Below are 144179 nucleotides of genomic sequence, written 5' to 3' on the forward strand. Positions count from 1 at the left end.
AATGGAAAAAAAGAGAAAAAGATTCAAACTAAAGAGTGACCTTTGTATTGGGGTATACCGTTTAACACCACTGTATAGCTACACATGCTATTAGATCCATTTGTTGATGTTGATATTAAAAGCAAACTAATTAAAACAATAATCAAGTACCATATTAGTAATACAAAAAAGTGAAAACAGTGTCAAAGACTATAACATACATGAAATAAAACTAGTTCCTCACTGTCAGATCAGGGTGTGACATGAACCTTGTTATGGTTGAAGAACACAGTCAGTTCAACATGAGTTACCAGAGGCGTCAGGGTGTGCTGTAGTGTTTTTCTGTCCCAGGAAGGCGTGAGGGTCTTTTAACATCATATACCTATATCCGGCCCCATCCCTGAGATACAATTAAGATCTGTTGTTAGGCGAATGATTGTCCTCCGCTGTCAAAAGCAAATCTTGTTTGTGCCGTTAGGTGCGAAAATGCCTTTAACCCTATGATGGTCTTCGGGGTCTAGTGGACCCCAAATGACTTTTGCTCAAATTAAAAAAAATGTTCTCTTTGTCCAAATGGTTTGAAACTTTCTACGGCTCTCAACACTTTCTAGATCTACAACAATTTTTTTTTTTTATGATATCTGTTTTTATGTTGGCGTGACAAAAATAGTCACACTCGTGGTCTTCGGGGTCCATTGGACCCCGCAATCAAAATAGACAAAATAACATCATCAAAATCAGAAACAACGTAGAACACATAGACAGAAATGACAGAAATAAAGTGGCACACTTCCAACAATGCAAAAAACATCCACAATCCAAAATTATCATGCTCACCACAGGCGCACATACACACACAAACACACACATAAAGAGGAATACATTTATACAGGAATACATACAGACTATAAAAACTGTTCTCTTATCATTTGTAAAATAAAATAATCTAAAATGCAGAACCACCAGAAAAATAAATTGGTAACACTTAGACGCATTGAAAATGTGCGCGCGCGCGCGCGCGCGCACGCACACACGCACACACACACACACACACACACACACACACACACACACACACACACACACACACACACACACACACACACACACACACACACACACACACACACACACACACAGAAATACATTTGTAAGGCTATAAAAAGTCTTATAATTTGTCAAATAAAATCATACAAAATGAAGAACCACCTCAAAAATAAATTGGTGACACTGTACACATAAAAATAAAATGTACACACACACACACCCTGTGTTTGCTCCAAACCTGTCTGCAGGTTTGGCACTTCACTGTTGTTGTTGTTTTTGTGTGTGCTGTGTTTTTTCAGTACAAAAAATGCAAAATTTTGACAAAAATTATTTTATTTTTGTTATAATTGTGATTTTATAATATTTAGATATGAATCCAACTGAATCCAACTTTAGAAACTATATCTTTCAGTAATTCAAATAGCAAATAGCATATAATGGAGCTCTATAGCCATCTAGTGGTTTAAGTGATTTATTACAAATTTTAACCTGTATTTTCCAAAAAATGGGCAAAAATCTTACATTAAACCTTGTAAAATTATCCATGGTATCCCCAGGAATGAAAGTTAGAAATCTGGGTCTTTTATAAAGTTTATTTAACATAAAATGCTGTTTTTTTGTAAAAATCCTATTTAATTAAATATTTATTTATTTATTTATAGAAATTTTTTAAAAATCATAAATTCTACAAAAACTGCACAAATGTTGAGTAAAAACATTAATGAACCGAGTAAAATTATATTTGTTAAAAAAATTTTTTTATTCGGTTACAAAATTAAATGTTGTTGTCTGGGGTCCAATAGGACTTTTAGGGGACCATCAGAGGTTTTAATGCACAGAATAAAATAAAACAGAACTGTTTTAAATGTTATTAAATCTTGCATAGCTTGCATCCCTCCAAAAATATCAACACATCACGGTCATAGTTAACTAAAACTAAAAACATGAAAAAAACCTGTCACTTAATATAAAATAAATTTGAACAGAAATGGATTAAAAAGTTAAAGAAAACAACACTTAAATTTATTTTATTTCAGCTAATTGCAACATTTCTCGTTTTCATTTAGTTTAAGTTGATGTACTAAAAAAAATAAAACTGAAAGAATAATTAATAAAAACTATAGACATACAAATGACAAAAACACAATAAACTTTAAAATTAAAACGAAAACACAATAATAAAAAATAATTTAAAATATCGATCAAAAGTATAATAGCATCTCAATAAAACTGCAACACATTACCAGAAGAAAAATAAGGTGTGCATCAATTAATGATGTAAAATATTTTATTATTTTTTTTGTAAATGTAAATTCAATTCCTCAAATACCAAACCCTATATCGCTCTGTGTACTTCAAAAAAGCTTCAGTTTCCAAAACAATTTAGACTACTATACAGAGCAAAAGAAAGAAAAAGAAAAAACACTAGGAAATTGATGTATTTTACAAGACAAGGAAAATATCCATGAAACAATTTTGTTACAGCTGTTCATTGAGAAAAATATATACAACAGACTCTTTCGAAAAAATTCATGCCCAGTACAATACAAAGTCTAAACTGTCCATTTTCAACGTGAAATTGTGCACACAGAAACTCCCAAATTGAAATAACAAGGCATGTGAAGTGTGAAAAACAGTTTTTGGCTACAAAATGAATAGCGCTCTCTTAACAGATGCTTCACTTCAATCAATAAAACTAATACAAGCATATGTTTTTTTTTGTATGTACACATTTTTCAGAGAGTTCTGCTGACCCTTCCTCCCACCGATTACACACAAAGCGTCCGACGACGACGTCTCTTTATGACGCTGCATGTTTATAAAATCCATACGACAGCCTTTATATAAAAAATGAGCATGATCTACTTGTGCCTGTTCAGGTTACGCTTGTGATCTCATAACCGGTTTGCGAGGTTTAAAGTTCATTTCACAGTTATCCCTACATCTACAATCCCACCTGATTTACTAGAATGTCTCTCGTTTTGAATTCCGTGTCGCTGCTATCCGTAACATAAAATGGAATAAAATGAAATGAAAACCAACAAAATGGTCAGCAATAATGAATAAACCACAAAGTCACTACAAATACCACATCCTAAACACAGAGAAAATACTTTTCTTGTGAAATCACCTTTGTAATTCGGTACAGTTTCGTAATTACACGCGTACACGTGGTATCGTGATGTGTCTTTGTTAATTAATTCCGGAAAGGAAAAAAAAAAAGCTAAACAAAACAGAACAAGCACATCTAAAATATCTGAATATCGATATGAATAAGGTAGTGAATAAGGTCGTATTTGGTCAATCATTCTGATATTTCTCTATATTTACACGGTATTTACAGATGTAACAGAATCTCAAACTGCGTGCAAGAATCGCAGTCGGGCATCCTTTTTATCGGCATAAAACCGCTTTTAAAAATAGGCCCATTCATTCACTCACACAGTAATAAATACAAAACACCTTTATTTTCTTACACTAAACAATGAGAGATATCTAGGATAAAACTGACTCATGGAATCAAGTATTTTTGAGTTTTTTTCGTGAGTTCATTTTCTATTTCTTTTCTTTTTTTTTTTCATTTTCTTTTTTTTTAGTGCAACATGTTTTTCCCTTTGCGGAAGTCAATTCCGTACATTCTCCATTCAGTGATGTTCTACATTGATTTCTACGGTACAGATCACGTCATACAGATGGGTCTGCCCTCTCCATCGACCTATAAGGCATACCCGGCACAGTGCTCTCGCTCATTCTCCGTCCTCATTCGCTGGTGAAATCTGCCTCGTGTGACGCACACGCATTCGAGCTGGCAAACAAACACTCACACACACACACACACACGCACACAGACTCATGGCACATGCACATAACGGAACCTTTTCCTTTCAAGTCAAGAAAATGATACGAATGGCTCTCACACAATGCTGTATTCCAGCGTTGTGTTTTCCTCTTAGTTTTGCACGTTTTAAAAATGATCGCCCGCTAAAACAACTTCCAGGATTGGCTGTTTCCTTTATTTTTGTGTCTCCTCTGGTAAATTGGCACCTCAGAGTTGTTCAGTTTATCCACTTGCGGCAGTTGGCGGCTCCACAGTGACAGGGGATCTTGCTCTGATCTTCAACCGGGGTGAGCTTGTAATCATAGCAGAGCTGCAAAAAAATCATTCAAAGGTGGTTCAAATCTCAAATCTTATTAAGCTCTGCAGATAGGTCTTATGAGACAATCACATGATTGAGAAGAGCATTATAACCGGGAACATAGTCGAGAGCACTTACTGACTTTTTAAAGGGTCGTCTCAGGTGTCTGAATGAACATTCACAGACACAATTTTGTTTCGTACTGATGTTTAACAGTGATATTCAATTCTTGGTGTTTTAGAAATGAACTTTAAAGGTACACTATGCAACTTTTTAGTTTTGTTCAAAATTGACATCAAACAACCTCAATCCTTCTTCTTCTATAAGTGTTTATATATTAGCCCTGTCGGGATGGTTTTCGTGGGAAATTGTGTACATTCGTCACTCGCCCGTTCGTGTCTCGTCATATCTGTATATAGTGAATGGTTTCTCCGGCTACTTTGATGTGTGTTTGGTGTAGGAGTGGAATAGGTTACACAACGAGCGAGAAAGGTTGACATGGAGTAGCTAAATCTCCAACCTCTGGGAATCACCCGTTTTAAACAAACGCTGAACAGAGGAGAGTCTGCTGTCAAAAAGAGAACGCGACAGAGCTCGTAATAAAACAAGAATCAACATTGCCTTGACTTTTCATAGATGGCGAGAACTGAGGGATTTGAAATGTTGTAAAAGCGTAGCAGAAATGGTGTTTTTATTACTCAACAAGTGAGTAACATTATTGAAAAGATAAATTGCCATATGTAGCTCTCTAACAAAGTTCATTGTAAAGTATTATCTTTTGTGAAGTGTCATTTCACTATGGCTGTTGTAGTGCTGAGCTGGAATTTATTTTCAAGTGCGTGCCGTGTTTATTAATGGCTATAGCTACAGTAACATCTTCAGCTAGTCAGTTTGATATCTTTTCCATCTAAACTTATTATATCTCTTAACTCTAGTAGTGAATGGTTTATGAGCAGTAGTATAACCATATTAATCCGCACAGTCACACAGAGCCGAAGCGCAACCAAAACAATGTTCTTTCGCAAAATACATGCAGTTTTGTTTTTGAACAGTTAGAGGACATTTCGTCAGAACTGAACTGACGAATTTGGATCCCAATTCATCAGTTCAGTTCTGACGTAACGTCTCCGTTTCCTCCTTCAGGGATTTCATTAGTAACCTAGACGTTACATAGTGCACCTTTAAGTGAGCGTCAGATGACTGTAAAGGAAATCCAAATGTCAAATAGTGGAAATGAGCATGAACAATTAAATTTCCAATATCGGTCGATACACGTAAAGTAAAAAATCTATAATATCAGCCGATAACCAATTTGGAACCCCTAAAAGGTATGCCAGATTGCAATGGTCTGCTGCATCCTTCACAGTCTACCAGAACTGCCCTGAAAGATTGTGCTGGGCATCGTAAAGCAATATTTTGGGCATATTTGTGCCGTTTATTCAGGTGCATGAAAATAAATGACACACTTGTACAGTCTTACCTCTTCTCCCCTCTCAATCCTGCGGGCGGCACTGATGATAATCTTGTAGCCCCGCTCAAACGTAACAACCTCAGCCACACAATTTGGAGAGCATGAATGATTGATGTATCTAAGGGAAACATCCAATTAAAAATAATTATAACTTAATTTCTTCTTGCATCCAAGTGCACACTTTCACACAGAAATTTGTATTAAATACTTTGTCATTCAATAGGCAAAACTGTGATTCAAATTTCAGAGAAAAGCAATGACACTAAGTTTCAAATGGTATTAATATTTCACAATATTACAGTTTTTACTGTATTTTTGATTAAATAAATGGAGCCTTAGTGAGCATAAGAGACTTCTTTCAAAATATTAGTGCTTCAAACAGTAATATTATTATACAGGAAAATTATTATCCTAAAACGGCAATATAAACATTGAGTTCACAGGTGTTCTGAATTGTGCAAAATGTGACAGTAAAAATAACAGTAATATGTCAGGTTTGACATATTACTCATCAAGTAATGTACACCATCTCATCAAGTAATTACATCATCAAGTAATGTACACATCTGAAAGCTGATATGACACGTCAAGTTCATTTTTGTACCTTGCAGGGCTTCCAGAGTGTGTTGCGTCGATAACTCGGTCGCTGCCGATGCGGAACATGTATGCTGGGCGGTTCTGTCGGAGAAATCCACACAGATTTAGACAAATGCATTTAGACAGCATGTCAAGGTAACATTATCCCCAGCACTATTCCCTCATTGTTTGAGCGAGCTTTACCTTAGCCTTGTACAGCAGCTCTTTCCTCATGGCCACCTCAGTGCGCAGAATATCCCCCATGTATTCAATCACCATGGTCTGCTTCTCAATGTCACGTGCTGCAAACAGACCAAGACCCTGCAGACACAAGACCCATTAGACATGCATCCTCACCCAAGGCTACAGATCACTCTCTCTCTCTCACACACACACACACACACACACACACACACACACACACACACACACACACACACACACACACACACACACACACACACACACACACACACACACACACACACACACACACACACACACACACACTGGTGAATGTGGGGATGTTCCATATACGTCTATTGTTTTTATATACAGCTAGTTACAAATTCTATAATTTAACCCTAACTGAAAACTTTCTGCAATTTTTTGCAACTGAAAATGATTGTCCCTGTTTTCTCAATTAATAATTGAATAAATAAATTCAGCAGTTTTATTTTTAAATAGACACAATGATTAAAAGGTAATTTAAAACCATTTTATTTGCTTTTTTTTTAATTTGCATTATGACATTATTATGACTATTAAGCTCATTTCATGCATTATTGTCATTAATGTAATGCAGGAAAATATTATTTAAATTATTGGTAACACTTTACAATAAGGTTTCACTGACACTGACACAAATGATGAACAAGTAACAATAATATATTGTTTTACTGAATAATAAAGTAAACATCATTTCTTAATTTATCTTTGTAAAGAAACCTCATTGCTTAACTAGCTACTCTCTGCTGTCAACAATATATTTTCCTCGCGGCCACCGTAACTTCTGTTGGTTGCAATTCGCAACCTCACCACTAGATGTCGCTAAAAACACACACTGCACCTTTAATGTTAATTTCAACATTTACTTATACATTATTAAAATCAAAAGAAGTATTTTTTTTATTAACAGTAGTTAATGCACTCTGAACTAACATAAACAGCTGTATTACTAAAATTAACAAAGATGAACAAACATAGTAACAAATGTATTGCTGAGGGTTAGTTCATGTTAGTTAAATGAAACTAATGGTAATAAATGAAACCTTATTGTAAAGTGTTACCAAATTATTTATCACCATCGTAGTAGTAGTAATAATTTCAGAATGATTGTAGTACAGTATTTTTAAGGTACAATATATATTTTTACAGTACTGTAAAAATATTGTATTGTACCTTAAAAATATACAGTAACGAGAATCTAAATGTAATGAGAATCACCTTCATAATTCCTTCACTTTCATATGCAAAATATAATCGAATTTCTTTTCTTTTTTTGAGGAGAAAATATGACCTGGACATAGTTTCGAGAGACTGACCCATGTACATCCCATTCTACACTGCTTCCATTAGCATACACAGGTTTGTACAGCTGACTGAATGAGACATCAGATATGTCTCAGTGATTTATCTAAGTGATTTATCTGTTTGTATGCCTGTGTGGTTTTAAAAAGCTCGGCAGGGAACTAAACGAGACACTGGATCAGCTGTGGCTCTTTTAGATGACCACACACCCGTACCAGAGGGAGGAATGCCAATAACACAAGCTTAAAAGAGACATTTTTCATTAAGATGCTCTTAGAACAACAACAGAAACTGTAGTCACTCAAGGCACACTAAGTATTTAAAGGCTTCCTTGAGTCCAATCCAGCGAGGTCCATCTGAATCCCTTTAAAACTTTACATTTTCAAAGGATCAGATGAACCTGGCAATTTCAGCCAGCTTTTTCAAATATGCATCAGATGGTCAGTGAACGGACTCACCTGGATGAGGGAGTGTGCCAGATACACATTAGTCTTCCAGTCGCTGGTCAGCCGGCGGTACTGAGATGACTTAGAGTGCACAAAGTGTTTGCTGTGAGATGATCCACTCTCCGTCATGGAGGAGTTCTGAATGCAGCGAGATGTTCTGGCCCACACGGAGAGGATCTTTAACCTGTGCAAGTATATATGAGTTTGTCGGAGTGTATAAGAGAACATGGCAGAAACAGAGAAAGAAAACAGTCTTTTATTAATACTGCTCTTCCAACAAACGCAAAATGTAAAGGTGCGGTCAGATTTAAAGGGTTAGTTCACCCATAAATGAAAATTCTGTTATTAATTACTCAGTCTCATGTCGTTCCAAACCCGTAACCCCCCCCAATAGACTGCAATTGCTACTTTCAAGGCGCAAAAAGGTAGTAAAGTCATTGTTAAAATAGTCCATGTGACTACAGTGGCTCAACATTAACTTTATGAAGGGACAACAATATTTTTTGTGCAAACACATTCTGACGTAGAACCCGGAAGCGCTGCACTGTTTACAACTGACACGGAGGAGATGAAATTGTTGAATAAAGTTGTTTTATTTGTATTTTTCTGCACACAAAAAGTATTCTTGTCACTTCATAACATAAAGAGTGAAACACTGTAGTCACATGGACTATTTTAAGGATGTCTTTTCTACCTTTCTGGGCCTTGAAATTGCAGTCTATGGGGAGTCAGAAAGCTCTCAGATTTCATCAAAAATATTTTACTTTGTGTTCCGAAGATACGAAGGTCTTATGCGTTTGGAACGACTTGAGGGTGAATAATTAATGACAGAAATTTAGTTTTTGGGTGAACTAACCCTTTAAGCCCTGCGCATAGTACCAGCGAAAAAATGTCATTAATTTCTCTAGAGAACTGGTGATTTCCAGCGACACGAGCGACAGTGAACGTTGGCGACAGCATGTAGATGTGTCCAGCGATGCGACAAAGTTCATATGTTTATGCAACTGAGATATGTGACTTTCGGGAGCAATAAACAATAGGAGTGAAGTGAGTGGCAAGATGGAGAGGAAGTTAATTTTAGCAGTCAGCAACTTTCCTTATGAAACTTATGATATGTCTCTGTGTACATACATGTATAGACATGCTGACTCAGAGTTTTAATGGTTTCTAGAACCCAGAAAGACCAGTGCTTGTGCAACAGATAAATAGCTGCAATGGCAAAGAGCACTCACTGTTTCTGTTTCTTTTCTGTTTTTGGGACATTCAGTACACTTGTATTGTTTTTGTACAGCTAATTATTAATACTATGAACCTAACCCAAACCCACACCCTAACAGAAACTTTCTGCATTTTTAGATAATAAATTGAAAAGGGACGTTTTGTCAAGTTTAGTTCATTTCTGGATGAAAAAAAATTCCCCCTGAAAATGATTGTCCCTGTTTTCGCAATTAATAATTGAATAAATAAATTCAGCAGTTATATTTTTAAATAGACACAATGATTAAAGGTGCAGTGTGTGATTTTTAGCGACATCTAGCGGTTCGGCTGCAAGTTGCACTAAGGGCTCAGCCCACTGCTCACCCCTCCCTTTCGAAGAAGCTGAGGTGGATAAAACGGGACAAACATATCGTCATCTCAGACAGCAGAGAATAACCAGAGTAAGCCAAGAGTGTGTAACATTGTCACTGTTTCTGTACCACAGTCCATTATAAACCACATCATGGATAAAGTTTACAAAGCCATAGTCAGGTGAGGATCAAGGGTCCTAATATATAATATAGTAATAGTAATCAGCTGATTGTCTCACAAACGTAACCAGCACATTTCCCCCCACATAGCAAACCCATAATACAGCGAGGGAGAAGAACCACATGAAACTATGCAACTATATATTTTTTCTAACAGGGTAGTAAAAGTTTAGCTGGCTAAATATGAGCTGTTACTGTGACTGAGCTGGTTAAAGCGTAAAGCCTTGCTTAAACTCGACGCGTCCGCATGAGCCCAAAGGTGCGTGCGGCAAAAATAACGTGATTGTAACAGCGCACGCGCCTCCGCATCCCCTAGCCACCATTTACTACACACAATAGGCTTTTTTTCTCTGATTTTGAAAACTCTTCGTGATTGACTTAAAATGCTTCTAAGATCGACTTGTCGACCGCGACCGACGGGTTGGTGATTCCTGTAACGTTACTGTTTTACGGTCAATGACAAGAGTACTAATCAGCTGTCTCACGAACGTAACCAGCACATTTATCCCCACATAGCAAAGCCATAACACAGCGAGGGAGGAGAACTAAGTTACATGAAACACACCACTGACGAGGGAAAAGTCACTACTCAGGGTGTTTATGGCTAGCTTCTAGCTTTCTGCTGCTTCTCTTTCAAGGTAGTGACGAAACGCGCTCTGTAGCGCTGTTTGTTCGCTGTCGGCTACGGTAGAAACATGATGTCACAACATGTCGACCTTCATAGAAGGGGATGCCCGCGGTTATGTAGATATAAATGTCTCATTCTAAGGTAATAAAAACATTACGGTTTATTAAGTAAGTTCTTTATACACCACTGAAAACATAGTTATGGATGTCATATTGCATTTCTGTTAATAGAAATTAAATTTTTTTACACATTGCACCTTTAAAAGGTCAATTAAAACCATTAAACTTTTTTTTTTGCATAATGACATTTTTATGACTGTTAAGCTCATTTCATGCATTATTGTCATTAATGTAATGCAGGAAAATATTATTTAAATTATTGGTAACACTTTACAATAAGGTTTCATTAGTTAACATTAGTTATCTACATTAGTTAACATGAACTAATAATGAACAATACATCTACAGCATTTGTTAATCTTACTTAAAGGTGCATTGTGTAATATTTAGGAGGATCTGTTGACATAAATGCAATATCATATACATAACTATGTTTTCAGTGGTGTATAAAGACCTAACTTAATGAACCGTTATGTTTTTATTACCTTAGAATGAGCCATTTCTATCTACATACACCGCGGGTGCAAACACATTCTGACGGAGAACCCGGGAGCGCTGCACTGTTTACAACTGATAAGGAAGAGATGAAATTGTTGAATAAAGTTGTTTTATTTTTATTTTTATTTTTCTGCACACAAAAAGTATTCTCGTCACTTCATAACGTATTCTCGTCACTTCATAACATAAAGAGTGAAACACTGTAGTCACATGGACTATTTTAAGGATGTCTTTTCTACTTTTCTGGGCCTTGAAATTGCAGTCTATTGGGGGGTCAGAAAGCTCTCAGATTTCATCAAAAATATTTTACTTTGTGTTCCGAAGATACGAAGGTCTTATGCGTTTGGAACGACTTGAGGGTGAATATTTAATGACAGAAATTTAGTTTTTGGGTGAACTAACCCTTTAAGCCCTGCGCATAGTACCAGCGAAAAAATGTCATTAATTTCTCTAGAGAACTGGTGATTTCCAGCGACACGAGCGACAGTGAACGTTGGCGACAGCATGTAGATGTGTCCAGCGATGCGACAAAGTTCATATGTTTATGCAACTGAGATATGTGACTTTCGGGAGCAATAAACAATAGGAGTGAAGTGAGTGGCAAGATGGAGAGGAAGTTAATTTTAGCAGTCAGCAACTTTCCTTATGAAACTTAAGATATGTCTCTGTGTACATACATGTATAGACATGCTGACTCAGAGTTTTAATGGTTTCTAGAACCCAGAAAGACCAGTGCTTGTGCAACAGATAAATAGCTGCAATAGCGAAGAGCACTCACTGTTTCTCGATTAATCTTTAATATTAAGCATTTTATGTACTGATTCCATTTATATTTAGTTTTTTCCTTAGTGGGAACACCCAGTAGCATCCCCACTGCCAGCCACTTTCTACATGCAAAGACGCTGGAAGTGCAAGCAAAGATTTACTGTTGATTGTGAAATTTCACAGGGGAAATCTAGTCATTCCAATAGGAATTTGTACGAGTGGGAGTTTTGTATGAACATGGAAAAACTGCGTATATTTTGTTTGTGTTTAAATTGGTCAGGCAAATTCACCGCACTGACCAACAGAAAGCTGCTTGGCTTGAAGGTGATTTCTGTGTGAGCTGTGCGTCATACTTCTCTATGCTAATAACAATGGACAATGAACCTGTTCTTGCACGCAAAATTTAACTTAAATTTCATTAATGTGACCACACCATAATTTATCAGAATACTGACCTCTCATGATGGGGGAACGTCTGCAACTCAGAACGAGCACTGCCCGATGGATTGATCGACAGTGGAAGCACCAACATGGGATTACGTCCATAACGGAATCGATACCTTGAGCACGCCTCCACACCCGGTAGCTACAACAGTGACATTTCACAAAATGAGCGCATCTTAACAAACTGTACATAACTGGGCATTTAACTTTAAAATATGCAGTGAGTTATATCAAGGTTGTAATTATTGTAAATACCGATTCGGCGATGCGGGTAACTGCTGAGATGGTAAGCCCAAACAGGTCCTCTCCCTTCAGATAGACAGGGAAGAGTCTCAGCATGCCCGTCTCAGCCCTCCTTTCAGCCACGGGCCCAAGAACCTTGTCCCAGACTCCTAGAACACATGGGTGAGAATAAGCACACAAGCGAATAAAAAACATCACACTGCTGTCTGTCAGGCAGTATGACTAATGAGATTATGAGATAATGAGAGACTAATGAGATAAATGTGGTTTACACAATTAATCGCATTGAAATTTAAATTACGATATGGAATAGTGCAATTATTGAACTTCAAAAAGCTGGAACTGAAATTGTTTAAATAAATATGAGGTCCGTTGGCATATTGGGGCAGCTTTGTTTTGTCCTCTACTACACATGTGGGGCTCATAATAGCTTTTTCTTTTTTTTGGTGGTCTCAGGGTGATTGGGAATATATGCACAACAAAAAGACATCTGAGTCCACTTGTCAGTTCAGTTACAAAGTGAATGCACAAAAAACTGGGTCCTTTTACACTAATTGAAAGCGCTTTGATTTGGTTCTTTTTAAGTAGACTTTGTATTGGCAGCAGATTGTGGGCAAAACATGACTTGGTTTGGAGACAAAAGGGATTGCTTGCAAGTTTGTAGTTTTTTTACACCCCTGCTGAACATGAAAGCTGGTGTTTCAATGGGATTTATGTCTTGTTATTCTTTTGGTTTTGCTATTTTAACTGTTGTTTTAAGTTGAATGTTTATCATTTCAAGTTTTTTTAAATCAAATGTAGGACTTTTGAAGATGTTATTTAAGACCTGCCCGAATAATGTATGTCCATACAGTACCCACGGGAACCCTATCTGCTATTAGATCAGTATAGGTGATGGAGACTGTGGCAGCTGTACCTTTAGCAGTGGTGTCTGTTAGCACCAGATCTTCATAGCCCTGCTCAATCACACGGATGCTGAATTCGGGACGCCCCTCATGCTCTTCAACAGAGCAGACGTACCGGCAGCGCTTCTGACCGTGCCGCATGCTCCAGTAGAGACGGCTTGCCTCATAGCCAGGTGGATAGATTGCCGTAGATGAGTGGAAGGTGGGCATCAGGGCAGGTGGCAGCTGACCCATTGCATGGAAAAGCAAACTCCCCACACGGAAAGTATGTCCGCGCTCAGGCTGCTGCACGGCCGACGCTAACTGTCGCAGTTCATCGCGCTGTACGAAGACACGGCGGAACACAGAGAAGCAGCGCAGCTGATGTTCTAAGTGCAAGCCGGCTGCAGCGCCGGCTCCCCGTGGCCGGTGCTGGTGGCACAGCATCGTCTTATCCTTAAAAAATGTACAGCCAGCCTGCAGGGCGCAGGTGAAGTGGTAGATGTTGAGGCAACGCAACCGATGGCAGCCACTAGTGGCACCTAAGCGCTGGCAAAACGCACAAACCACCGTTTGACCACGCTGACGCGCCAGTTCCACATTGATCAGGGCGCCGGCTTGAGTCTCATAGACTTCAGAGGACCAAAGGGCACAGTTGAGGTGCACCCAGGTGTCCAAGTCCAAGTTGAGCAGCCTGGCGGGGCCATCCGTCATCCCATCACCAATCTGTTGGCAAAAACAGCAGCGACGCCAGTCACGGGTGGTTGAGCACGGCCGCAGAGATGAGTTGAGCTGCTTCAAGAACTCCTCAACTTCCGAGTCTTGGGTGGCAACTTTTGGAACTGCAATGTGTATTGTCCATTTTCGCCAGCGCAGCCCTTTCCACCGTTTGCCATGATGCCACGGTTTGTCTTCCACGTGGCCCTCTGAACACGGTTTCAGCTTAACCGTCACTTTAAGATGGCTCTCCGATATGCTTTCAGGTTTGGATTCTGTCTTGATCACTTGACCAGCTGGGTTAAAAACCGCGTGAAGGTTCGGAGAGGGAGGGGATGGCTTGTGCTGGAGTTGGGCCAGGCAGTGGACATCCAGAGAGGACATGTTGTTGCTATACTGGTGCTGGACTTTAGAAGGACTCTGTTTCAAAGCACTTTCAGAAAGTAGAGCAACAGATGTCTGGAAATATAATACAGAAACATGAAACATATGCATTCATTATGCGTAATCAAGAGCAATTCATCTATCAGTTAAATAAAATCAGCCATGCTCAGTCTCAAAGCTGTTTGCATATGGATTATGACTGAGAAAACAAACCTTGGTGTCGGTGTTCCCATTGGACTGAGTGGATGATGAGTGCAGAATGAGACAGCTATGACTGCAGAACACCAAACCCCCATCAGAACATAACTGGGACTCCTGGGAAAAATCAGAGGATAATAATGTAACTTGCTTCGCCTCTGAAACAACTTTCCGGCTGATGTCACCAAGGCCATTCTTTCTATTGGGTAATGTTAACCAATAGCAAAATAACTATTTAGGCATTAGCATTAGTTTGGCCTCATTCTGACATAGAACATCCACAATAATCCAAACAATTCCCAATCAATCAAATTAAGTCACATTCTACCATTTCACATGAAAATAGGTCAAATTTTATAAATAAAATGGGTTGCAAATGCATTTTTGAATACATTAAGGGCAAACAAAAATCACATATTCCTACCTGTGCTTTGCCCTGACCATCTTTGGTCATTTTCCTCACGCCATTCCCCAGGACTACCACTTTACATTGTTGACACCATTGTTGCCTCTGTCCTGGGCTGCCCTGTACCTTCTTATACTGCTCTCTGTCACCAACAACACCTAAAAGAGATCCACAGTTGTCAAAAAACAGAAAAAGTTCCTCCTACCAGCTCTGATTAGCCTAAAAACAGCAATTACACAATGACAATAGAGAGTGTTGTCATTTCCCTGTGATGAATGAGATGTAATCTTGTACTGAGGCTTTTAATCATTAAGTGAGTATCTGACACAGATGCGCAGACTTCAACAGGATAGTTCAGGCCAAGATCACTACTGTGTTTAAGTAGCTTCCCCAATCGTTCACAAAATCAATAGTGATTTTCTGTCAGTAGCTGAGCCAGACACAGACATAATACTGCACATTTAGCAACTGATGGATAAACAATTAGATCCTGATCTAATTGTTGGATTACAGTCATTTTAGAATGATTTCTGAAAGATTATGTGACACTAAGAGGCAATTATGACCTCACCTTTCTTATGGTTGTGCTGTAGCTGCAGGTGGTAAGGCGCTTGCCGTGTGGCCCGTGGTCCATTCGGCTCGTGGAGTGCAGAGGCTAGACGTTTTGCATCCACAGAGGTCTTGATGGCCCCCATAGAGCCCGGGCCACTGCTGACCTCATAGCTGCTGGGGATCTTCACACGGATCAGGTCAGCAATGGCTGCGACAACGTCAGTGATGTTCTGAAAGAGCAAAGGGAAACGACACAGTGAGGAATGAGAGCGGTATAGATTTGTGTTTGCTGATGCAAGCAACACTATTCTTAGTACACATACTTAAGAGTTGAGGCAGAAGTTTTTTCAATGGCAAAGACAACTCACATTTTCTTCAGAAAATGTAAAAATCTAGTTATTTATATCATTTGTACTCACTCCAATCCCACTGACTTCTTGTTCTGTGAATTTAAATTATCTGTCAAATCTTGTGTCAAAGACACCCATCTTTGCACCCATTCTGTAATATGGAAATTGTTGTACTTGTTATTCCATGTTTTGTTGTACTGTGTTGTTTTTTATGTACTGTTCTTGTGGTGTCTATCGAAACAAATTCTACAGGTACCTCTGTAGAAACAGATTTCTCTGGTAAACCAACCCTGTTTCTCACCTCAGCAGCAGCTGGCTTCAGTGTGATGGCGATGGACACCAGCCCAGTGTTGGAACCATTTTGCACCGATCCAAATGGAGAGCCGAAGAACACAGATGAAGGCTCCGTCTTGACCTCTCGTAACCTGACCTCTGAGCCTTGAAAATAAGAGGAATAAATAAAAATGGCTTAATCAATCAAATCCACACTCAGCAGCACCCAGAACATTTATAATGTAATTGTAGGCACAAAAGGGAATGAGCTAGTTACCTTTGCCCCTAAAGACAGGAAACATTGGAATTACTGGAGACAGGGCTGGAGAAGGAGGTTCCTCCTTGACCAATGAGAGATCAGGATAGCGACTGATTTCCATGCCAATGACACTCTCTGGGGACGAAGATGGTACAAAGCTGTCTGGGGTGTCTCTGTCTTCACAGTGCTCCTGTCCCCTGTGTGTACGAGAGAATATATTGGTTACATTTTAACTGAGAAACTGAAAACAGACTAATGTGTAGAAATTAGAAAATACATAATTCAAGATATTTGTGTGCCATGTTTATATACAATCGCATTTCAAAGTACTGTCCACCATTACCTTTACGCACTTTTGATAGCTTTGAAAATTAAACTCCTTAAAAAAAAGTTTTCATCTGTGTGAAAACATTTGCTCTGCAATAAAGACCAGATCAAGGCCTGGATCAACCTTCAAGTGGATTTTGTAAAATTTTGTAAAATTTCTAAATTTATTAGAGGGAAGTTAAAAGGTCTGGGTAAAAGACAAGCCAAAAATAGAGAAATGTCAACTTTCAACACTGCCCTTAATTAAAAGTTTTTTTTAAAAATTCATTTAAAAGTAGAATAATTATCAATAAAATCATCCTAGAGGACAGAAAACGTCCCCTAACTGAGGAATCAACCCTAGGATTTGTTGTTTAGTTAGATAGGTTTAAATATGTGTTCTTTACACAATGGTTTAAAAGTTTTAAAAGATCCTCCTGTCAACCCTAATGATAATGGGCATCTCAGGAACCGCACTCCAGTGGTTCATGTCTTATTTCTCAGGTAGGTCCTTCAGGGTATCTTGGAGGGTGAGGTATTCAAGTCACATCATCTAGCTACTGGGGTGCATCAGGGCTTAGTGCTTGGACCACTTATCTTGGAGCACTTCTCTTCTACATCTACATGATGTCACTAGCCATTCAGAAACATGGCTTTTCCTATCACTCCTATGGTGATGACACAACTGTCCCTCTCATTGCGGCCAGAGGATCCGAGGGTAGCTGCTTAACAGACATTTCTTGCTGAATGAAGGACCATAACCTTTAACTCAACCATGCCAAGACAGAACTGCTTGTGGTTTGGACCAACCCAACACATCATCACAACTTCTCCATTCAGCTAGGCTCATCCACCACAACTCCTTCCAGGACAGCCAGGAACCATGGAGTTGTGATTGATGATCAGCTAAGTTTCACAGACTAAATTGCTAGAACTTCCTGGCCCTTTAGATTTGCCTTATACAACATTAGGAAGATCAGGCCCTTCCTATCGGAGTTTGCTACACAACTCCTCGTCCAAGCTCTTGTTCTATTCAGACTGGACTATTATAATGCTTTCTTTGAAGGCCTTCCAGCATGCTCTGTCAAACCTCTGCAACTGATTCAGAATGCTGCAGCAAGAGTGGTCTTTAACGAGCTGAAGAGTGCACGTCACGGCTCTCTTCATCAGTTTTCACTGGTTGCCTGCTTGACTGTTCCAAGCTGGTGGAAAGACCAGCCTAACTCAACCAGAGCTGTTGAGTCCTTAGCCATCTTTAAGAAACGGCTAAATAGGCATATTTTTCATTAATACTTGTCCCATTAATACCAACACTTTACCAACTATAATCCCAGTTCTCGGTATCCGTGTACTGACCTGAGCTCTTCCTGGTTGTTATGAGGTGGGGTGGGAAGAGAGGCCGGCACATTCACAGTTTTGGGCCCCTGAGCCAGTGCTCGAGCCAGCAGCTCCTCCTCAGCCTTAAATTGCAGCGGTCGAGAAAGCAACCCTTTGGTGACTGTTGAAACAAACCCCCCCCAAACAAAAACAACCAGCATCAGTATTGTATTTTTATTAGCTCCCATTGTGCATTAGAAATATTATGTTTTGTGATCTAAATGTATCTTTGTTTTGTGCTTTTGCTATAAACTGCTACGTTTTCTAAATGGCAGCGTTTTTTGGTAGACTCAATATTGACCAAAAACCAATAGCCAGAAAAATATAAATATGTGATTAATGCTAAAAAAAAGCATTGGCCAAACCTATTATCTCAAGTCAACAGTTCATTGGCCTGTTCATATATAGTCAAAATGATCACTATCAACATCAAATTCAAAGTTGCCACTCACCATCATGTCCAACAATGACACCACCTTTGCTGACAAGCTCTTCTGTTGTGGCAAAGCCATTGAGCAACTTCTGCCGTGCCACTGGAGGAGGTGTCGGGGGCAGGGAGGCAGGAGGGGTGGGCGGGTTGCTCAGGTTATTCTGCTGTAGAGATACATATATGAGTGACCATCTGAACATCTCATAAATGAAATCTAATAAGTGAAGTTTACTGCTGATATCACAAGACTTGATGTAAGTAATAAAAGTGATCGCTTGATGCTTCAGTAGCAAAAGTACAGTCATGGAGTATTTTATTAGCTATTTTTAATTACCTTGTAAATCAGTTGGGAGTAATAGTCTGAGACACCGTCCAATGAGGCGCTTCCAAATGTGCCCGAGAGACGGCTCTCTCCATCCAGCTGTCCGCCCCCATAGGGCATGAAATGGGCAAAGTTCACCCCCACAAGAGGCTCCATTAGGGGCAAAAGAGAGAGCTGCTGCTGCAATGAAACAATAAGACAAAAAGAGCAACATATGGGAAATGGGAGATAAAGGTTATGTTTAAAAGAAATTGTTAGAAGAGAGGAACTTGCTGTTGAGGTCCTATGTACATGTAAAAAACCTGTCAGAAACCTGACAACTTCTTAAGTGATGAGCATTTATTATAATAAAAGATCAAATATACTAAAAAACATTTAAAAATATTTTATCAAAAACAGTATTGTTTTTGTTAAGTGTATAGTTAGATCAGACAAAATTTGGGGCACAGAAAGAAATCTGTCGTCAAGTATGTGCTCATCAAGGCTGTATTTATTCAATCAAAAATACAGTAAAAACGGCAAAAGTTTTCTGTTTCAATATATTTTCAATAAACATTGCTCAATAAACATTTCTGATTATTATCAATTGTTGAAAACAGCTTAAAAATTTTTCGGATTTTTTTTTTCTTACCTCTTTTCTTTTTTTAATTTAAAAAAAACTCTTTTTAATTTTTTTCTTAACTCGTGATTTTATTTGAAAAATAACTTAGTTTTTTCAGTTTAAATGTCTTTACTGTCATTTCTAATATCCTCTGTCCTTTTTAAATAAAAGTATTGACTCCTGATTTGTTTTATTTTTATTAAATTCGTAACAATTGTTATATCTGCAAAAATACACATGCAATGAACAAACTAATTATTTTTGATTGAGAAATCTTTGTAATGGCCTTAGATTCCTCAATCACAGAGCTCATTGTCTACACCAGTGACTTTCTTTCATGTGATAAGCATTCAAAATGTTTCACAGCACCATTTCCTTTTGTCATGAGTTAATTTGGCACAGCCTCTTTTTAATCATGTCTGCAAACGTGCTAGACTCATTTTTTCTACGGTGGCCCAGTAGGGCACAAGTGCACAACACAACGAAATTCAAAAAGCAAACATAAGTTCACAACACAACGAAATGAATCCACAACACAACGGAAATGAGCCACAACACAACGTAAAATTTACAACACCACGAAATAAAACTGCAACACAACGGAAATGCTCCGGACCACTAGAGGGCTCTCGGAGCGCGATACAGCTAGTTTTCTATAGAGTCAGCAGTCTAAAAAATATATCAACACCACGATTTGTTTTAACAGTATGTAGCTAACCATTGTATACCGACATTTATTAATTCAAAATCACTTACGTGCATTATAGCTGCATATACTCTAGAATGCTTTGACGTGCTACCAGCACATCCCATACCAGCGTGTGCCAATTCGTCCAAGTTGTTAAACGTATAATTTGTATTAATTAAAATTACTTTTAATCACTCAAAAACAGACATGTTCAAAATCCAAAGCTTGATTGTATTGGTAGTAGACTGACTTACTACAGGTTACTTTTTTCCAATACCTCCCTTCATGTATTTACAATAAACAATAATTTTTTAGGAAATTTCTGTAATACAGTATAAAAAAAGTTTTTTTTTCTTTTATCATGTTTCAAAGGTTGTAGTTCCTATTAACCAGCTTGACTTACAACAGGTGAAATTGTGCCAATAGCTCCCTGTATGCACAGTACACAATTTTTTTTATTTTTATAAAAACATTAGGCGTACTGTAATTCACCAAAAGGTTTTTTTTTCATGCCCCAAAGCTTGTGGTATGTTCCTAGTGTCCAGACTGACTTACTACAGGTGAAATTGTGCCAATACCATCCTGTAATTCTCCAAATGGTTTTTATTTTTATTTATTAAATTATATTACAAGTATACGTTTTAACCACTTGGTGGAATTGCCAGACGTTACCTTAGGGATCATGTGCTGTGGTAGCGCATCAAAGCATTCTCAAGTATAAATACGCAGCTATAATTCATGTAGGTGATTTTGAAGTAATTTTATGTCGATATACAATGGTTACATACTGTTAAAACTAATCGTGGTATTGATATATTAAGACTGCCGACTCTATAGAACAATGGCAAGGTAAACTAACTTTATCGCTCTCCGAGAGCCCTCTAGTGATCGAGAGCATTTCCGTTGTGTTGTGGCTCATTTCCGTTGTGCTGTACATTTTCCGTTGTATTGTGGCCCATTTCCGTTGTGTTGTGAATTCATTCCATTGTGTTGTGGCTTAATTTCGTTGTGTTGTGCACTACTGGGCCACCGTCATTTTCAAACTGCATGACAAAATTGTTATTACCTACACATATAAATCAGACCACTGTACATAACTAAAGAAATGTTTCAGCTATGAAACAAGTTTAAATTACTGCAAAAAATAACTTTTTTTATTAGCATTGGTTCAAGAACACACAATGATTTTTTCAGCAGGGACGCATTAAATTGAACAAGTGACAGTAAAGTCATTTATAATGTTACAAAATACTCAGTTTCAAAGAGATTATGTTCTTTTGAATTTAATATTCATCAAAGAAGTATATTTAAAAAAATCATGGTTTTCACAAAACATATTAAGTAGCACAACTGTTTTCAACATTGATAATAACAAGACAGTTGCTTAATAGAATGATTTCTGAAGGATCACGTGACACTGAAGACTGGTAATGATGCTGATGAAAATCAGCCATCACATTGCTAAAAATGCTAAATGATAACCAGTATAAAAATAGTGAAAAAAGTGGAATTAAATATGACTCAACTAGACTGAAAAGATAAAGGATTTTGCATCTTACCTGTTTTAATTGGGTCATTACTGTCTCAGTCGAGGAGTACACTGCTTGACTCTCATCCTCCTCTTTCTTCCTCTTTTTACAGCGGGGGGCAGGTCTGTCTCCGCTCTTGGGTGCCCTCTTGTTCCTCTGTTTCTTCTTGTCCTCTGGAAGTAATGGTCCAGGGAAATCAGGGTGGTTTGAATCCGAGAATGCCTGTGGGAAGGGAAAATAACAGTCATGTATTTACATGTTTCATGTTTTAAAATGAAAATTAAGCATCTTCAATCACTCACCCCAGTGCTATCCATGGAGCACTGTCGCAGAAATGATTTGCTATCCATGGATCCCTCTTCCTCTAACCTCAGACTGTCTTCAGACCTCTGGTGAGGTGGAGTCCTTTTATTCTTTAGGAGGTGTTTAAGGAGTTCATTCCCAGCTTCTCCTTTCAAGCTGTTGGCTGGACTTTGATTCGCATGATGAAGCATCATTCCTTCCCTCTCTCCTTCTACCTTGACCATGCCTATTCCTATTTCCATTTCCATTCCCATTCCCTTATGTCCATGACAGTCACTCGCCTCCACCTTCTCCAATTTGATGTTGGAGAGGATCCTGTCATGCATCTCCTGATGGCTCATGGCCATCTCTGGCCCTCCACTACAGCTGCCTTCAGAGAGCTGGCGCTCCAGCTCAGAGTGCGGTTGGCTGCTCATGGAGCCTGGTGTAGACGATCCAGGTTGGGACATCTCGCAGAACTCATGGTCGCCGAAGACCATTGGGTTCCTTGTCGGTGTGGATGACGTATCTGACACGCAGGGTGTTAATGGGGCTGTCAGGTCAGAGTGAGGTGTAGAAGGAGCTCTCAGTGACTCACAATCATCATCTTTCTTCTTCTTGCGGTTCCTTTTCTTCTTACCCTTCTCGTCCGGGATGATGTTGGAGTACAGCTGGATAAGTGATGGACCGGGAACTGGAAAGTTTGGAGGCAAGGGCGTGGGTCCATCCATTGGAAATGGATGCCCTAGAGCTGCATTTTGAGGCATCATATTTGGCCCAGGGTATCTTTGAGGTCTAGCTTGTGCCTGGACAAAGTTAGGTCCATGGGGTGCTAGGTTCTCAGAAACAAATCCTGGTCCCATTTCCTGAGGGAATGAACCGTTACCCATCATTGGTCTGGAAGGTCCTCCAATGAACCCTGGTTGCATGCCTTGTTGCTGTGGAAATGGTGGCCCTTGCATCGGCTGCTGCATTCTGGGTGGCTGCATAAAGTCCTGCGGTAGGTCCTGGTTGTAAAAAGGCATCTGGGACAGGGCCCTCATGGTACCATCTTGGCAGTTAGGAACCTGCTGTTGCTCCATGCAGTGTTTCACACGCTGCCTTTCCACCTCCTTCATGAGCTGAACTCTTTGCCTTTCCTGCTGCTCCCGTAGTCTCTCCTTGCGCTCACGCTCCTGGAAACTTTCGCTAAATGGGTTGGTATCATCGAAATTCACGTGAGGAGACTCGCCACCTGCCTGCCCCTGACTGGGCCTAGCCACTGTGACTGGAGGCTGTGGAGGCTGTGCCTGCACTACTTGAACGGGCATTACTCCTGGCATTTGAGGTCCTCCACTAGGAACAGGTGCACCAGGGTGCCAGCCTGCTGTGTTGGACACATTAGCTGCATCTGGTTGGCCAGGGTGAAGCTGAATGGGCATCATGGGACCCATCATAGGTTGGTTCATGGGGGGCCCAACTGGGATCATGCCAGCATGAGGCTGCATTGGTGGCATTCCAGGCATCACTGGGGGTTGCATGCCACCCTGTTGCTGCTGTTTAACTCTGTACTCCTCTATCAGCTCTGCATGCTCCTTCTGCTGTTTGCGAATCTAGAAAAAGCAGAGAAAAATCATTTTAAATTGGACTGAAAAATTTACAACTTGTACTTGTCCCATTCATTCCAAAATGTCCTTGAATTTACAAGAAAATGTCACAAAGTTTGAGGGAAATTTTAAAGAACTAGAATGGAAGATTTAAGAATATGTCCTTGTTTCAAGGATTCACCACAATATATCAGAAAGACAATGTATGATAAAGTATTGTTGCCAGATAATGACATGACATCTAAATTAATATAATGTCAACAACTGCATATTAGAAATAATAATACTACTCTTCAATAGACATTAATTGTTTGTAAACGTAATAGTATTTCTTAAATCAGAAAATGTTTTTTTTTCATAGAATATTACTTTTTCAAATTGTAAATACCATAATTGAACCACAGATTTAAATGATTTAAAAAAAAATTGGAACATGTTCTTTCCTTGATTACTGCAAATAATTCTTACAGTACTTTATTAAAATTCTTTATTTGACTATTACAAAAGGAAATAGTCATACAAATATTAAAGGATTTAAGGAATTTGTATTCACTTGTTAAAACATTCTGAAAAACTACCGAAGGGTGAGATGACTAAAGGCCTGTTCACACCAAGGACGCTTACTATAACTATATCTATAAAAATAAAGTTTTAATAATCGTTCTAATTCTATAATAATAGGGAAGTCCACACAACCACTATAACAATTCATCTGATGAGATAAAAACATTGACAGCTAATCAGAATCCACCTTACTTTAAAAAGCTTGAACATTTAAATTGGCAGGTTATGATGCATTAGCTAGGATGCTATATTTATCGTTATAGTTGTCTTAATAGATTTCGTTTTTGTTGGTGTTAATGGGCCTTAAATCAAATGACAAAGTGAGTAGTTTCTGTTAAAGGACAATCATGAAATGTATTTTAAATGTACTTTTCAATACTTTTTGGGATTATCGTATGAAATGAAAAGTGTTTTAATAGGTTTAGTTCTCAGAAAGAGAGGCCAGAGACACCTTTAAACAAATCAGCTCATGAAGATAAAACCATGGATGATTTATATTATGTGTGTGCTTTACCTGTTCCAGCTGTTTCTGCACAACCCCCTGCTGCTCTGTCACATGTTTCAGCTGCTCTGCGTCTTCTTCAGGAAACTCCCGTCCTGCTTTCTTGGCAGTTCTCTGCTTGGCTGACAAGGCCTTTTTTGACTTTCTGTGGGCCCCAATCTGCTCCTCCAAATATTTCTGCTGCATCTGAAGCAGCTGCTGGGTTTCCCTGAGCCAGTCCTCATACTGAACCTTCTGTGTGTCATCTTAATGGGGGAAGAGTTGGAATGATTAATTACTGGTTTAAAGAGTACATTTTTGTGATTAAAGGTAAAATAACATTTAAATATGTTCAGTAAATGCTTAATCTGGAATTACATATTCATATTCAGAATGTTTGCCCTATAACTGGAAGATAAAAAATATGGACTGTATAATGATATCAATAACTATTAAAAACTTACGGGCAAATCCTGTTCCAAAATTTGGAGGATTGGGTAGTGCCATTTGAGGAGTTAGATTGCCATCCTAAATGTGAGATTTACGACAAAATTACACAATCATTATGGACTTGATCTGCACACCTTTTAAGCATTGGTTAAGGAAGAAATTATGAGAAATGCATTGAAACTACAGCTGAGAATATTACACTCTTATTTGTTTCTAAAGGAAAATCAAATTAGCCAAAATATTTAATAAGCAAACACAAAAGGGGTTGAGGATGTGTAGACCAGACATTCTAATCTGCAAAGAGTCTCACCTGTCCAGCCAACTGCATCGGAGATACAACTTCATCAGGGCCAGGTAGCGCCTGCCCTGTCTGGACACTAATTGCGATTTTGTGAAAAGAGGAATAATGGATGAGCCAATAGTGCACATGCACATACACACTGAAATAAATCTAAGAATATTTCAGTTAAACAAACAAGATTATTAACTCACTTGTTCACGACCATTGAATTCATTCCCATGTTGTTCTGAACCATCATTTTATTGATTCCTTTCAATGCAACCATCTTTGCCTTCATTATGGGGTCAGTGATTGCATCAAAATCTGAATAAATCATTGAAAAAAGTATGCACATTTATGTAAATTATGTATATGTATATAGCCAAAATATGTTTCTTACAAAATATAAAGTACAAATATATAAATTATTTAGCTTGTGATAAAAACATACAGAATGCCTTTTAATTTATTATTTTGGCTTAAATAGAAGTAAAACTTTATTGACTGCACCTGTAGCATGCTACTAATTATCACAACAATAATTTTAGACTTCAGTTTGCAAAAACAGGCAAAAAAGTGTAAAAAAAATCAAATCAAAGCTTATGGGGCAATCCCATAGACTAATTATGATTGCATTTCTGTTAATAAGCTTTCTTTAAAAAAATAAAAACGGTAAAAAACATGTAAATGTATAAAAACGAGTTCAAATTATTTTCTGTGGAAATGCACAGAACATTCTGCCGGAATATTCCTTTAATTACATAATTTATTTTTTTCTTGAAGTAATTTGATTTTATAAGGTTTATGATGTAAATCACAAAAATGCATTTCACAGTAAAAATCTGGTCTAGAAAATTGTGCTGGAATAACACTGAATACTGTACTTTGTGTTATTTTAGTTTCATATATGTAATGACATGAAGAATGCTATTTACTCAAATGCTTTTACTCAAAATTACAAATGTAATTACCAACAGACCGAATTCCCAGCCAAGCAGCAGTTCAAACATGAATTTAGCAGTTTGTAAGTAAGTAGTTCTACGTGTACACTGAAAGAGTCAAATTTTGTACAATGAGTTTCTTATCTTTTCAGTTTTTGACCAGCTTTTTACTACATGTAAAACCGAGAAAAGCCTAATCTTGAGGCATCAAGTAAGAACAAAAGTACATTGTTTTATATTATCTAAACCTTACCTATGTTGGGGAAGAATGAATCACTGGAACGTTGTCTTATCATCGCTTGCATTTGCTTCTGCTGTTGTTGCTCCTGTCTTTCCTGATCCAGGAGATCTTGGAGAAGAAGTGGCTGCTCCTCCAGAAGCAGTGGTCTGTTCAGAAGACCTTGCTGTGACAACATTGCCTGTTGTGTAAGAATACTGTGTTGTTCCCCTGAGAGTACAGCATCTTTTTGATCCATACCGAAAATATGGCTTTGTTGCTGTTCCTGAATGGAGCCCGGGACTTCTAATTCACTTTCGCCATGAGAAGACACCAACGATTGGCCAATGCTGAGGCCAGAATCCATCCCCTGCACTGAGAAGTTTCCTTGCCCCAGCATAGAACTACTGAGTGACATTGTAGCTTCCTGATTTGCAGGGTTGCTTTGTGCCAATGACTGACCACAGTGTTCCTGCTTTTGTGATTCACCTTCTGGTTGTACATTGACCAGCATACTTGAAAGCACTGGAGTAGCATCAGGGTGAATTGCAGTCTTTGAAACCTGTAAACTGGCATCAATATCACTTTCAAACCCTGCTTGATTAATGGCAGCACTATCATTTATCTGATTCTCACAAGAAGTGTTTTGGGACAAGCAATCTTTAATTCCATTTTTGCTATCCTCTGTTTTCAGAGAAACCAACACCTGATCCTGAGGAACGTCTTTACTGATTTGACCTTGAGACTGGGCAGTTTTGTCCACCACTTCACCACTTGTAGAACATGATGATGAGGATGCGTCATCAAAACTTTCAGTCTTTTTCTCAGCTTTGGTCTTTTGGACATCAGACGTTTCAGGGTGGTCTTCCATAGGATCACTGAGATCCAGGTCCTCACTAAGATCTAAATCAGCATCAGCATAAGCAATAATATCAAATTTACCAGATGTTAAAAAGTCATCTAGATGCAGGTCATTTGTTTCAAGATCCAAGTCCTTTCCATCATCTGGGTCAAGATTTAGGTTCTCTAAATCGGCATCAACAAGGTCCTTCACCTCAACATCTTCAAGGTCCTTCACAGCAGATTCATCAGTATCAATTTTCTCCTCGGGTACTTCATTTGAGGATAAAGGGACCTCATCATTTTGTACAGCAGATGTAGTAATATTTGTGAGTAAGGGAGCACTGAGAGTCTCATTGGAAGCAGGTTGGCTAATAGACCTTGTCAGGGGGATTTGTGGATGTCCAGCTCTCAGCGGAATATTGGCCTGCTGTAAATTCCCCAAGCTCAGAGATGCCTGCATCTGTGAAACAGCTACCTGAGACTGATTCATTGTTGTGTTCATGGTCTTTGGAACCTGATTGAAGGGGAATCCCATTTCTTGGCCCACCAAGAAACCTGGGTGTCGTTGGTGTGAGGCCGATTCCATTCGATTTCCCTGCATAACAGATGGTCCTAAGGGAAGCCGCAGTCTGTTATCTGGTGCTCTGTGTCTCAGTTCTATGAAAGCCCCCATAATGTTATGCTGTTGCATGTGCATACCACGAGGCGGCAAATGTGAGGTTACTAAAGGGCTGCCACCTATTGATTTTCCCAAGTCCATAGACATGGATCTTCTCATCTGTGGATGAGCTTCAATTATTGAGTCCTGCATCTGATGAGGTCTTAGAGCTCCCATAGGACCTTGGACACTAGAAGTGAGGGGCATCCTAAAATCAACAAAAGAAGATTACCATATTTGCATTTTTGAAAAAATGTAGTCCCTTCATTAATGCAAAGTGCTACAAGTTTTGTAGTATGCAAATTCACCCACCTTGGCCCAAGCTGCCTTATATTTGAGTCGGCATCCCCAGGAAACTGTGGTCTAGGAAAGTGGCCTTCAGGGAAATGCCCCTGCTGATCCCCTGGGTATGGCCCATGAAATCTCTGAGGGGCTCTTACAGCTCCTGGACCAGGATATGGTGGTGGTGGGCGATTAAACATTTCATTCTGTTGGCCTGTAGACTCCTGACTCCAGTGTTGAGGGGTTCCTGGAGGCATGGACAGTGGCTGATCCTGTACACCCTTGTCTTGACGTATGGCACTTTTCTGCTGTTGCTGTTTGAGTATTAACTCTCGAATACGCTGACGCTGTGAACAAATTAATGGTATGTGTTAATTGGTGTTGTACAAATTATAAATTATAACTGATATAATGCATCTCATTAGAAATAAAACCATCTTAAATAGAGTAGTAATAAAATAAAACAACACCTGTCTGAGTCTTTCCTCAGCTTCAGCAAGTGGTACTGTTTGAACTCCGGTGCTGGGCTGCCCCATGATGTGGGAACTGATACTCTGTACTAATCCTTGTTGCTCCTTATTTTCTCCACACTGAGAATGGGGAATTATGGCGGCCTGCTCAAAGGGGTCATGGATGGGAGTCTGATTAGGTTGACTTGATAGCTGCTGAGATCTGGTATCATCTGTCATACCTAGATGTTTGAGGGTCTGAGGTCCATGTTTTGTTGGACTGGCAAATGTGTTTTGCATCAGCACTTGAGGAGGGGAGAATGGATCTTGATTGGACATGGGCCCAGGTCCCAATCCCTGTCCGACACCTCCAGGGTGAGGTGTTTGTGTTAGATGTGCACATGAATCATTAGGTAATAGCTGGGACCTTCCCATTGACTGTGCATGATGATCGGGCCCTACCAAGCGTGGCAGTACAGGAGATTGACTAAAAGGATCAGCAGCCCTTTGGTGACTTGGAGACTTGGGGAACCGGTCTGCCATTCCTGAGCGTGGGGTCCCAGGGGGTTGTGCACAAGGGTCCATTGACATAGGGGACATTAAGGGGTTTAGAGTCTGCTGCTGAGTGGGTTGATTCATCATGACTGGATGGCGAGATGCAGGCTGCTGAGTGTAGGGTTCAGGGTCATGTGGTCTAGGTGTGCCTGGCATTCTGGCGTAGGGGTTAGAAAATGGAGTTTGGGCAAAAGGGTCACTCGAAGGTCTTGGTGTAACAGGTTGTTGTCCATAGGGATCACACTGAGAATAGTCTGGTCGAGGAGTAGAGGGTGCTCGAGCATATGGATTACAGGAAGGCTGGCGTACAATTGGTCCAGACTGAGGAAATGGGAGGGTTTGGGGCTGCCGTGAAACCCTCTGATTTGCATAGCCGTCACTTACTGCAGGACGTGGAGTGAGCGGAGGCTGTGCATAAGGATCATTATGTTGATTCTGAGAGAATCCCTCAGAGGAACGAGGGGGCATCATTGATCTTTCAAAAGGATCCCCACTTACTCTCCGTGCATGCATACCTGCATATTGTTCCTGAGCCTGAGGAGGTGGCATAGGGGTTTTAAAGACCTGGACGGACCCCGATTCATTGCTGCCTGGGATAGGAGTGAGCAAAGGACGAGCATAAGGGTCTGAGAGTATCATCCTGCCCTGAGGCATCCTCTGGTAGGCTTCCTTTCTCACAGACACCCTAGAGAAAGGATCGTGGCCTGGGGAGCCAACAAGATGTCTTCCTTCCAAAGTTTGATTTGCTCTAGGAGGGCACATAGGCTTCAGAAAAGGATCTGTAGCTCCTGCTGGCCTTGGAGTGTCTGGGGGCTTGGCATAGGGATCATTACATATGGCTGTTGGAGAGCCAATTGGCTCTGAAAGACCCCTGGGAGATTTCCCTGATTCCGAGTTACGGCGTGGAGTTCCCTGCCCGGTTGGTGGTGGTCTGGGTGTGCCAACCATTTTGGTGTAGGGATCCCAGGGTGAGGATGGTCTAGAGCCAGAGGAGCTTGGGGAGAACATCTGAGGGGATTGAGGCTGAGATCCTGAAGATGGGGGTGGAGGATGAGGGCGCAAAAATACATCATCAGGGGAACATGATGTAGGCGTGCCAGGCAGCTGTGACTTTGTAACCCCATTCTTTGAACTGAGCTGCTTGGGAGACATGTTCTCATTGTTAGAATGCACAGAGACTGGACTCTTCAGGCCACTGCAAGAGTCTTCCTCAGATTGGCTGATTGATGGGAGTTGTTGCTGCTGCTGTTGAAGTTGTTCATTCTTCACCTGCTCCAGTTTCTGTGTAGCTTCAATCTTAGCTTGCTGCTTACTTTTCTGTCTCATTTGCTGCAACAATAAGCGAAAATATATATATATTCTAATGATTAAATAGTAAGAAAATGTACAATTAATGATTCATTTAAAGTATACAATGCAGCACAGTAATAATAAAAATCATGGAATAGTAATTATTGAGAATTAATAAAGTATTTTAGAGTTAATGAAGTTTTTATTTTAGAGTTCAAAACAACTAGATTCATCTATATTAGGGCTGTTTTCAATTTCAATTATGGCTTTCAACGATTATGAAAACAAGTGCCGCTGCCACATTCAAACCAGCACACCATCCTTTCCTTCACAGCCGTGCGCTTTCGTTCCTCCCTAAGCGAAACTTCTTCAAATCATTCAAATCAGCCGAATAAGTGAGTGTTGTAATATGCAGTCTACTGTTGCTAAACTACGGGATGTATTTTAATGTATTAATATACATATAATGTGTACAGTGAAGACTATGCAGAGTTATTTTACATTTGATTATTCAACTTCTGTTGTAGGCTATTACTTATCCAAATACATCCTCATGAAAAACTTAAAACACTGTTTATTTAATTTGTATTTTTGTTCGGTTGTATTTATTTGAACACTGCAATTTTGTTTGTAACTAGTTTCTTTGTTCTTATTGTATTACTGATAGTTTACTTGTCTTTTGTAACTGTTTTGAGGGCCTATTATTTGGCTACATTAGTTAACCTACTATTAGGTAGCCTATCGAAAATTGAGAAATTTTACTGATTTACTAAAATTACTCGTATCATGAAATAACCATTGATCATATCGCCCACCAATAATTGTGTTAAATAATCATGATTTCAATATTGACCATAATATTTGTGATTATGATTTTTGCCCCATAATCGAGCAGCCTATATTTTTTGTCATTTGATCAGTTTATTTTTTAGGCAAAAGAGTACACGGATGTAATTAATTTGAAGTTCTGAGGAGATCTTGAGATTTTATGCTTTGAAGAACATGACGTTTCAAAAAATTTTCATAATTCTTTTCTGCCCTGTGAAATAAATGCTTTAGTAGAGTTTATTTTGAAGGTCGCTTCTGCAAACATTTCAACATAAAAAACTGTAGCTAAAAATGCAGCTGAAAAATGTGTTGCAAACAGTAGGGGTCGACCGATATGTGATTTTCAGGGCCGATGCCGATACCGATTATTACAGATCAAGTAGACCGATAACCGATATTTTAAAACCGATATATAGCCTATGTCTGGTGTAAAAATGTAAGTTAATGTCAAAATTATTTTAAACATATCTTTAAATCTGAGAACTGTTAATAATAACATTATTATTATTGTTATTATTATTAATAATAATAACTAAAAAAAATGTGCAGGGAGCACCCAGCAGCATTCTGTAAAACTTAAAGACTCTATTTTAATGGTTAAATTAAATTTTAGTAATCAAAAAGCACTTATTCAATTTATTTACAGTTTAACAAAAATTACATGTTTAGGGCCCTATGAAAAAACAAACTTTTATTTTGAAGGGTTGCCGTGGAGATCTTTGAGTTTCTGTGCGTTTATGATATGACGATAACTTTTCTCAGTTGAAGCTTTAAAGGAGCTGTATGTAAGAAATGTATTTAAATTAATCATAAAATGGCCCTGATATGTCACTAGACATTAAGAAATCATGTTCATTTCAAATACTTATATCACTGACAACAGTAGTCCGGCCAGGATATTGTCATTTAAAAAGTGAAGTTGCAGCCCTCAACTGATGTTGATGTTGTCATGTTGTGTTTTGGTCTGATGCGTCACCCTCCACCTATCTACCAATCACAAAGTCAGTAGTGTTGCGGCATCTGGGTTGCCAGCTCTGCTAGTTACCACAGCTGCAGCTACAAACGTGTCGGAATCGGATAAAAAAAGTCTAACGTTGTGAATCAGATAAACTGATAAACTCGTTATGAATCCGAAATACTTCGTTACAAAGTCCGAAATAAAACAAGGATCTGTATAGGAGATGCCTTTGAAAGATGGAGACGGCTGAAAACGGAGAAGAATTTCTGGACAGGTAAGATTCATCTATATTTGAATAACTTGTACTTGATGTAAATGGACATTTCAAATATTCATGACAGTCGAACAAAGTTATGCATGTTCGTGCAAAGTAACGTTACGTTAGCTCATATGGAGGAGGTGGGTCATCGAATTGGAAGCACTACAGGCGCAATTCCATGGTAAAATAACTTTTTCTAATGTCCATAACACCAATGAAAAGCACATTGTAACCTATGATGTGAATAATGTGTCCCACTTGTACCGTTTTGTAGCCTACTTGTTTATCATGCAAGTTCTACAGCCAACAATAATAGAATGACATGTAATCTTTCACATCACATATGTTAGCGTTATGGACGTGTACTGCAGAGTAAGTTAAAAAATACAGCTGGTCGCTTTCACTTTTAGTGTCAGCTAAATGAATAGCTGTATCTTTGATATTGATTACACACAGTGACCGAGGCTTGTGCTTGTACTTACGTTAATGACAGATACCTACCGTTAGTATACTAACAGCTACTGTTCTAACAATGTACTGTCACATACGAGCGTACATCTTTACTATTATATTTGGCTAATCGCCATTAGTAAATTTTTGCGATATATAATTACTTTGCAAAACATCTCTCATTTGAAGCATAAACATAATTAACAGAAAAAAAACTTAGCCTACTGTGTAGGACTCGTCACTTGCCATTGGAAGCTTCTGTAGCAGCCTACGTTCCTGCTGTATCCTGCAGCCTATCTGGCAACCTCGAGTCAGGGAGGAGGGGAAGGGATACACCGCTCTACAGTAATTTGCAGGTGATTGCAGTACCAGTTTTGGCCACAATCCTACATACTGCTGTTTATGCAATCATGTCCTCATATAATGATGCGGCTGAGGCTGAAAACAGCGCAAGCGTCACGCGTGCTCCAGTGTGTGTGTGGTAAATGAAATCACGCGTCTGCTCCATTCATTTAGAGACACGCAGGATTCATATTCAAATATTCTTTTTGCGGTTTGAAATTCGATTTGATTTGTACTGACCTGCTTTTTATTAATTCATCAAGAAGTTGACAAATTCCGTGACATTCCGCTTTATATAGTAAATTCCGCTTTTATGACTGGATTCCGCGATTCGGTCCATGTTTTCTGCATCGCGGACATCACAGGACCCTATTATATTGAGGTGTTTTGCAACTTCAGTGTAGTAATGAATTGCTACTTCAGCAAAGTCTGCTGCTGCCTTAACTTTGAGAGACAAGACAACTGAAGCATGATCAGTGCAGCAGTTCCAGTCAGCGAGTGCTGTCGGTGTGAGTGCTAAACTTTCAGTGCCTTCAGGTTTCCGCATTGATTTGACTTGTGACTCCCAACAAATCAGATGTGCGGGACATTGCATTGGTCTAGTCTACAGAGTGGTGAGTTCCGACAGAGGTGGCTGCGTCAGAGCCAAATATAGCGCATTTCAAAATAAAATTATTTTATCAGCAAATCGGTTTTGAAAATGGCCGATACCGATAACCATAAAAATGCTCAATATCGGCGCCGATAATCGGTGGACCCCTAGCAAACAGTTTAAAATATATATAATATATTATTTTGTGGTCTACAAAAGGAACAGGTATGCAGATTTGGAACAACATGAGGGTGAGTAAATTAACATTTTATTTTTGGGTAAACTAATCCTTTAATTTTAGAAGATCTACCAAGACAAATCCAATTACAGGACATCAGGGTCCAATGGTATGTTTAGTTTGTTGTGATAACAGTTTACAAACTGTCATTTAGCCATTTTCCAAACACATACCTATATTAGACTTACCTGTCTAAACTTCCATTCTTGTTCATGTTCTGATTCCTTGTGTTTCAGTGGATCTTTGAACAGTAACTCTGGGTCCAGTGGTGGAATAGCAGGATCAAACTCTTCTAAAGGCTGCTGGGGCTGGGTCGGCTGCCGCTTAATGGTCTCGTTGGACATTTGGACCTTGTTAATGCGTAGGGCTGCCCTGTTATCTCTGGCCTTTTGCTGTGAATGGTAGAGTAGTCGTGCAGGTTTGATATCAAAGAAAGACCATTGAAATTCAATGGTTGCATACATTTGCTAAAATTACATGGTTTTAAGATGGATTGTCTAAAAGCTTTTTTATTATTATTTTAAGTTGGCCTAGACTCCTTCATGTCAAGGTAATGTTCCCTTTAATCATATCCTTTTTATTTTTTATTTATCTCTCAGACTGTAATGAGCTCCCTGGGCCCAATTTATTCTCTTGACTTTGAGCAACAGCATCCCCTATACCCTATACCCTGCTGAAATAAATTCCAAGCTGGTTTATGCTGTTTAGTGGTGGTCTGATGCTGCTCTAGTGGGTAGACCATCATAGCCAAGTTATTAACCAGCAAAATTTAGCAGGTGAAGCTAGTCGACAAGCCAGCACACCAGCATTCAAAACACTGCATGTGCTGGTTTCACCAGCAAACCAGCTTCCCAAAACATAAAAACAATATATACTGCTCTTTTCTGTAATTGATCCAAAAATTTCTATCTACATTTTGTAGGCCTTTAATAGCCGAAGAGGGAGGTATTTTACAGTGCTGCTGAACTATAAAGTACTTTTTGTCATAGCATAATAATGTGTGGATGAAGTCCTCGTTCTATTACTGCTGATACTGTGCAACTTACCACATATGGAGCCCGGTCCTGTGAACTTGCTTTTCTCCACAGTTTTGCGATTTGTTTTACTCGTGTTGACCAATCTGTAAGGTTATAACATACAAATAAAATTATCTATTAGAAGAATAACAATCAGAGACATTAAGAAGAGATTGTGTCATTTAAGGTCAACATGTAAATCAAAATAGATCTTATTTACTTCAATCTACAGTATAATATGTCAGATTTCCATATTAAATATAGTAAAATGGGCTGCTAATGGTAATTCATGTTTATTGTAACAGTATTTTATTGATTATAAAATCTGCATTTGACCGATCACTTTAAATTCTCTTCTCAGACCTGGATATTCCTCCTTGAGGTTTGGAAAGTTGACATTAGTGTACAGGACGGGTGCAACAGTGGCAAGTTCTCCGAGCATTTCCTCTTTCTCCCACTTCAGAGTGCTTTTCTGTGCAGTAGACATGGAGTCTCCCTCCACCTCCGAGGCAGCGGCTGGAGCAGATGCAGAAGATGACCCTGTAGCGGACCACGGACCAGCAGTCTCCTGTGCTATCAGATTGAACTTCCTGTCCCTTCACAGTGGATATAATAACAGTCATCTAAAATACTGATTTTATCTAACTAGGCCACAATATTTTTACCTACTGAACAAGAACATGTTACTGCAATTTATATATGTGTGGGTGTGCATTTGTCTGAAACAAATATACTCATAACTGACCTAAGATTGTCTGAGAAAGGCATGCGCTGCATTGAGGGGATATTTCGAGCCATATCAGGCCCTGTTCCAGGACCAATCGAGGACTGTGAAAACTCCTGTTTGGGTTCCATCAAACCATTCATCACTGGCATTCGTGAAGACATTCCTGTACAAAAACATATCAATACAACTGATCAACAGTGCATAAAACAATGCCTGGCCTTCAAGATTTATCACAACTAAATGTGTCAGTTTGGTTCACCTGAGAATGAAAATCTTCAGAAAAAAACGTGTTTACAGTAATGCACTTGAGTAATTATACAAAATGCTACAGATACCATCAACTGAGTTGGTACAAAACCCAGAGTATTCTGGTAAAGGTGAAATGTGTGATTTTTGCACAACTACCATCCCCAACGAAAAACAATACAAAAACAATAACTGTTGTCAAACAGGTTTCTTGAACACCCCCCGTCTGCCATTGTCAAAACAGAAAGTCCAGCCCCAAACATTGCTGGGCAATCAATGTAACTTGCTGCTTGACTACCACAGTAAGATGCATTGCTGGAGAAATTAACTAGTTTGCATTGACTGTTTCCCGAAACTGTATAAACTTTGTCACACATCCATCATTCAAACTTTGTTGGTTCAACAATATACACCTGTCATTACCGACGTCATGCAAGTGGTTGAGTAATTAATCTGCTAGTCAATCCATTCAAGATCGAATTAATGTCAGATTATTGCTGTAAATAAAGAACTGTTTACAGCTTTGTTACAACTGTTTTTTTTTGTCCGTTGTTTGCTTTATTTAGATATCTTTGATTCATTGACAGGTTCCCTATTACATCGCTCTTTAAAAAATGTGCTTTTATTTTCTTGACAAACTAAAATATATAGAATGTAATTTTTATATATATGTGAAATGAAACATAAAGATTGTACTGCATGTTTGCTTGCTTATTTTGCTCAAGAGCATGATATATGCAAGTCAACCTTATCTACAACAAAAAAAACACGCGTTGAGAGCAGTAGTTCCAAACAAAAAACTTTGGAATGTTGTTTGCGAATATTCATTGGAACCATGGATTGGGGAATCACTGAAACTTTGTTGTAAATGATGGAACTTGCAACCACAGTTAGCTAAAAATGCTTATGGGAAATGCACCCCGGATGGGGATATTCAAATAATTCAGATTTTTTTTTCATACTTTTGAACGTCACACTTATAGTTGTCTGTGCAAATTCAAATCAATAAGGGAATGTTTTAACAAGGAAAAGATGACACACACAGGGCTCGAGACTAACGGCGTCCTATCGTCCTGGGGACGATAGAAAATGTGTTTAGGATGAACAGAAATATTCTCCAGGACGCCAACAGGACGAAAGACATTTTTTGAATGCATGTTCATTTATTACTAGCCTATTAGGATAACTTACTTAGAAAATGCCAAAATTAACCGACCAAGCGCTGACTACAACGGAGCGCGTCTTCTCATGCTGTTACTATAGTTACTATCACTGGCCGGCTACTCACCCGGAGACGTGTTCCGCGGTACATCTATCAAATGGATTAATGACATCGCAAATATGTTGCGTTGGTTAAAAACTAGTTTTGAATGACAAAAACTATGACGAAAATCTATTGACATTTTCGTCAACGAATAAAAACTAGACAAAAATGTTAGATAATGACGATTTGGGAAGCGATCCAGTCAGAACTGATGTGCTGTGGTAGATGCGCACATTTTTACTGTAACGTGCTGATCTACTATGCGTGCGCTGCATGTCTCATGAAACGTTAAAAAATGTAAACGTCTGGGAGAATGAGTAGAGCAGACAGATCTGAATAAGAGTGACGACGCAAATAAAGATCTCTATTCGGTTCGGTTTTCTGTGCGCGCACACCCGACCCGGAAGCGTGCAGCCATGCACATAGACAGTGCGCGAGTACTGAATTGAGCTCTCCTTCGTGTCTGAATGGACAAATACACACAACATTATGTAGAAATGTCCGTTTTGAAGAGTATTCACGTAAACTATGTCGGTTATGTCTTAAACAGTTGTGAGAGTATCGGATGTGCATCAGTGCAATTGGATTCGCATGTCTTTGGACATGATCCGATGTCTTAAAGTGACAGTGGGTAATAAACCTAATGCGGTCTGTGTCCTTAATATTGATCAAGCAACAATGAAAGAGAAAAGTATTCACTGCTCGTTAATAGCTTTAATAAGGATTCATTATATTTAATTCATACAAATAACTATGTCTGCTGCTTGAAAGAATAAAGAATGATGTATGCAATAGTTATAAAGAATGCATATATCATTCATTGAAAAGAAGACTGTTCTACTTTAGGAAAAGTAATTTTATTTAATTTTAAGATATTTTTTAAGTCACAGTAGGTAAATCTGTGTCTGTATTGCATGTTCAAACTTTAAAATCATTCATATTAACCGGTTAATAGATGTTTTCTCCAGAAGTATGTGGGTTTGGAAATTTGAGAAATTCTAAATTAATGCATTACAATTGAACTAAACATTATATTTTAGTCATCTGAATTGTTTTAGTTTTAGTCGACGGAATACAATAAGATTTTAGCCGACTAAATCTACAGTAGATCAACATTTTTATTTTGGGACGGTTGACATTCACTTTAGGACGGTTCAAATTGTCTTTCAGGACGGTTCCAGGACGGAGGTGAAAAAAGTTAGTCTGGAGCCCTGGACACACATCACCTTTAAATTACATAGACAAGCATTACCATATCACTCAAGCATAACATTGATTAATTTCCTACAACAAACCTGAGTTTGGTTGGGAGGGATGTAAACCATGGCCTGGGGGACCATGCAGGGTTTGAGCTCCCTGGATCTGTTGATGCATCTGAGGAGGTTGGCTGGTGCTGGGACTCAGGACAGCTGAGAAGAGATCCTCCACATCCTTCCCACCAAGCTCTGCAAGGAAACAGGTCTGTTATTAACAACACAATTAATTAACATGCTCTCTGGCAGTTGGTGCTTTGAGTATGTAACCTACCTGGTATCTTGTAGAGTCTGCTGAGTATTGATTCTGTATGGCAGAAAGATTCAGTGTTTACATTTAGATGTGTCAGGAACAAATACTACTATTCAACAATGCATACATTTGTTATATACAGACCATCAGTGACCATCTTGTCCAGTTCAGGGCTTAGGATGCCGTCCAGTGGCTCCTCGGGCACCTGACGTGGGTAAGTTCGGCCTAGATGAGTTTGAGATGAGGCAGATGCATCTTCTGTTAAAGGAGAAATGTCCAGACCTATACAAACACATATGCAGAAAAGCACACAAATATTGTCACGCTCACCTCAACAAACAAAACATGCCACTGGACCCTGATGTCCTGAAATTGGGTTTGTCACGGTGGATCTTCAAAAATTGAAGGAATAGTTTACCCAAAAATAAAAATGTTCATTTACTTACCCTCATGTTGTATTCTTTTCTTCTATTTAATAAAAGTCAGTGGGGTCCAATGTTATTTTGGATCCCATTGAGTTTCGTTTTACAAACAAAAACAATTTAAGCATTCTTCAAAAATATATTTTGTTATATATCTATAAGAAAGTTATACAGGTTTGGAATGACAATAAGTGAGGGAGAGTAGGGGATGACAGAACTTTTTAGGTAAACTATCCCTCTAACACTGAACTAAATCTAATAAGCAAAACTGGACAGGAGCAGGTTGTGGATCTTGTTATCTGCCGTCATATCTGACATGGACAAAACTGAATAAACAACTTATTACTCGAAATAATTCAACTAGAAATATAACTGTGGGCTCGCACACAGGCCGCCTCGTCCTCCAAGGCTGTTTTTTTACAGCAGGGATGATAGCTCAACATCTTTCACAAATTACTAGGTTGGTTCCTTTTCATCAAACCAAGGACTCAGTGGATCTCAGAGGAATGGAGCACCTATTCTTCACTTATACATTCAGAAAGAGGCCCTGACTGTTGTTCATGGGAGGAAGGCCATTTATCAGTGCCTTCGGTTTTCTGAAATGCCGGTCTATAGAGCATCTCAGTTCTGTGCGGGTATAAGAGAAGCGTCCTTGACCACATAATCTAGCACTGGATTGCTGCTGTCCATTATGGGAAGTTTTATTTAGTGAAACTAAATAGACTGCAGATACATAATGGTTGGATTCAGGTGCAGTAAACATTGTGAGTGATGTGTCAACAATCAAACAGTAACAGAAATGTGCCAATAAAAGCCTGTGAGAGCAAACAAAAGGGTGTGAGAGAATAGAAGAAAAAGAAAATAATCAAAAAACATGATCATGAGCTCTTACCAAATGGTGAAGGAGAGTACTCAACTTGGAAAGGACAAAAATCAAGACCTACAAAGACCCAAATCAAACACAATGAGGGATCAGCACAGTGAAGAGAAAAAGAAAGATTCTGCAGATGATTCATACACAATGTAAATTAAAATGAGCTAAGAATGAAATATGGAAATGCCAAGGAAATTAACAAAATAAAAAGACAATATCTTATAGGTTATTAAATATTTAGATATTAAACATTTTATTATATATTTCAAACAAAGTTTATTTTGTGATATGAACATCTGACTGTACACTATAAGACATTAGAGGTGTATTTCTGCTATAGAGTCACACAAATAATATATTCTATATTTCTCAAACTGGACTAAACTCACGGGAAATGCGTACAGAAATTGCAAATGTGTAATCATGGAATAAAACTATTTTATACACACTTTATGGACAAAATCCGACACGTGTACAGTTGTTTTTGCCGCTGACCTGTTCGCATTAACATTTCTATGAATGACAGTGTTTACCTTGTTTATAATAATATAGTTCCACCATACGATGCAAATGACTTTTGTTAAACGCCTATTTGGGTTTGATAATATAAATAAATTAAACGCAAGTCTTTCTCCATTTACAGAGAAATGCATACTATGCTTTATTGTATGCGTGTGATAAAGGGAGATGTTTATAAATTACACAGAACAAATGAAAAGAGTTATGCGTTAATGTGCTAACGGCGTCAAAAATAATTAACGCTGCTAAATAAATTGCATGTGCCAACATGCTACGTTTGACAACCCAAAAAACATAAATTTTGTATGAACATTTAATAACAAGCATATTTTGTATCTGTCATCTAAGCACATGCCTTTATATCACAGGGTTTTTAAGTTTACGAGAACATTATGAACTTCCCATTTCAAAGCAGATTCCCAGACACAGACAATATTCGAGTTAGAGAGCTGGACCCTATTGAAGGGGCTCATCAGAACAGCAAACATGTGCTGTCATTTCTCCTCATATGTTTAGAGACAGTCATAATGGCCTACCGGGCTCCTCTGATTGCTTTCCAATGTTATCAGAAAACATTCCCAGCAGCTCTGTGTCTGATTTCAGCTCTTCGGAGAGGTCCACTAGAGGCTCCACAGAGTTTTCTGTGGATGCGGATAAAGCAGGAAAGTAATTATAAGGGCCTAATGATTGTAGTCACGTGTGTGGTACGAAGCGCACGACGCAGGAGATTCAGAGAAATAAACAGTCTATAATAACTCCAGGGAGAAACTTAAGAGAACACAACTACGTTAAACCATAGACTATACCGGACAAAGAACTAAGGAAACTAAGGGCTTAAATACCCAGGGAAGGTTAATTAACAAGAAAAGAAACTAAGGATTAATCAGAACCCTGACTTTTGTACTCCAGGAAAGTGATCTAAATTGTTTAGACAAATTTAAAGTCAACATGAAATTGCACTCTCAACCCATTTTAATTGTGGAGTGAATCCGCCTGCACCCATACCAGCAGTGTGTGTAAAGAAAGTAAATGGGGTCTATTTAAATATCCTATTGACTTTAAGGGAAATATATTTATAAGCCAGACTGGGTTTGAATGTCAAATGGAAAAAAGACAAGCAGAAAGAGAGAAAAAGGCTGCAACAGGCCGCATGTGTGTGTGCGTGATTGCAACAGTAGCTGTGAGAAACGTACGTGCTGCTACTGCTTTACTGGGCAGTGGTGCCGCTGACGCACTGAGTGATGCGTTTGACAATGGCTTCATCTGATTGGCCGTGAGCTGTTTCCTGTCTCGGTCATCTTCTAGCAGCCGTGTGGTTTCCTGTCTGCTCTGTTTGCTCTTGTCCAGCAGGTCTTTCCCAAAAAAGGCCTCCTGAAAGAGAAGAGATTGGAGTGAGAGTACTTCAGTATAAAATGTGCAAGGTGACTGATTTGTCCATCTAGTAAAGATGATGTGGGTTTTAAAAAAATATGGCTTTCATAAATTGAGCAATAACTGTTCAGACTAGTGGTCAACCATTATGTTTTTTTTAATGTTGAAAGCTGATGCCAATATCTAGAGAGCATCTCATGGCCCATAAAATGCAGATACTGCATATAATACAATTTAATGATGACAAAAGGGATATACACAAAAATGTAACAAGTCAGTAATCCAGTTTACTACAGAATATTTCAAAAAGGAAAATGTTAATTACCCATGCCTATTTATGTTCATCAAACAAGTGGATTTTTTTGTCAACATGACCTTTTGTTTTTTTTAAAACATTCAAATTCAGACCAATTTGCTAATGAATCATTCAGACTGATTCACGTGAACTGTTTTTGACTTTAATTACAATAAATGAATAATTTTATTCATGAAGGTGGCACTAAATTAATCAAAAGAGAGTAATCAAATTAATAATTAAAGACATTGAGTAATGATGCTGAAAACTCAGATGTTCCATCAAAGGAATAAATGACATAAAAATAGATTAAAATATAAAACAGTTATGTTTTTGTAATAATATTTCACAATATTGCTGTTTTTATTGTACTTCTGAACAAATAAATGCAGCCATGGTGAACATAGAAGACTTTAACTATTATTAACATTTAATATATATATATATATATATATATATATATATATATATATTTTTTTTTTTTTTTTTTTTTAAGTATTTGTATGATTTATTTTCTAAATGTCATAATTTCCAGTGTTGGAAAACACAATATCGCTCATGTCAAAGACAACAGTATTGCACTTCGGACGATAATGACATTCAGAGCAAATCTTCTGAAGAGGAATACTCGAATCACATTGTGCTGTTATCATTTGTAATGAAAGCATTGTTGATAGAGTATCTTTTCTGGGTACAAAGGAGATTTTCCAGATGGCTCTGTGTTTGTCTGAGCTGACTGTCAGGCTCTCGCATGCCGTTACACTGCACTGACTGTCACGTTATGGGAGCCCCTCAAAATGAGCTCATGTTTCATCCCGTCTCGTACCACTCCAGCGCAGTCCCACAGGACGCACAATCTACGAAGACACACGCGGCTGCACGTGTGCAATATCAGGAACAAGCATGAAAACAACATGCGTGCTGTATCGGCCGTAATACGACTTCCCAACAAACCGTCTGTTCTGTCATTTCAGTTCAGCTGACCTGACAGCCTCCAGCTCTCAGGAACCTGCCTGGCTGAGACATTAAAAGCCTCCATTTTCAATAATTGATTTGAAGTGGCTCTTCTGAGAAGCACCTTTAGGGTGGATTTTCTCAGTGTTGATGCAGGAGCTAGCGTGAACAGCTAGCATTAGCTCAACCATCCAAATACGTCATTCCCATCTCATCCGTTCTTGGTTTCTTGAGCTGGTCGATATGATGGTGTAATACAACGTGTGACGGTATCAATTTTGCTGGATCTTTTATACAGTGGTAAATACATTTGTGCCGCTATCAGTGTTCAGACCTGCTTTATGCTATTTACACGAGTGGTTGACAGAAACATGAAGTATTGGCGCTTTTCCACTGCATGGTACGGTACGGTTCGGTTCGGTATGGCATGCTTTGGCGCTTTTCCACTGCATAGTACGGTACGGCTCGGCTCGGCCAGGCTCACTTGTGGCGGTTTTCCACTGCATAGTACGGTACGGCTCGGCTCGGCCAGGCTCACTTGTGGCGGTTTTCCACTGCATGGTACGGTACGGTTCGGTTCGGTATGGCATGCTTTGGCGCTTTTCCACTGCATAGTACGGTACGGCTCGGCTCGGCCAGGCTCACTTGTGGCGGTTTTCCACTGCATAGTACGGTACGGCTCGGCTCGGCCAGGCTCACTTGTGGCGGTTTTCCACTGCATGGTACAGTACGGCTCGGCTCGGTACGGCTCACTTGTGGCGCTTTTCCACTGCATGGTACGGTACGGTTCGGCTCGCTTTAAATGGTACCATCTCTGTTGAGGTTCCAAGCGTACCCTACCGATACTAAAATGTGACGTGGAAGCACTGTAGATCACTGATTGGTCAGACAGACAGAATCGTCACTACCAGCGTCATTGTATTTGCGAGACATCAAACCCGCTAGATTTAAATAGCCAGTAACAGCCTCCAATGTTTTAAAACTACTTGCTTGAAGAAAAAAAACTTCCAAAAAAGAAATGGCTGAATCGTGGTCAGTGGACGAGAAGCGCAGACGTTCCTCTTGTTAGTTGTCCAGGAGCGGATAAACTATAACGATCAGTCATAATCCCACCCACTTTGAAGCGGTACTAACTGCAGTGGAAAAGCAACCGAGCTAAACCGAACCGAGCCGTGCCGCGCCGAGTCGTACCACGCAGTGGAAAAGCGAAGCGAGCCGAACCGTGCCGTGCCGAACCATACTGAGCCGTACCATGCAGTGGAAAAGCGCCATAATATGAAAATACAATGCAGGATGGGTCCCAAATAAATCGATATTTAAGCGTGTTGATAAGTACAGCACAGGTTTAATTGTTTTTACGGTGGTTGCATTAATAGAGAATTCAACTGATGTGTATATCAGCTATGAAACTTTGAAACTTGCTCATTTAATTCAAACTTAGAGTCAGAATTATTTGCTTCATTTAATTACTTGAACAATGGTGAGTGGTTTATATATTATTCATGTTAATAAATCTTATTCATAAATCTTTTTTTGTTTGCAACCATCATCATCCAGATAGAAAGTGGAAATGATCTGACAAGATGATGTGACTTTCATTAGTATTAACACGACTGTTCAAGCGTTTGGGGTCGGTAACATTTTGTAAAAACATTTTTCTAAAGAAGTCTCTTACGTTCACCCAGGTTTGCATTTATTTGAAATACAAAAATACAGTGAAAACTGTAGTGTGAAAAAAACTCATTTCTATTTTAATGTATTTTAAAATGTAATCCTGTGAAGTCAAAGCTGAATTTTCAGCATCATTCCTCTAGTCTTCAGTGTCACTTCAGAAATCCTTCTAATATGATGATTTAATGCTGAAGATTCTTATTATTATTATCAATGTTGAAAACATTTGTGTTGCTTTTTATTTTTGTGAAAGGATTCTTTTATACATTTTTATAAAGTAAATTTTGTAACATTACAAATGTCTTTCCTGCCACTTTTGATCAATTTGACGCATCCTTAGTGCGGTGCACAGGATTATCCCAAAATTACGCCCCCCCCCCAAAAAATGGATCTGTTTGAAACGTCAGTTTGAAAATAACGACAGGAGGTTGAGCTGGATAAATGACACCATCTCCCCAAGAGTTCACGTCAAACATAGTCAGACAAGCTCCCGGTTCACCTAGCAGAGCGCTTTAAAGTCCACTAAAAGCTGTGGCATCTCCCAGTGCATCTGTAGCAGTTGCCCAGTGACATCCCTGGAATTTACTTGAGATAAAGGGAGCATCTGCTGAAAAGTTTCTATTGATTCCAGAGGACTGTGGCTTAGAAATGATCTCATATCATCGGGCTTGTTTTGGAGAGATGTGCTATAGCTTTTCTAAGTAAATGTGACTTATGCCTTTTGACTGGTGGATGAAAAACAGGACGAAAAACACCCACAAACTTACACTGAATGACCCATATTCTGCTTAAATGAAAGTGCAATTTAGCCAGTCGGTGTTCTGTCATGAGCCGCTTGCGCTATTTATTGTGACTAAATATGCAATCAAACATTCCCAGTGATGAATTGTAATAAATCCAAACATAGATATCGACTATATTGTTTGCGATTGTGGTTGCCGAATTTACAATAGTTTTAATAGAAAACATTAATGTAATTTGGAATAATTGGAATTACTGTTAGGAATTTAACTGTTTAATTTTTGTTATTCTTGTAGGGCTGTCGCGATAACCGCAATATCGCAGTCCCGCGCTACTGACAAGCCAACCGCAGAGGATTTCAAGTAACCGCAGCAACCGCGATATTCGCGTGTTTTCTTTTTTCATAAGGCTACCCTTCTTGTTTTGAACTTCGTGCACGTGTATAGAATGTTAAATGAGTTTATAATGATAATAAGACGTGGTGATCATGGTTTTATCATGGTGATTTGTACAGAGGCTTCGTGGATTTGCACTTAAGCCTAAACAGACAGTGAATGAGAGAGATCGACTGAGCGCGTGCGATTCACTGCGTCTGTCTTTGAGGTCAAGTCATATTCGTGAAAAGGTTGCCGTGTCCAAGGAAAGTTAAATATTTGTTCTGTCATCCTTTTAACGTTTAAAATAAAGGGTATTTACCATGAATGGCATCAGCGACAGCGCTGGTCAGCATCCACAGTGTGAGGAACTCGCGGTCGCGGGAAACAAAACTCAGTGAGTCACGCATTGAACCAATGCCATTTGTCTCTATTAAGTGAAGCTTCAGCGTTACCCATGCAACGCATTGCTGGTCAGCTGAGCCTTGAAAAGTGGAGCTCAAAGTTAAAAAAAATGAACCTTGTTTCATTACTATCTTTTAATGATTCAATCAGTGTTTTTGAACGTGTTGTTGATTGAATGGTTTAATGACTCAACTCAAAGACAGTCCGTTGCCGTAACAACTGCGCGCTGAGTGACAGGCTTTCAATGCGCAGAGACAAATAAATCAAAATAAATTAATAAATGTGGTAAAACCGCATATCGCGCTATTGAGCCACTCAAAATTACCTCAAGGGAAAAATTCTTCACCGCGACAGCCCTAGTTTCTTGTTTTACTAGTTTTCAGAATGTAGACAGAGTGTTAATTTAAATGATCTCTTGATTTGTGATTATAGGTGAAAATGCAATAATTCTGATGAAATGTAAAGATAAAATTCTCAAATGACAACAATCATTGCAATTATAATTTTGAGCAAAATAAACAATATTATCAGTTTAACCATTATGCAGCACGATGAAAATGTGACTAAGTTTTCATTGACTAAAACTAGACTAAAATGCCCAGACATGTATCCCCCATTTCACAGACAAGGCTTAAGCCTAAAATGCATGTTTGAGCTGTTTTAACTGAAAGCAAATTGCACGGTCAAATTGTAAAATATATCAGTACCATTGTTTTGTCTCAAGATGCACACCAGTAATGTTTTTTTTTCAAAGGCACTTTTATAAAAGCTACTTAAATGTCTTAATTGAACTAAGGCCTATTCCATGCTTAATCTAAGCCCTGTCTGTGAAACCAGGCCTTAGTCATCTAAAAATAGACTAAACAAAAACAGGACAAAGTTGACTAAATATGATAAAAATTGAAAAGTATATTTGACACAAGACTAAATAATAATAAAAAAATAGCTGACAAAATCCATTACCTGTAGGTAAGTGGGGAAAGCCTCCTCCAGTTTGGTCTTCTTTTTCCTATAGCGTTTCCTTATTTTAACCTCAGGATTGTCGTGAAAATCAGACAAAGGAGGTTTTTCATCAATTGGAGTGTCAGGTGCTTGGTCACCCCAGCCTATCAGGACAGAAAAGAGAAACCATATTCATTCTTTACATCAAAATTCTATATAATCCAAAAATTATGCAGATGAGTTTTACATCTATATCAACGCAATATATTTTTGTTGTAATAATAACTTTTATCTATATTAATCAATAGATCAGTCTATATTAGAGGTGTCAAATACATGCGCTCAGGATGAGCCCAATCCAGCATTATGCACTAATGCAGTGGTTGTGGACATTTGACAGCAGTTGATACATTCAAAAATAATAAAGACTGAAGACTGATTTAAGAGTCATCTTACTGAAAGTGTTGAATGATACTCACCCTCGTCTTTGCCTTGCAGGGTCTCAGAACCAGTGGAGTCCTTCCTGACCAAGGCAGGTTTGTTTCTGCCTGGACCCATCCGGTTCCTCTGTCTGACCATGAAACCTCCAATGCCTGAGTAAAAGCAGAAACTCCTCAATATTGTTTAACATTTCAAATGAAGTGCTTCATCACCTCTGCTGAAATTATCAGCATTTTGAATCAAATTTCGATTCGATATACGCATAGATTTGATTCTAGTTTCCTGTTTTGGTTTACTTTTCATACTTGACTGCAGGAGATAGTTTAATAGGTCTTGAAGAAAAAATATTTGAAATGTATTGTTTTTCTCCCCCATTTTAGTCAACCCCGAATAATATTACTAGGTTTATTTAACATGTCTTAAGAATACTACAGAAATTGAATAATCAAATGTAAAAATAAGACACAGTATAGTCTTCACTGTATGGAATAAATTGATTGAGTCTTCACTGTTAAATATAAATTGATTCATAATTAAGATACAAAAGTGATTCAGTCAAAAGCAGTGAGTGATTTTCTGGGGGTTTTTTGTTTTGCTTTTTGATTAAATTAACACAACAGACAGCAACAGTTTATTAGGCTGCTGTCCCTTTAAGAACAAATTTACGGATCTAATACACTGTTACACATCCGATTTGTTCCCAACTGTTTATGTTCACTTTGGACATAACAGGCTGTGTTTATGTGAATACTTCACATGATGTGCATTTTTACATCGTGTGTGTATTTGACCATTCAAGAGCAATAAGCTGTGACAGAGAACTGAATTAGGGATCGCATGCATCTGAGGCGGCATCTGTACTCCACATTGAGTCCTTTTTTGCGGCGTATTGTGATTAATAACACTCTATGCGTCAATAAATTTAAGTAGCACAGTGAAGTTAAAAATATGTAACACCTTATAAAACTGATTTTTGAAATTTGTCTCTCACCTGGGCGGTAGGGCTTCCTCTTTCTCTTCTTGCAGGCATCTGTGTCTTTAGAGTCATCTTCTGCTGTGACCTCTCTTTCAGGACTTGAATCTGACTTCCCCTCACCATCCACCATCTCCACTTCTGCTGCAAAACACACACAGGCAAACAAATACACAAAGCTGTCAGGAATCACACACACAGGTAAGCAAACTTCACTCTGCGAGAAGAGTAAATGAGTAACTGAATATGAGACGCTTTAATATGTTTTACGCAACATGTTCAGCAAACTGCAGTCCATTTGTGTTTAAAAATAACATTTTAAATCACTATAATGAGCTGCCTGGCTAGATAACTAGTTTTATGGTATCACATGTGAAGGCTGCTTTAAATTGTAGATAGAAAAAGTATGCTACCTTTTACGATACCTAATTTTCCTCACAATCTTTTATGGATAATTCCACAATGCTTTGCCATGAACTCACCAAAACATTTAAAAGATGATAGAAATTATATATTGTTAATATGCATGGCCATTTTATTTTAAAACTGACATCAAGATTTTAATGTATAAACGAAAATTTTTATTTCAAATGTTTTTTTGTTTTTTTTAAGGTTGTGAACCCCACAATACTGCAACTATTATTTCGCTTATCATCCATGGATATGAAACTATTGAAAAAAAAAAAAAAGTGTAAACGGTCGAGATGTAGGAAGCAGTACTTTTGATGTCGTCAATGTCTCCATCTCTGGAGAGTTCAGTCTGTGGGTCTGGAGGAGTCTGTAGCACGGCCACACTGTTCTGGTTTATGATCTTTAGTTTGAGTTTGGGTTTGGAGCGTCTCCTGCGAGAGGCTGCATTGGCGAGACTTTGTAGCTGGGACAGACCAGACTCCGTGAGACAAACACCGTCCTGGGTGTACGTCCTCGACAGGTCTGTGGAGCAGAAACATTAAGGAACCTCATTGGAAACACGAAGAATCGACTCAAAAGAACAATTCACTCTCAAATTGGGGATTACTACGGAGAATATTTTACAAAGAACAATATCTAGTTGATGAAATATTTCATAGCAAGACATAACCAGAAACATTTAAATTTAAGCAACACTAGGTTCCATTAGTTAACATTAGTTATTGCTTTAACTAACAAGAAACAATTGCTTTTGTTAACGTTAGTTAAAAAATACAACTCTTCATTGTTCATTCATGTTAATTCAGGTCCATTAAATAAAATTATTACACGGCTCTGTGGAATACTAGATTCTGATAAGAACCGGTAAAAAACGATAACACAGGCTCATCCGGGTAACTGTCACTGAGTCAGCGCTTTTCTTTAGCTTGGAACGTTTTTTCCTCCTGAAAGTTTTGTGTTGGTTGAGCTAATAAAATATTAAAACTCAAATAAATATTTTGTGTACAGTTATTTATTTAAATCATCTAGTATCACAGACTCGCTCTCTCGTTTCATAAAAAAACATATTGTAATGGATTATAAGATAACAAACAGGTACAATTTTAAAACAGTTTAATCTCAAATTAATATTTCTTATTCCCATATATATTTATGTTGTGAAATACTGTGTAATTAGTGGTATGACTGTATATCCTTTAAATGCCGTCTAGTTTGAACTTGCCGCAACTGCTCTCTCCATGGAAGCTTTGCGTTTAAAGAGCTAATAAAATATTTCGACTCGGATCAATGTTTAATGTCTAATTATTAACTGTGTGGCAAGTTTATGTAGCCGTGTAATAAGTGGGGTCCTGAAGATTTTTCTTTGTTAGTTAACCTTATTTTGTAAAGTTTTAATTGAAATTCCATTACTTTTAATTATTATAATCTGACGTTTTTATAATTCTGATCGAAAAATAAACGTTTTAGTAAAATGACATCAACTTTACCAGGATCTCTTGTTTTTGTGAATCTCTGTGGTATGAGAACCGACTCGACAAAATCCAAACTGGACTTGGCCGGCGTTCCAGGCGCTGTGTAATGAACACACAAATACACAATGTTAACTGAAAAAAAAAAGATTTATAAATGAAAAACAGACTGTTCTAAAGCAGTGCTTATGTGTACCAGGAGAGAGAGGAGTCTGGCCTTGGCACAGACTGCAGTCAAAGCTGGTCTCTGCGATCTTCTCCACCTCCTCCTCCGAGCAGATCCCCTGACACGAGGCATGCACCCACCTGCAGACACGGGAACAGCACGTTTGTGCTACGGATATCAATGATGCCTAAAACTGTGTATGTATTGAGGAGAGCCGTGCTATTACTTTTCTACATTTCATTATCTTCTACTATTAGGACTTACAAATGTATTGTGCAATAAACGGGCAAAAATTCAATTGATTTATGTGGAAGGAGGGATACGAGTTCAGAAAATCATTGGACCGCTTTTCACTTGGGCCAGTAAGCAACCACCTTGTAATCACCCAGAACATCGGAGAAACTGCATATAAACAGGTTTTATAATGTTTGATGGCAGCGATTTGCTGAGTTGAAAGGAATCCAAGCACACCAGCAGGTTCAGGCACAGCCCAGACCCAGAGTGCTGAACCGCAGCTCACCTGTCACACTGGCGGCACTGCAGGATGATCTCCTCCTCATTGTAGTCCTGCTGGCACAGTGGGCATGATGCCAGGCTGGCGCAAGGGGCACACTGAGTGTAATTTTTCTGCCACTCACACCTCAGACCCGCAGACGTGGCGCCACACTGCGTACAGGACACACACCTGTGGGAGGCCCAAGCAGGCGCAATGACATTAATCACACACCACACGACTCCACCAATTTTACCACCCTAATAACTGCTCACATCAATACATGATAAGTAAAATAATTCTCATTAATAGGTTTATCAAAAAGTTGTTAATAAAAGGTCCTCCATTGTAACTAGCAAGTATACTTAAATTACACATAAAAAACAACAACAACATTTGAAGCATTTTCAAAGCACAGGTGAAGTACAATCATTTTGTAAACCTATGTAAAAAATTATGATTTTTATCTCCATTATATTAATTTCAATATGTATTTTAAAGAGAAAAGTGTAAATTGTGAAACAATGTGGAATACCATTTGCATTTCCAGCTCCCATTGGGCACATTCTGCAGGGGTGGGTCTAAGCAGTAGGTGTGGTAGCTGATGTCACAATCGTCACAGAGCAACAGACGTCCCGGGTCGCTGGCCTGACCACACGCCTCGCACACGGTACACTCCAAACACCGCCACCCTTTACTCAACACCACCTTAGTGATCTGACAACCAATACATTTTATTTAACATGAGGCAGCATGCATAAGAAGACTTTCCAAAGAACTTTCACAGAACTTTCTGTTTCACAGAAAAAAAGAAAGCTGAATTTTCAGCATCATTACTCTTCATACATTGGTCTTTAGTGTCACATGATCCTTTAGAAATCATTCTAATATGATGATTTGATGCTCAAGAAACATTTCTTAATACTATCAAACATTGAACATTGATTTTTTTTAGGATTCTTTGATGAATAAAGTTCCAAATAACTTTGAAATAGAAATCTTTTGTAACATTATAAATGTCTTTACTCTCAATTCAATGCATCCTTGCTGAATAAACGTGTTAAGGAGAGACACTACAGGAGAATAGGGTAATTATTTTAACTAGCAGATATCACCATGAAACTTTCCCAGTTGATTACTACATTAAGATGAGAAAAAAATGTATTACAAGTTTTCTGTAATTTAATGTTTAAATATGCAAATTAGGCATTATCTAATTGAATATGTGCTAATTTGCATATATTTAAAAAAACAAATCTGAGTATTAGATAAAGCCAGGTTCAAAATTATTTTTTCATTGTGTTCACATATTAGATGGGGAAAGAATTACAGAGGGACTTCTATCTACTTCTGTTATCCTGTAAATCAGAATATACTGCCATTATATATGAATAAACTGTGATTTTCGGCATTTTTTGGAATAAAATGTTATGTAAATCAGTCTAGGAATAATATATTTACAAATCCCTCTATAAATGTCTTCATAATATAACTAGGTACAAGACTGGAACGTTTGGTGCATATAGGTGCTACTGAAGTGGAGATTTTGGACTTGGAGTATGAGAGAAAAGTCATTTTGAGAAAACAGGCTTTATGAGATTGCACATTTAGAGTAAAATCCCTCTTTTACTTTCACGATTGGTTGCTGATAAAAAGGAAATGACCATATTTGGATCCGACAACATTGTACAGGAGAGAGAGCTTTCTAACGGTGTGTGTGATGACAGAGTGCAGATCGCGATAGTGGAGCAGCACTCAGATGATTTAGAACGCCAACTTTTTGATGAATTTAGGCGAAATCTACACACGCAAACAGACAAAGTTTAGTAAAATAAAGACCTAAATGTGTATTTCGGACTTTTCTTCACCACAAGCCTGAAAGAAGACATGTTATTGAAGACAAATATCCCAAAATCTCAAAATTGACCAGAGAAAAACAAAACAAAAAAACGATGTTTTGCCTGCCGTGTCTCGCCTTAATGCAAGTGTTATGCAATGTGCTTATTGAGCTTAAATGGTCAAATACAGTAAATGTCAAAATGCAGTATTCTTGTAGAGTATTCAGTTAATAGTCATTTTTGGAACGCAAATGTTGTGTAACAGTACACTGGATCTGTGCATAAGCTCTTAAAGGGACAGCAATCTAATATTCCTGCTGCTGTCATGTTAATCAAAGAACAAAAGACAAAGAAAATCACTCTATGCTCTTGACTGAATAACTTTTGTAACTTTAGTTTTAAGCACTAATCTGTTTTTTATAAATTTTTTCAATGAAAACGATCAAGTTATTTTACATTTGATTACTTTCATTTCTGTAGTATTTCTCATCTGAATACTGTTAGACCCACCTGAAAAACTTAAAGCCATGTTTATTTCATTTGTCTCTTTATTCCATTGTATTTGCAATTTGTGTGTATTTATTCTTATTTTATTACTGACTGTTTACTTGACTTTTTTTGTAAAAAAATAAATAAAGCTATTCTGTGCTATGTGTAAGCTATTACAATAAAATGACCTAAATTATCACAAAAAATAATAATAATAAAATGAGATAATAACAAAATGATCTGTATGGTGCCGCAGTTTTTTCCCTGTGGTATCAAATATCGATATTTTTCAAGAAATCGTATCGAACATGGAAATTCCAGTATCGTCACAACACTACTATATATGTCTTCTTAAGTAATTCCAGGTAAGTCATTTCATTATTTTTTTCCATTATTTAATTTTCTTACCAGATCCTTATAAGGTTAAGATCGCTACAATCATCACCTCAAACACATTTAGAAAAATGGAAGGATATAATGGCCTCATCCTGTAAAGTGCTCTGTTGTGCTGTGGCGTTGAAAAGTGCTAACCTTTATGTTAACACAGAAAGGGTGGTAACACTGTCCACATTGAGCACAGGCCAGGAGTCGACCCTCCACACCCTGTCCAAAACTTCCACACACCACACACATATCCTAAGGAAAAGAACACAAACACCGACACATACCACTGTAAGAGAGCAGCAGACTCCACATATTCAGCTGTAAGCAGCACCGACTGCTCAGAAACATTCACTTTTACCTGTTTCAGTGTGAACGTGTCTGTACTAGAGAAAATCACCACTGTACTGTGCATGGCGCTTTCCTCCTCTTCCTTGAATATGCACATTGGTTCCATGATGTTGACCTGCAGAGATGCAAACATACCATGCAAATAAATGTAAAAACGCTATGTCACGCTATAGTTATATATCCACATATCAGAACAAACAAATGTCTTAGCTGACAGTTAAAGTGACATACTCCTGGTATTGGTATTGGAGGGACTCCATTTTTCATTCTGGCACGGCCACGTCCTCCCCGGCCTGTGACACCCGAACCCCTGGGCCGCCTCCTCCCGGGGAAGCCAGATCCTCTGCCCTGGTGACATAACAGACATACCATCAGGGTCATCCTTGCTGGCAGAGAGTGATTCTCATCGAGAAGATGGGGCTAAAGGTTTTGTTTATGCATTGTCTTCTACTTTGCCCACCAGGAGCTTCCTGTAGCTAGTAGTAGCTTTATAAGTGTGATAAATTACAAAACAATTCAATTGTGTGTGCTTATACATATGTAATTACACTGTAAAAACAACATTATTGTCTATGATGGGGTAATTTCACATTTCTGCAAAAGATAGTTTTTAAAAAAGAGATCCTAATCCCTTTTCTATGAAAATACATGGTCAATCTTGTAATTACTGGGTAAGGATTTAACAAAATTTGCTGAAAAGTTTGGGGTCAGTAAAAAACAAGCAAAAAAATCAATGAAATTAATACTTTTATTCAGCAAGGATGTATTAAACTGATCAAAAGTGACAGTAAATTACAACAAAAAAAAATTCAAATAAGTGCCGTCATTTTGAATTTTGAATTCATCAAAGAAATTCTGGGAAAAAAATGTATTATGGTTTCCACAAAAATATTCAACATTGATAATAATAATAAATGTTTCTTGAGCAGCAAATTATCATATTAGAATGATTTCTGAAGTATCACTGGAGTAATGATGCTGAGAATTCAGCTTTACCATCACAGGAATAAATTACATTTTTAAAACATATTAAATTAGAAAACAGTTATTTTAAATTGTAATACAATTTCACAATATTACTCGTTTACTAAATTATTATCAAATAAATGCAGCCTTGGTAAACATAAGAGTCTTCTTTCAAAAACTTTAAAAATCTTACCGACCCCAAACCGTTTTTTGTTACTAAATACTTTACAGCTTAGCATAAGTACAAATTTTTTTTATTGACTATAGAAATTTCCATGATTTTTGTATTAATTTGCATAACATTTCCAACCAAAGTGCATTTTTTAATGACATGAGCGTGGGATGAAGGTGGGAACTCTGTGAAGAGAATTTCTACAAAGCAAAGAAAAGATTTTCAAGTATATGACAGTATTGCTATAGCTACCCCCCAGAAGAATATACTCAGTACTTTGTTAAATATTTTGACTAGATTAACAAATATGTCTGACATATGATTAAATGGAGCGATAAAAGAAAGGCACATCATGTAATGGTCCAAACGGTGTAGCCTTCAACTACTTTTCCTGTCATCTTGAAGTTGGTCAAACAAAGGAGAAGACTCATTTCTTTATATACTTCAAAAAGCCTTTTTCAAACACTCTTGGCAATTTAGGTCTTTTGCATTGACAGGACTGAAGCAATTTTAACTCGAGCAGGAAACAAATGTCCAAAGTTTTCTTTTCTCTTTGTGTTTATATTTAATGAATGGCCTACCAGCTCAACTTTAATGCACTGTGATCAAATAACCAACCAGAACCAAACACGACTCTCCTTCAATTTAACTAGCTGTCATAGTGGAGCAACATTCCCCATAATGACACCAATTTTGGAGAGACTGTGACACTGTGTGTGAGATGGCATCTGAGGGAGCTGCCAACACAGCTATCAGGCTGTTGAGAGGCCTCGGCCGTGTTATTCTAGCGATTTCACTTCTATTACGCTGTCAGCACGTTTCCTTTCCTCAGGGGCTGCCATTCTGACTGTCACAATGAAAACCCTTTCCAAGAATTACACTCCCTCCCTTCCCTCCCCCATCTACTGTTCTTCTCACTGGACCCTAATTTCACTCGTTCTGCCTCTGCCACTTAGACTTGATGCTTTTTAAATGGGTCTTTACATCATCTTTTTTATTCTACCTGACTTTACAAAAAAAGACTGTGGGGGTACCATTGTACAGTGATGGTACTGTGATGTAGCTTTACCCTGAATTAGGGCTAGGCGATGCGGTTTCATTATTTTTCAGCTTCTGTTGCATCATATTCAAGATATGTGTCAATATCAAGGTTTCACTTTCACCTTTATGTTTTTATTCCATTTCGTAGTAATGTAAATAGTTACAGAATTTTTTTTTTAATATATATATCTCATGTTAAAATTGTATTATAATTTATATATTATTATATGGTTAGGAAAAAAGAGAGATGCTTTTAATTTAAAAAGAGACCAGAATATCATGTCCTTATTGTTATAGTCAGGTTTTAAAATATGCTTATTTAGATATTTAGATACATTTAAAATATATTTATTTTAATATTTATATATATAATATTTGATTACACCTTATTTCACAGTGTCCTTGTTACATGTAATTGCAGTAGTAATTACAGTAAATTATGCATAATTACATGCAACTAACTATAAACCAAACCCTATAGTACATGTTAATTAATATTACTCAGTATTACTCACTATATAAATCATCAGTTAGTTTGTACTTAAAGTGATTCTGAATTTACAACAAAAAAATGGTTAATCGTGTCCTGACTGGCTTATGACCCGATCTGCTTGATCGGATCACGGTGATCGCATGTTAATGCCAAGTGTAAACGCAGCCTCAATCTCACAGTAGATGCTATTTTTTTTAAGTGACCCTTCGCATGTGCCAAATACTATCCAACATGCTCATTGTCAAGACATGATAATAGGACCTGGTCTGGCCCCGTGCCCAGATGATTATCTGTTTGGCTCCAGCGGCTCAGAAACAGATGGACCTGTAGGCCAGCGAGACCCCTACCAGAGCCAACATGGCCACTGCGAAGCCCCTGACCCCTCAACACACAGCACATCTGCTCCTACCCATGGGCTACGGTTCACAACGTGAACACATTCAGAACTCATTTTCATTCATTAGCCCAAGTCAAGCCAGGTCATAGAAAGAAAAGCACTGTGCATGCTGGGAAAAAAAATCGGTTAGCCACAGACCATGTTAGTGACAATCATAAAGTGCTGCGGCTGTTTCTGACATGAAAGATGAAACATAGAATTTGTCTAGTCAAAATCCAAATCAAATCTTTCCAAGATGAGCATTGTTATGGCTAACTTTTCAATGGGTTGGCCCTGCAGCGACTCTCATATTCATATATCCATATCAACTCAAGACTGTCTGCACTGGAAGTGCTGAAGGGGCACGCCACTAAGCACAGACCAAACAGTTTTTATTTCTGATGGCACTATAAACTTAAAGGGTTAGTTCGCCCATTTAAGACATGAAGTTGTATGGAATCCTTACCAGCACTATAGTGCATACACACTGACCCACTCTGTAGTAACCTCCCTGGTCAGAGTTCTGGCCGCTGGAAGTTTTTCAAGAAAGTACTCCCGGTTAGTTTCCGGGGCCTCAAAACTGTGCGTTTTTACGTGAAAAAATTATTTGCGTTTCAAAGCTTGATTAATTTAACACACAAAAAAACACGCCGGTCAAAATTCATACCTCAGTTTTAATCGGCACTATTTTCTTTCCATTTCTATAAATCCGCGCTGCTGTCAACGTCAACAGTGCGCACGTTCCGATCAGCTGTTCAATAGTGTTTACACAATCGATTACGAAACGACGTAAAAAGTAGAAAATGAACAATGGTGCGAACTTGTAAATTCCCAGGCTGTGACCACAAGAATGTGCCGGGATCACCGTTCAGATTCTATCGTTTTCCTGTTTCGGATATAGCTACGAGACAGCTTTGGCTGGTTGCCATCGGCTACTCTGCAGGAGGTAAAATATCCAGAATCAAGGATTATCGTGTGTGCAGTGCTCACTTCAGCGAAGACGATTACATCCCCAACCAAGGAGGAAAAAGAAAAAAACAGATTTTAAAGAGTTTTGCTGTACCAGTACCACGGGTAAGCTCTATTTACTAACTTTATGATCCCATGTCTAAACTGTACGGTAAACAAGCTGTTGTTTACACATTAGGCATTATTTTAGCTCCCGCAGAGTAGCCAATGGCAACCAGCCAGCTGATTGGAACGTTGACAGCAGCGCGGATTGATAGAAATGGAAAGAAAATAGGCAGATTAAAACTGAGGTATGAATTTTGACCGGCGTGTTTTTTGTGTGGTAAATTAATCAAGCTTTTAAACGCAAATACATTTTTCACGTAAAAACGCACAGTTTTGAGGCCCCGGAAACTAACCGGGAGTACTTTCTTGAAAAACTTCCAGCGGCCAGAACTCTGACCAGGGAGGTGACTACAGAGTGGGTCAGTGTGTATGCACTATAGTGCTGGTAAGGATTGCATACAACTTCATGTCTTAAATGGGCGAACTAACCCTTTAATGTTAGATTCCAGCCACAGTAAAAGGGTTAAAAAAATATAAAGTTTTTTATTTTATTTAAAACTTTTCATCCAAGTGTGTGTGTGTGTGTGTGTGTATATATATATATATATATATATATTTTTTATCTCTGTAACTGTACTTACTCTGTAACGTTACTAATTCAACAATTAAATAGTTTAATTAAAATATATATAAGTATAAACAAATGTCTTTCTATACAAATGTATACTATTATTTATAATTTATATAATACAATTGGTATTTTTTTATTATTTAATTTATAAAACTATATTGCAATAAAAGAAAAATAAAACAAAATAAATCAAACAAAAACTGATCAAATAAATAAATGAATAAGGGATTTTTTTAATTGAAAAACATTAAAAATCTTAATTATGCAAATTTCTTCACCCCAGTGTGTATATGTATATATATATATATATATATATATATACTAAAATGTATAAAAGAAAAAAATCCTTAAAAAAAAAACAACAACCTGAAAATACATAAATAAATGAAGTTTTATTTTATTTAAAAAACATAAAGAATCTTAATTATTCCAAACTTTTCACCCCAGTGTGTGTGTTGTGAGTGTGTGTGTGTGTGTGTGTATATATATATATACATAATTTGTAATTTTGTTTTATTTAATTTATAAAAACTATACTAAAAGGTATAAAATAATTAAATCCATCAAATAAATAAAACAAACACTGTACATATAAATAAAGGAGGGAAGTCCATCAGCTGAAGGTGTGCGGAATCGGCTATTTCCAGTGTAGACAGCTTTATTGACTGACTATAATGAGAACAATTTAGTATCCTCATGTCGCAAAGTTGTAGCTGAACTCCCAACTGAGGGTCTGTGTAATATTTAGCTGTATTTACCACACGGATTATCCAGGCGGCCATGCTGTGGGGCTGCCTGCTCTTTGGCCCGTCCCAGCCCTCAGTCGGGTCAAGGGACCATGAGGGGGAGCTCGGTCTGCGGGAGGCGCTCCATGCTCCCTGAAGATGGGGTGGGTTAGAGAGAAAGAGGAGGAGGAGATGTGGGCGAGAACATGCAACAACTTAAATACAGCCAGCAAAGAAACATACAGATACATGCATGTACGAACAGACATGGTTAACAGAGAATGTGACATATTAGAGCTGTGAATGAACTAAAAAAAAAGACATTTGAGACAAAGCATTTCCTGAAAAAAATACATCTGATTACATCGCTCTCAAGCATGCAAACAAAAAACTTCCTTTTAATAAGAAGTATTGCTTCTAGGGTAAGACTGTTTTCTGAAAGACTGCATGCGCAAATGATGGAAAGGACCAGCGAAACAGAATCCTCTGCTCTAGGAAGATGAGACGCGATTTTTTAAATGTCACCAGTGCCTTAACAGACAATATTTAAAGGTCAAGTGTGTCCAAACACAGTCTTTGTGACTCAAATGATTGGGGTCAGTAAAAATGTTTAATGTATTTTTTTTTTAATGTTACAAAAATAAATGCTATTGTTTTGAACTTTCTATTCATTTTAGACTCCTGGAATCCACATATTTTTCAACATTGATAATAATAATAAATGTTTATTTTATCAAATCCTCATATTAGACTGATTTCTGAAGGATCATGTGACACTAAAGACTGGAGTAATGATGCTGAAAATTCAGCTTTAATTACAGGAATAAATTATATTTTAAAATATATTAAAATAGAAAATAGGTATTTTAAATTTCAATAATGTTTCACAATATCACTTTTTTTACTGTATTTTTGATCAAATAAATGCAGCATTGGTGAGCAAATAAGACTTGTCACTTTTGATACATTTATAAAATAAATAATTTATAATGAAATAAATAACAATTAAAAGTATTAATTTCTTTAAAAAAATTTACTGACCCTAAACTTTTTGAACGGTAGACAATGAATATCTATTGTCTTTATTTGCTTTATTGCTTGTAATTTTCTACTCTTTTATTTTATTAATATTACATAAATTACTCTTGATTTAATTACTCTTAACTCATAGAGTTATTATATATATATAATTAATTAATATTAATGTTTAATATTTTTGAGTAAAGGTGAGTTGCATCTTCCATTAAAGCACTGGAATGACTTTCACTTTTCTTGCTGTCAATAGACCTTTCGTCTGCGATTCGTTTCACTTTTGCTTGCGAATAGGCCTTCACTGTTATAGAGAGGCCTGGCATCAGAATGTTTGTGCTACCTTTGTTGCCATGACAACAGAGACACTCTCCGTCTTGTTTACAAACGCATGTGATTATGCCAGAACGACAACACATGACTCGGGTACACAAAGGGTGCAAAGAGCAGGCCTCTTACAGCCGCCTAATTCCTCTAATTAGTTTGTGGCTATAAAGTTAATTAATACTTAGCGATCATCCGGAAATCACAATGATGGCTGTGACTTAAGACTTGCTCAATTAAAACGTAAAGCTGCCTGAAGTGAAATTAACACGTCTGTTTTTAAACAAATATGCAAATGCGTGTATACGCTTTTTGGAATGTAGTTGCTCTGAGGAGCATTCTGGGTGCATCTTTCTCCATGTCTGTAAGGAGAAACGCTGCCTTGTTAGGAAGTTTACATAGGAAGGTAGTCCGTTTGGTTAACAGGAAAATATAATCATAAACAGGATGTGATGCATGAATGATGATCTGATGGCTGAGTATGACATGTATGTGAGAGGTCTGATGCTGAGGTAATTCCCTTTGAATTGATATTTGAAGCCTGTGTCATATCTCATAAAATGTTCAATTTATCACACATATTGTCTATAATCAGGCTTCAAACCACAAAAGTTCACATTTTCTCATGAGTTGCCTATTGTTATTGTGTTCCAGCACAAAATTAAACTTACATTCAAAAATCACCAATATTTCCAGTAGAGAGCATATTTGAGTGTTTAGACTGAAACATATCGAAACACGCTTAAAAAATGAAGCATGTAGCAATTACAAGCAATAGTCACAATTATGAAAAAATATTCAATTGTGAAACAATGTCACAATTGACCCTTCGCTAAGCCACGCCCGAAAACAGCCACTGGCCAATCGTGTCTTAGCAACCGTAACTAGGCGCAGGAGGTCTGGCAAGCTTTCGAGCGAGGGAAACATGCCGAAGCGTTGTGCGTATGGATTGTGTTAATCTGATAGCCGGTATCCTAAAATTTTGGACGGGGGAGTGGAATTTTTTTCCTTCCCGAAAATCTAAAAGCCAAGGGGAGAAATGATGTGCGTGGATCCAGCAGTGTGGGAGACTCCATTCACATTCATGTCGACAGGATTAACAAAAACACATATTGCTTGGAAGTTGGAAATAATGACTGTTCTTCGTTCATAATGCATATATTTTAACGTAAAATACGACGATTAAAGACAAGACGGAGGCTCACTGACATACTTTAAAATATATTTCAGCATTTTGTAAATCGGCGGCCTACTACCCCTGACTGAGTAACTTTAACCCAATCCGATCGCAGCTCTCCCGGTGTTAGTGTTATTCCACAAGATTTATGGATAAACTGTTTGATTTATAATTATTAGATTATTTTTACATTTCACTTACCCTGCTGTTCACGAACATAGCTGTTCCTCAAATTGTTTTTTTCCCCATTTGAATGGTCAGCGTATGAGACGGCTGCTGCTTGCGCTAGGACTATAGGCTTTAGCTTCTATTTTTATGAAATTACTCTCTAATCGGTTGCATATTATGTCGTGGATATATCCCTCGAATGCATACTGCAGTCCCCTTTGTCTTGATCTATCAGATATTTCACGTTCGCCAAAAATGACTAATTATCTCATTGGGAATGTCTGACACCGGTGCATACACTGTAATAGACGTGCCATGCGCGAAAGCTTGACAGGCGTAGCAACAGTAACTAGGGAGGCCGGGGCTTAGCGAAGGGTCAATTATGTGAAATAACTTCACACTATATATATTGGGATACATTGTAAAATAGTCACGCTTAAAAGAAATGTGAGATATATACGGTCAACAATTACAGGAAACATCTTCGCAGTTGTGAGATATCATGTCATATTGAGATAAACTCACAATTACAAGAAATAACATTGGAATTACAAAAAATAAAGTCACAATTGTAAGATATACTTTTGGTCACAATTACAGGAAAAAATTGCAATTGTGAGATGCAATGTCATTCCGATATATAAAGTCACAATTACGAGCAACAAAGTCGCAAATGTGAGATATATGGTCTCAATTACAGGAAAAATTGAGATAAAAGTCGCAATTACGAGAATGAACGTGCCATTATGATAAATAAAGTCACAATTGTAAGATATATGGTCACAATTACAGCAATATTTTTTTTTAATAATTGTGAAATACAATATCATACTGAAATATAGTCGCAATCACGAGAAATAATGTTGCAATTATGAAATAAAGTCACAATTGTGAGATATATGGTCACAATTGACCCTTCGCAGGGAGCTTGATTGACAGGTGATCTGACCAATCATACTTCGCCATCCGCCATTTTGTCCGACAAAGCAGTCAGGAGAGTTAGTAGATTAACATGGGAGGATTTGAACTTGAAAAACTGAATATACTGACGCCTTTCCGCGGTTAAAACAACATTCCTTCTTATGTTCATTCATGTTTATTTGATTCTATAAGTGAACTAGAAGGAAGAGAAGATCGGTTCACGAGCAGCTTTAACTGAGGCTCTGCAGCGATCTGTCACAACACATTACAGAGCCACAAAACGGTATTTATTGTTTAATTTTTTTTTTTAAATGACCACATTTGAAAGGTGAGACTTTGTTTAATATGTTTAATATAAAAAGTAACCGAAATGTAACCTGGTCTGTCCTGTCTGTCAGCGTATTGTCAGTCTCCTCTCTGATCCGCGATGTATTTTTCACTGCGTGAGAACGTGGTGTGTGCGTGAGAGCGGCGTAGCTTGTCGGACATAGCGACAGTATCTAAGGGGGGCGGGTCTTTGCGAAGGGTCAATTACAGGAAAAAATTCACAATTGTGAGATACGTATGTATATAAGTAGGTATATAATAGCAATTATGAGAAATAACGTTGCAGTTACGAGAGTTGCAGCTACGAGAAATACTTTTGCAATTGTGAGATATACAATCAATGATGAGATATAAACATTTCATAAGATATAAAGTCACATTATGAGATAGACACTCACAATTACAAGAAATAAAGTCGCAGTTGTGGCTTTGGTTTTATTTGATGTCGAGACCACAAATAATGAATCAGAATCGAACACGGCAAAAACATCAAATTGAATTGAACCGAACTGTATTTAATTGTCTGTTTGAACAGAACCTTATGCTTATTAATTCATCTACAAAAAAAAAATCTGAAGATAATGTATTGATCATAAAGTATAAAACTGACCTGCTTGACTCTGGGCCTTCCAGGTGAAAACTTTCTCTTAGAGATGGCCGGCTTGCCCATGCCGATTTTTGGAGTGAATGGTATGAAGGTGGATGAAGGCACATTGCTAATGGCTTCTCCTGAGACAGCCTGGACCAGGGCATGGAGCTGGGACGCCCCCTGCCCAACCGAGGGCAACCCCTCAGGCTGCCTGCAAGGAGGTTGCTGTAAAGACGTCCTCTCCTCCACCAGTGAGCTCAGCTTGGCCAAACATCGCTGATCAACATCCATAGAGATGTCTATTTCCTCTGTGCACCTCTCAGGAATGATGTCGTGCTGCCGCAACATAACATCCATTTCCTCCTGGCTCTGAACTACTGGCGTAGTCGTATCAGTACTGACCTCAGGCTCTACAGTAACTCCATGCGCCTTTGAGGAAGGTTCCTCTGTGAAGGAAACCTCCATGGGTTCTTCCTCATGGGAAGTACAGGCTGGAGTTGGCTCTTTGGTGGGTGATAGGTTGGATTTCTGCTCCTCAAAGCAGGGCTTGCTGTCATCCTCACTTTTGGAAACGTTTTCCGTGAGTGTAGCTGAAGTCTCTGGAAGCTCCTCTGTTTTAAAAGACGTCACAAGCTGCTGGACCGTGGACGTCTCTGGAGCTGAATCCAGTTTCTGCTCGTGCGGCTCTGAATCTTCAGGATCTTTTGTCTTTTGAGGAGATGTAACTGCAACATGGAAAATTCCAAAATCAACATTCAAAATGACTTCCAAAGATTTACAAAAATACACAGGGATTTTCCACTGCGGGTCACAAGGTAAAATTGAACCGTAATGTTATTATTATTATTACAATCCTGACCATATTGTTATAATTATATAAAGAAGCAGGCTGTGTTTTGTTTTGTTTTTTAAAAAGAAGGAAAAGAAAAGAAATGGCGACCTTATACATTTGGTCAGATACAATAAAATGTATTTTGTTGGCATGTGAAATCAAAGTGGAGTATTCAGCATTAGAGGAAATGTTATGCATTTAAATACATGCAATAAAAAATAATGTTAATGTTCCATTAAGTAAACCTTAAATTAAATGCACATTTATTTATTCAGGTGATGTGTTTATCCAAAGTGGAAAAACACAAGCAATTTACCATACAGGAGCCATTCAAAACATAAGAATGTTAATACTAAAGCAGGGAAGTATACAACTAGAGAAGTCAAATAGCCTTTTTTCTTTCCAATTATAGATGTATTCTTAATTGTTTATATATTTATTTGTAATTTATTTATTATTATAGACTACTTGAACCAAACAAAGGAAGAACATGTTTCTTCATAATCTTTATCAAAATGTATATTTATCAACCATTCTGATATGCAACATCCACTTTTCACGACCGAATCGCAATGTACAAAATCACATCCGTCCGATTACATTTTCTCTCGGTGAATATCCTGCCCTGAATATGTCGGATTACATAAATAAAATGGGATGTGAATGCTGTTTTATGCTGACTTCAATTTTTATTTCAGAATTTATGGTTATGGACTAGTTAATTGCTTGAGGAAGACGGGTGTCTTGGGATGTTATCATCAAATGTTCATTTAACTGTCAAAGGTTTTTTGAATATCTCAACAAATTCATTCTCAACAACTTGTTTTGAACAACTAACATGTACAGGATATGGACATCCTCAAGAATATTAAATATATGTATGCGTCACTGAAAGCAAACAGAGTAGATAAAGTACCTGAAGTCCTTTCATTTTCTGTGCTGTGGTGTGAGGTCTCGCTGGACTCTGGCTTGGCTAAATCGCCACTAGCGTCTGCACCAATTTCTAGAGGAGGGGGAAAAAAAATCAATAGAGTGTCCCGACTTATGTTATGTAATACAAACTGCTCCAAGCACTAGTGGAAATAATTACAGGACTGGAAAAACAACTCAACAGGATAGAAAAGTGCAGGGGGAAAGTGTGAACGCAGGCACATATGGCATGTGTGTTTTTCAGAAAACACTGTGCTCAAGAGAATACAATGGCTTTGAGCGGTACACAAATACTAACGGTAATCTTCGCCTCCTATTAGGACAATTTATCCAGTGTCTCCCTATATACACGCTGTACGTTTGATTTGTGCATCTGACTACACTATAGCATGCTTAACTGTCCTCTTGCTGTCTATAACATTGCTCTCTTCTGTTCAATGTATCTCTGGAACAACAAATTTCCACCTCAGGCACTTTAAGTCATTGATCCTGAGGGCCTTATCAGATCAATCACCTCATATCTCCACTAGGAACAGATAACCAGCCATTACAGAAATCACATAATCACAGAAGACTAAATGACTATTGTGCGGAGCGGCTGACATTAGCGGAATACCATCGGAAGTAATTAGAGGGCAGGTTTCTTTCTAATCAGAAGAGCAGAGATAGATCATGATTCTGATTTGGACCTGTGACTGCTATAATAGAGAGAAGATACAGGCATACAATAATGACTCGTGCTTTCTGTAATTCAGCACATCTTTTAATTACCAGAAGAAGTGATACTTGCTACTTACGGGCTGTTATGTCAGATGAAGCCGTTTCTGGGTAATAGATGACGGTTGTACACCCAATTCATTCAATGTCAATGTCAAGTTAAAGGGCCATTTCATGTATTTTTGTTGTTAGAAATTCACAGTAGCTACCATATAGATTAATGACCGATATTAGAACTGTTTTTAATTTATTGGAATCAGACATTATTGGATATTTAATTGCTCATTTCCTCTATTTTTACATTTAGATTGCCTTTACCACTCATCCATCATGCCCTTTAAGTTTGTCTTTAAAAACATTTAATAAGAAAACTGTTAAAATTGTAATTAATGAATTGAAGTAATTAAACTAAATTAAATTAAATACTAAATAAACTGTAACGTTTATTTCATGGAAGGTTTGCTTCTGACATCTCTTATTCTGCTATAAGTCTCTCATTCATAATCCATTAGGCACATATGGGGACTTTATCTGATGGGTGAACACTGCTAGTAGAAAGAGATAAAAAGAGAGAGAGAGAGAGAGAGAGAGAGAGAGAGAGAGAGAGAGAGAGAGAGAGAGAGAGAGAGAGAGAGAGAGAGAGAGAGAGAGAGAGAGAGAGAGAGAGACACAGAGAGAGAGAGAGAGAGAGAGAGAGAGAGAGAGAGAGAGAGAGAGAGAGAGAGAGAGAGAGAGAGAGAGAGAGGGAGAGAGGGAGAGCGAGCCATTGGGCATCATCTACAAAGGTTAACAAGGTTAACTCTGCTGTAAACAAGCCACTCTAAAATCGATGTGAGGGTCAAAGTCTTGAAGTCTTTAAAAAGCTAGTTGCGGTAAAGGCATCATCTTCATCCAGCATCATCCACAGCACCCAAAACACCCCAAAAATAAAAAACGTATTATAGACTTCATAAAGTAAATGGCCGATAAATCGCTATCAAAATGTATCAACGAAAATAAATCCAAAATATCAATAATAAACATTTGATAAAAGATTAAACTAAAAACTAACAAACCGCCAAAATAAAAGTTTGGTTTAGCTTGAAGAAATTATAACAGAAATAAATTACAATTGTAAAGTAAAATATTTTCAAAGTAAAAATAATAATTATCAATGTATATGTTTTATGACGGTATGTCATTAATACAGTATATATATATATATATATGTCATTATGTCAGTATATAAGTTCTGTTGTGCAGCACTATATTTGACAAAAAAAATTATATGTTTTAAATTAATTGTTATATTTTCATTTGACAAAATTTTTAAAAGATTGATTAAAATCTTAACGTTTTATGAATTCATTTCATTAGACATTATTTCTGATGATAAATTTGTATTAAATCACTAAACATAGAATTCATGGCCCGGTTTCACAGACAGGGCTTAGATTAAGTCAGGATTAGGCCTTAATTCAATTAGGGCATTTAAGTAGCTGTTTATAAACGTGCCTTAGAAAAATACATTACTGGTGTGCATCTTGAGACAAAACAATGGTACTGACATATACGTGAGATAAGTTACGTCAAGTTGTTTTCAGATAAAACAGCTCAAACATGCAATTTAGTCGGGGACTAGGCTTTGTCTGTGAAAACAGGGGCATTAGAAATAAAACTGAAAACACAGAATTAGAATTTAGCAAGAAATAAATGGATTTCATAGGGCCCTAAACGCCGAGCCTGACTATAAAGTTTGGTCTGTCTGAGTTGTGTAAAAAGCCATCATCTGAAGCTGAAAGTCTATTTTAAAAGGGGCTCTGTTGTTCATTTGACATGAACTGCAATGCAAGTAGCATTTACTGTTAAGTTTAAGAGAAAGAAAAGCCAAATACTTTAATACCATGGTGCAACTGGCACCCTTCCTCCCGATTAGTTTTCTAGATATATTGTTAAACAGCTGCCACTAATCCTCATCCTGGTACTGAGGCTGATGATGAAACCATACTGTGGCTCTAACTCAAATAATGCATTAAAGGGACCTGCTTTGGGCACAGGTTGAAATAAAACTTGGATTTGGACCAAGTCTTTACGCTTTATTTCCCACTTTCCCTTTATTTTTATTTTTTCCACTATTGCACCATTTCAAAGTACAGCTACAACACACAGCATAATGCAAGCACACATGTTCAGGCCGCCCTGTGGCACCATGAACCCAGCGTAGGATGAGGCCAGATCTCTCACCTCTACACCTAGAGATTTGCACCAGGACGAATAATGCTGTAAAAGGCCTGTGGGCAGCTGCTCTCCTAAAGGTTGAGGAATTGAGTTACTGACACTGTGCTGAGCATTTGTACAGTGACAGCGGGGTGTTAATGTACCGCACACCAAAAGCTGGTCAAACGCAAAGCTGTGATGGAATATTACACATGGAGGAGATTGGCAGGAAAGTAAAACTTCCTCTAGGTCTGTAAAGTGAGACGGTCTTCAGTATTGAGGTGGAAAATTTAATTGTGTGCCACGGAAGACATACGGGTTTGGAACGTGACTGTCATTTTTTATTTCAAGGGCACCTATTATGCAAAATTCACTTTTACATGGTGTTTGAACATAAATGTGTGTTGGCAGTGTGTGAGCAAAACCACCCTAGAATGATAAAAATCCACCCAGTGTTTTTTTTACAATCTCAATAAATCATAAGCACTGTCTCAGAACGAACTGTTCTAAGATTCGGTGCAATGTGACGTAGAATTGACCGTTCGCCGGCCCCTCCCCCAAAACGGCCATTGTCCAATCACACATCATAGCAACTGTTACTATGCGAGCAGGTCCGTGAAACATTGACTCCAAGCAAGATGGTGAAGCGGTGCGCCCACGGCGTTTGTAAATCGGACACTAGGTACCCCGAGAGATTATCTGGAGGAGTTGTGTTCTTTCCGTTTCCAAAGCCGAAAACACAACGTGAGCGGTGCCTACAATAAAAACAATGTGGACGGCCCCACTCCCAGTTAAATGTGTCGAACATGGTTAACTCGCGTGCAGCGTGCGTGAGACTTACGTTTTCTAAAGGGTTGTTGTTAACATGATATTTTCAGGGGGAAATGAGCAGCAGTCACTAGCAGTGCAGTACCTGTAGACTAACGTTACAGTTTAGAGGAGTGCACGTTCGCAACGGGGAAAGCATGAAGCTTACTTGACAACATCAGTTCATATATCAATATCTTAAAGAATAGAAATAACCTTAAATAATGTATGGTTATCCGCATCTTTCCGCCTCTTATGTATAGTTAACTTACTTTTTAAACACGAAAATCGCATTCAGCATGACACGCAAGCGGTTGCCCTGGTAATGAACAACCTGCTTGTTAAAGCGAATGTATAATCCTGTATCTGAGGCAAAATTACTAAATATGCAGCGCGAGTTATATATTTCTAACTCCAAACAATTAGCCACTATACCAGCTTATGAAATCTTCTTCAAGGCTATGCTGGTTGCATTTGAGGTACAGGTCATGGGGTTTCTCAGATTTCGCTTCAGACCGGTATAAGCATTAGCCTCAATAGTAGTCGTGTCTCCTTCATTGTTTATTTTTAATATATCCCTCCACTGCATACTATAACCCGTTTTGCCTGGATCTGGAGGATATCGCGGAGGTATTGCTCGAAAAAAGGTCACTGACACGCACGGGTATACCTCTTCCCGTCATGGCAATCTGTGGCGCTGGTCGTGTTTGACCATTTGTTTGACGGGCGTAGTAACAATAACTAGGGGGCGTGGCTTTTGCGAACGGTCAATTGCGCAAGCAATTAAAATCAAGTGATTTCAAAACATTTCTAAATTCTTCTAACATTTCTAAATTCTACGCCCCTGCTGTGAACATGTTTAGCTAAAAAGACTGCCGCTCCAGGTTAGTGTTTATTGTTGTTTCTGCAGTTAAAAAGACAAAGTTGACAATCCTGGCCATACTTTCGTTATTTTAATAATTTCTTTATTTTTATTTTATTAATTGATCACTCAGGGTGATCTAATTTAACTATCTGTGACTTGTGTTTTGAATATTTGTTCCCCTGCACTTTAGGCATTTTGCACACATTTGTTCTGCTTCTTGTGGCTTGATTCTGACTTATTTCGTTTGGTATTTTTATTTATTATAAATGTATATTGTGTTCTTAATTGTTGATTATTTTTCAGTGCATCGATGTTGCGCTGTAGGCCTACTTAGAGCATGCGCATACAGGCAATTCAGCCGATTTAATTTGCATGTGAAATGCAAATCCTATCTGCAGTGTGGCCTTTCTGCAGTTATTTATGTTATTTCTTAGTTTTATTGATCCAAAATCTTTTATACATTTTCTTCTATATCTTTGTGTGATGTTCTGTACATCGCGGCTTTAATATGTTAAAGCCCCGCCCCCTCCCCAACACCACACACATGATTCGACTATTAGTCGACTATAGGCAGGACTTGACGAATCTGATTCGACTATGAAAATCCTTAGTCGGGGACACCCCTAGTTTATACAAAGGCCAGCACATCGACACGAAGCTGTGGAACGAGGGATATTGGCGTGCAGACACAAACATCACAGCTATGCAGTGTTGGTACACAACTGTCAATGAGGACGCTTCAAACACACCACAGGAGTATCAGCGTGTTGATGTTTTTAACTATATTTATATTATATAGTATACAATATAATATTATACAATTGTATTAACTAACTGTATTTTCCCTCGCATAAATGTAATTTCGTTTGTACATAGCAAACGTTATCACAGTATTTGTGTTTGTAGTTTCAAAAAATTGCGCCAACGTTATCAGAGTTTGTGTGTGTCTGTGTGTGTGTTGCACATCCATAATTGCAAAGGGGACGCGATTACAACTCTATAAGTATATAAATGTATCAAATAACCATTCGGAGACGTCCTGGTCCATTCTCATTTGTGTTTCTTCTGCCGGAGTCTCTTCATCATCTGGGTCTGATTCCGGTTCAAACATGTACGGCTGAATGCCATACAAAACAGCGGGTCTCTCACTCACAGCCATTCTGCTTCTACCGACTGTTTACTTTATTGCCATAGGTATGCAAGTTACGTCCTCATCCAAAGGCAGGGCGGGGATATGCAGCTCATTTACATTTAAGGTGGTACACACCAAAACAGCTCTTTTTAAAACAGGCCCCAAAAATGACATTTTCAAATGGTTATAATAAATTAACTGTGGGGTATTTTGTGCTGAAACTTTACAAATACATTCTGGGGACACCCGAGACCAATATTACATCTTGTAAAAAGGGGCATAATAGGTGCCCTTTAATAATGAGCTATTTCAATGAACCACTATAGACTTTATCCAGATATTTGAAAGCACATAAGCAGAAAATATCACATAAACAATACTTTCATAGAGTCTAAGCCTTCCCCAGGCAAAGTAGGCCCAGGCAATTTTCAAATACCCCTTTCCTCAAGACCAGTCCAGAGTAATCCAGACAGATCTGAGACATGTGGGCCTATGGGATGCTCTGGTCTAGTCTTCCACTTCAGCAACTTCTGGCCTGAAGGACTGGGGTGCTTCAAAGAGCAAGCTCTGTCCTCAAGTTTCAAAGACTCCCAGCTGAACTCACAGTTACTGGATCACTGTGAAAGTAAGTGAACGGTAATAGGCCAACACCAAGCCAATAAGACACCCAAATTGAATAAAAACTTTAAAGATTACATTCCAAAACCACAAAAATTTTCTTAGAAACCAAGCCAATAAAAAGCCTTTACAAAAACGGTTCATTTAAATGATTCATGCTAAGGCCAAAAACTAGAATTGTTGGGCCATTCAAAAAGAGGTAATAAAGCAGCCAAGCTGTAAATTTACTCTATCAAAAGGTATTAAAATATACTATTTAGGCACTAATGTTTTCGATTTGACTGCACTGACACTATCAGATGAGAACCATGGTGGGGAACCTTTTTTGACTGTGTGTATTTGACCGTTTAAGCATGCAACTGAAGACTTGACTTGTATACTTTAGGACAAGGGTGTCTAATCCTGCTCCTGGAGGGCCACCATCCAGCAAAGCTTATCTCTAAACCCAATTTATCACAGCTGAATCAGCTAATCAATGCCTCCAGGAATACTAGAAACGTCCAGGCAAATGTGTTGGCGGTAAACTCTACAGGAAAGTGGCAGGAAAGAAAATGATAACTGCAAGCCTTCCCAATGCTCATTACATCAAGACACTAAAGTTGGTCTCACCCGTCATTTGTTTTTCATCCATTTGCTTTTCTTCACTCGGCGTCTCGCTGACAGGCTGATGAGTTTCTATATCTTGAACTTTGGCAGGCTCAGGATCGTTGTTTGATGGAATTAGCTGTGTGTCTTCCTCAACGTCCACATGTGATTGAGTCTCCGCCTGGTTTCCTTCTGCATCCGTGCGCACAGGATCAGATTCAAAGCTGGCGTTTCTACAGCTGGAACATATGTGATCTTCTTTGGGCTGGGCATTTGCGTGACCATCACCTGGTCGCTCACACTCTGGTTGGAACCACCTGAAATAAAAAAGAGGGAGCCAATGATTCAGCTTTTCACGCCATCCAAAATCAGGTTCCAGAAATGGAAAATGTTTGGATTTGCTTAAAGCAGGGGTGTCCAATCCTGCTCCTGGAGGGCCGCTGTTCTGCAGATACACGAACTAGCTAATCAAGGTCTTCCTAGGCACACTAGAAACTTGGAGCTAAACACTTTAGGACAGTGGCCCTCCAGGAGCAGGTTTGGACACCATTGGCTTAAAGGTATATTGAACTATCCTGTTCCAGATTACAGATCTTTAAAGTAAATGCACCTTTTGCACTGATGGCAAGAAAGCAGGTCTTTGTGCGCTTCGGGATCTACGTCGCTCGGACATGAGCAGGGGAGGGTAGTGTCCTGTTGATCACCACAGTTTTGGCACAGTAGGCTGTTGTGGTGCCATTGTTCACTGCTCCGGGTGCCACACTCAACACACATCCGGCAGTTCTACAAAGCAAACAGCTATGATTACCTATACTGCATTAAAGAAATGGGACATATTTTATCATGAGAATAACAAAGTCCACCAGTCTACCATACCTTACACCTCCAGCCGTTGGTGGGGATAGAGTCCATAGCCGGCTGCATGCAGAAAGTGTGATAGCCTTTGTCGCACATATCGCACACTAGCATTTTAGTGTCTTCTCCAGGCTCCCTGAAAAATACAAGTACACAGTCAATTCTGTACAACTGATTCCAATGGCCCATAATTCCTTAAATTGATTAAACTCCATGGCTATATCTACATTAATCCAAATACATTTGAAAATGCTTCTTTGGGCATTCCGTCCTTTTTGTCCAGCAAAAACTGAGCTTTTTAAAGACTCTCTCCCAAATGGATACATTTAAAAACGCAGTTTTTGCCTTGTAATGTGGACTGAAGTATTCCAAAACAATGACAATTTTTAGTCAGGTGACGCATATTGTACCAATAGATACCTATGGTTAAACTATGATGCTATTCACTTGCATTTTGCTTAAGATAAATGTCACTTTGTATAATCTTCATATTTCATTTCTGCAAAGATGACAGAAAAATTCACTCGGGGGCAATTGGGTTTTCAACCATACATAGAATGGCGATTGAGTGTGACCTGGATGAACCAGTAAGTTGTGGGATATTTTTTGCTAGTAAAATGATTGTGCCAGAAAAATAGCATGAGAACTTTATTACATCTGGTCTTTCTGTTTCACCTCAGTGAGCTTTTATTACATTTTACAGATATGCTGTAAGATGATTTAAGCATTTTCCAACGTGGATTAGAAGCTTTTGGAAATCGACTGAAAACGGTAGTTTTCGGATGTCTCCACTCTCCAGATTAACGTAGACATAGCCTTTGTCACACATCAGATTTTTATACAGCATATAATTGAATGTGTCTTATTAGGGACTATAAATTAAGAAGACCATATAAGACAAGAAGAGAAGGTGTCTGTTTATTCCACTGAAAAGCAAACTACTGTAACCTCAAAGGATGTATGAACAAATAAAGATGAGCTATTGAGGATTAATCTACAGGAATGAGTAACAGCGCATGCACGCCATAGAGACTGAGGATAATAAAAGGCTACAACTCACTTGCATGTCTGACAGACTTTACACTCGGGGCACTGCCAGCCTGCCCTCTTCAGAGGAGTGACGCTGATGTCCAGACACATGCCGTGGTAGTGCAACCCACAGCTGGTGCAAAAAAACTGGTCCAGGAGATCCCCGGGGCTGTCGCACAATATACAGTTCGACTCCTCTTCATCTGAGAGAGACAGAGACAAGAAATCAACATGAACCCTATTTACCATCTAAATCCAAGCTTCTAGTCTAATTGTGCACTACATGATGCACATTATACTCACTTTACCTAATCTAGTCCAATTTCCAATCACTTTTACAATTAAATTAAATATTTAATTACATTAAAAATCCAATTAAATATCCAATACTGACTGATACGATTAATAAAAACAATATGGTATAGTGTATTCCTATTCTAAAGGATTTTTTTATGTTGTCTGGTCACCAAGGAGATCCTATGGGATTTTAAAAACAACAGAAACATCTAGAATGTTAGATGGAAAATCTGTGGAAAGATTCACCCCCGCTGTACATTGTGGAAAATAAATGTTTCGGGTCAGTAAATTTTTTTTATTTTTTATTAAGAAATCAATACTTTCATTTAGCAAGGATGAATTAAATTGATCAAAAGGGATGATAAAGACTTTTATAATGTCACAAAAGTCATTTTCAAAATGCTGTTTCGAACTTTATATATAATAGGATAATAATAGGAAATATTTATTGAGCATCAAATCAGCATGTTTGAATGTTTTCTAAATGATCATGTGACACTGAAGACTTGAGTAATGAGCGCTGAATTTTCAGCACATTGCCATCATAGGAATATACATTTTAAAAGATATTAAAATAATAAACAAAAATATTTCACAATATTACTGTTTTTTACGGTACTATTTATCAAATAACTCCAGCCTTGAAGAGACTTAGTTCAAAATAAAAACAAATGTGCTGTCAATCGATAAAAAAACCCTGAATTAATCACAGATTTTCTGTAATTAATCGAAAATGAATCGCACCTAACCTGATTTAAGTTTTTAATATATATTTTTATGTTGTAATACTTTCACATTGAATCTCCAAAATAATCTAGAAACATCTTAAAGACAGAATATTTAAAATATTTGTTTAATGGCATCTTTTTACTAAGCACTATGGTATATGATATGGTATTATTGAAGTTATAATTTTTTAACATTTAATAGGCTTTATAACAACTTTTAAATTAAGGGAACTTAAAACAATCTTCAAATAAACTTACAGAAATAAATGTCACATTTAGCTGTGGCTTTAATATATCAGGGCTCAACTCTAAGGTTTTTTCTCTACTGGCCCAGTCAAGCCGGTTCAGATTTTTACCTGCCTTGCTTTTTCTTTTTCTTTTTTACCCATGTAACCTTGTAAACAGTGCTTTAAGATTTTCAGGTAGGTCTAACAGATAAATATAAAGAAATAGAATAATTTCTGTATCTGCACACTGCACAGTCTTTACTGCATTAATTATAAATTAAATATACATTAATCATTTTTAAAGCTACAAAACTTATTCAGTCAAGAGTGATTTTCTTTTCTTCTTTGATTAACATTAATGACACAGACAGCAGCAGGTGCATTAGGCTGCTGTCACTTTAAGACCTGATGCACACGATGCGGATCTGACTCTTTAAGACACTTTTTAACTAATTTAAGACAGTGCTTACTAGGATACTCAACAAAACAGGAATTGTGACAAAATTTTGAGTGTTTTTGCCAGAAAATTAATGTAATGAAAATTAAAGTATGTTTTTATATTATATTAAGGCGTTGCTTTACAAGAGTGCATGAATTAGTAGTAATAAAGACAGCTCTCACATTTGCTGACGGCCAACTCAATGTGCTCTGTGCACAGGACAGAGCGCCTCCTGAAGTCCTGAAAGGTGCCGGCGGCCCCCGCGCAGGGGTAATGGTACGAGCGATCACACCCCTCCTCACAGCACTTGATGGATGCTCCAAGGCGCTTACAATATGCACAATGCTATAAAAGATGAGACATAATTGATGAGTCACAGACAAATCAGACTTTGATGCTAAAACATGTTAAAAGAGGGGACATCAATTATTTTAACACAGTCTATAGTCCTTAATTGAAACCTTACATGCATTAACTGCTCATCACAATCAACATTCAAGCTTACATTTCTGGCAACTAATTTCAAACCAAACAAATCTATACAATGAGACATGAAAGCTGACAGTGTAATGCCTGTGGTCAGACTAACAGCTAGCGAGAGCTGTGACAAACCACATCGATGACAGATTGACTGAGGTGTAATTATCCTATTTTGCCTGTAATCTCCCACAGACCACAGAGAGGGACCACTAAACAGTTGCGTAGCTATTGTGTGCAGTATCTCAGAGGCATGTGTATTGAAATTAAGTCCCTTTGATCTAGATGTGCAGTAAGTCAAGTGCACTTCATTTTAAAGAGCTGATTCTGGTGTCTGAATGAGAGTGGTGCAGCTGTATACAGTCAGAGTAAAGTACAGCAGATTGCAGTTAGCCTGCTGCATCCTCCACAGAAATCTGCTTAACAGCCTGCAAGACTTTTCCAATCAGCTATCACAACTTAAAATTTAACGCTAGAATAACTTTTACTTCTTGAGATACCTCAAATATCCAAGTCACTCAATACAAAGTCACATTTCAAGTTGACGACCTAAAAACATTTTTTTTTTAAAGATGAAACAACAAATTATCTTTTACAGTGCGACGAGCAAATTGGGGCATTTACTGGATTTGCATAATTACATTAGTGAACTGGGGGTCCCCCTGTAGTCAATAATTGTATCCCTTAAAACTAGTTTTTGATCACCAAAATTACACATTTAAAAGTTTTTTTCCTGTGGAAAAAAATTCTACATGCCTTAAAATAGCTTGAATGTAACTCTACAACCTTGCTTCATATAGTATATGTGGAGCCATGAATATGGTAATTAGCCACGTCTCCACTCACTCACACCAGCTCACAGATTCCCTCGGCCAACTTACGGAGGTAAACGCTGCATAATGGTATCGCTATTCACAACGTCGGATAACGGTAATTAATATGATTAGCCTTTTGCTTGACTATGTTATCAAATAGCTAATAATGTGTTGCTAATGTTACGTAAACCATGTTCCCGTTTGTCATCTCAGAGTCAGGCAGCTGCCTTCTACATATCATCAGAAACGCTCTGAACAACTCGGAACGTCAGCGGAGAAACGCATATAGTTCATCGTAACATCTTAATATATATATAATACACATAATACACCCACTAAAAATGTACTTGATTTTTCACATCAACAGAAAAATATACCGGGAGAACCTGGCGTCGCTGTTAATGACATGCTACAGTCCCCCGGCACTGACGTGATTGGTTACAAGGTCAGAAACACCAGCGATTTTAAACCAAGTTTCTGAGACTGCATTTGGTTCACCGTAGTTTTAAGGAGAAAATACTCAGCAATGGTGTTTGCTTATGAATTTGCACATGGTTTGTATTAAAGCATATTAAAAACACCACATAGACATATAAACAACATTAAAAACTTGAATTTCACCACAGGGGGACTTTAAACAACGCAGTCAGCATGTTTAAATAAATCAGCCATTATTTTTTTGTCCATACCCTCTTATCACACCTAAACTTTTATCATACTTTAATGCATGCTCTTAATATGAGTAAATGATGACAAAATTTACATTGGCTCAAAGCTCCCTCTCATCACCATAAAAAAGTTCTCATTATATTTATATTCTCTCCATACTTTTCACCATACTTGTCAAACTCTCAGTATTAGTGTTATCAAAAATACTGGAATTTCTCATTTTGATATTATACCTTGAAAAATATCAATATTCAATACTATTTTCGGAACCACAGGGAAAAATTGCCACAATATTAAGGGCATTCAATTTGAGCAGTATCTACGTTAATTTACTTATATTTAAAGTATTTTCTAATCAACTGAAACTCTGTTGTCTGAAATTCCAAGACTCAACTGCTCTGAGTGGAACTATAAAGTAGTAATAATAATAATAATAATAATAATAATAATCATATTGTTATTTTTTATAATACAGAAATAAGTAATATCTGAATACAAATGAACTCTAAAATAAAAAAGTAATATTTAAATATTTTCATATTATGTCATTAAATTACAATATGCATGACTAAGAATTTTTTTTTTTTTTTTTACAACAATACCCACATCTACCCTCGTTAAATGCCTGCAGCACTCAACATCCACTGGCAAAAACCAGCAGCTGGAGCATGCAAGACCTCAGACAACACAAGAATTGTGAAATAATAATGTCTGTTTACAAAAACAACTGTCACTGTGGCCTCGCTGCGAATTACATAACCTTTCAAACCTTTACTATGAGAGCGGTTAGACGGTTCCTAATAAATATTCAGGGAGAGCAAAAGAGTGTAATTCCTTAGAGGTCACACATCTCAGCTCTACAGTGGCATTTCATTAACTCCTGCTGACATTGCAGGTTGTTTCATGGGCCAGGTGATCCAAGTGTACTCTTCCCTAATGTTAGGTTCCAATTTGCATGAACTATAACTGTAACCCATAACATCTTCCTGAAAACACTCACATATTTCCCTCTGAAAACCAGCACTAGGCCAATGTTCCCTTTTTTCTATTTGAATCGATCTGATCTGCGTCTCTGTCCATCGTCCTGCTTAATGAGCTCCTCGGAAACCAGATGTACGCTAAAAGTCAACCAACACTCCGAGATGAGTCCAGACCTGACATGTCCTCAGCCATCATGTTTACAGCTGCTCTCCACGTCTTGTTAACTGCGCAATTTGCTTCTCACCTCAAGTTGTTCAGCACCCACAGCAAATGGATTTTGATAAGACATGCCTTCAAATGGAGCGGTGCGTGATTTATGCACATCCATCTAAGGGGGATTCCACAAAAGCATGTCAATCTGGCGAGCCACCCATACAAACGTTCAAATCACACACACGTATTACTTGAGCTCTCAACTGGCATTTACCATTAAATGCAGCATTGCTGTAAATTCATAAGATTAAATGGCAGAGCGCTATTAAGGAATGTGATTCGAGGGGGTTGCTGCATGGGGGGTATTAAGTGATGAAGCTGATGACGCCGCTGCCCCTTTGAGTGCCGTGACCTTTTCTATTTCACAGCTGATCAGCGGTGACCTTTAGCAGCCAGTTAGATCCCTCATCCAGCTCTAGCCTTTCACAGAAACTCAGCAGCATGGCCATAAGAGTCAGCAGGTATATGAAGAACTCTAACAGGTGTCATTAGAGTTATTAAACAAGAACAGGATATAAACAAAAAATTAGGGCTGGCTAGTAGAATGGAGAAAGAGGTAGAAATAAGTCAACTCTGCAAACTGTTGGAATTTGGATTATATTGGAATTGTAATCTCATTCTTTGGTTTGTGTCCATAAAGTAATACATTTAATTAGTAGAATATTAAATGAACTGGATTATCAAAAAAACAGTAATTATGAAATAATTAATTTCCACAAAAATGATTAATTACTTTAAATTGTTATTCTTTATTAAAACCATTCAAATTGTTTTTGGTAATTGGGATAAAATAAAATATAAAAATTAGAAATGTTGCCTTGACAACTAAGTAAAATATATAAATTAAATAAGTTGAATAAAGTAAATAAGTTGAAATCAATAAAACTGAAATAAAAATAATTTTAAGCTACACAGAAATATATTTAAAAAAAATAGACAAAAAGCAGATAATGGGGGCCAGCATCAAAAACCCTACATAATCTGTTGTCCATCTTTGCTGGAAGCCATTAAGGACAAAATCTAAAAACAGTTTCAGGAAAGATAGCTGTCATGAATAAAATTAAAATACAGGGACATTATGGTCAATCAATAAAAGAAGGGGGGAAAACACCATTAAGAGAGAGCTGAGCATTTTAACCCTCATTTGCATAACCTTTCAAGTACTCCAGTGAGGTGATGTAATATTTGCAATAAGTTTACTGTCATTATTTTATTCACAGGTTTTTGCATGCTTCAGCCAAGATGAACATGAACGAGTTATCCCAGCATACCTCTGTGCTCCCTGAGTGGATGGCTTTGTCCACGTTTAGCAGTGATTGATCCTCCGCTTGACACACAAAATTTGACCACAACGCGCAGCTTTGATGGGCCCAGCACTGACCTGCCAACACAAGAAAGTTGGACAAGGAATTAGAAGATAGCATGGGAAATTTCAAAATGTAATCATGTCTTTTCAAATGTTATTATATTCTTTCATCTGTTAAACACAAAAGGAGACATTCTGCCTAACCTCTCACTTTGTGTTTTGCAGTAGATAGAAAGTCACCCAAATTTGGAATGATCCCTTTAAGCTTTCTGACCAACGTAGTACAGATATGTATTGGCAGACCAGCAGGATTTTATTGGACTAGCAATTTCTGGTCCTCACCTCAAATACGTTTCATGCATCTGACTACACTATAGTTTTAAGCTGCTTTAGTTTCTTTAAATCCTGTTTTCAATCGCTTGATATGATAGTGAAACCTTGGTTTCTTTATAGAAAATACCCTTTCTTCTATAAATTCTTTATTACTTAAAATAAACACTCAAAATTACCACTCAAAAGGCAACATTGTTTATACAGTTTGCTTTTCTCTGAATGTGCCGTGGTGAAGTTTTTAACAAGTGCTTACCTGACTCCTCAAAGAGTGTTCTGACGTCAATGCCGTCTGGCAGGCCGACGTGGCGGAGCTCATCCCAGAATCTGCCTCCTGCTTCCTCTGCCCCGACACTGAAGACAGACACAGAGTGATTAGTGGTGATAAGGTTTTAGTCTTACACCATGTCCTAACCATGATTATCTGTTTGTCCAACCAATGGCAGACAGGGGAAAGTGATCTTGTTTGAAAACAGTAATTATTTTTGCATTTTTATTTGGTGAATGAAATTAAAGGTACACTGTGTAACAACTGAACTAAATTTAAATAACGGGTTAACACATCATCAATCCTTCTTCCAAAATGTGTGTTTGTCTTATCCTGATTTACTATGGGAAGCCTATTATAAGTGTTTATATTTTAGACCTTTTGGGATGGTTTTTGTGGGCAATTGCATACATAAGTCACTCGCCTATACGTGTCTCGACATATCTGTAAATATAGAAACGTTTCTCCGGCTACTTTGACGTGTGTTTGGTGTAGGAGTGGAATAGGTTAGTTGTCACAACGAGCAAGAAAGATCGACATGGAGCAGCTAAATCTCCAACCTCTGGGAATCACCTGTTTAAAAAAAAAACCAAACAGAGGAGAGTCTGCTGGCAAAAAGAGAATGCGACAGAGCTCGTAATAAAACAAGAATCGACATTGGCTTGCAGGGCTCCAGACTAACAATTGAGAACAGTAGCACCGGTGCCAGTAAGTTCTACAGATGGTGGAACCAGCATCTGATTTGGTAGCGCTGGGGGATTTTTAATCATAAGGGTAATTTATAGGAGTGTAAATATTAATCGATTCGTATTGATGCATCGATTATACAGCCGACGATTCGATGCATCGATGCGTCCGCAAGAGTATCGATTAATGTGTTTGTTTTGCCGCCTGTCTATTTTCAGCATCCGCTCATATGCGCAAAAAACGATTGTTGTTATGCACTGGACTAACGTTAGTTAGTCACCGAACTAAACTGCCGGTGTGAATGCACCCTCAGTCACTTAGTCGGCGAATTCCAAGCTAGCAGTTACTAACGTAAATAAACAGCCGCTAACGTGTACAAATGGCTACTTCAGTTGGCTTACTTGAAAAGTCTAGGGTGCTTTCACACCAACTCGGAACGGGCACGGTTCGCATGAAAAATCGCTAATTATGTAAACGCTGTCTGTCATGCGGACCCGGATGCGCACTGGGGTACCAAACCCGAGACTGTCTGGAGGAGGTGCGCTGAGTTCGGTTGCACTCGGACCATGCCGCGGCTCGCGTGAATGTGAAAGCATCACAGACTCGGGTGCGCACTTGTTCAGGAAGTAAGTGACCTGCGCATGCTTTTTAGCTGATTATGATGTATTTAGTTAAATAAAACACATGTAAGGGATGATAGTGTTGATAATTTACCTTGGATAAGAGCAAGAGTGAGTCTGCAGTGTATTCGCACACACATAGTACGTGGACTCAGGGCAACAAATTAATGGAAATCCACTGTCTCCTCTGTTTGCAAAAAGCCAAATGCGACACACAGTAAACCGGTGTTGTTCACTCAGCTGTGCATAATAGCACCCAAAAAAAAAAAAAAAGACAATATAGCCTATTGACCCGCGTTCTGTTTTCTATCATGCGTCGTGCACGTTTGCGATGACGTAACATGCACGGAGACGCACGATAGAATCAAGTTTTGAACTGTATGCAGTAACTGTTATATTTGCTGTTCTCCATCCAATTACCAGCTCCACTTGAAACTCCGCCTGGCGCTCGCGTCTCCACCGCACCCGCCCCCGGGCCCCTTCTGCGACATGAAATTGCACGCGTAAGCAACTGACAGTCTATGGTAGCTAGGTAAGTAGCATATCAGCAATGGATAAAAAAAAAAAAAAAGACAGCAGCAAGCGTCCCCTGCTTGCCCCTACAGTAAAGTTAGGACGAAAGAGAAAGTCATTAGAGGAACGAGCAGAGATAAAAAAAAAAATGTGAAGAACGCCGAACTTTGAGTAGGATAAATATAGGGTCCACCATTGACCGTTGAAGGAAGCTTCAGGAAGATCTGGGACTGAAGACCGACGCTGACACAGCTGACTTTTTGTTGAGCAGGAAAACATTTATTTATACTTTTATGGTGTGACGTGTTACGTAAATAGCTTTTTATCAGTTTGACAACTTGCTCCTGCTGCCGGTCGGCATTGGAATGTTAGCCGTTTAGCATCGCGATCGCCTATCACGGGTCAAAGTAATTATATTTCTTGAAGTCCTTGAATATATTTCAGTAGGCCTAGCGGGTTTCTGTTCGAGCCGATCGAAATTTGAACAAGATGCGCTGTGTGCTGCAATAACAATTACTGAAAACCTTAACAATACTAGTAGTATTATACTAAAGGTGGTGGGGAGTTTAGAACATTTCATGTGTTGCTAATCTTGCGTTGACATGAACTCAAACGTGACATTGAATTGTTGATGAAGCAACTAAGTTCAAGTGTCTAAAGGCAATTTTACATATGATGTGTGTCCGATGTTTAGTACCGGTGATCACAGCTTGACTGAGTGACGTTGTTCAATTCGTTTCCCGGTGGGAGGGATCAGGTAGCACAGAGGGGAGAGGTGTGTGTGTGGAGGGGCGGGATGAGTTTTTTAAAACTTCCCTAATGTCTCAGGCTTTCTCGACCGATTTTTAACATCGTATACTATAGCTTTAACTTATAAAATATGTATATACAATAATTTTTTATTTTATTTTTGATCATCACATTAAAAGCAACATTTCAATTGGATCATATTTAGAGCTTTGTAGAGCTAGAAAAAGTGGGAAGCACTTGAAAGTCCTAGAAAAGTCCTTGAATTTAACTCTCAAAAGGTTCTACGAACCCTGAAATAAATAACGTCAAAAGATTCAAATATTTCTGACACAATACCATGGTAACAGTTAGCTACATTAAATCTGTTACAGTTAGCTACAATTCCTACATTAAATCCATGGTCAATGTTGGTGATTTGTGGACTGAAAAGCCATCTATAACTTGTTTGTTCACGTCACAATGTTTCTCCAGGTTTCCAAGTCTGGCTGTTTGATATGATAGGTTTATAACAGAAATCTGAGCCGAATTTGAACGCTTCTCACAAGATGTCACAGCGATTTTATTAATCATGCGACAAATTCAAAAGCTTTCTCACTGGATTTCTCAGCACTGTATAGTAACGGTGTCACGTGATCAAGATCGGTCGACGAGTAAACCTGTTCTGAACTCGCGCTGTACTGTTTAATATTCATTTGAGCTAATAAGCCGTCAGCGCTGTGCAGCTCAAACGAGAAGCGTGGTTTCGTTTGCCATTTGATGTTTTTCATATACAACTGAAATGGCAGCTCTTATCAGTTGGGCAACGTGGTGATCCCACCAGTGCGACCTCTAACAAAATTTACTCGCACCGCCAAGAAAAAGTGTTGCAGTCTGGAGCCCTGGCTTGGCTTTTTGGAGAAGGCTTTTTATTTTTGGTGAGTAAAGTATTTTATTGAATAAGCACAGCCAAAACAATATTCTTCTGCAAAATGCAAACGGTTTTGCTTTTTAACGGCTAGAGGGCCAAAAGTTACTTAGTGTATCTTTAAGACATTTTATTTTGGACCAATGAGATTTCACAGTGGACGGGCTACCCAGAAAGATGCGACTAAAATGGAAACCATCCGAATGTTCCATTGCTAAAACGCTGGTTTGGACAAAAACTCAGGGTGCACTTTGTTTTGTCATGCCTTGTTGGGACATGGTATCAGAAGAGAAGGAAGAGCAAATGAAGATGCGTCAAACCAACGATGATTTTCTAAGTTAATGAAGATCAAATATTATATCAAGGAGTAATACAAATGGACTATTTCTGTAATAATAATTAATAATAGTGCAACCACACTGTCACAGAAAACAAGTAACAGCCTTTTCCAAAATATACTCCCTTTAAACGTGGAATATTTACAGAACCATTATTGGTCGGGCACCAGCTTATTTGCAAAATATACTACAATGTCACTCTGCCAAATATCAAATTAGATCACCTAACTGTATCTAATTCCAAATATTCCCCAAACAATCTGTCTCTGGCTGCTCTGCTTTTATATTTATACCAGTTATGATGGAATAAGCAGCAAAATGTGCATTTCTACATTAGCTTTTACTAACACCTACAAATTCGTAGGTCGCTGTACAGTGTTATAGAAATAAAATATTATATACAAGCCATTTTTTATTTGATATTAGTTAAACAGCACATCATCTTCTAAATTCAATTAAAAAGTTTCACAGCCCTAATTTCTATAGACCACATATAGAGTGAGATGAATGTGTACATGATCTCTAACTTCTGGCCCTCTATCATGAAACACCGCCACAAGGAGAGTGTTAATTTATTCTTGACATTCAGGGACCGGAGGGGTTATTTGACTCACAGCCATTTTAATTTCAGTATGGGGGGGTGGGGGGTTTGCGTGGGATGGTGCTGATTGATTAACCACTTATACAGAAATGACTCATCGCAAACACATCATGGGGCAAAAATGCATCCATCACAGCTCGGCGCATCTCATTACACCCCTCCTATATCCACCTGCTGGGACAGCTGACATATACGAGGGGTCAACTGTGATTTCAAACGCAGAGTGTGCTGCTGACTGACATTCTGTTTAATCCCAAGACAATAGATGAGGATGAAACGAAATATAATTTCTGAGTGCCATTTCATTTTACCTAGTAGTGCTCATACTGTAAATACAAATTGGGTTTTATGCTATATTACATAAACTAACAAAGCAATTAAATGATGTACAATAGGCAAAATCAATAGCATGAGCATGGAAACCAACACAAACAAACAGGTTTCCATAAATAACACATTTGATAACACATACCTACCATGCAGTGGTGAAAATTTATAAAGAGCTAAATGTGGCCTGCTAAAAAAATGTCTTTGCACCACAGTGACACAAATCGGAGGTAGGGATGCGCCAAAATTGATATGCAAATGATGTTGTGGTTGATCAATTAATAATTTTACAATTCAATTAATTTTATCAAAATAAATAAAAAATAACACACTAACACTAATAAATAAAAACATGTTTAACATTCTTTTAAATGCTACAATCGAACTTAGGCATAACAATATTATAATGCACACTATGAAAAGTGGATATTTATTTTGAAATGGTTAAAGATTACATTTAATAGTGGTATTAAATATTTTTTGTGTGTAATTTTATATTAACTGTTGATAGAAAAATTAATCTTTATGTGAGAATGTTAAATGAGCATGAACAATAAAATATTCAATTTGTTTCAATACTATAAAAAATATCTCTAACATCAGCCAATATTCAATACGGAACCGATTGTGCCTAAATGTAAATATTACAATATGATTATCCCCCCCAACATATTATGTTGTAAAATAAATGTTAAAATGAAAAAAAAAAAATCTTTAAAAAAAGGTTTCATATATATATACATATATATATATATATATATATATATATATATATATATATATATATATATATATATATATATATATATATATATATTATTTATCATACGGTTAATGGTTAGGGATGTGCCCGAATAAAATATTCGGTTTCAGGCACATACCTATAAATGATTATAGTGTTTGTCAAAAAAAAAAAAAAAAAACAGTGGGAAGAATATTTATATATAAAATACAAATTTCTACAGAACAAAAGAGACTAATTGAAATAAAAATAATGTCATAATGGAAATAAAAAACTTTTTTTTTAAATAGGCTTCATAATTTTTTTTTTTTTAAACATGCTGCTGTAAATGAACCAAAAAAATCTCTTTAAATTGTGTTTTTCCACCATTCCTACTAGCTACTCCACATTCAGACCGGCTGCTCGATACTGCGGGCCACAGATGACAAAGCTCAGCAGGGCTGGCTAACCGCCAACATCAGACTGGCAGCACATTACGTCACACGTGCCCCTGGGAGACGGCTGATTGGCTCCAAAGAGCCAAGACAAATTAGGCAGCTGTGCGAGAGAGCAGGGAGAGGGCCCTTTGTTGGACTGAGCGCATACTGGGGCCAGCGTCTCACGTCTCGCTCTGTGACTCCCAATAGCTGCAGGGTAATGATCAGCTAGGGGAGAGCCACATATGAAAAGCAAATAGCCAACAGTGTGTGTTTATACCTTTCTGAATGAAGCACAGGCTGAAGGATTTAGATCTATCCGGCTAATGCCATACTATTGGGGTTGTAAAGCACTATGTTATTAAATGTAACTTAAGCATGACAGGCGTTTGTTTATATACATGCATAATACAGGCTCGATTATGTGCACAATGTGGAGGACAACATAAATGGTAATTTATGCCAATAATCTTTTATATTCCTTTTACGTACACCTTCAGTGACCCTTAAGACTGGAGTATTTGCTAATGAAAATATAGCTTTGCCATCAGAAGAATAAATTACATTTTAAAACATATTAAAATAGAAAACAGTTCTTTTAATATTTCAGAACATTACTGGTTTAACTGTATTTATCCATTAAATATGTGACTGATAACATACAGTCAATTGGTCAATATCGCAAAATAAATAAATAAATGGGCAAGCTCCAATTTCTAATTGACTAGTTGCACATTTATGATATTCATTTAATTATTCGCATGTATACTGGGTAGTGGATTTGGAACATGGTTTAAGTTTCAGGGCTGAGAAAAAAATGATGTGTAACATTGCTAGCACTGTTCTATGTTACAGAGAAATACTAAACCATCGAATTGAACCTTTAAAATATAAATTAAGTGCTGTCGAGAAAAAAAGAAAGAAAGGAGACCATCTGAACATTTTGATATCTTATTAATAAACTAGTGTTTCGGCTGCAAAGATGAATTTGATGACGCTGACTTGCCATCTTCCGCATGTGCCTATAGAGAGAAAAGCACGTTGAGTTAAATGTCATGCAGTAAGTGCTGTAGTAATGTAGGTTTATTTAGGTTAATGTTTCAAAGGATAAGCCATTTTTGAAGTTGATGAATAATGGGCGAACGTTTAGATTTCCTGCCCGACATAATTACCACATGGACCAGCCCTGTTAATGATCTGTCCGTCACGGACGGCGTGACTTTGCCACTTCCTGTTGAGTTTTTTTCTGCATCCTACCGATTAATTAAAATTTGGCCGACTAGGCCTCTCCCCGTCGATTAACGTTTAGTCGACTATTAGGGGGCAGCCTTAATTTCTAAAGGGTCATGTGACACTGAAGACTGGAGTAATGGCTGCTGAAAATTCAGTTTAGACATCACAGGAATAAATTACATTTTAAAATGTATTAAAATAGAAAACAATGGTTACATTTTTAAATTGTAATAATATTTTATGATGTAATTGGTTTTACTGTATTTTTGATCAAAAAAATACTGCATTGCATAAGACTTCTTTAAAAAACATTTAAAAAAATTCTTACCAACCCTAAACTTGTGAAAGCAAGTATATACTACTACTACTACAACTACTACTAAAAACATATCATGGCTTTAAGTAACAATGAACAGCTACAATGTGCTTTAAATCAAAGTATGTGGGATAAATAAGCATTGCCATTTGCTAAGCAACACAAAGGGTCACTTTAGGACGAATACTGTTTGCTTCACATGAGTCTGTCTCCAGGATATTAAGCAAAAACACACACATACTAGAGCAATGAATGCAATTTTCAACTGGAATGATCTGTATTCAGTCTCTGCCTGAAATTTCATCCAGATGAGGGTGATTCAACCAGTGACGTCAGGAATCAGCACTCGGCTGCCTGTAACAGACCTACCGTTCAGAACAGCCCTTACATACACTGTCACAGACGTGCAAACACACACACGCACATCCTTTGGCTCGTGTAACACTTTCCTCTCTCTGACAACGGCCAATACCATCTGATCTATTTCACAGGGGCCGACCAAGAAGAAGAAACGTGAGAGTTGTGTTGTCGTGAGAGAAGCCCAATTTAGCTGCGCTCATTTAAACATTACACTACACATCACAGCTGATATCATACGACAGCCCCACTCGCCCCAGCCAATCAGCTTACCTCTCTGGGCCCCTGTGTCTCCCTGATTGGCTGGCAGCCCCACTCTTGTCGTCATGGTCATGGCCCTCCTCTGTCGAGGATTGTCGGAGTGGAGGGTCGTATCCGGGCGTGACCCTGAATGGCTTCAGATCCCCCTGGCCCAACAGGCTTCGACCACCACAGTAACAGAAGGCACAGATCTGTTCGCTGTGAGGAGATGAGAGGAATGCGGTTAGCGAATGAAAAGAGATGGCAAAAGAGACCCACTGTAGCAAAATTGCAACACTTTGTTTTAAATAACAAAATATTCACACAATGTTTAACATACAAACTATATATAACACACTTCGGCAGGAAAATATTTACAATTGACCCTTCGCTGAACTCCAACCTACTCGGTCAGTGCTAATTCAGACTAGCTTTACATAACATCCCATAGGAGTGAACAGCTGATTTTTGAGAAATTTTGTAAAAAATAAACATAAACTTGTGACATTGAATGGATATTATTTTTATTTGGCCTAAAAATAAATTGTGACATTGCAAACCATTCTATCTGCCATTTCAATTTAAAGAAACTATTAAACTTCACAATAACATGATTAAAAACTCAGTGTATCAAGTCAAATGCGTCTCACTGTCAACTGAAACTTGGAGTAAATGTATCTTTGGAATGAGGCTTAAAACATTGCCTTATCACACTATGCACTTCTCAGGATTTATTTAAAGATGATAAAAAAAAAATGAATAAAGAAAAAAAGGTATATACTTTCCAGGCATCTTGTACCACTGTTATAAGTGAGCGTCAACAACAGTTTATTATATTTTAGTTGATTTCCATAAAATTGCTATTAAAAATACCCAAACACAAAGACGTACCATAGACTTGCATTAGAAACGAACACAAGCTCGTCCAAGAAAATGGCGGTCAAGAACAGTTGCTAAGGTAGGATTGGCCTTATTGAAAGGACAGTTTGGATCTCCCAGCATGCCAAATTCACGCTTAATTGTTATGGATCATATTCAGAAAATCGTCTAGGTATTTGACCTGTAATAATTCCCAATATTTAATAAAGCAAAAAGTGCAGTGAAACCATGGTTTACAATAATATTCAATGGCCTGTTCATAACTAAAATGATAACTATATTTCTGTCATTCAACACTTGGGAGATTAGTATGGTAATAGAGTTTGGCATCTTGGCAGAATAGATCTGCTACGCTACTACTGCTGCAGAGCAATAAACTGAGACTTTCTACTGCCAATACATTCACAGACATTGCTGTGAGCAAGTAAGACATGCTGCTGCTGCTGCACATGTAACATGCATGAAATAACCCCTGTAGCAGATCTATACAGGTGGAGCTGGGGAAGGGGGAGGGTTTCTGAAAGCTCACTGCAGACTGCTACAGCAAACATGACCAGTATTTAAATGTTGAGCTGCAGCTCATTGGCTGTTGATGCAACAGCAACCAATTTGCTGCACTATGTAGATAATGATGTGATCGCTACCAAATGAGTTAAAGACCTATCAGTCTGCCCCACCTAGAGTTTCGTGACAGAACTATAGGTATTAGTATTCACACCAACACACGATAACGTTCTGTTTGCCGTAAATGCTCAAGCTCTTAATACACTGTAGGATTCTGATTGGCTGTCAATGTTTTCATCGTTTAACTTTGGGGGAAAAAATAGCTGTGAAAGTGATTCCTACGATATCGTTTATCTCTGTCATTCTTTTACATTTGTAACGATTTTTAAAATGATATAGTCTTATGTGTTTGGATTCAATTTTCATTTTTGGATGAACTATCCCTAAAAATAGCAGTAGTGAAATTCTGCAACCTAGAATGCCCAGATTTTGTATTAAAACAAAATATGTATAAAGATATTTTTTTTTATAACTTGTGGCTTTCTTAAAAAAAAACATTTAAGGAGTAATATCAACAATAACAATAAAATATTTGATATATTTAAATTTGTACTATAAATTTTAAATGAATGAAATACACTGCAATAGATTCATATCTACCTGAGAGTCTCTGACTGTTACACTCAAAGGAGAAAAAAGCAAGTTGCAAAACCAAAGTTTCTAATACTAAGAAGTAGCCTATGTGGGAGTGTTAGAATTCACACATGCTGTGTAACTGAAAATGGAAAATTTTTCAACAATTAAACCAGAACTCCACTATATCCTCAATGGAATAAAAGTGAGGAGACAGCTTCGCAAAATATAGCTACATAACATTTAGACAAAAGATTCAACAGTGAAATCACGGCCAGTAATATGAGTAATTCCTATTTTACAACTTTAAAATGAAAATGATCATCATGACATAAAAAAAACTGCCCCAATGTAAAAATAAACAAATTTGCTACAGACTGATGGAAGAAACATTATTTTGTGTTGCAATGTCACTACATCAAATTTCTTTTGATGATGAGTGTGATTTCTGTGTAAAAAGTGTCAAAATTCTGTACTTTTGTCAGTGAGGCTTGTGTTGACATCACAGCTTAAGGAGGAAAACAGTAAATATTGAGCAGCCCTCAGATATAAAATTGGTCCCACATCATTGGCCCTCATGGGCAGTACAGTCCATCCTAAAAAGCCATGGGAGACCTGCGGCCGTGGTGAGTTCACTGTTTGGACAGGGGTTTGTGTGTTTATGTATGTTTGTGCATGTGTGGCAGGGGAACCTTAAATTTGTAGTGTAACATCAACATTGAGGCACATTCAGCTGAGAGCATAAACAAACAGACACGGCGCATACATACCAACAAACCCAGAGATGGGACTCCAAGAAAAAGATGTTTCCAGAATGAAATGGATTTAAAATAGCATACTAACATATTACACTTGACAAAATGTGGAGTATGCAACAGCGCATATGGTATCCCATCATGCAATGATCTTGACTTGACCATTGACTTCCATTGTAAAAAACAAGAACAAAAAAACAAGAAACTAAGTAATTTCAGCTCTATGTCTCTGTTTTCCCTCATGATTTGACAAAGTAGCACGGTGTTTCGCAGCTAGTGGGTCACAAGAACGTTTTCAGTGGGTCACCGAGGTTGCAGTCAAACAAATAACAAGACACGTAATTCTATACTTTTCTGATGCAAGACCTTTATTTTGAAAGACGTGTGAGAAAGCTGTTGACTCTTCTGTCTGACAGTTTAATAAGCAAAGAGTGCCTGAGAAAAACACGGTTGTCCTGATTCAGAATCTGTGGTCAGATCAAATGTTGTCAGGCTATATACAAGTGTCACTATTCTAATACTATTTTAATGCTAACTTTCCTGTTCTGTCAGACGTTATATAGTGTTTGTAGCGTGCACTCTTCAATTGCACACGCAAATGTGGCAGTGCGTGCTGTATATCACTTCATTATAAATAAAGCACAAAAGAAATTATGAGCATGTATGTAATTGTTATGTTGTCAATTAGCAAGTCATGAAATTACCAAAAATAAACGCAATATATTACGTAACTGGTATGTCGTGTGGTTACTGGGAAGGATTTGCATGCAGGTATGATCTTCATTCTATTTATCAGGAGTAGTTTCCATATGTTTCATTAACAGTTCATGTTAGTATTGTGAATTTACCATGGAAACTGTTGTTTTTGCAACCCCAAAATGGCACTTTATTTTAATTTTGTATATTTTTAAATGACTGTGGTGGCTCATACATACCAATTTACTTTATTGTATCAACAAAAACTAGTTTGGTATTTAATAGCCCACTTTCCGTATAACGTAATTTTCCTCATCGGGGGGTCAGCGGACGTCCCACACCCCGTCCGCATGTAGCCCAATTTTTGTGACTGTATGGACAGTGCGCATACAACAGAGCATGTGTAAGTGACTTGAGCACTTGGAAAAAAAACAAGTATAAGTCTCTGCAGGAGAGTAATAAGAGTTACCAGATCAGTGGGAGAGGCAATAAACAGAGAGGCGTTTTCGACAAAGTCAACTGATTTGCCCAAGTCACAGTTAGGGTAGGGTTTAGTGGTGGCATCATTGGCAAATTCTAAGCAAATATAAGATTTTAAGTTTTGGTAATTTTATCTCCCTGCACTTTGTTAAATTGGTCTTCAAATGCCTAAATAACGCTGCTTTCCCACCCCTTTGCAAAACAATAACAAGACAGAAAAGTGGTACCAGACCCACCACCCGAGCAGCGGTAAAAGGCAATTGTAGTATCCCTTTCCGTAAAACATCATTTGCCCAAACTGCCTTTTCTACCAGAACACTTGAAATGTATTCCAACATTACCCACCATCAAAAACATACCAAATTGTGGTTAATTCAGGAACAATATTGCTCTCATTTAGTTTTTACATTGTGCTCTTTCTGTATACTGATTTTTGTTGTTGTTGTTTTTGCTCTTTTCATTGCATTTCATTTAATTTGATCTCTATCTCATTCATAATAATGTTAGTCTGTATTTTTATTTTTAACTAAAAGCCCTATTAGGGACAAGTGTTGTGAATTAGCTTTAGCTAAAACACTATAATACATACACCAGATGACTGTTTAAGTTTATCTATGTTTTTTGTATCTGTCCCTATCTAAATAAACTTAAATAAATAAATATGGGTGGGGTATGGTGAAAACCATCATTTTCATTGCATTATTTATAAACACCCACCAGTTTGAAAACACCCACAAATTTAGAAACGCCAACTTTTTTCCCGCAGAGACCCCATACTCAAAAAAACAACTAGAAAGTGTGTAGGATGTGTGCAAAAAAAATTGGGTCGCGGCTTAGTGGTCATGGAAAATCTGGGTCCCATGACCAAACCAGTTGAGAACCACTGATGTAGCATACTTCTGTTTGAAATATTTATTGTACACAATGCCTACGGTTTCTATGCAAAAAATAATAGTCAACATACAGTATAAGTAGTAAGCAACTATTCTATTCTGAACAATGAATGACTGAAGTATTCCACTTATAGCCAGTAATGCTAAAAATTGTCGATATTAATTCTCTGTCATGTCACACTAGAAATTAGTGGTCAAAATGAGTAAACTGCATTGTGGGATACAGTACTTGACAGCATATTACAGATTTTGGGAATGTAAACATAAAATCTGCATGAAAGGCCTAATGCAGTTGAATGTATATTAATATATTCTAATGTAGCACATTTCTGATCTTTGTGCTCCTAGATACACACTGAACTCTCTGAGCTGGAGGGCTGTGCCACAGCAGCACTTACTCCAGGCTTCCTGCACTGCAGTCTTCTTTACCCAGAATGCTCTTTTATTAAGCTGATCATGTGCCCATTCCCCATGTAAAGACAGAACGGTAGCCAACAGCAACACATACTTCAGCACACGTGTGCTATCGTTTGACCCTCCATTTTGAGATCTTGGTGGAAAGGCGCAAAAGTCAAAAAGGCTTAAAACACGAAGCCATTCACAAACATACACACACGTCCACAAGCGCACGCTTCCCACGCCCGGCTGTGACTCAGCCTGGCGAGAGGATGCTGCTCTGACCTGCTTTTAGCTTCTCCAGAGGCTGATGATGTTTGTGCCGCCCCCGTCTCAGAGCTCGCAGGAAGAGGGGATGACGGCTGCTCCTCTTCCCCCCCCTCTGCTGAAACTGCCACGGCAGAGGCGTCCTCCGTCTCCTCCTGCTGCCCTTTAGTGACTAACAAGAGACACAGAAAGAGAGATGCATCCATGTTAATTAAAGCTGCACCAATACCGATATTTTGGCTGATCATTAACCCTTAAATGCATGATCGTTTTGCCAACTGGATTTATTTATCTAATAAAAATGAAGCTACACACTACAGGTGATAGTGTAAAACTGTCAAGGTTTAAAAGTATTTAAAAATATTTGTATATTTATATTTTTTACTTGTCATTTATAATAGAATGTGGGTCTACATAGGGGAAAATAACAAAATCCTGTTAAAAACAAACTTCACATAATTTATTTATGTTGCCAATCACGATTTCGCTTGCACTTGAGTAAGTTCTCAAACACAAACAGCATCAAAGAACATGGATCGCTAATTGCAGTCTGATACTCTGTTGGGTGGAAGAGATGGAGCAAGTTCAAAGTCCTTTTAGGCAAGTTAGTTCATTCAGCAGCCATCTTTTTGACGCTCTCAGGCAGAAAATCACTTCAGAATAAAAATAAATGATAATTTTATTAGTAAAAAAAATATTGATTTGAAAGACGCAGTTCAGTTATATACACTTAATAAAAGGTGTTCATTTATTTAAATGTAACACATAATAAACTGATGAATCATTATTGAAAATACATGACAATTTAGTGACATTTAACTAACATTTTAAACATTAATCAATTTTAAATGTCTATTTATGTCCATTTAATAAGTGATTTATTAACGCTTTATATTATTGTCTATTTAGCCTATTAGTCAATTTGAAAAGTTATTAACTTATTTATTATTTCAATTTTAAAATTAATAGATGTATTTACTATTTTTAAGTTGTCCCCTGGGGCAAACAGAAATCTTCTTTACCTCAAATGACACAAAAGCACTGTAAGTTTTAGGTTGGTCAAGCTAATGTGTTTTGGAGTAAATAAAACAGACGATGCATCTATCAAAAAGACAACTGGTTCTTTTAAATGAGCATTGATATTTACAAGTCAATCTAAGTGTTGCATTGCTCAAAAGGAATGTCACCGAGACTGACACAGAGACAAGCCAGAATGACCTCTGACTGTGTACCTTTGCCTCAAATTAATTTTCATCCATGAAATGTTTATTTATTATGAACCATGCTAATTGTTTCCAGTAAACCAGCTTTTCAGATCCAGGCCAATATCCTTCATTTTTAAAGATCCCGAATGACGTGTGAACAATGGCTGAATTTGTATAATGTCAACAGCAGCCTGCTAAGCAAAAGTGTAGAAAGACCCAGGATCTTTGGTTTCCCAGTTCGAAAAACATACACGTACCCCTATCCATTTTGATTTATGGGGAAATATGCAGCGCACATGTGCCATGTGTTAATAAAAGAGAAACTGGGAAAAGGTTGTCTCAGAACATACACAATGTGAACAATTAGAGGTGTGAGTCACCTGTGACTAAGAGCGCCTAGTGAGCCGAGATCTAGTTGTGGTCTAAAATAGACGGCATTCAACCACAGCTGCAGTCAACCACCTCCTGTAGGCTACTCACTTCATCCAGTGCAGTCTAATCTTACAGAGCTTCAGTGGAACTACAACAGACACCACAAATTAGGGTCAATTTGGAAAGAAAACTAGGTAATGGTGCTTCTTAAGGCAACATTAGCATTGATATAGCTCATATTTACTGTTAGGGATATTCATGTTTAAGCCCAAAAGCTTTGTATTAAACTTGCAGCAGCTCATTCCATAATGTTTGTACCTAAGAAGACATTAATTGATTTCTCAAGTTGTGCGGGTTGTTGTGGAGAAGTGTGCTATTCCTTTTCTAATCAATCAGTCTCCATGTGGCAGATGATAAAGTGGGTGAACAATCCACAAAGACTGAATAGCAACATGCTAAAACACTCAGAACACCATAGCAACTAAACTGCAACATGCTAAAAAAAAAAATTAAGAACCCACTGAATTAAAATATGCTTCATACACTCAAAACATCCTACAAGGCATGGTGGGAACATGCTAAAAACACTTCATACACCTCAACGTGCTAAAACACACCATGCAAACGGAATAGCAACATGTTAAAACACTCAGAACACCTCGGCAACTAAATAGCAAACTGCTAAAAAACACTTAGCATCTTAGCATCTTAATAGTGATATGCTACAAATCCTCAGAACACTCTACAAACAGTGAGAATATGTTAAAACACTCAGAACAACCTATAAACTGAATAGCAACATGCTCCAACTCAGAACACCTTAACACAGTGAATAAAACACCACCTTTAACACCGGTATAGTAATGGACTACATATACTCAGAACACCGCAACAACAAAACAGCAACATGTTACCTTAGCATCTGAATAGCAATTTGCTACACATACTCAGAACACCCTAGAAATAGTAAAAACTTGCTAAAAACACTCAGAACATCTTAGCAACTGAATAGAGGCTATGCACAGAACGTCACAGTAGGTGCGAGTCACTGCGGTTACACCCACTGAGTGTCAAAAAGACTGGTTGATGTTCAGTGTGAATGCAGTGAAAAACCACACAAAACACATCTAAAATGGGAAAGAGCTGAGTGAATGACTGTACAAACAGATTCAACAAGAAATGGAAGCAAATAGATTGTTGCATTTTGCAGAAGCAACCATAATCCAGGCAGCAAAACGTAAATATCCTTCAGAATGATTTTGGTCATCATTCGAACGGGGGCCACTACAACAGGCTTGTACTAATAGTGGACAAAAGCAACATGACAACATAAGTTATAACCATAATTAAACTAAACTATACCAATCTCCATGCAGCATATTCTCTGGCTCTGTAGGCATCATTGTCCGACTCCCATTTGTTTGAACATACAAGACTGGACCACTGCCACTGACAGTTTCTAACATTTTCAGTGTGATATTGTCCTTTTTAGTTGTTGCATGAGCTCTTGAAGCCCGCACTCTTCTAGAAAGGGGGTCGGGAGCAGCATCTCATTTGCATTTAAAGGCACACAGACCCCAAAAAGTGGCAGTTTTAACATGCTATTAAAAAAATTATCTGTGGAATATTTTGAGCTAAAACTTCACATATGCACTCTGGGGACATTAAACACTTATTTTACATCTTGTTAAAAGGGGCATAATAAGTCCCCTTTAAAGGGTTAGTTCACCCAAAAATGAAAATTATGTCATTAATGGCTCACCCTCATGTCGCTCTAAGCCCGTAAGACCTCCGTTCATCTTCAGAACACAGTTTAAGATATTTTAGATTTAGTCCGAGAGCTTTCTGTCCCTCCATTGAAAATGTATGAACGGTATACTGTCCTTGTCCAGAAAGGAAATAAAGACATCATCAAAGTAGTCCATGTGACATCAGTGGGTTAGTTAGAATGTTTTGAAGCATCGGAAATACATTTTGGTCCAAAAATAACCAAAACTACGACTTTATTCAGCATTGTATTGTCTTCCGGTTCTGTTAGGGATCCGCGTTCACGAGTCCGCAGTGACGCTGATGACGTAAGACGCTGCTGACGTGTGTCTGGTGCGTCCGTGTATTCGGGGTCAAATAAATATGGCTGGGCAAAAAAATGCAAGTCTTCCTCTGTGTGGAAATCCTTAGACATTTTTGTGAAGATTGTTTTGTTTCCAGCGTGCGTCTCCCTCAGACTGTAAACGAAGCTCGGGCGCACCAGACACACGTCAGCAGCGTCTTACGTCAGCAGCGTCACTGAACACGGATCCCCAACAGAACCGGAAGACAATTCAATGCTGAATAAAGTCGTAGTTTTGGTTATTTTTGGACCAAAATGTATTTCCGATGCTTCAAAACATTCTAACTAACCCACTGATGTCACATGGACTACTTTGATGATGTCTTTATTTTCTTTCTGGACAAGGACAGTATACCGTTCATACATTTTCAATGGAGGGACAGAAAGCTCTCGGACTAAATCTAAAATATCTTAAACTGTGTTCTGAAGATGAACGGAGGTCTTACGGGCTTGGAGCGACATGAGGGTGAGTCATTAATGACATCATTTTCATTTTTGGGTGAACTAACCCATTAAATTTCACCAACAAATTCCATCTTAAAGTATGGCCAAGCGTCAAGTTGTTTTTCCACTCAGTCCGGTTGAGGGGTGTGTTTTGGCAGGAAAATGATGTCAATGCATACCCTCTATAGCAACATGCTAATAAATTCTACCTTAGCATCTGAACAGTAATATGCTACACATACACGTGCTAAAACACCCTATAAACTGAATTGCAACATGCTAAAACATTCAGAACACCTTATCAACAAAACAGCAACGGCAACTGTCTGCAACATTCTAGCATCGAGTCAGTGAGTTTTGCACATCACAGGCAAACATCACTCAAATTTTCTTTAGAAAACGTAAAATTTAGTGGACTTAAGAAAAGTATAAAAACGACTGACAGACAGCTTCCTCCAAGAAGCAGCACTTTAGTAGTGTAGTAATTCTGTGTACTTGAAAGGTCTTTCATAATTATGGTGCCATTTACTTCAGTAGTGACCTTGACACAAAGGTTATTTCTTAGGTTCAGGAGGCTAATCAGTTACTGACAGCACCTTTAATGATGCTAGCTCATATTATTGACTGTGAGGGAGTGTTCCAACCTCCAAGGTGAAAGTGACTTGACCTTCAAAGGCAGCGTCAGTTCTCCTGCAGTGTCAAGACAATTTAGCTGGTTATTACAGCTCCATGTAGGCATGTAGGCACAGAACGAATGAAGAAACTACTATGACCGTTTTAACTAATTCAACAATGAATAATGGCCAATTTGGTAATATGTCAATTATTCAGTTTATTTGCCATTAAGTTTGTTGCAGTTAATAATTACAGTATAATTTTAATGCTTTCAAAAGCTCTATTCGGATGGTAATTGTTTCTCATGTGGAGGTCTGTAAAAAAATGTTGCATCCTAAGAACCAAGAACGTGCTGCTCACGTGGTCAGAAAGCACCACTAATTTAAAAATGACTCTAAAGTTAAATGGTATAATTACAACCAAAACAAGTCTTTAAGCTGCTTGTGAACCTGAATGCCCATCATACCTTCAACAGAAGGCCGCCAACCACAAGCAGGCAAAAGGGCAGAGAAAATGAGGACAAAATGCACAAGACGTGATTTTAAAAGGCTTTCAGTGGGCATTAGCTTCCACCGGCTGCTGCGAACCTCAATCACATGCTTTGAAAGGTGGTGGGGAGACTCCAGAGCAGAAAGGCTGTGGATAGAGTCAAATCCTTTCAATTAGAGCTAGAGAGCGGAGCCATGTGGAGATGGGCGAAAATCTCATCAATCCTGCTCAAGGAGTGTGGACGGCCGAGCCTCTTGAAAGCTCCTCCTCGGCCGGCCAAGGTTTGAGTTAGATTGACTGCACAGCTGGGAAAGAAAATCAATTCAGGGCTCCACATTGTGATTTTGTTTATCATTGGAACTGCCTCAGAGGAGAAGTAGCCTCGCTCTCTGACTCTTGAGGAAGGGGGATGTGACGGCTGAAAAGAAAAGACTGACACAGGAAACCCAGAGCGGTGGGAAAAGAAGTTTAAAGAGGGTATATGTGGAGGAGGAGAGAAGAAAAGAGAGGAAAGAGTGGGAGAGGAAGCCAGAAGAAAAAGGTGAAAGTAAGAAAAGGAAAAGAGGTCTGCAGTTACCTGTCTCCTGTGTGCTTCCTGTTTCTGCTGTCTCCATTCCATCTGTGCTGTCTTCATCCTCCACCAGAGCTTTTCCTCGCCCCCGATTCCTGAGAAAGAGATATTTATTATTGCCAAGCTAAATTCAGGGAAGACTGGTCGATCATGAATAGAGTGCAACGTTCATACCGGAAGTAAAAACTCATAAATTTTATCCATAGGGATATTGATTTTTTAACTATAATTTACACATCTCAAAGGCAGACCTTCTGTGAGTTTTGAGGTTGTTAATTGATTGTTTATAAGACATATAAGAGACGGTATATAAGACATCTGTTCGTATTATTTCAAATTATACATTTTTCAATAAAATAATCACATTTAAACTACATCACATTAAAGGGATAGTTCACCCAAAAATGAAAATTAGCCCATGATTTACTCACCCTGAAGTCATCCTAGGTGTATATGACATTCTTCTTTCAGTCGAAAACAATCAGAGTTATATTAAAAAATGTCCTGGCTCTTCCAAGCTTGATAATGAGAGTGATTGCTGTTTGACTTCGGAAGTACATTAAAGCACATCTATTCATGATTAAAGTGCTCGACACGGATCTGCGGGGGTTAATAAAGGACTTCTGAAGTGAAGCGATGCGTTTGTGTAAGAAAAATATCCATATTTAAAACTTTATCGACTAAAATAACTAGCTTCCGGCAGACGGTCGTACGCATCGATTTACGCCGAAAGAGTAACACTTGAACTTGACGCACAACGTGTCATCCGTGTTGAGCACTTTAATCATGAATAGATGTGCTTTAATGTACTTCCAAAGTCAAAACAGCCATTCACTCTCATTATGAAGCTTGGAAGAGCCAGGACATTTTTTTATATAACTCCGATTGTATTCGTCTGAAAGAAGATTGTCATATACACCTAGGATGACTACAGAGTGAGTAAATCATGGGCTAATTTTCATTTTTGGGTGAACTATCCCTTTAATCTGCATTACTTTAAAGCTGCCGTTGGCAAAAATTTTTTTGATCATATTCCGTGAAATTGACACTATAATCCAACAGAACAACATAAATAAAGTGGTTTTAGAAAAAACCCGAGCTTCTAACTCCACCCGGAGCGTGTTATTTGTTTTGCAAAAATCCACCACTCCTGGATCATCGGGTCCAATCAGCGCAGGGGGGTGTGAGATCTGACTGTCAATCACAGGTCGTGCACACGCCACCCTTCGCGCACGTTACAAATCACATTCACGCGCCTGAAGTTCGCGCAGTAAGGAAGAGTGATGGCGGAAAAGATTCCAATTCCTCGGTGAACCTCAAGAGCTAGGAGGTCAAAAACAACACAGGAAAAGAGAACACCTGCTGAAAAGAAAGAAGTAAAGAAAGAAGGCGACCATGCCCGTAATAAATCCAGGATCAATATCGGATCGGCATGTGAAAGGAGATTACGTGATTTAATTGGGTTCAAGCTGGATGCAGAGCTTGCAACATTTCTTCTCGACTGGTATTTGTGCTTTATCAACCAGTTACTTTATTTCTTAGTGTTATTTTTGTAATCTAAGTATGTGTTGCCCAAATGTGTTGGTATGGATAGCTAACGTTAGCACTTGTTGGGCAGGTTCGTTAGCTTTGTTTGCACTGAAATCCGTGTGAGGTGGATAAACATGTCCAGATGAAGGGATAAAGTTCAGCTTTTTGGAAGAATCAATGCTACTCTATCTTTCTTACGAGAGTAAGAACAGTAGTAAAGCTACTGTTATTAAATGTGCTATCTGACTAGCTCTGTTATATAAGCAATAGAACAATGTACAATGACCATGTCTGCCGCATATACCATGCAACAATAATAGAGTTTCAGACAGACGATAGTGTTTATTTACGTTTAATTGGTGGGTAATCCATTTAGTAACAATCTACCATCTGAAGCAGCTAGATCATACTAAAATCATGTCAGTTTGCATGCTTACTGACTTATGATGGATACTGATGAGACGGGCGCGTTCACAGAAAATCTGGTGCACACGCACTGACGGACACGAACTCGGTGGGAGGGTATTCATTGATAGTGGGGGAGGGGCATGAGAGTTGTAAACATTCAAAATGTTGCCTAAGTCCACTCAATCTGCCAGACTTGCTGACTGCAGCTTTAAATTAAAGAGTTGCTTCACCGCTGGCAAAATTGGCTTTCAATAAAACATTAAAAAAAAAATGCGAATTTATATTTAAATTGGTGATACCTGACTAGGGGTGTCACGATTCTCCAAATCCTCGATTCGATTACATTTTCGATTCTAAGGTCACGGTTAGATTCGATTCTCGATTTTTTTTTTAAGCACAGGTTGCTGTTGCTCCTAAAAAGCTGACATCAGTTCATCGCAAACTCACACATCTCTGTTATTATCAGTGAAGCTGACTGCACAATGAATCTTTCATAATATATAGCCTACACTTTGTTTGTTATAATTAGAGGATTTGCCAGCTTACAGAATTCAGCACTGAACAAAAAGTCCGTTTTGAGCGGTGAGGAGAGTCTATCTTAAATGCTTCTGATTGGTCATTGCGTTCAAGAAATCAACACATATGTCTGTGATTGGCTAAATCGCTCAACACTGCAAACATGTTATAAATAGAAACTCTGGCCTGTAAATCGTTTCTATTTTGTTTTAGTTGTTCTTGTTGCTTTTCTGCAACAGATGAAAAAAATGTATTAGTTTTTATATGTTTTATTCATAAGCCTAGATATTTCTAGTTTGCGGGAGTCCCGCGAATCTTTTTATTCTCCCGCACACACAGAGTGAGTGCATTACCGCCCGCCCTCGCACTCGGCCATCAAATCTAGTCCCGCACCGCACTCTATTGCGTTGGGAGTGCACGTCTATAGATCAAGAGCCCGGCCCGAGGATAGTGACGGGAAATATCGGCGAAGTTCGGGCTCGGGCATAGAATCCAAGTTAGAGGACTCACAGCCTTTCAACACGCGTGTTTTTTTCCCGTTCATGAACGATCCGTTCATTGCCTCTGTCACGCGACAAATGACAAAAAGACTCGGAAGGTCAAGTATTAATGTTCCCTATAATTTACTTTTGACTGCATTTAATGATTTCTTAATTCAGAATGTGATCAAGATTTCGTTGAATGTGTTCGGAGAATTTGCCTGTTAAAAGTATAACATTTAAACCCCCTGAAATGACTAGAAAAAAAGATTAGTTAATTTTGATGAACGAGATTGAACAATAGAGTCAGTAAAACGATCCGAACTTTCCATCAGGGGCGCGACATGGGGGCGTGGCACTATCGACGATTCCATTTTTTATTTCGATTTTTGAGTTTGTGAATTAATTTCGATCGGTTTCGATTTTAAATCGAAATCGTGACACCCTTATACCTGACTAGAAAAAAATAGGAATAAAGGCTGTTGTCTTCCCTTTTGTCAAATAGGTTGGAAAACATCAACACCCATAATGCACTGGGCATGTTGCCGGGCAAGGCCACTCCCTTCAGTGTGCTATGGATACACTTGACCAAAGTCAAATACCGCCTTGCTTTAGTAGGAAATACTTCTTAGCAAACTAAGGGTGTATTCACACTTCTTAGCAAACTAAGGGTGTATTCACGCTAGGAAAGTCCGCTAGCTCACTTACTTTGGTCCTGACCAAATACAATGTTGATTTTTTTTGTTTGGTGTGGTTTCCTTTCACACTGCCCTTTTTGCAAGTGAACCAAAATTTGTAAACAAAATCACACGTGTGCTAAGGTCATCCATTCATTGGACAGAAATTCGAACAGTGCCAGAGTTTGTTTGGAACCGGACCTCTTCAGCTGGGTCTCGGTAAGGTTGTTTGGTCCGCACCCGAGTGCGATTGTTGTATTCACACCTGCCCAAAAGATCCGCACCAAGGGGGGAAACGAACTTTAGTTCAATTCTATCGATCCAAACAAGACAGGTTTGAACTCCCTAAGATAATAATGGTGTTGACGGGTGCAAGAATTCAAAGAGTGTAGTAACCAGCGCATTGTAGGCAGAGGCTAGAGGCTGCAAAGAATCATTAACATGGAGAGAACACCACAACAGAAAATCTGAAAAACCTCTGTGTTTGTAGTCAATATTTCAAACTGACCACAAACCACAACCAGTAAACATGTTCATTTCATATACTACATACATTGTAATAATACAAAGTGGGTTGAAAATTAGCGAAGTTACACTGTAATAGTTTTATGTTCACCATCGTTTTTAATTTTTTTGTCATTCGCAATACTTCATGGGATTGTAGTTCTTTCCCTCATTAAATCCTTGTACCTTTGTCTTTTTGTCCACCTTCTGAATACTTTTTTGCTTTCAATAAAAATGTGTAATAATGTAATTCCCCTCGAAACTTACTGGTTTTGGATCAATGCTTTAAATAAACGTTTTAAATCCATATGGGAAAAAAGAATGGAAAAAATACCAACGCAGCTGAAAAAGTGGATTGACACTAATGCACTATATTAGTTAAATACAGTACCAGTTGTCTATGGTTCCCAACTGAGTGTTCGGGGCCCTGAGCAAGGGTGGGACGGCCTTGTTAAAATGGTGTGTTTGTGTTTTCGGGCACATTTGTTTACATGCACTGAGGGGGAAGTAACGGGTGTGATATCTCTCATTAAAGCTGCCGCTCAATATAGGAGCATCATGAAGATGACATTTCCTCATTTCCTCAGAAGCCCTGAGGGCGGACACACAACCCTGCTCTGGTGTCGCCACTCAAAGCTAGATTACACACTGAACAGGGTTTCATCTTCTTGGTGACTCATTCGCACGAGCAGTGTCCAGTCAGATCAGGTTTTGATCACTGCATTTCATCCAATTTGTGCAAATGTGGTCTGTGTGATCAGTAATTTGACATTAAATAGCCTTTTTATTTAAAGTCTAGATATTTTTTAATTTAGCCTAGATATTTAAAGCTTTGCAAGTTACATGTGTCTCGAAAGGAAAATAGCCAACCAACCAACCAGAAAAGTGGTCTCTAGATGACCGGTGATTGGAGGGGAGGGGGTGAAAAATAAGAGGGCTTGGAGACTTTGGTTGAAAAGGAAATAAATTTCAGAGGCAGAGTGAGACTTATTGTGAAGAATGTGGCAACTGTGAAAAATATAGTCACTTAAGAGATACGAGATACAAAATCCCCTTATATATTTGCAATTACAATACCTTTAAAAAAAAATGTTTAAAATGTTTTGAATGTCTTATTCTCAACAAGACTGCATTTATTTAACATGCTGATTTCGTGCAATATATAATACTTTACTCACTTTACTGTCACTTTTTTTTATCAATTTAATGCACCCTAGTCAACTTACTGTATTCAAAAAATTATACTGACCCAAAACTGTACCTTTTACTTATTATTATCATTAGTTGTATTAATCTGGAGGCAAAAACAGACTTCCATAGAATTGTGCACAAAAACACCAAGAACATGTATTTTAAAAAAAAAGGAAAAAAAATTATTTAAATCGACTTTAACCAGCAAGACTTCCTTTGGGGCCATTCACATAGAACACGTTTTTGCTGTTAAAAATACTAGATGCAGGTCAGTGGAACAAAAAAACCCTGCAAGGTCTAGAAACTTAAAGGGATAGTTCACCCAAAAATGAAAAATCTGTCACCATTTACTCACCCTCATGTCATTTCAAACCCATAAGACTTTTGTTCATCTTCGGAACAAAGATGAAGATGTTTTTGATGAAATCTGAGAGCTTTCTGTCCATTGACAGCTATGCAACTGACACTTTGACACTTTATATGATGAACAGACTTAATTTAGGCTTTTATTCAGATATAAACATTCCTCAACTCCACATCAGTTATAGTAAACAGAAGCTCAAGCATGTTTGCTTAACGTGCAAGAACCAATGAGGTTCATTCTTGTGTTACGCAGCACGTTTGAGCTTCTGCAAGAACCAATGAGGTTCATTCTCGCGTTACGCGTTTGAGTGTAAGGAAAAGGTTTGTTCTCGCGTGTCAGGCAGGTTCGTTGAGCTTATGTTTATGTCCGTTGATCAATGTTTAAATGTGAACAAAAGCCTAAATTCAATCTAATCATCATTTAAAGCGATCGAGTCTATTCGGAAAATTTGGACTGAACCGCTCAATTCATATGAATTAGTTTTACGATCCCTTTATGAACTTTTTGAAGCGTCAAAGTTGTAGTTGTGTAGCTGTCAATGGAGGGACTGACAGCTATCAGAAATAATCAAAAAGATCTTCATTTGTGTTCAGAAGATTTTTAGAAAGACACTGGAAAAGCAGCGTTCAAAAGCAGCATCCATCTAGTGTCTTTTTCATTGGAAAAATTATTGAAAAGTAGCGCAGTGGAATGGTAAAACGAATTCTGTGTGTACGTCCCTTTAGTCAACCTACTTCCCCAGCTGCATTTTGCTGATAAACTGAATACTTCCACGAGTTAAAAAAATTCTTTATTTTTTCAAGGTTTGATTGACCAAGGATCTGTCTGGAACTGGGGATATTAGGAGAACTTAATAACAACTAATACGGGCACTATTTTTACTGACTTCTGTGTTGTGTCTTTTAAAAAAGCTCATTGTTCTCTAGTGTATGATGTATTTGACTCATGTTTGTTTTCAGAAAGAAAAGATAGAAATGCAAATCTCATTACCTTTATTGAAGCCAATAAAGTATTCTCTTTTTTCCTTAACCTTTCAATGTATTATTCAGTGTCAGAGAAGTGCATGACAGGCTGCCAGTCACATGAGTTTGGCCTCAGAGAGAGCCCAGCCTAAAGTTGTTGCTATGGTGCTACGTGACGCTCTAGTCTTTCAGAACACGCAGTACTCAGAGAACAGTATCTGATGTAGAGTATGAACTCCTGGGCAAAGAAAATGGGCCAAGCCCAAAATGGCTAAACACTAAGCTTTCAACTATCTCAACCAAAAATTATTGGTCAGGAAATTAGCAAAATGTAAGCAAATGCACTAATTAAAAAGCCATTGCAGTCTCATAAAAACATCAAAGACAGAATTAAGTTTTTGGCAGAATGTGGGATATTTATATATATAATTGTGTATGGAGTGATGAATCACAATTATACATGAGCTGCATGGTGATGCTCCAGAGCGGTGTCTTGGAAAATCTGCAGAGAAATATAATAATAAATGCATCTCTACCACAGTGAGGCATGGAGGAAGAGACTGTGTCATTGTGTGAGGAGCTGCTTCACTGTGAAAAGTCATTTAATGCTTTGGAGTACAGTAGAATATTGCAGAATGGCTTGCTTCCCACAATTGAAAAGATGCTATCTAAAGAGGAATGATCAGATTTCTCAACAAGAAATGCTTCTTCCAAATTGCAAAGACAACCAAGAAGTGGCTTGAGCACAAGTCCATCAAGCTCATGTTTTGGCCAGGTCAGAGTCCAGATTTAAACCCTATAGTGAATATTTGGTCTGACATTAAACTTAAACAAACTGGGAGACATTTTTCAACTACTCATGAACAGTTGAACAGCCATTATCATTGAGTGGAACAACTTCTTGTAAAAAGCCATCTGCAAGTTGGGGAAGGCTATTCCGTGCTGAGTTACTTTATCTACAGTATTTGAGCAATTCTTGCTAATTTCCTGACCAGTGATTTGGGATTAAAATGGTTAAGACAAGTTAAGGCCACTAAATATTTTGCCATTTTTGGCCACGTTTATGTTGAGGGGTGGACTTTTGTCCTTACTTTTCTCTAAAAAAAATCATACATTTCCGTTCAAATCACATTGTACGAATTCACATGAAATCGGCACCTCATGAAATGGTTACATTTTCTCATCAGATCAGGTTGGGTGGTCCAATACCTCACAGACAGCTACAAAATTGAAAAATGGGTGAAATCTGAACCTGGTTATACGTGTCTATATGCAGCTTCCCTATAACATTTAGAAACCGTTAGCACATACATTCAGTTAGTTCCTCTTTGTGTTTACAGCAATAGTAAAGCTTCCCTGTGAGACGTCAAAATCCTTCAACAGGAAGACAGATCATTCGGCAGCCATCTTGGTTACAACCCCGGGCAGCTATTTCCAGCCATACAAGTACAGCTACTATTTATTTGAATGGAAAGACTGAAATCTCAAGGTATATTTTAACAGGGCTGTCACTGAGGGGGGTTCAAGATAGTGGCAATTCTAGGGCCCCCCAGCTTTAGGGGTCCCCCAGTGATTTTACAGAGAATGATATGCATAATCTACAGCATGTTTGCAACAGTGACGGTGTAATGCTACGTGTGTGTGATAGTAGTATTTAATCATAACCTAGTTGTTCAAATAAGTTACATTAACAATTTAAACCCCATGATGGTGATATTTGTTTAGCTCATTAAAACACACATGTAATGTGTGCAAAACAAGATGACAGCTACATGAACAACAAGATGTACAATAATAAAAGCTCCGAAAGGAATGTCATTTCTAACACTATTGCTATAGGAGAAATTTGTGATAAATGGCTACATGGTTAATTTAGTTGAAGATATGCCATTCCAGGATTTAGGGTTCACCAGACTGCCACAAACAAGGTGTAACTGTGAACAGTTATTGTCTTTATTGCACTTTCCTCCCCCCCAAAAGAGAACCCTCTAGTTCAAACTCAAGTGTGTGAAATTAGTTTGACACTTCCTTTTGGCCATGTTGCTCAATTTGTTGTGTTTGTGAACTTGTAGTTTTTGAAATTGAGCCTTTGTGTTATTTCAAATTTTGTATGATGGTGTTATCCAATTTCAGAATACTAATAGTTTCCTATAGCCCCATTAATAGCCTAAATGTTTATTTTTATGGATGTACAATTTTATTCTTATGGAAATTAACCAAACCAAATGAGTCTGACACAAGACTGTAAAATATGTTTTCTAAAAGCCTGTTCAAACCAACACGAATGTTCTTGGCATGTGACCAAAAGCACACATCCTACTGGTTGGGCAGTTTTCTTCGCAATGTGATGGAAAAAGAAATTAGGTCTGAGGTCATGCAAATGTTTGTGTCAGTCTGAACAGATGCATTCATCCCGATTAAAATGCTTATCACACCAAATATTTTGTCTTTGTCAAATTTCATCTTGGTGTGAACAGGTCATAACTGTGTCAATGGCTAGTAGTTTCTGTTTGTAAATCATTCTTAATTTCCAAGAAATTCAATATCTTAATCTCAATTCACACTCATTCCAATCCTATAACATGTACATGGCGTAGCATAACCATTTTCCCCTATTGTCAGCGAACCTAACAAAACAGACCTGTGACCCATTCTGGAATCCAATCCACCAGTTGAGAACCAACCAACAAGCACACATCCATCTATAGCCAAACATCCATTTGCGTTTTTACACATCCGCCCCACAAATGCGCAGTGAAGATCCGTGGCTGTCAGATTCCCACGGGGGCTCTTCTTGTCTGATCTATGTATCACTTCATCAGGGTGATAATTGTTAGGCATTCAAATTAAAGTCACACAGTTTGAAGATGGAGGAGGTACAGCAAGCAGAGTTGAAAGGGAAGCCAGCCCTTCTCTTGGGTTGCCGTAAGGAGGGAGTGTGTGAGGGATGGATGGGTAATTACCAGTGCCACTGGAGAGAGAAATCGCAGTCTGTCCCATGCCAAAAATGACTCCTCCCTGCAAATGACTTCCTATACCAGACTGTTAATAAGGCTGAATGCTGACAAATGGGTGGGATTTCACCCCAGAGGTTATAAAGACACATGCAGCAAAACCTTCAGAACCATAGACCACATGTCCAGTTTTAAGAATCTAGTTGAAACTATCAGATGAAATTAGTATTCCAATATGATTTATATATGTGTGTGTATATATACATATATATATATATACATATATACACAGTATATATATATATATATATATATATATATATACACACACATATGCCAAATAAAACATTTATTACAGCTATTAAATAAAATTATTATATATTTTATAAATATATAATTTCTACAAAATTCTATATACATTTTTACAAACAATTAAATAAAAAAAATATATAATTATATTATAGTAGTTAAATTGATCAAATTAAATTAACTGAATTACAGTGAACATATTTATGCAAAGTAAAATAAAAATATTTATACTACATTTCCTCAAAATCTTTTACTTTTTTTACACGAACACACGTACACAAACAAAAAAAATTAGAAAATGTATATCAACCACAATTGCCAAGCTTTCAGTAGATAAACCTGACACAAGATGGAAGGACCAACAATTTATGTTTATCAACCAAGCGAGGATCCATATAGGTTGATGCCAAAAAAAAAAAAAAGATTATCACATCAACCTATAGTTTAGCGATCTTTTGCGGCTAATGCCAAAAGGATCACTCATTTAATCAAAGCATGCCAAAAAGGGTCCAAGATGAACTTGAAAATGCCAAATGCAAGCAAAAATTGGCCTGGCCGAATTACTTTCAAGTATTCTTCAGAACTTTGGAATATTACTCGCATAAAGCCACCAAAATGAAAGAAGACCTAAATCACAATGCGTTTATGTTTTTGTTGCTATGGCTCATCTCATATGATACTGTAAGCAACAAAATTATGTTAAGTGAAAGTGACATGTGAAAGGCTAGTATGGTAACCTATACTCGGAATTTGTCCTCTGCATTTCATCCATCCAAATTAGTATACACACATTAAGAGCAGTGATTAGTGAACACACCCTGCAAAGCGTGAACACACACACACGGAGCAGTGGGCAGCCATACCTAAACAAAGTTTACACATTAGTCTGAGCTCAATGTGTCTTCAAAATGTCACTTGTCAGGCCACAAAGGTTACATTGTAACCTGAGCACCAAGGTAGCCAGTAGCACGTCCCTTTGTGATTTAATCACAAATTAGGTCATTAATCTGTCATTCATGATGCGCTTTAGGATCGATTCGATTGGTTTGGTATGTGTACCTTTAGAGTAAATCTCTTACAGCTATTCAAATCGTTTGGATGGAGGTACCACAGAAATGAATTGTGTTAACGCCCAACCCCAAGATGACTTAGTAGGCCTCTGTAGTAGACAGAGGATTAAATATGCATCACAATTCCCAGACAGCAAAACATCATCTCCGTCTGGATGAGGGAACATGAAAATGTCCTATATAGGAACAGTCTTTACTCATCTAAACGAACGGAACAATAAAGTCAACAGGAAAAGCCATTCACAAACAATATTACTTCCGTACTTCCATATGTGAAACAGCAAATGCAACTAGACAAAAATTTAATTAAGAATATGGAATCATGACTATGCTGATGGCTGATGGAGCTAAATGTAGGTACAAATTTATAAAACTCGACCTTGGTCTCATTTAGGACCGACAGCTGTGATGTCATCTAGTATCCACCTGCAATTGCCAGTCATGTGTCCCTACGTAATGCTGACGTTGTTTGCTTTAAAATCCTGTATTGGCTCTGCAAACTGCAAAGCATCAAATGTCACAGGTAAAATAAAAATCGTTCTGTAACACACATGTTTAAGATTAAGCATATTTGTGTAAATATACATACACATTGGTATTGGTCTATGCTTTTGCAAAAAGAAAAAAAGAGAACATAGAAACTGCATGGTCCATTTAGGCATGCCCGGCACCCAACCCCCAAGCCCAGAGACCTATAACTTATCCCCCATGATCCCACCACCACCACAGAGAGAGAGTGAGAGAGTGAGAGTGAGAGAGAGAGAGAGAGAGAGAGAGAGAGAGAGAGAGAGAGAGAGAGAGAGACTGTTTTAGAAAGTAGAGCCAACACACAACTACAGTATAATATCTGGAGTGGAGTTTTATGCAATGGATTTCAAAGACTGGATTCTGTGAAGCAAACCGATCCGATGGTTTCCTTTCAAAAATATGGGGCCAAATTCAATTTAATCCTTAGAGAACCACAAAACCAAAGTATGTAACAAAGGAAAATGGAAAACAATAAACAGAAGAATTCCTTTACTAGGGGTGTTTGCCAAGGCAAGCCTCGCTATTTCTATTAGGATTTGAACAAACCAATAACATTTGTCCCGCATTGTTTGTGGTAGACTTGGATGATACCTCAAATAATCTGTTTTGTTGAGGAGATGCATGTTATTATTTTTTTAAGTGATCAGACTTCTTGGTGGATGAGTAAAAAAACCCATAGACTTAAATTGAATGTGGAATTTTATTCTTTAGGGTTGGATCTGTTGTCTTTGGCAAGTAAGCAGAGCATCAGCCTCGTATTACCTTAGCAACTGCATAGTAACCACCCACAATATCATAGCATCATGGTGGCAGCTTTTTCTCAGGTATTAATTAGGGGGTGGGTGGTATGACTGAAATATTATGGCAAAGCAATTTTATATAAGTTAAGGTATTTATATATTATAATTTATTTTAAGTGATCCATTTAATTAAATACTTCCCAAGGCATTAGAGCCATGTTATTCTCGTAAGGCCGCATTTACACTGCAGGTCTTGATGGCCAATGCACTTTTTCAATGACGTACAACTGGCATTGGCAAGGGATTATCCAATATGTCCGCTTTTATGGCAAACGTAAATGCACGTATCCGATTCACATCAGGTTTATTTCCACATATGAATAATGCCTGAAACCAATCTGAGAATATCGGAAACCATGTGCTTTTTTCCTGCATACACGTTCGTTGGTCATATCCGATCTGTGCCACATGGTAGGAAAAAAAATCGGAATTGGGTCATTTGAACCATGTAATGTAAGTGCAGCCTAAGACATTCAAGACATTTAGAGATGTTTTTCTGTAAAAATGCTTTCTGTAAAAAATTTATTGTGAAAAAATGCTATATATATACACCTGACTTTACAAATAAAATGTCCTTAGTTTCTTTCATTTGGAAGTTGATGGACATCAAGCACAAGTCTGACATCTGACTGTGATGATGTGACCACATGAATTCTATAATAATACACTACCATGTCAGATTTTGGGGTCATTAAGAATTTTTCTACATACATAAATACATTAATAATGTTACAGATAATTAATTTTAAATATGTCACAGTTTCCACAACAATATTAGGAAGCACAAATGTTTTCCACATTGATAATAATAAGAAATAAGCACCAAATCAGCATTTTAGAATGATTTCTGAAGGATCATGTGGATCTGGAGGAATAAATTACATTTAAAATATATTAACAGAGTATTTTATATTATTTAAACAGTATTTCTCTTTTTACTGTATTTTGTTCAAATAAATGCAGCCTCAGTGAGCATAAGAGACTTCTTTCAAAAACATTTACAAATTGTATCAACCCCAAACATCTGAATGGTAGTGTACGCCTAGTTATGACGTTGGTCAACCATAAACAACCAAAAGATACACAAGCAGGCAGTTATGATGCACTAACAATGTCAGAAAGAGCAAAAATCTTGTTATTTCAACTGTTTTATGCAAGAACCATAGCAAACCATCAGTTTGTAGACATTTGAATGGTAGGTAGTAGGAAGTTTCTTCTCTTGAAGAAGATGATTTTGTGAGATCTATTAATGAAAGCACCTTGCATCAGACTGTCCCAATGACACTCACACCTTACACAGTCAAGGTAAAGCTCCTAAGCTGACAGAGGCACCTGTGCTTTTCATTTCAAAGACTCCTATATAATTAATCCCCTCAGGAAAAATGCCAAGCACCTCCCCTCCATTTAGACGGTTATCTGAGTCAGAAAGATACACATACTCTTCTCAAATGCAGTTGTGAAACAGAGGAAGTCTGCCAGGATTAGCGTTCAAAAACTGCTTCTGTACATTCAATGGATTCTGGTTAGCCTAAAGCCCCATCCTGGATCAAGATGCCAGTCAGGCAAACAGGTGCTTCTCTTTAATGTGTTCTATGGATAAATAGCTGAAGGGCTCAGAGGGGTTAATTGAACGCACCGTCATTTAAAGTGGCCTGTCACAGAGAGATATCAGAGCAGATGAGGAGACCTCCACTGCCATGTGTCCATGAAGCTAAATTGGTCAAATGCATTGCTTTTCGCATAGGAGGAAGGCTTTTCATGAATCAACATTTTACACCATGCCTACAATGGACATGAGTGGTGCATCAAAACTAGAATGTTCCCGTTACAAATCAACAAAGACGTCTATCACGGAAAACGCCCATCGTGGCGTAAAACAGTGCATTCTACTTCCGTTTTTCTTTGCGATGTGCTGCACTGCTAACCCTTCTACTTTATTTGTAGCAAACATCTGAAATAAAATGTGTAATGTTTTTAGGTATGAAGACTATACATCGATTTTGAGAATCTGGCTAATAGCGATTAGCTAAAAATAAACACACATACACACACAATATCAGTCCATTTAAATGCTTCAAGTGAATTTAGGCAACACAAAATTATGTACAGAATAAAAATGTCTTTGTTTTGTGATTAGTTTTAACAATATTATTAAATTATTGATTTTTATTAAAGACTTTAAGTTTAAACCAGCATTAGTTGACAGAAAAGGCATCTTAATGGAAAAAGAATTACTCAATAAAAATAAATAATGTCAGCAATGTTTCGCATTTCAACCCCTCTCCTTCAACCACCACTTTTTATGATTTTTGGTAATTTCTTTACTTAAAAAATAACCTTTAACATTTTATTTTACAGCAACAGATTTCCATTTTTTTTTTAAATAGGACACACAAACTCAAAACTGATTGGTCCGTGGTTGATAAAAAGTGACACGCAGCTTAAATGCCTTTAATGTTGACAGCCAAGTTTACGTTGCTTCCAGCATTGACACAGAGTTAGACCAACTGGATGAATTTCATAAGATTCTTAACTTATAGGACCAATAATCAACATTTCTTTCTAAAGACATTTAAATTGCTATTCAGGTTAATAAAAACAGCACCTCAGAAGTTTTAATTAAACTTACTTATTTCTCTGTCTGGGCACAGATGGAAGTGTTGTTGCCGTGGATAATGCGTCCTTACGAGGGCGGCCCCGGGGCCGCTTATCCGTGGGGGCCGGACTTCCAGTGGGAGTGGCCCCAGAGCTGCTAGGAGGTGGCGAGGGTCCTTTGTCAGAGGGGTCCAGACTTTTCTCCTCTGATGACATTCTGTGAAAGAGATGTGAACACATATTAGATTATTTTCACAAATAAGTATATAACATCATAAATGACTGCTATCCTGTAGGCTGACAAAATTGTTTCCAGGAAAGCTTTCAACATAGCACGTTTTCCAGCTTTGCAGCAGATTTACACCTTCAAAACACAACATTCTCCAACCAGTGAGGCTTTAATTCTTATTTTATTAAAAAAAACAAAAAACGAGTAATGCCAGAGGAAAAAATAATCCCTGAGGTTAATACTAAAACTATATTTTAATAAGCTTGTATAATTTGTTCATAGTGTGGACTGTGGAGTCTAACTTACAACTCAGCAAAAGTTCCATACAAATTCAAAACAAGTGTTAGCACACTTAATTAATTCCAATAAAAACAATCCACACAATGCTATTAAGTTTTTTGTTACACTAGACACGCTTTTAGTACACATTTCCACCTCAATTTAAGAGTGGCAAATAAATTTTAAAAAAATTTTTTAAATCATTAACAGTTATGCAATTTTTAAAAGGCAAGTTTAGCTTTAAAAAACAAACATCTATCTACTTAATGTTTTTGACGTGTGACATATTAGTACAGTATCGGACTTCACAATCGATAAAAAGTAAAGTTGAAAGTGACACTGATAGACCAATGTTTCGGTTGTGTTGTTGTATACTTTCTGAATGTTGTGCATATTGTTAGTTGTTGCTCTGCCGGATCCCCAGTGCTGACCCTTGCGCCTGCTCTGCGTGGTGCTTCTGCCAACCTGTCCACTCAGCTGACAAGGCATATTGCCAACGGGATGCTGTCTTTTCCGGGAACTACGTGGGATCCCTCCCAGTGTTGCGCTCATGGTATCCTGCCTTGAGTAAACAATTAGACCTCACATGGTTGAGTCAAGCCTTCATTGAGGCCGTGTGCATTACCATTAGTGTGTACATACACATTGTCTGTGGTGGCCATTGGCTCAAAACCATTATTTTTTTTAATAGATTTCTGATTGAAACTGGAAGTTGGGGGAGGGCATATTGAAGAAAACATCTATTTTAAAACAGCAAATAGGGCTTTAGTTTAAGTCACAGCTGAGAAGCATTATTTTCTACATGCTATTGCTAGCCAAATGTAGTCAATATTAGGGGAGAGACATTATCATTCTAGAACGCATTTGATTGGACAAACATTTGGATACGCCCTTGTGTGCAAGATGACTCATCAATACTTTAATACTTTTTCACAGAAGAAAAACACTAGAAATGCATACATCTGCTAAATGTTTATATGGTCGACTAGAAGCAAATGAGACATGAACAAAACTCCCTTTTCTTTAACAGAAAAGAAAGCATCAACTTATGGATCTGAAGTCTGAGTCCATAGTCAACATCAGCCCACGGTTAACATCTGCAAGGGCAAAGGATTTTTTCTTACAGAGTATGGCGGAGGTATTACAAAGAAAGTATAAAAATTAAATAGGAGTACAGTAAATTAAAAGGTTAAAGCTTATAAAAAGAGAGAGACTCTTGGATCGTTCATTCTGTTAACTCAATTAAACCGCAGCTGTACATGTACAGAATGATGCTGCTGCAAAATTATTAATGTTTTTGGATTCATTTTGAGAAATACAGTTTGCAAAAGCATGTCTACATGCAAATTAAAGTTTTCCGTTTAATCAGACGTAAGGATAATGAACAGGTGTTTCTGACACACAACATGGTAGCACCACCAGTTAATGCATTCACATGTGAATTATATTTGGGTCATATAACTGCATTAATGTATACTTGCTGTTTACACTTGATACTCCTGCTATTTTGCAATTTCCCATCAGGGTTAATAGAGATCTACATAACCCTATAAACTATAAATGTAAGCATTTTTCTAAGTAGCATAAAAACATGCTTGATGTGGTAACATCTAGGCTAATCTAACTAGTTAAATTCAAGCAACAAATTATGTAATATGACTCAACCAACTTGACTACACTGTTACACCAACAATAGTCATTTTAAGGGTAAGATAAGGAAAAACAAATAGCCACAATAGATCTGAAATGATGAAAATTTTCTAAGCCTCGTATAGAGAACATCTTTTGAAGTTATATGGAGAGTATATTATATATATATATATAAGTAAATTATTAAATAACACAAACAGGAACCAGTGGATAGCCGTACTGAAACAACAGAAGCACACAAAGCAAGTGCTTCTTCACATGAGGGGGCATGTCCAGCTTTTTGCCTTTGTTCAGTTGTCTCCAGAGCTTTGTGTTTCAGAGCCTTACATACGCAGGGTGCCAATAATACCATCGTGCCTTATACTCATACGTTTTCCCTACTTAATACTTTATTATAGAATGGGAAAAAACAAGGACAAGCCGGCGACTTTAAATAAGAGAGGCGGATTTGCACTCTTTAGGGTAGTCCAAAGGCTAAACCTACCTGCATACAAAGTAACGTTAAAGGTGCCGTCCAAAAATTCTCGCTCGACAGATGATCATCGCGTGCAATGTAGTGTCAACTTAGATGTGATGGTGTTACAGTGGAAAGATGACTGTAAATGCGCAAGAAAGGCTGTAAGTGCATACAGTAGAGGCCTTGCAGCCGGGCTGATTAACTTGGGAACATTACTCAGGGTTGGAGTCACCTATCCATGCGGGAATCATATAACGGACCATTAAAGGCAGTGGACAGTAAAGATGCAGGACGTTTTTAAACACGTTTTGATGATTTTAGAGTTAATTGGGAGGCTAGCGAGAGTATACAAGAAGAAAAGCTGCACACTCGGTCGAAATCAAGTGTTCGCATGCAGAAAGGCGACAGAAACGACAAAAGCACTCGCAAATTGTTATGAGATAAACACACAACACACTCGTAGATCGATATTTACTTACCTCTTCGACCCTAGCAATTTTTATTTATTTCCTTCATGACAAGAACCGTCATATACGTGACATATAGTACTTTTGTTTAGTGTTTGTGGATGGCGCTGGGGGGTTGGGGAGGAATACACCACTATTCCTCTGGAAAATAAGCCAGCGTGACAAAGCGATATCTTCGGCAATATTGTACACGTATTCCAGTAAAATCCACAGAAAAACTATAATGTTTAATCCATAGGCAGGACGCATCCGCTTTCCTTCGGTTCGAACGGATCACTTTTCTTTATTCCGCTTCATCCCACATCGCCAAATCCTCGCGGGTTACATCCCTCATCCGAAAACAAGCCATACCGACCGCTATCTGAGCGCCTGCGAGGCGATGACAGGAGCCAATCTTTGGACACATTCGGAGAAATACAGCCAAAATATATCCCCAAATGAAGGAAAACCGAAAGCAGATTTCGCTTTCAAGCTTTCAATCCTTACGATTTCGATCAGCTCGCGGAGCAAGCTGCAAATTTCGAGCTATACTTTATTAACGCTAAACCCATCGAGCTGGTATCCTTGCCGGGGTATTCACAATTTGTACACGTAAAAGACGACAATTAGACGCGCCTGTAGAATGGGGAATGAAGTAAAACGTTACAATTCTGCATTAGTACAAATTTTAAAGTTGTAGCTTGCACTCCATGGTAGCCATATTTGAGTGTAACCGAATCACGCACTGTGAGCGACACCATGCTAAATAGTGCCACAACATTAGCCACGGCACTCAAAGGAACGACACCTTCTCATTAGGAAGTGCACATCATTATCTTCCATAATAACATTAGAATGTATTTTTAAATAATATATTATCCTGTTTACAAACGCCAGTGTAAAATAAAAATAATATAAACTGCCCCTGCGGAGTGATATGTTGGAGCGCTCAGCAGGTGAGGCGACTTTTTTTTTTTTTAACACGCACAGAATTTCTGCAAAACGCGGAATGGACTCCAGTACAGGAACCGGTCGACTGCTCTATACTGTCTCCATCCAGGCCATGGGGTCAAGTGGTTGTGTTCGACTGCCTTAAGATGTAATTGGTGTTTTTTTAATTTTTATTTATTTAAACAACAGTTTTAGCCTACATTATGTCTTTTCTTTCAACATCTCAGTGGTTGACTCTATGACAGATCAATATGTTTAGAGATATTACAATACAATTACAACTTCAGTATTGACTCCTAAATCTGAGGTTTTCAGTCAAAGTTTTCAGAAATGTTTATGTTTGAAACCTATTCAAAAACTTTAGAATATGGCTAATAATTATGTTCTCCAACTAAAATTCTAATATATTTTCTATATAAACTATAAAAAATAGTTTTTTTTATGGCTGTTTTACTATATTCAGCATAAACATGTTTTATCATACTGCAGGTTCCTATTATTTTTGGGCAATAGTGAAAAAGTTTAAATGCCTTTTTGTAGCTTTTGTTGACTTTTTTTTAAATCATGAGAAATATTCACTGCAGTAAAATGTATGACAACAAACCTTGGTTTCCCTTATGTAATTACATTTTTTAAACATTTTAAATATCAGCTGATATTACAATACTATGTTTATTTTCTTGTTTAAATGCTGCCCTTCCAGTTGCATTTGTAAATTGCTTAACAATAATTAGTTACCTAAACATGGCTACCTAAGAACAAATTTATAGTTCAGACCAAATCCCCTGCAAGATTACAGTGTTTGGAAATATATTTAAAAACAAATTAATAAACATTTTGAAGTCACATGTAGCTTGAATTCCATCAATATTGACTGCCAAGTTAACATTGCTTTCAGCATAGACACTGGACGAATTTCATAAGATTATTATCTTCTAGGACCAATAATCAACATTACTTTCTACATTTTCAACATTTGGATTTCTATTCAGATCAATATTGACAAAAGTTTAATTAAACTTATTTCTTTCTCTGTCTGGGCACAGATGGAAGTGTTGTTGCTGTGGATAATGTGTCCTTACCAGGGCAAATATAAACAAATATTAACAGCCTTCACTTCCACATTTTGTCTGGTCAAGTCATTTGTGAACAGTTGTTGCTAGAAAACAGTTAATATGGAGCTGCATACTAGTTTTAAGAAACATTTAAAGTACGCTATACCCATATGTAATAGAAAACATATTTTGTAAAAGAGAATACAAAATAGCCTGCATTACAATATTCATCTCACATATGGGAGACTTAGACTTGCTTTTTTTTTTTCAGATCAAAATTTTCTCTTTTTATCAGGTTATTTTCTCATGCATGTTTTTTTCCTCTTTAAATATACTGTATGTCTGACTTTAGATCTCAGTAGAGAAGGTGATATGTTTCATACAGATGCTCACCAGACAGAAAGGCTAATGCAAATCTACCTATGTTTTCTATCATGAGGAAATCACAATTATGCTGCATAATTATATTACCACAAAACAGACAATTGCTCCAGTTTTGACTATTGTTTTTTAGTAAAGCTTTTTACAGCAGGTTACAAAGCAATGCAAATACATCAATCAAAATGCAAACGGCAGAATAAATGAAAACCTAAAAGGCAAAATGTTATTTTATTTTGCAATGTGTTTTCACATCATATTTAAGACCTCACAATTACCTTTTATTTATTTTTACTCTGAAGCTAAAATAAGCTTTCATATATGGTTATAGGGTGTATTGTGGTTTAAATAACTTCCTATAAAGTGTCTGTCAGGGTTTAGTTTTGCTCTGTGTTTCTGTAGGACTTTTACGTTCCCTTTCCGTTTTTCACGTAAAGATGACAACGTTGTCAAAACGATCCCCGTTCACACGGATTTGTGAAAAAGACTAAAACTGCTGTATTCCTCTGCCAGGCCAGTAGTTGGCAACGCCACTTTGGAAAGAAAAACTACACACGTATGCATATTACTGAACACATATTACGCATGCATGCGCATGACTTCGCCGTTTTCACAAATTCTCGTTTTTGTACTTCACACTGTAACAATAACGGTATCGTTTTCAAAAACTTGCACTTTGAAACCTGTTTTCAAAATGTGTGTTTTCAGGCCCCCAAAAAGCCGTTGTCATGTAAATGAACAGCCAAAACACACAAAAAACGTTCTCCGTTTTTATTTGAAAATGGTGTAGTGTAAACAGCCCGTGAGATGGTTTATCTCTGTCGTTGTTCAAGTGTTGGAGTTGTTATCCTGTCAGTTGGTTTGCCCCATTTCTACGTCAGTTTCCTTTGTATGTGTTCATTAGTTACCATGGTTTTTCGCCATTTCCCTCATGTGTCGCACCTGTGTTTAATTAGTTACCTGTTTCTTACAGTGTTTTCCCATGTGTAAATAAATCCCTCAGTTTGTTCAGTTCTTCATCTTGAATTGTTTATGCTGCCATGTGTTTTTTCCCCTCTGATCTTCTTCGTTTTGGATTATCTTCTTAGTTTTTGTTTAAAATTAAAGTGTTGCAAGGGCCATAGGGGGCAGAAAGTTGCTGTGGGCCCCCCTCAGAATCCCATTCCAGGGAAGGGGGTTAGGTTGTGTGGTCCCCCTCTGCCAAAATAGTGTGGGGCCCCCTGAGAGCCATGGGCCCCTAGAATCTACACCACCTTTCACCTCTCAGCGATGGCCCTGAGTGCTGCAGTTAGATCCCCTTCTCGTATTTGCCTCACCTGCACAGTTTTTTTTACCCAAATACCTTAGTTTCAAAAACTTTATTTAAAAAAAAAAAAAAAACTTTAAATTAAGCTAAAATTGACATAAAACTATAAAAATTAAACATTGAAAATATAAAAACATAAAAATTGACATTAAACAAATAAAGATATAATCTATGTAGCTTAATATACGGTTGTGAAATATGTTGATAAGAGGCTTTTTGCAAAGATATTACCACCTTACTTGGCCAGGGGGCAGTGTGACACTGTATACCATTTTTGGAATGTGATAGAGGAGAAAACTTTCTGCATTTGTAGAATTTCAAAAAAAATCACTTTGATTTATAAGCGGTTTTCTTTATGGCGATCAAAAAATTTCCCCACAAGGATTTCGGCTATTGCCATCTTTGTGGGACATTTTGTCCCCATACCTGAACCACCCACCCACCCACTCACACACACAAACACACACACACAAACACACACACACACACACACACACACACACACACACACACACACACACACACACACACACACACACACACACACACACACACACACACACACACACACACACACACACACACACACACACACACACACACACACACACACACACACACACTAACAATCCCGATCTCTTCATCTGTTGAAAAGAAGTTGTATAAATGGTGTTGTGAAATGTAATTAATGTTTTTAGTTAGTATCTCTCTTTGAAAAACATAAAATATGCTTTTAAAGAGAAAACATTCATGCAGCACTATTAGATCAAGTATTGCAATGCAACTGATTGCATCAATGTTATAGTGTTATTGTGGTACTGTGCTTAATCAGCCTGATGTTAGAGTTGACTATCATTTGTTCGTCTGTCACAGTAAAAACAGTATGTCATCTAAAATGTTTGACAAAGCAGACAGGGACTGTATCTAAACGGCAGATGAAACATTAGATTTCAGTCCCAATTTTGGAGCATAGACCCCAAAATGTAATTTCAACCTTAAATTATTATAAATCTTGAATACTTTGGAGCACAGACTCAAATTTGGCAGATTTGGCAAATGTGCTAAAACAAAACATGAACAGAGATGAACTACTGGCATGATTTTAGAAAAGCTATATTGTATTCAATAGGGGCTGTATTACAGAAATATCCTGTCAGGATGTGGATGAAGACATGATCTGAGGACATTTACTTGACAAAAAATTTTTTTAGGGCTTGAGTGGCATCCTGGTGGATCTCTGGGGTATGAGCAGACTCTGATGCAGACTCATGGGCTGGAGCGGGCTCGTGACTGGGCTCTGGAGCTGGAGCGGGCTCGTGACTGGGCTCTGGGGCTGGAGCGGGCTCGTGACTGGGCTCCGGGGCTGGAGCGGGCTTGTGACTGGGCTCTGGGGCTGGAGCGACTCGTGACTGGGCTCTGGGGCTGGAGCGGGCTAGTGACTGGGCTCTGGGGCTGGTGCGGGCTCGTGACTGGGCTCTGGGGCTGGAGCAAGCTCGTGACTGGGCTCTGGGGCTGGAGCGGGCTCGTGACTGGGCTCTGGGGCTGGAGCGGGCTCGTGACTGGATTCTGGGGCTGGAGCGGGCTCGTGACTGGGCTCTGGAGCGGGCTCGTGACTGGGCTCTGGGGCTGGAGCGGGCTTGTGACTGGGCTCTGGGGCTGGAGCGGCCTCGTGACTGGGCTCTTGGGCTGGTGCGGGCTCGTGACTGGGCTCTGGGGCTGGAGCAAGCTCATTAGCTGGAGCGGGCTCATGTGCTTTAGTGGACTTTGGATGGGCTCATGTGCTGAAGCGGACTTCGGAGCGGGCTCATGGGTTAGAGCGCATATGTGTCTGACCCAGACACACATAGCAGCTGCAACTTAAAATGAAAGGACCCCCTCTTCGATCATGCCCAAACTGACAGGAAGAGCTTGCTCTAGAATTTCACTCTCTAGAACGGACTCTGGAATTTCACTCACTGGAACAGATTAGGAGATTTCACTCACTGGAACGGACTCTGAGATTTCATTCACTTGAACGGACTCTGAGATTTCATTCACTGGAACGGACACGGGAATTTCAGTCACTGGAACGGACTCGAGAATTTCACTCTCTGGAGCAGACTCTGGAGCAGACTCTGGAGTGGAGGTCCTGATGGTAAGGTCCGTGGAGGGCTTGGACGCAGGCTTGGGGTTAGCTATAATCTTCAAAAGTTTACTGGATGGGACAGGATGATCATGGGAAAAGTAGTCAGTGAGATAAGTCAGTGAGATAAAGTAAAGCACACTGTTGCATTAATAATACCTCTGTCGATGTCTTCTTCATACATATAGTCTAAACAATTAACCAAACCCAGTTGCAGTGAAGTGATATAATTATACATTAAATAATGTATTATTAATATAAAATAAATACAAAATAGTACATAGAAAAAAAAAACGTATGAAAAGGTATCAGCACATTGCAAAACATTTCAGAAGCTATAAAGTTTTGCTTTGTTAGCATTCACGTGCTTTCAGAAGTATTTGTTATAAGCGAGATGAGTAAAAGAATAACTTATGCACACTTATTAATAGTGGACTTTGAGAGATGGGGATCAGGAAATGTGACCAAAACCTCATGTTTTCTTCACAGTATAGACATACTTTGTATTACTGGTACTCAAAATGTTCACTTCCGGTGAGAATAGGACCACATTAATCCATTGATTGCCAGTTGAGTCCCTGCAGTGACTCCAGTACCCTCAGTAAAGAGCCCAATCTGTGAGCATGAAGCCAATGCTTATCATCAAACAGCAGGAGGCAGAAGAGGCTGTAAAATTGGGTTGGTTTTTTGTCCTTTACTTAACATCCTAGATAAGAAGCCTCTTCAGCAGACATGACGGACCGGTTTAAAGGTTAAGCAATAAGAGCATGCCTCAGAAGAATAAGGGTGGAAATGCCTTTCTAGAGCATAGACCCCAAAATGTAATTTCCAACTTAAATTATTATAAATATTGAATACTTTGGAGCACAGACTTAAGTTTGGCAGACTGGGCAGATGTGCTAAAACAAAACATGTTAAGAGGTGAACTACTGGCATGATTTTAGAAAAGCTGTATTACATTCAATTGGGGCTGTATTACAGAAACATCCTGTCAGGGTGTGGATGAAGACATGAGGTGAGGACATTTTACTTGACAAAAAAAAAGTTTTGGGGCTTGAGTGGCCTCCTGGTCGAGTTTTGGGGAAGGAGCTTTCTGCTGGGTCTCATCCTCTGAATTTAAGCTTAATAAAGCCTGAACCTCATTTTCGGTCTATCAGTAATATTTTTTAAACTCATTGTTGATTCGAATAGCAAACAACTGTTACTGCACTCACCGCAACAGATTAAAAAAAATGGTGGTTGAAATAAAATGCTGCGCGGAGTCAACCAATCAAAATGTGGCATGAACTCAACCAATCAGCAAGTCCCACCCCTGAAATTTCCTGAACTTTGAAAAACTAGGCAGAGAATTGGGAAATATTTACCCGAAACTTCATTTAGACCCTGTTTCCTGCAGTGGAAACACATCGAGTACCACCCCAAAGTCCCTAGTTCCTTGGGAAAGTTATTGCGGTGGAAACGCGGCTTATGATATCGTCTTTATAACCTACAATGTGTAGGCTACCTAACCTGTGGAAACAATAGCAATAGTCCCAAGGTTTTAAATGACCTCAGGCCGGTTGCCCTTACTTCTCTTGTAATGAAAACTTTGAAAACCTTGTGAAGATAGAGCGGCAAGGCAAACTGAGCAAGCACTCAACCCTATGCAATTTGCCTAGGGCACACAGAAGAGTTGAATTTAAACACCTAGAAAGGAGTAAAACTCATGCTAGACTGTTGTTTATTGACTTTTCCTCTGCCTTCAACACTAGCCAACCTCACATTTTAGCCATGAGACTGACGGAGCATTTTGAGTTGAGTCACAATCTGGTGGGTAGGATATTGCATTTTCTGACAAACAGAACACAGAGAGTGAAAGTAAAATATGTGGCAAAGTAAGCATAAGAATATTGAAATTTGCTGTTTGAAATTTGAGTCCATCCTCTACATCTGTCCTCTTAATTCTTGACTGTGCTATATAGAGAATGTGAACATACGTCACACCGTGTTGCATGCTGGGATGGCGGTGCCATCTTGTGAGGATCATTCGCTGCTACTGCTACTGAAATTGATACCGATTCCTGCTTATATTTTGTTTTGTTTGCTTAAGTCATTGAAATCTGGAGGGAGAAAGAATGATATGGGTAAAGAAAAAGAATAAGAGAAGAGACTCCACTCGTACAGCAAAATGCCAGTACCAAGCAATGGTATTTGGACAAATTAAAGACTGTAAACAACATAGATCCATATATGACTTGGCAGTCCAAGACTGGATTACAGACCCCGAAGTATGCCTCCACTCACATGCCCGGCCTTCATAAACTATGTTGTTTTTGCTGAATTTAACTCAATTTATTATTGATGAACTTAACACAGTTATTGAACTGAACCAACACTGAAGTGACTTAAGCTAAATAATGACACTATTGTCTTCTGTAGAGCTGCTTTACAGCAGATTCTGTCTTATATTTGATTAAGTTTGCATCATTGATTGTTATTTCCTGTTTATTACTGTGAAGCTGATTCGAAACAACAATCTGTATTATATAAACCGCTATAAATAAAGGTGACATGAAAAGTCACTAGAAAATAATAAACAACGTTGCAGTAGTTGGGTGCAAGATCTGCTAAACTGCAAACTGTGAAAGCACAGTCATACTTGCAAAGTTAATGTGTCAGTCCTCCTTTTGGCCTAAATATTACCTGGCCTAAATTGGCCTAACAAAATTAGAAAAAAAACAAACTTTCAAAAACACTCCGCTATATGGTTATTTTATTGAATTACAATCCGTGGATTTCATCGCATTATTAATAGAAAACATTTGCTATGATCTTGGACATTGGACCTACTTGTAGCGTGCAGATGTTTAGTATTTGGTCATGTTGAGTAGAAATGGATGGAAACAAGTCCTACAGACCAGCAGAAAGGTAGCGGGCAAGCCCCTCTCATGGACTGCTCTGTTGCATTTAAACCTTCAACCTTTCAGATATCAACCCAAACTGCAGCCACAGTGAGAGTGACACACAAAGCAGCAGTGCTGTGAATACATTTGAGAGTTTTAACACTGGGCTGTCACATACACTGGGCCTTGAATACTGAATTTGCTGCCTTGCCAGGTTCAAAGACTCCATCCTTCTTCTGTTCTACCTCTCATTATCAATTCACACAAGTGGTTCCACCAATAACACTATGATTACAGCTCTCATTTCTGCCTTTTACAGAGCAGAAGTATCAATGTTTCAAGAAATTCTATAGAAGTAAAAAATAAAAGATATTGTATGATGACATACAATACAGTGTACAACAAGTGCAAAAGTCTGTTTTTTTATTAGATAAAGGATTTTTTTTCCATCTTTTGTGTTTTTTTCTCTTCAGTGTTTTAGGGATATGATTTTTTTTAAATTATATTAAAATGGTGTCAGTTAAATTTTGTTATGTATTATTGTTCATGAAAATACTACTGGGTCTAGGCCCTCTTTAATAATCTATGATTTTGCCTGTAAGCTGGAAATAATTAGATATTATTAATTTGTTTGGGCAAAACTCAAGACGATCTCAGTTATAAATTTAATAAGATATGAATTCATGACGATGTCGGTAAACAATAATAATTAGACTGACCTAAAAATGACATACATTTCAGATTTCCCCATCTTTCAAACATTGGAGGTTGTTATTGTTTAACTCTCTGATGGTCTTCAAAAAAAAGTCACAATTGTGGTCTTCGGGGTCTATTGGACCCCAGACAACAACATTTAATTTTGTAACCGAACAATATTTTTTTTTTAACAAATATAATTTTACTCGGTTCATTAATGTTTTTACTCAACATTTGTGCAGTTTTTGTAGAATTTATGATTTTTAAAAAATTTCTATAAATAAATAAATAAATATTTAATTAAATAGGATTTTTACAAAAAAACAGCATTTTATGTTAAATAAACTTTATAAAAGACCCAGATTTCTAACTTTCATTCCTGGGGATACCATGGATAATTTTACAAGGTTTAATGTAAGATTTTTGCCCATTTTTTGGAAAATACAGGTTAAAATTTGTAATAAATCACTTAAACCACTTGATGGCTATAGAGCTCCATTATATGCTATTTGCTATTTGAATTACTGAAAGATATAGTTTCTAAAGTTGGATTCAGTTGGATTCATATCTAAATATTATAAAATCACAATTATAACAAAAATAAAATAATTTGTCAAAATTTTGCATTTTTTTGTACTGAAAAAACATAGCACACACAAAAACAACAACAACAGTGAAGTGCCAAACCTGCAGACAGGGTTGGAGCAAACACAGGGTGTGTGTGTGTGTACATTTTATTTTTATTTTTATGTGTACAGTGTCACCAATTTATTTTTGAGGTGGTTCTTTTCATTCATTTTGTATGATTTTATTTGACAAATTATAAGACTTTTTATAGCCTTACAAATGTATTTCTGTGTGTGTGTGTTTGTGTGTGTGTGTGTGTGTGTGTGTGTGTGTGTGTGTGTGTGTGTGTGTGTGTGTGTGTGTGTGTGTGTGTGTGTGTGTGTGTGTGTGTGTGTGTGTGTGTGTGTGTGTGTGTGCGCGCACATTTTCAATGTGTCTAAGTGTTACCAATTTATTTTTCTGGTGGTTCTGCATTTTAGATTATTTTATTTTACAAATGATAAGAGAACAGTTTTATAGTCTGTATGTATTCCTGTATAAATGTATTCCTCTTTATGTGTGTGTTTGTGTGTGTGTGTGCGCCTGTGGTGAGCATGATAATTTTGGATTGTGGATGTTTTTTGCATTGTTGGAAGTGTGCCACTTTATTTCTGTCATTTCTGTCTATGTGTTCTACGTTGTTTCTGATTTTGATGATGTTATTTTGTCTATTTTGATTGCGGGGTCCAATAGACCCCGAAGACCACGAGTGTGACTATTTTTGTCACGCCAACATAAAAACAGATATCATAAAAAAAAAAAAAATTGTTGTAGATATAGAAAGTGTTGAGAGCCGTAGAAAGTTTCAAACCATTTGGACAAAGAGAACATTTTTTTTAATTTGAGCAAAAGTCATTTGGGGTCCAACAGACCCCGAAGACCATCATAGGGAGGACAAGTTTGGTATTTTACACTTAAATCCCTGTTTTAAGATAGTTTCTAATGAAATAGAAAGGTTAAGATTGAAATTTGGACAAATGCTTCTGTCCGAGATTTTTCGGTTTCTGTGTTAGCACCCCCCCACCTCGACAATGGTTTCATAGGGGCACTGGAAGAATTATTCATAAAACACATTAAACTTTAGTTTACAAAGACGTGAGACTCACCGAGTGGTCTGGGGTGTTCACAGATATGCTCACACAAAAATCGCTGCAAAAGATGCTTTAGTAGCTAACTCTCTCGCTAACTCTCTCGCGGCGCGGGCTCCTTCTCTGACCCTGTCGTTTCCTCCCAGGCCCAGTCCACTGCTTGTTTTGTCCGAAACGAGCGTCCGGTTCGGTGCGGGGTGCTGCGGCGGGCTGCCTAGCCTGTCCTTGAGCCTGGCGAGTCGCCGAAGAAAAGCGGGACCTCGCAGATGATTGAAGTGAGCGACAAGGCCTTGGCTCATCGCCTTGGCGCGCTTCTGCGTCTTGGAAAAAACGCTCCGTGAAGGACTCCACGGTGTCACCAAGGAGGCCAGAGGAAGTGATTGGAGCGTTTAAGAGCATCTTGGGATCCGAGTCCTTCAGGTCAGCTAGGGTCAGCCATAGGTGCCTGTTAAGGACAACCATGAGCCCAATTAACGGCCGATGGCCTGTGCAGAGCGCTTTAGGGGGGGCAGAAGAGAAGTTGCCTAAGCCACTTCTCTTCTGGCCCTGAGGGCAAGCACTGTCAAGTCGGCACAGTGGGCGCACCTGTCGTCCGTGAGTGCCGCCTCGGCATGGGCGAGGCCCAGGCAGGTGACACAGAACTGGTGAAGGTCAATGGGACCCGCACATATCTGGCATGTAGCAGCCATCGGAATGCGGAGAGGAAAACAGGGGTGAGTAGTCCTCTATAGCAACTTCCACGATGACTTAAGATAAGACTTCTAGCGTGAAGAAAGAGATTCTGACGTAATTGTCGCACCCATGCAATTTATACTGCCCGGGAACCTGTCAGTATTTGCATGCTTCGCATCAATTGGTCAGCTGTCCCCAGCTGGCGTTAGCATATTGTTATGTGGGATGCAGGAGATGAACCCAAATGCAGACAGAGTGCGAAGAACACAAGGTTTATTGGTAACAAACAACAAAACAAAACCCACGAGGGGGCAAAACAGGACTGGAACAGGAATGACTAAACTAGATTAAGACTTAGGGCCTGTCCCAATACCTCCCCTTACCCTAGATTTCTGCCCTAACCCTTGTTTTTGCGCGTTCTCGTGTAGGGGTAGGGTGTCCCAATACTCTAAAGAGCAAGGGGGAGTGCTATTCTCCCCTTAAAATCAACCCTCAAACCATAGTGCGGTCCGATGCAGGCTTAAAACGAAGTGGAAGATGAAATTACCCAGGATACCTTGCGGACTCAGCAAGCTAAATGTTTTTAAACAAGATGGCGGACACCGCTGGAAAGGAAGAATTGAAGTATATTTTCAAAAATAAGCATGTTAAAATTTCTAAATATGTTGGAATATGTTAGTTTGATGCACATCCAATGGACTGTTAAGTTTTGAACACTAATGTTAGAAAATATTTCACAAAGCTATCTATCCGACGATGTTCATGATATCTGCCGAGTGCTTCGAGAGAGTCTGCCCATCAAATATACATCTGATCTGGTTCATCTAATTTTATTTTCGATTTTGGATTCCAAGGATTATAAAAAGAAGATGTGAGGTAAAACTATTAAAAACTAGCCGCGTTCGTCTAACGTTAGTGCTTCATCTTTTTCTTCACAGCACGCTGAGAAATGACAGCGCGCTGTGAAGAAAAAAGATGAAACTCTCCCTAACGTTAAACCCAAACTGCACTGAGCACAATCAGTGATTGTTGTAAAATTGCTAATTCTAAATTGCGGGAGGTGTTTGACTGTAAAAAGTGCTATTATAAGCACAATGATCTGCGAACGTTGACCCTGTTCCCATGGCGGCGAGCGCTCGGAAACGGACTGCAACTAGACAAGCGAACTATATTTTGGGTTTCATGTGCGCGTCTAAACGATTAAATACAGACAAAAATATGGCGAATGCGTCTTCTATGTTCCACATGTCTCTGTTGATTCATCAGACGTAGATAAACGAACACAGGCCACACAACAGCTGGAACCGGCATTTTCTGAATGGAAATAGTGTTAGACACGTTGACGCTGCGCGTGACGTAGTGAGGTTTGCTGCGCGTGACGTAGTGAGGTTTACCGCGCTAATTTGCATATAGTGGTGTCCCATTTCATAGGGAAAGATCTTCAACTCCACTTCCCTTGTTGAGGGGACTTTAATTTCGAGGGCACTCAAAACCAAGTGGAAGTTTTAAGGGGGGAGAAATGGGACAGGGCCTTAACAAACTAGACTATAAACTAACAACAGAAACAGGAACAGTAATACACTAGACAAAACTCTCACAAGGTACTCTCAGGTAGGTTAACACGCAGATAGGAATCGCAGTGTCAAACAACGTAAAACAATGAACCGACACAGGACAGCAAACACAAGGGGATTATAAAGGGAACTAATGACAAGGACAGGTGAAACTGACTAGACAATAATGACAAGACAAGGATAACAAGGGGGCGGGGTTACGTAACGAGACAACACAAGCACATGTCCCAAGCAAAAGGCCATGTGGTTGTACACAAAACAAGATTCTGTCATGATCCTGCCTCACGACCAGGGAAAATCAAGAACACTAAGGCAGAATCATGACACATATAAGATTTCAGCAAAAGTGGAGAAGGGAGGAGTTCCCACATACGCCAAGCTGACATAATGTCTCGTTCCCCCCTCTCAGGGAACCGAGGTTACGATAATAACCGGAGATGTTTTATGTTGTTACTACGATGTAAACGAAGGGCAAAGCTTAGCTTCTGCTCGCCTGCTGATCAACATTAGTGTTGAAATGTTTACTGTAGCTTTTGAGTGGAACTGGTGGATTTCAGCGGGAAATTCGAGCATGTCTTTGTGTCATTACGTCACATGTACACATAAAGAAGGTGCACAGAATGCACACGAGAGAAGGTAAGATCGGAGCGCAGTGTTTTATTAGGGTAATCCATATTCATAATCCAGCTAAGCAAAAGGTCAAATCCATAAAAACACAGTCCAAAACCAAGAAACAATACAGAGTGGAACAGGAAGTGCAACAAGACAGTAAAACAAGGAATCCACAATGAACACAGAAACAGACAGGGTATTTATACACACAGAAATAACAGGGTGATGGGAAACAGCTGTGTGCAATGATCAGTGATGAGTTCAGGCAAAGGGTTATGGGAAATGCGAGCCCGTTCTCATCCTTTGGCGGCATATGTGACGCCATATGACAAAACGGCGAAATACTACGCACATGGCACCCTTTAACACGCGAACCCAAGGCGTCATAAAGTTGACTGGCATATCCTTTAGCGTGAATATGAGACGCAGACCCTATCCCACACCTAAACCTACCCATCACAGTGCGTGTTATATTGACGATAAAGGGTGCCATGTGCGTAGTATTTCGCCGTTTTGTCATATGGCGTCACATATGACGCCAAAGGATGAGAATGCGTTAGAAATGCAGTTCAGGATAAGGGTGACGATCAGGGAAAGAAACCTCTAGTGAAAACCCAAGGAACACAAACCAGACACTGTGACAGAAGATGTCACGGCTAGTAGGCTATATTGCATGTGAGGATGTTGGATGTGGAGATTTATAGCCTTTTCTCACAGCACTTGATATAATTAAACTTTTTAATTTGATGGCGGATCCAGAGAGGTTCAAACGACAATCACCAGTGACAACTGGAGATTCATCCTTTGTAAAATGCAAAAGACTTAGGAGTGGCTACAGAAAAAAAAGAGACTGCAACCGGGTATATGCGAAAACAAGGATAAATATCGGAAGGGCTTTTGAAAGATGGCGTGAACTCCGTGTTTTGAAGGGGTTCAAAACGAACGCAGAGATGGCTTTTTTTCTGCTGGACAGGTAAGACATTTCAATGGTTCAATTATGTAACAGTAGCACACTGTAGCAAATTTAGTCACCCAATGCTGATGTTGTTAACATTAACAATTTGAGAACAAAGTATAATTTGCACGGTTTGACATGATATTATAAGAGATCATTAGATTTAATCAGCAGGATTTACTGCAATGCTTTTTCACCTTAGTTGGTCAGAACAAAAGTGGATGTTACTTGTTCAGATGTCATTTTCCAGTGAAAATTCTTATGTTGGTCATACTTCCAAAAGTAGAATCTGTGATTCCAAATGACTGTATCCACACCGGCTCACATCCGCACATTCTCCTCAAAATATTGGATTCATCTGCGCTGTGCTGTGCCGAGGCACAACCCACGTATAGTTGATAATTCCGCGAATTACTGCAATTGCAGATTTCTAACAGAGATGGAGACAAAGAGAAAAAACTACGGACTGCAGCTATTAAAAAAGTAAATAATTGCGATACCTAGTTACTTTTTATGGAAAGTAATGCATTACATTACTTTTGTGTTACTTTTTCTCATCAGGGCTGGGCTTGTTTGTTTTTTAATAAAAAAAAAGTTCTACTTCAGGCAAATGTAATTGCTCTTCCACGCCTAAATTTAACCGAATAAGCCTTAGGCTGAAAGAAAAGCAAATTTACACCTGTAAGGTACAGGGCTCAGTTATAAAAAAAAAATTCAGCTGTTTAGCCATTCTAGATTGAAGAATAGGACGCAAAAGAAGAAACTTCAACACTTAGTTCAGCAATAAAAAAGAAACACAAATGTGATGTTTATCTAAAGTAATTTTTGATATTGTTATGGTTGAAGTGGATCGCTGAAGGTCAGCAGCAAAGGCATTGGTTTATAAAGCAAATATGTAATAGATACAATCTAATGATGTAAGTTTTATGTTGTATTAGTATTTGTGTAGTATTCTGAGATTGTTTTTCACTGTTTGTATTAATTTTGAGTAATACTAAATCTGTTTTTTTTTTTTTTTTTTGCAAGTGTGACGAGTAAATAGCTGCTCACATTTATTCTAAAACTACAATAACTATCATGTTTTCACAACGAACGTGAACTTACGATTTCTCTCAACATGGGGACAGCAGAGCTGCCAGTCAATAAATGGACGAACAAATTAACTTGCGTAACTTATTTGAAAAAGTAACTATATTTTGTTGTAAATTTAAAAGTAATGCGTTAGTTTATTAGTTACTTGAAAAAATTAATCTGATTACGTAACTCAAGTTCCCTTTCAGTCGATAACGTCAGATGTAGTCGACGCCGACTGAAATGGGATCACGCTAGGGAGCCTATTGTCTTCGAGTATTATTGAACGAGCCAATACACATTGGCGTGCGAGATCTGCATCTCACACTCCGCCCCGCAGCGCGGGTATAAATACGGAAGTAGATGCACGCACCATTTGCCTTTCGCTTCGGAGCCGAGCTTCATGTCTTGGTCTTCTGAAGAGTGTTGTTATACAATGAGCGAGTGTGTCGGCGCTTCTTTGGGAAGTCTCTCCTGAGGTCGGTATTTACAGTACGAGTGCAGCGGTGATCGTGAGCTTTCAAGCTCTCAACTGCTGTTTTCACAGCAACCAAATTTCTGTTTGTGTTTGTTTGTCTGAATGTCGGTTGAGGGCGAGAAAGTGAGTGCTTCACTGTTACGGGCTGCACCATTCCTGTGTCAGTGTTGCCGCGGTCATTCCCCTGTGTGCTCCGGCACTGGTGAGTTTTTTCACTTCCTAAAAGAGCAACACGGGTGCGTTTACGTCTTTTTAAAGATGTCGTTCCCTGTCTCTGATGGTCACAATTGTTGTATCACGTGTTTCGGCTTACAGCACGCTGAGACAGCTTTTGTGGACAGCTCATATTTTCACTGTGGGAATATGACTGTCGCAGTGTTGAGGGCGAGACTCGCCTTCGTTCGCGGAGAGTGAGTCCCCATTACCATGCCCCACCCTCGGGTGCCGTGTGGGATGTGGGACCGGAGGATAGTGTTGGATGTCCCGCCCGGTAACCATTCCCTGTGGGCTCCTCACTCCTCCCTTCCATTGCAACCACTGGAGGCTCCTGTGTTGTCTGCTGATCCATCTGTAATTGGTGGACCAGCGGTTTCACTCAGGGCTCCCCTAGAGGACAGGACGCCGACTGTAGCATCGGAGGGTGAGCTGGCTTCTGGAGATGATGACTCGGCTGCGTTGTCTCCCTCCGGGAGTAAAATGTTGCCCGAGCCAGATCCAGAATTATCAGCTATGCTGAAACGGGCCGCCGAGGCTATCGGGCTCGATTGGAACCCTCCACCGTGTCCTGCTCAGTCTCGGTTGGAAATTGGTATCTTGGGGCGGGCCGTGCTGGTTCTCAGCCTGCCGCCCCAGTGCCCTTCTTTCCCTGAAGTGCATGTAGAGCTTACTCGGTCGTGGAAAGCACCTTTTACTGCTGAAAACGACTTAAGTAGTTCTTCCTCCCTCACTACCCTTGTCGGAGGAGCAGTGAACGGTTATGAGGCTATCCCTCCGGTGGAGCGGTCTGTTGCGACACATTCATGTCCAATGGCGGCTGTGTCCTGGACGGGGGATCATTGTTTCCCCTCGCAGGCCTGTGAGTTCGCGTCAGGATTGGCGGTCAGAGCTTACAGAGCTTGCGGGCAAGCCGCTTCCTCTTTGCATGCCTTGGTGTTGTTGCAGGTCTACCAGGCCAAGACACTCAGGGACATGCACGAGGGTAGTCTAGACCGGGCCCTCATGAGTGAGCTCCGCACTGCTGTTGACCTCGCCCTCCGGGGTACAGACGTCGCAGCATGTGCGGTCGGTCTAGCGATGTCCACCTTAGTGGTCCAGGAACGCCATCGTTGGCTCAGCCTGGTTGAGATGGTGGATGCGTACAAGGTTCGGTTCCTGGACTCCCCAATTTCCCAGGTTGGGTTGTTCAGCGACGTGGTGGGGAGCTGCACCCAACTGTTCTCCGCCACTCAGGTACAGACGGAGGCTCCGCGACACACCCTATCCCGGCGGCCCGCTGTTGCCTCCACCCCGCCGCTGGTGATATTCCCCACCTATTCATCGCCAAGGCATCCCCCCTGCCGCTACCTCCGGTTCCGCGGGGCCTCCGCAACAGCCTTCACCTAGGCCCCAGCGTAGAACCAGCAGCAGGCAGGCCGCCCGTTCTGTCTCAGTCACTGCCCAGCCAGGGGGTGAGTGTCAGAAGCATTCCTGAGACAGGCCACCCAGGGATGGGGGGACTAGCTCTTCAGATGGTTACCGTTCCACCACTAGCTCTCCGGATTCCAGTGGTACTTCTCTGTCCCTGGGACCCAAGAGGGTGAGGCTGGCGGTTTACGACCCTGTGAAACAGCCTTGCTTCCCCCAGCCCCCTCTTGTTTGCCAGCCGGCAACACAATGCGTTCGAGGACCCGGTCATTCGCCTTCTCACCCATCTTCTGTTGCCCCGTGGAGACAGGTAAGTGCAGCACTGCTCACTCAAACCCCGCTTCGGGCCGCCCACTGGCCTTCCGAGCCGGGTCCCTGTCCTCCACCTCGCTGCCCCACCCCGGGTATGCCTGTGGTGCCTCTGCTCCCCTAGTCCGGTTCATCGAAGCCTGGAAAGTTCTTTCCAACCCGTCCAGCTGGCTCCTCCGTACCATCAGGATCGGCTACACGATTCTGTTCCGCCGGAATCTGCAGTACAGTGGCGTTCGCCACACTTTGGTGTCGAGCGAATCTGCTCCTGTCATGTGCACGGAGATCGCTGTCCTGCTTGCGAAGGACGCGATAGAACCGGTGTCTGTAGCCGATATGAAGACCGGCTTCTACAGTCCGTACTTCATTGTACCCAAGAAAGGTGGTGGGTTACGATCGATCTTGGACCTGCGAGTCCTGAACCGGGCCCTTCACAAGCTCCCGTTCAGAATGCTAACGCAGAAACGCATTTTTCAATGTATCCGTCCCCAAGATTGGTTTGCAGCCATCGACCTGAAGGACACGTACTTTCATGCCTCCATCCTGCCGCGAAACAGGCCATTTCTGGTTTTGCGTTCGAGGGTCATGCGTATCAGTACAAAGTCCTACCCTTCGGGCTGGCCCTGTCACCCCGTGTCTTTACGAAAGTCGTGGTGGCAGCCATCGCTCCCATGAGAGAGCATGGCATTCACATTCTCAACTATCTCGACGACTGGCTGATACTAGCTCAGTCTCGGGAGCAGTTATGCGAACACAGGGATTTGCTGCTCCAGCACATCAGCCAGTTGGGTCTTCAGGTCAACTGGGAGAAGAGCAAACTCCGTTTGCAGAGGATCTCTTTTCTAGGTTTGGAGCTGGACTCGGTCCAACACACGACGCACCTCACAGAAGATTGCGTCCGGTCGGTGCTAAACTGCCTGAATTTCATCAAGAGCAGAACAGTGGTTCCACTGAAACATTTTCAGAGGCTCCTGGGGCATATGGCAGCCGCAGCTGCAGTTACGTCGCTCGGCCTGCTTCATATGAGACCACTCCAGCACTGGCTTCACGACCGAGTCCCGAGGTGGGCGTGGCAGAGCGGCACGCTCCATGTAAAAATCACCCCGGCCTGCCGCCAAACCCTCAGCCCGTTGTCAGACCCTTTGTTTCTCCAGGCCGGAGTGTCACTAGAACAAGTGTCCAGGCACGCTGTGGCATCCACAGATGCCTCCAACACCGGCTGGGGGGCCACGCACAACGGGCATGCAGTAGCTGGCACCTGGACGGGGTCCCACCTGCATTGGCACATCAACTGCCTCGAGTTGTTAGCAGTGCTCCTTGCTTTGAGAAGCCTCAGGACGACGCTGCTCGGCAAGCATGTACTGGTCCGTACGGACAACACTGTGACCGTTGCGTACATAAACTCCCAAGGTGGTCTACGTTCCCGTTGCATCTCACAACTCGCCCGCCACCTCCTCCTATGGGGTCAGAAGCATCTGAGGTCGCTTCGTGCAGTTCACATCCCTGGCCTGCTCAATCGTGCCACCGACGAGCTCTCACGACAGATTGTGGCCTCGGGAGAATGGCCACTCCATCCCCAGGCGGTCCAGCTGATATGGGACCACTTCGGGGCCGCACAGATAGATCTGTTTGCCTCTCCAGACTCGTCCCATTGCCAGTTGTTTTTATGCCACTTTGATGCACTGGCCCACAGCTGGCCCCGGGGCCTCCGCAAGTATGCGTTTCCCCCAGTGAGTTTTATTGCACAACTACTGTGCAAAGTCAGCGAGGAAGAGTAGCAGGTTTTGCTAGTTGCCCCTTATTGGCCCAACCGAACCTGGTTCCCCGAACTTTCTCTCCTCTCGACAGCTCCTCCCTGGCCCATTCCTCTGAGGGAGGACCTCCTCCTTTTTCCATGGTCCGACTCCCTATGGTGAGCCCCTGTCTTTCCCTTGGCAGTAACCTGCCATCACTGTAAATCGGTGTTGTCTCCCCCCTCTCTAGGCTGGAGTCACCCCAGTGACATTCCGTAGGTTGTACTGCCCGGTCATCCGCCCAGTTCATATGTGCCCCCCCCCCTTTTCGGGTTGGTTGGGCTTCCTCAGCGTCCCTTCCTTCCAAAGTTTGGGCACGCTTTCCCAGTGTTACTAAGTCTAACTGAGTGGGTCTTGTGGAACAGCAGTGACTTCCTGGCCTAAGCCCTGTCCTCTTCCGCTAAAACGTCGGGAGGATCAGAAGGCTTTTGTCTAGGCACTGGAAGGTGGCAGCGTTAGTGCCCATTTCAGTCTGGAAGGTTGATCCCGTTTCAGTCGGCGTCGACTACGTCCGACGTTATCGACTGAAAGGGAACGTCCTGGTTGTGTATTCAACCCACCCGGAGGACGTAGTCCCTTTGCCACTACCGCTGGACCACCGCTGACTCCGAGTTACGCTTGGGTCCTCAGCGAAAAGCAAATGGTTCGTGCATCTACTTCCGTATTTATACCCGCGCCAAGCCGCGGGGCTGAGTGTGAGATGGAGATCTCGCACGCCAATGTGTATTGGCTCGTTCAATAATACTCGAAGACAATAGGCTCCCTGGTGTGATTCCATTTCAGTCGGAGTCGACTACATCCTCCACTCCCTCCTTCAGGGAACGGTTGGTTGCATACGCAACCGGGACATTACTTGTAATGTGTTACACTGGTTATGCATTGCCACATATTGTTGCTTTCAATCAATCAAATAATTAAATCAATCAATCAATCAAGTATTGATTTTAAATGAAGCATGGGATTGTGTGACACAAAACAAAAATATGTGGCACAATTTGAAATATTATATTTATATCGTAAAACTACACAAATGGCACTCTGACAGTTTTAAAGTCTGAGGGGGGGACATTGAAAAGCCATATAATCATATTACATTTTTATGTAGCCTACTATAAAACTGTTAGACCACTAATATGAGATTATAGGTTTTTATGCCATTTGACATCGCAAAAAAATCTAACATACTGTAATGAAATATTAGAAATATAAATGTTACTTTCAATAAAAAAAGTAAAAAAAAATAAAATAAAATAAATTGTTGTTACAGCATCTATCAACAGGGGCTGTAGGAACTGAACTATGCCCTTATTTTGAGCAACCAAACCAGTTTGACATAGAAACATGGGCTAGACCAATGGTGTACGTTTTGGGCAGGACTATCTTCTTGGACAATCTGACCAATGTCAGACAAGGGATTGTTCAAGAAACCCGTGTAAAAACTTGGGTTCATTTTATGATATTCTGTTTGGTGACTAGTAGCACAGAAATTACAAACCTACCTTTACAGTTAAGTTCAATTCATTAACATTATCATAGTTTGGGAAACATCGCTCTGGCATTTCTAGCCGTCAGGTGGCTTGCCATTGGGTGAATTGAGGTAAACTCCTTGATTAAGTGATACCAAAAGTTCCCATCTCTTCCCTCGCCATACTTCCACATAAGAGGAAGATGCTTTTTAATCATAAAGAGATTGCTTGACTATCAAATTTTCCCTTAAGGTTCCCATTTGATCTGCACCCTATGGAACAGCAGAGACTAAATCCTCCCTTTGCTCCTCAGTGAACCTGTTACCATGCATAATCTGCAAAAGCGAAACAGAAAAAGGTCAATGAAAAGAGAGGGGATTTCACATTCAGTATCTAATTCCTGCTTTCTCACCAGGTGGTTTTCACTGTCTTTATTTTCATCTGTCCTATCTCTTCTTTCAGTGCAAAGAACAAGGCCTCCCAAAGTTGGTGTACTCCCAGTGCAGCAGAATAGGGATCAGTACAGTTCCTAAAATCCATAGCTTCATCTTCTGCAGAGTCGAGGTGATTGCTCCTTTAGGAACCATATTCCAAAAGCTTCTTACAGATCTTCCAGGTCTATAGCTGTTGGCTTGCATTAGGAGGGTGTCCTCCAGCCTGCTTGACTATAGCAAGCTCCTTTTAATCTTTAACTTTTGTTTTAATCATCTTGGTTTCACCTGCCAGTTCCGCTGCTTCATCCATCCAGATCCTTTCTTGGGGTCCTTCATGCCTACAGCCCAGCATTCTCCTTAGAACAGCTCATTACAGTAATTCTCTGGTGTCACCACTGTTTTGCAGTGCAGCCCAAATTCACCAGCTGAGCCTGCAATGTATCATACTTCCAAGCCCTGTCCCTACAGTAGAGGTCTTCTCAGGCCCTAAGATCTGAACTCGACACGAATCAGTTCTCATCTAATCACAGTGTGATTACGACCGGCTGCTATGACCTACATCTACTGACTAGCCAATAAAAATGCAACATGAAATGGCGTATTGATTAACGCGACATGGTGCTAAAACTACTTACCTCGAGCTCCATTTGCAAAATTGGCATGGCAAGTTGGCCTCGAGCTCCATTTGCAAAATTGGCATGCAAAGTTTCCCATGCCATGACTGCATCCATATTCTACTCTTACGCTTCCCCTTTTTTTCAACACACATAACACAACTGCCAATGTGCGAATAATCTTGCTCTATTTGTTTACCATTAGCGCATGCTGAAGAAGTTTTATTCTTCTATCTTGCATTGTAGCCTACGATTCAATAGTTGTCATCATCATACAGTCTACATGTCGTACCCGAGTTTATTAGATCCATGTCGTACAGTGTGATTTGAACAGTGATTTTACAGTGTGAATTCCACCTTATAGGATTCTCTGTGGACGCATAATGCAGGGATCTTCAAATCTGGGCCTCGAGGTCCACTGTCTTGCAGAGTTTAATTCCAACCATGATCAAAGTCACCTGTCTTATCATTTAATGATTAAGCCTAAGACAACTATAGGTCATAAACCCCACCCTCTCCATGTTATTTAATGGGACGTGAAACAAACTAAACAATTAAATTAAACTTCAAATATCTTTTTTCCAAAGATGGTTTCTGCCATTTGCTGTAGTTTTTATCACGCTGATGTAAGTTCAAGTGTTTGTTTTTAAAATAAGTTTGTTTTTAGTTAGTTACTTGATGCTATAAAAACTGTGGTGTGAACGTCATGATTGACAACTGTGACTGACAAATTATATGAGCGAAGTAGTCACTCAAGCACCAACAGACTTTTTTCAGGATCTTCGGAGGACTGAGGAGATTGGAGCTTTAAATTTAATATCTAAACTTCCAAACTAATTATTTCACACTTATATAATGGGTTGTTCTGCAGTTGATTGTTGTGCTAACTGCTAACCGATCTGGCATATCCGAAAAAAAGTGCAGGGGCGTGTGCTTGCGATTGATTCTGCGAGAGTGAGGGCAGAGCCTTGATTTCACAGCTTTACTTCCTGCTCACTTCTGCGCAGACTCAGGTCCCGAGATCACTTCTGCGCAGACGCTGGTCCCAAGATGTCAGCGCTATATCGGGACACTGGTGGCTTCACTATTTACCAATGGAAATGAGTGAGGTGGCGTCCTCCATATTTTTTTACTGTCTATAGTATTACAGTTTTTCTCGATTGTTTACACACATTTTCTGAAAGAATGCCTCATATTCTCAGAACTCTACACACAAATCAAAAAACACACACACAATGGGCAAAACCCCTCAATTCTCCTGCAAAATGAAACTTTACATTCAAAACAATGTTATTTCTTCTCAAAATGGTATATTGTTTTCAAATGACACACACAAACCATCATATGAATAGACATTTATAAGAACCAGTTGAACACTGATGTGCTCAATGTAAAACACTGTGATGAATGGAAAACACTTCTTCTCCATTCATCATAATGACTCAGGCCTTTTTTGTTCAGTGTTACACTTACTACAGACAGTACACACATAAGTTAGTTGTAAAATATTTGAGAATATTGTTTTTATACCCAGAACACACAAATACACGGCAACAAATACATTGTGTTTTTCCCAGAAAAATCAATGGGAGATAGATCGCAAATTTCGTACATCCCAACCAACACAAAGTTGCACATACAGTGGTCTACATACAAAACAACAGAAAAATGTACTGTTCAATTTGAGTTTAAAGCAGGAATTGTGCTTGTAGTTTAGGAGAATTGGTTCAGGGGGTTGGTGAATGAGTTACATGTTGTGGTCATTGTGTCTCAAGTACCAGAATTTGTGTGTAAACAATTGAGTAAAACTGTAACAGACACCACATCGCTCATAGTTCATGAGAAGCAGAGAAAATAACAAAACACTGAGCAACATCTGTCTACTACAAAGTTTCTCAGATATCTCTGTTTTTATTGATTTACTTTTTTGTACCGTGCATGTCAAGATATGTATTCATTTGTGTCATTGTGTGACAGAATGCCCTGTATCTGTTCAATTCAGTAATGATGTATGCAGCAGTTGTGGAGTTGCTACTATATTTAGAGTTCTCCACTTGCCTTTTGTGTAAACATTAATTAATTGATCATTAATTTTAATGAATATCGATTATGAATATTCCTGAAAAGTGACAT

The 144179-nt window shown here is 38.7% G+C and overlaps 1 protein-coding gene across 12 annotated transcripts; it reads right to left on the reverse strand.

The window, feature by feature from the left end:
- Positions 1 to 2296: 2296 nt before the first annotated feature.
- Positions 2297 to 120108, reverse strand: kmt2cb (lysine (K)-specific methyltransferase 2Cb). Of its 12 annotated transcripts, none has more exons than XM_077213540.1 (61): positions 119395 to 120108; positions 116335 to 116517; positions 101420 to 101508; positions 95626 to 95779; positions 90138 to 90323; positions 82049 to 82146; positions 81428 to 81537; positions 77184 to 77346; positions 75342 to 75513; positions 74303 to 74417; positions 74037 to 74209; positions 73451 to 73743; positions 66493 to 66579; positions 64766 to 65469; positions 60243 to 60362; positions 55023 to 55139; positions 54802 to 54906; positions 54591 to 54695; positions 52268 to 52449; positions 51760 to 51924; positions 51270 to 51379; positions 51092 to 51175; positions 49914 to 50126; positions 49212 to 49334; positions 48259 to 48372; positions 47801 to 47943; positions 42220 to 42397; positions 41563 to 41667; positions 40526 to 40573; positions 39356 to 39493; positions 39233 to 39265; positions 39001 to 39150; positions 36214 to 36358; positions 35832 to 36064; positions 35499 to 35572; positions 34641 to 34844; positions 28962 to 30824; positions 28522 to 28838; positions 26745 to 28417; positions 25763 to 25874; positions 25581 to 25647; positions 25285 to 25348; positions 24854 to 25086; positions 22210 to 23781; positions 21938 to 22129; positions 19102 to 19269; positions 18790 to 18931; positions 18317 to 18458; positions 16673 to 16851; positions 16424 to 16560; positions 15792 to 16002; positions 15239 to 15378; positions 14830 to 14931; positions 13548 to 14691; positions 12644 to 12780; positions 12400 to 12530; positions 8199 to 8370; positions 6415 to 6531; positions 6239 to 6312; positions 5644 to 5752; positions 2297 to 4175 (listed from the first exon to the last, which is right to left on the reverse strand). In XM_077213540.1, exons 2-61 carry the CDS (start codon positions 116514 to 116516, stop codon positions 4083 to 4085), a joined length of 14706 nt encoding a protein of 4901 aa, XP_077069655.1. In that variant the 5' UTR covers position 116517; positions 119395 to 120108; the 3' UTR covers positions 2297 to 4082. The 12 variants fall into 12 exon arrangements, with proteins under 12 accessions (XP_077069655.1, XP_077069736.1, XP_077069819.1 ...); XM_077213621.1 differs by having other exon boundaries at positions 19102 to 19266; positions 49212 to 49337; XM_077213704.1 differs by having other exon boundaries at positions 18790 to 18928; positions 49212 to 49337.
- Positions 120109 to 144179: the final 24071 nt, after the last annotated feature.

Source organism: Siphateles boraxobius, unplaced genomic scaffold (assembly GCF_051911475.1).
Source record: "Siphateles boraxobius isolate OS27281-9 unplaced genomic scaffold, OSU_SipBor_1 1, whole genome shotgun sequence".
Taxonomy (NCBI): Eukaryota; Metazoa; Chordata; class Actinopteri; order Cypriniformes; family Leuciscidae; genus Siphateles; species Siphateles boraxobius.

Excerpts from the sequence above, each read along its gene's own strand:
- kmt2cb (XM_077213457.1), bottom strand. The coding sequence starts at position 116,516 with ATGTCATCAGAGGAGAAAAGTCTGGACCCCTCTGACAAAGGACCCTCG. Across the intron at positions 52,450-54,590 it reads CTTTCTGTGTTAACATAAAG|ATCACTAAGGTGGTGTTGAG; the intron begins GTTAGCACTTTT and ends ATTGGTTGTCAG. Across the intron at positions 25,087-25,284 it reads TTTTGGAACAGGATTTGCCC|ATGACACACAGAAGGTTCAG; the intron begins GTAAGTTTTTAA and ends TCCCCCATTAAG.